The sequence below is a fragment of the Falco rusticolus genome, chromosome 5, assembly GCF_015220075.1.
Source record: "Falco rusticolus isolate bFalRus1 chromosome 5, bFalRus1.pri, whole genome shotgun sequence".
Taxonomy (NCBI): Eukaryota; Metazoa; Chordata; class Aves; order Falconiformes; family Falconidae; genus Falco; species Falco rusticolus.
Window position 1 is genome coordinate 60181220 of NC_051191.1, and position 144179 is coordinate 60325398.

Below are 144179 nucleotides of genomic sequence, written 5' to 3' on the forward strand. Positions count from 1 at the left end.
CAGAGACCCTGAGCTCTAGCTGGGCCTCTCCAATTATTTTTTAACAATCTAGCAAAAGATCTGATAGTAAAAAAAGTGACTTCTGAATAAGAACATCCAGAGACATAGCACACCTAAGCATATTAATTTCGTAGCTCTAGTGGATTAGTCCTAATAATCACATCCTAGTAACTGCTGCTCTTCCCCCACCCTCATTTACAAAGCAGTGAAATTAATGGAGCCTGTGTTTCTACAGATTTGCATCGTCTGTTCCCCAACTATCCCTACCGTCCCAGCAATAACCAGCTCCTACCCTCTGCTTTTGGTGACATGTGCATGGGCAAGATGCCAGGCCGGCATCAGCTGGACTGAGTAATGAGCCTGGTCCCCTTGGTGGACACCTGTCTGGGCCCATTTCCTTGATTTAATAATCTGCTGAGAATATATAATTAACTTCGAAACTTTCTCTCAAACTTAAACTCTGCTGGATTTGGGCAGTGGGATCAAAATTTAATGGTGGTGACAAGCAGCCAAGTCCCACTGCCCTGACTCAGGGGTCTGGAAAAGGTCTCCATTCCATAAGTGGGAGCAAAGTCCTCCACGCTTCCATGATGCCCACCACCCCTCATCTTCTTACACTACCTCTCTCCATGCAGTAGGTTAAACCACCGTGGCAATGGCACATTTCTGTGACATGAGGAAGACTCTGGGCAAGGCTGAGAGTTATGTCCCAGAGCCCCACAACCCCTTCAAGGGGACAGCTGCCTGTGAGCAGGGTGGCAGCTGGGATCCTTTTTTGGGTGCTATTCACAGACAGCACACCCTTCCACAGCACACCCTTCCCTCTCATACTCTCCATGAGCCTCCCAGCCCATTTTTTTAGTCTCCTGACTTAACTGGGTGTGCTGCAGTTCACAGACACCTGCGTGCACCCCGACTAATTATGCTGCACAAATAAATGCTTCACCCAGACAAAATAAAGGAAGAAGTTAATTTGTCACCCTCCTAGCTATGTTACCAGGGTGTTTTACAAACGCACCATCCCTGACAATGCCCCCAAGCTTCAGGAGAGACACCCAATAAAGTCTCCTCCGTATGACCTGGAGGCTATGCAGCTGCCGGCAGAAAGCCCTGAGCAGCTCCTTGGGATGCTCCAAGCTTTCTAATGGAACCCTGTCTTCCTCGGCTTCAGCTAGAGGCACTTTCTCCATGGGAAGAAAATCTCCCTGTTACCTGGGGTGAGGAGAGGCTGTGAACAACCGACATCAGAGCCAGCCCTCCAGGATGAACTCCATGCTCCCTAGGTTGTCTGATTGATACCCCCACACCTTGATATTTAAGAGATGCCTCCCAGAGTTGCTAGCAGCTTGCTTTACTCTTGAAAATTGAACAACAGTTGCTCCTGCTAGTGCACAAAGCTGCCAGCATTTGAAAAGCATTTCAGGAGAGAGTCCACCCCGTAACAATGGGTGGCCCAGCGCCAGCCTGCTTTGTGTCCATCCTGGGGGAACGTGGTCTCTTTCCCTGCCCTCTTCTCTAGCCACTGACCTTCCAAACTCAGCAGACAGTGATATTAACATAACAAGTCCTCTGAAGAGCTGCAGAGAAAGAGGCTTTTGGAGGAGGAAGAACAGCATAGGGGAAATACAATTAGTCAAGTTTTGCAATATAAAAATTCTCACTTCAGTTCTCCAACTTACTCTATTTCTTTAAAAAACAGAGAAATAAAACTTCGCTTTCTGAGAGGGGGTGGGGAAGAAATGTGTAGTTTCAGACATTGCCCATCCCTGCCCAGGATAAGCTCAGGCACATCCAAAGTTCTTGAGGCATTCGGGACAGGAAAAGCTTTACCCAGCTTTACAACACAGCCGAGTGCTCTCGCCACTGGTCACTCTGAAGCAAATGGTTACTGAACTAGGCAAATGTCTGCAAAAAGTTTCAGTGATCAGCATCCCATAGCAACACAGGTTACAGAAGGGAGGTGAACTCCAGGCTGCCAGAGCTTGCTAGTGGTCACAGCCCCCCATCGCTGTCCTCACCCCACACCTCACAGTCCTCAAAGGGCTCCCAGGATCTCCCCCCACCCCTGATCTCAGATATCAAAGTAGAGCCCCAAAACTGCCACACAAGCTGCTGCATCTGCAGGCAGCTTCTGCCAGCTGTGCTCGATAGGTGGGTCCAGGGACCTTGGGCTCCTCAGCCCCGCAAAGGGGTGGGCTAAGACCAGGACTGCAGCTGCGCTACTGAGAGCTTCTGTTGCCCAGGATGCTCAGGTGCCTGAGAGGCACCTGAGCACAGACTGCTTGTTTCTGCACAGATCTGCTTGAATGCACAAACCTGGTTGTTTTCTCCCAACAAGTAAAGAAAATTCATAGCAGCCACATCAGCTACAGTGAAGGATGGAAACAAACCCCGAGAGCAACACCCACCCTTGGTAGACAGAAGCCCTGAGACAGTCACCTGGCATGGCAGGGCATGTGCTGCACATGGCACATGTTGGAAACCTGGTTTTGCCGAAGAACCAGGACAGTGATTCTGGCATAAGCTCAGGCATTTCTCCTTTCCAAGGGTACCTGCTCAGGAAGCAGGGCCTGATTGGTAATAGAAGAGAGATAAAATAGGAGCAAAAGTGAGAAAAAAACCCCCCACAATACTTGCAGGTGTAGAGACAAAGCATAGTTATGCATTGGCACACTTTAATTATTTCATACTCTTAAAACTGGAAAAGGCTTCACGCAAAAAAACTTTAAAAAACTGAAGCATTATTTATGGTGGCATTTTTTTCTGTATTTCAAGGATGCTTTTCAAAGGTTCCAGTATTGTAAAAGTGTCTTTGACTTTTCTGTCTCTTTCTGTCTTTGCCTTCCACAGCTGGGATAAAAATCTAAGGGCCTTAAATAAGTCTAAATATGAAAGTTAAAAAAAAAAAAAAAGGCTTTGAAAATAAGCTGTGAAGGAACACTGTATTTGAACTCCACATAAAAATTAAAATCAAGGGAAAGCATAGAGCTGAAACTGTAATACAACAAATTTTTACATGTATTTATATATATATATTTCAGTCAGAGGACTTAATGTCTTGCTGCTTTCAATGGGCCTTTTGTTTGTGTAAAGATGGAAGAACAGACCTCTGTTTCACCATAGCTCTGTGCTTTGTCTGCTGTCTCCAGTCCCCAGATTTTTACTCCAGACCAGGGTAGGACACCCATCTCACACCCGTCTCCAAGAGAAACTGAGTTTATGCAGAATGGGAGCGTGCTCCTTTGTGTAGTACTGCCAATGCCAAAATTCCAGGTCTGCTGCAATCAGTGGCAAAACTGCCCAGGTCCAACAGAGCCAGCTTTCCACTGCCAGACACGCATGTTTGCCTTGCTGCCTCCCCCAGCACCCTGCCACCTCGCAGGGCTCCAGTCACGTAAAACCAGTGGTGCTTGTGCCCACAGGAACTTTGCCTTTGTGGGCTTCTCACCTAGGGATGAGGCCACTCTTGCCACAGCCTGAGCTGCCGTTGGGCTGGTCCCTATCACCTGCAGCATCCCCACAATCAGACTGGAGGAAGGCAGGGCCAAAGGCTGTGCAGACACTGACCCATGTCGGGCACCATCCTTAAATGACTGCTTTTTCCTCTTCATGGCTTGCCTGCTGATGGTTACATGAAGGTCTCTGTGGCAGGTTCATCATCCCTTCATGGACAGCCACACCAAGGTGAGCCTTTCCTAGCAAAATCTGGTGAATATTGACCTCCACCCATGCCCTGTGTCCTTCAGTACAAAGTGCATCAACCCACAGCAGGAAGCACTCCCTCACAAATGACCCTAACTCAGCTAGGAACAGCACACATACTCTGCAGGTTTTCTTACATACATATACATAGCCTGCTCCTTCTCTCTGCCAGGTCTTAAAATACGGCCCATCACTATAACATTTGAGCATGAGACTATACGTGGTGCATGCTGAAGTGTCCCCCTTTGGTGTTGAGGAAAATAATTTATAGACAACAAAAGACTAGATAGTAATTCAATGGAACAGATAAAGTCTCCTAGTAATTCAAAGGTGGAAGAAGGAAATTCCTGCCACTTTTACTGTTTTGCTTTGTAGGAGCAATGAGGAGGATGGCTGGAAAGAGTCTATTTTAACAACAGTATTCACTTACCAGCCAGAGAGGGGAGAAGCTTGCTGGAGCTTTAGGGCCTCACAGCTTCCTCGGTACGATGTGCAGGGCTCCAGGAGACAGAGCTGCAAGTGTGGCATCACCAGATGTCCTTTCTCTCCCCATTTCTACTCCAAAATCTCTCCAGAACTGAAGAAACTTCTCACTTCGGTGCCATAGCTTTGGCCCTGGGAACAAACACAGCACCCACCTGTAAGAGCCACTGTGGACTTCACTAACCAGCACTGCATGGATGCCAACTGCTTATATTATTTTTCCCCACCTGTAAAGTCAATTCTTGTTCTACCCGGGTTAATTTTCAGAGGGAGTGAGAGACCTGCTTTCCATCCTCATCCATGTCTCCTCCAGTCACAAAGAAACTGTGGCAGTGCCTTTTGCTTTTGATTAAAAGAATTGTTGGTATTAATTAGAGTGAACTGACCCAGCTTTTCTCTCCTGGCCTCACTGGTACAGCTCTCTTTTGAGGGGCAGGATCCCTCAGTGGAGCTATTACAGCAGCCTTGCACCAACAGAAAGAATAATTCTCTGGAATAAAAGCTAAATGGTGGAGGGAGACAGTGTGGGTGACTGTGTACATAAACATTAGACTTTGTTTGTTAATGCAAACAGCTCTCAGGGTGAGAGGCGAACAGCAGAAATAGTCAGTTAAACATTTAGCTCACTGAGTTTACACACAGTGACGTACACAGAAGTGGTGTTTGCATGGCTGACACTATTGGCAGTGCCAGATTTTTTAGGGGTGCTTTCCCAGAGCATTTTTCTTGCCATGAGAATCTTTAGTGAAATTGTGCAAGTGTTACAGATCCATCATTCACATACAAAGCTGTGCAATTTTTTTTTTCCTTCTAAAGAACAGCTTGTTCTTCTTTTTACAAGGTATTGATATAAGAGGACCTATTCCTGATGCTTAGATACAGCTTCTCAGGTTTCCCACATGGGTTCAGATCTCAGCTGATATAAGTCAGCATGTTTATACAAAAGGAAAACAAAGCTTGTGGTGGTTTTCCAGTGTTGATTTTTCTGTGCCTTTGTGGCTGGGATTTTTTGTGATAGCAAAATGTAAATACAGGAAGCTTTTTCTGTTCTTGAGTTAAAAATGCACAATCATAGAAATATAGCTTCATTAAGTACTCATGTTTTATGGAGTATCTGTGGTTATCAAGGTGTTTATCAGGAATGCCAAAAAAGATTGCTCAGCTCCTGAAGTCTAGGAAGTTCATTGCTTGAGATTAGATACTAGTGTAAATCAAACACAGTGAGGTCAGCAGGTGAAATTGGAGGGAGGTCAGCAAATTACGGTTCTTTTCTTCAAGCAAGAAAAATGTTTCTTCTGTGTATATGGTCCCCTAGAACAGTAACCCCCAAAGCCAAGGACTCCCTCAGAACAGTTACTGCTGCTGTTACAGCACTATGCTGAAGGGTACAGATGGGAACCTTAACTTAACCAGAGACTGTGTAGAAGAATGTGAAACTTCAGTTTTACTTTTCTCAACCCAGCTGAGATGTAAATTAGATAAATAATGCAATTACCAAAAAGCAGAGCAAAATCCCCAAAACTGCTTCAGTTTTGCTAACTTTGGTTTCACTTACATGAAAGCATTCTGGTAGACTTGACCTTTTGGCCAAACAGACCCTGGGGTAGGATACTCTAAAATAGTTATATCCCACCTCAGCCAGGTACTTGAGGATGACACATTTCAGGTGTGCCTTTAACTCCTGATTACCTGTGGAAGTCACCGGTGTAACTGACCTTACAGGTCTGAACAACAAAGCCTGACCTGCTGCAGCACAACCAACTGCTGGTCTCAAAATCGTAAGGCAAGGTCTCCAAAAAGCACTCGTGAGATGGGTTTAATACGCCAGCCTGAGACACTTTTACTTACCTCCTCACGCCTGAGTCCTGGGGGTCCTCTTTTTCAATCTTGTCCACAATTAGAGGTAGAAACTTTTCTCCTCTTTTCTTCCCAAAAGGACAACAGAAATGTGACAGGAATCTCATGACTCCAGAAGCTGCAATCACAAAAAGAAAAGCACAAACACTTGAGCACACACATTGAATCCGTGTGGCCATTGTGAGAAGCGCCATTTTGGGTTTTTTGGTCCAACCGCAATTAACTGGAGCATTGCTGCTGTTTTCAGGGCCAGCAGGACTGCCTTTTCCTGCCTGCTGAGCTCTGTGGCAGGTGAAGTTTCAAAGGGATGAATTCCAATTTAATTAATGGAAAGCAATTTTCTTAGAAAAGAAGAAAAAGTCCCATCAACAAACTGTTCTTACATTTCTCTCAGAATGGATACATACATCATATAAAACCCAAAATTGTAACGCAAAGGAACTTCACTGCATTACACTCCTAGGAGAAGCTGGAAACCCATTTAATACTATGTTTTAAAATACCATTTTTACTAGCACTGGATACCTTAGTTGGAGGACCCCATGATAGATGGATATTTTTTCCTCCATGAAAAGCTTCCATTTCCTCTCTTAGGCCACAAATGTAAATATGGAAATAGATCATTCTGAATTGGTCTGTTTACAATGATTTATTTAATGGCTAACCACAGTGTCTTGGGCTACTGATACATAATTTAAATATGTCACACAAATACAGCACTTTGTTTTCAATTTATTATCTGTACATAATAAATTGAGCATGTGAAAATAATAAAGAAAGAGAGGCCTTGGTTATCAATTCCAACAGGGTTCACGGTCATTCTAAATGTGTCTTTAAGTCATTTTAGCTTGCATTTGAACATAATGCTCACGACAGGCACAGCTTAAACTGAGCTGACAGAGCTTTAAAATAAATACTGGAAGCTGCTTGCTGAGAGCTGATGCAAGGACTGAGTTCCAACCCAGCAAACATCCCTGTTCCCCTCAGCAGCCCCAGTCCTGGCATGGCCTTGGCATGGCCCCAGCAGGCTGAGGATTCCCAGGATCTCTTTGGTAGCCAGGCTGAGGCTCACCAGAGGCCACTGCAGGAAAGAAACCCCAGCCTTGAAATTCAGCTTTTGACATCCCCCACTTCTTATTCCAAAGGCCATCTGAGTTTGGGGCCTATGTGCCCTTTGCACAGGCCTGCACAGGGCTGTGTGTCCCCGGTGTGCACCTCCGAGGTGCAGAGCAATCCGCAGGGATGGGGGAACGAACGGCTTTCTGTTGAAGTCCTGCAGGACCAGCTGTGTAGCATGCTGTTCTGCACACTTGTGGCATCCATGTTAAAGCTCTTTGTGTGCGAAAGCATTGCAGCCCACATTTCACGCTTACACTCTTTTAGGCTTTACCATTGGATCCATTTCATATTGCAGTTAAAAGCTCCTCTAGCATGTGGCCTTTTAAGAAAGAATGCACCTTTAACATTTAAGGATACAGTACCTTGCTACAGGAAGCCAGATCTTCAAGGAAATCAAGTCTGCTTTGATTAATAATTGATAATCCATTTTTGCATAGGAAAGTAAAAAAGAACAGACACTCCTGTTGATCTGAGCGACTCAAGTAAGTGAAACATGAACACTTTTGCCTATATTTGTTAACTATTGATACAATGGCAGCACTGAACAGAGGCTATTCCACAATACGTACAAATTTAAGGCTAGAAATACAGAAAGTTTTAAACTGCATCATGTTCAGTTTCTTTGGAAACTTAATATGATGTTGAACAGCTGGAGAACCTGTGTATACTGAAAGTTCAAGGTTATGTATATCTTCCCTGAGTATTGCAATGTTATTAACATAACAAGAAGTAGTGGATATTGTGCAGGCACTTAAATGACTGAAAGAGTTTTAAAGACTTGGGGGTAGACCTTTAGCTGGGGAAAAAATATATATTTAGAAAGTACAGTTCATTAGTCTGACCTCTATCATGTATAACAGATATTGGAGGAAATAATCAGGATGCAGAAATGAAAATAGGCAAAAATGCAATGTGATTTTAGGAAAAACAGATCACATCAGGCTAAACTTCTTGGGGTATCTGCTTGCCTTGATCAGGGAAAAGTAGGAGATCTAATCTACGTGGACTTTGGTTACATTTGACCTAGGCCAACATGGGAAGTTGTCAGTGGAGCTGGAGAAGCTGTGTTGGTTGGTTTTTGTTTGTGGTTTATTTGGGTTTTTTAATTAAATGCCAGTTCTCACCAACAAATTCTCACCAATTTCAGCAGCTTCACGGAGTATGCAGGTCGAGAGTCTAGACACTGATGAAGACAGAGGGTCTTCTCCAAGCAAAAGCTGCCATGGCTTCCCTGTGGCTGACAGCAGACCCAGCGGACCTGAACAAGACCTGCTGGCCAGCACCTCACGGGCACAATGTCACCCTCCACAAGCCCAGGGAGCTGGTGGAAGATTTGCCTGGGTAGGGAGCAACACTTTGCTGCATTCAATCTGTAGGAGAGGTTTCAGAGCCAAGGTGAGGGGATTATGATTAACCAGCAAGGATGCACTGGGAGGCCATTTCCAAGCAATGAATTAGAAGAGCTGAAATGCAGAGGCAGACCATAAAATGACTGATGAGTCTTTGACTGTCAGTCTGTGCCTTCCTAGTGCATCAATATTTCTATTGGAAGTTAACAAAATTAAAAATAGTGCTGGATCAGATTTGGTCCCAGAAGTTTTGAAAAAAGGTAAGAACATTGGAATTATTTCCATGAGATCATTTACTCTTCCCAGCTTCATTTAGCTAGTGGCAACCACTGCTGTTGTCCAATGTTTCTGGTCGTGTTTTCTCCTTTCCAAGCTCAAACTGCCCTTTCAGACCAAACACCCTGTATTAGAGCACAGCTGATTTAGTGTACATGAACACTTATAAACATGCCCTTCTAAAAAACCACCATTGCATACAATTCTCCCTAACAGGAATGAGAAAAGGCGTAAGTCTCATGAGAGACATTGGGTACTGCCAGGGGGAGGGCAACTTAGTACCACCAAGGCAATGAACAACAACAACAAATCAAACCAGCCAGAAGCACCAGCCCCTTTGAGGCTTTTGGTTCTTGTATTTCTATGCCATGCTCATACCTACTGAAACACATCAATGGCAGAAAGCAAAATAGAAAGCAGATTCAAACATATAAAATGTTTAGTATATGAAAAGCACTTAAAGTTGGCATGGCTCAAATGAGAAGTGAATATGTTCAGCTAACTTACATTTACCTTTGACTTCAGCATTGCACAGGCCAGAGCTGTAGGAAAAAAAGCAATACTTTCCCTTGAGAGATCAGTGGAAAGGGCAGCTATCCACCCCAGTAACTGATAAGTTAGACATCCAAAGATTGTCATGTTTTGACACACAATGTTGTCTTTTACACTGGATGGTTTTAGCCTGCAGTTTTACACCTACGAAGTTATTCTGGGAGTAGATGTCTGGGCATGCATGGGTCACTCCTAAAAAGACCAATATCATGAGAGCTGCCAGGCTGTGCTTTGGTTTCATGGAGCTGGTAAGTCAGTATCTAGTGATTTCCAACATGATTATGGCTGAGGATGTCAAACTAGATTCTGTGTCTATGCCTATGCCAGGGCAGGTAAAATCTAGGTGTGTTTCATGGTTCTCGCCTCCCTGCAAATGCAGTTACAACTAATGAATTAATCCAGTGCCACCAAAACCCACAAGCATTGAATATTGACTTTAGTACAGACAGGATCAGACTCTATATTATCTTACTGCCTATAATCTACCTTACAAGATAAAGAGTTTAAAAAAAAACCCCAAGTCAATGATGAAACTCCTATTAACTCTGGAGGCACAGGAACAAGCCTGTGGTGTGAAAATCCAGCAGGATGCTTTCCGCCTAGGAAAAGCTCAGCAGAATTGCTTTTGACTCAGTAAGCAGTAGAAAAGCAGAACTCCACTGTGGCTACTAGATAGCGTCTTAGAAGCTGAATATACAATTGAATCAATATTTACAATTTTACACTCTTATACATGCAGTGAGGAGAAAAGTTGGTATTCTGATCATAATATCTGATGGCTCAACAACAAAGACCATTGAAACAAAAGGGGAAAAAAGGCACTTAAAAATCCATTGGGTGACAGTGGGTATCACAGAATCACAGGATCATGTAGGTTGGAAAAGACCTTTGAGATCAAGTCCAACCGTTAACCTAGAACCGTCAAGTACATCACTAAACCATGCTGCTAAGCACCACATGTACACGTTTTTTAAACACCTCCAGGGATGGTGATACCATCATCTCCTTTAGCAGCCTGTTCCAATGCTTCACCACCCTTTCAGTGAAAAATGTTTTCGTTATATCCAATCCAAACCTCTTCTGGTGTAAATTGAGGCTATTTTCTCTTGTCTTGTTACAAGTTATCTGGGAGAAGAGACCTACCACCACCTGCCTACAACCTCCTTTCAGGTAGAGAGCTGTAAGACAACCCCCTGAGTCTCCTCCAGACCAAACAACCCCAGTTCCCTCAGCTGCTCCTCATAAGACTTGTGCTCTAGACCCTTCACCAGCCTTGTTGTCCTTCTTTGGACACCCTCCAGCACTTCTACATCCCTCTTGTAGTGAGGGGCCCAAAACTGGACACAGCATTCAAGGTGCGGCCTCACCAGTGCCCAGTACAGGGGAACAATCACTAGTCCTGCTGGCCACACTAGTTCTGATACAAGCCAGGACGCTGCTGGCCATCTTGGCCACCTGGGCACACTGCTGGCTCATGCTCAGCCAGCTGTCAGCCAGCACCCCCAGGCCCTTTCCCACCAGGCAGCTTTCCAGCCGCTCTGCCCCCAGCCTGTAGCGCTGTGTGGGGTGGTTGTGACCCAAGTGCAGGACCCAGCACTAAGCCTTGATGAACCTCACACAACTGGCCTTGGCCCATTGGTCCAGCCTGTCCAGATCCCTCTGCAGAGCCTTCCTGCCCTCCAGCAGATCAGCACTCCCCCCTACTTTGGTGTTGTCTGCAAAGTTACTGAGGGTGCACTCAATCCCCTCGTCTTGTACCTTGCCTGTAGGTAGGAAATGCTTCTACTATTCAGCAAAATTAATTAGGTCATCATAAAGGTTTGCAAGGTACATTCACTGAGGTAGCAATTTGCACAAAGGAGTCTCTTGAAATATCTAGCAAAACTTTATAAAGAAAAATCATTTGCTGGGTGCATCCCTGCAGATTAAATAGCCTTGGTAGAAGGACAAGCATTTAAAAAGTTTGAATCGGTATTTTTGCAAGCAGTGAATGAGGAAAAATGCTCCCTAGCCACATCCTCACCTTTAAGCATGTGCAGAAGCTGTGTTCAGGTTGGTGAGAAGCAGGTCTGACCCACATCCTGCCCTTTGAGCAGTACAGGCCCCTCAGAAAACAAGGTTTCCAGTGACACCAGGGTTTGCCCTCTGGAGGGAGGTAACCTGGGTCTCCACACCACTTCTGGCTCAGGGCGGAGGATAGGAGGCTATGGCACACTTGGACTGTTGCAGACCGTGGGAAGCAGTGTGGGGCTCAGCTTACAGCCAGTCCAGCGCCGGTGAGCCAAAAATAGGGGGGGTTCTTCTTGTTTATCCTGTGTTCCGTGCAACTAATTCTGTTGCCTCTCTAGCTGCCTGTCTGTTGCTGACTGCAGGGTTACAGCGGGGACCCAGCAGTGCACTTAAACGCATGCTTAGATTTCTAACTAATAAATTGTCCATCTGAGTGTTCTGCTGAACCCTACACACTGTTTTGCATTTCTGTACAAATCCCTCTGCCAGGTGAATGAACTCCTTTTCATTAGGAGGGCTGGATTCAGAAGCAATGGTTTGGACTGGACTGCTATTCCTGTGGGATGTCACAGAGAAGGACCAGGAGGAGTCAGTCACGTCAGCGAAGCTGAGAGCACAGCAGAAAGTAAATACTGTACACAAGAGCAAAAGGGATGGTGGACCTTCTTCAAGGAGTGTGACAAAGGGTCATCTTGGGGCCCTGTGTGTCACCCATGCAGGATGTCCCATAGCCTTACAAGGTACATATATATTTACCTTGTTTTCTAAGGTGTATCCCATTTTCAAAATTGACTTGCAGTGAAATACTTCTACAGTAGCTATACAATTTCTGAGGATGTAGTTTGAGGGTTCCTTCATCATTTCTGAAAATTTTGTGTGGACTGCATTGCTCTTGAGTATGTGAATGTGGGAAGCTGGACACAAGCCCCCCCGAGATGCAGGTTAGTGCCTTACATGGGCACAAGCCCAGGGATTCTGCCCCACACTCAGAAAAGTGCTGCCCAACCCAAAGGTGAATCTTTGCAGTTTGAAGGGTATCTGGCTTCGCTACAATGAGAGAAAAAGTACAATTCTTTAACGCCTGAAACTGTGTGCAGAGTAGCCAGCAGACCCTAGTGCTTCACAGCAGCCGAGTGCTCGTCTCAGGGAGCAAGAGACTCCAGTCATACCAATGATGAAGTTATTTCCAAGAAAAAAAATCTACTTTTTAAAACACTGATTAAAAGCAGACTTGTGTTTCTAAAACTGACTCATCCTAAAGATCAGGAAAAGAACAACTTCCATAGATAGAAAACTCTGATGATGCTGTTACAGAACAAAGACAGACCGTATGAGCAATTAAACTGTCGTTATTTCAGTTACTGGCTTTCTTTCCTGATAAGCATGGGAAGCAGCAGTAAAACATCTGCCTTGTACAGTGCTGTGCTGCACAACGTGGAAGTGCCTTCGGCAGAGGCGCACAGTGATCTGTACTGAGCGGGTACCCGCGTACTACAGTGAAAGAAGTTCTGAGTGGCAGAAAGGGAAAACTGATTTTTTTTTTTTCTGTATTACCCCCCTGCCCCATACATATTATTCCCTTATGAATGTGCTGTTCCAGGTCAGGGCTGGCTCGGAGACCCCACGTTCCATGAAGTACATTTCCTTAGTGGAGTCCGTGGGCAAGATGCCACATGTCTTTGCAACCCCTACCTCAGGTTTGTGTGTGAGCATGTCTTCTCTTGAGTCTATTTGTCTTCGACGCATGCAGTTGTGAGTCAGATGTGCCTGAACTGCCGGCAGAGACCTTCATCTCTGTAGTGTTGGTGGGGAGGAAGGCAACCCTCTGCACCCCACGCTCTGCTCAGGGAGGAACTGTAACTCTCTGGGGGAGCCTTTACAGCCGCCGTGCACATCAGCCTTACGGCTGGTCCCATGTTCCCGTGGCTCCCTGGAGAACAGCTCTGACGTGCCTGTGAGCCCTGAGAACAAGGATATCTGCAGAAGCTCCTCCAAGACAAGATACCAGGACCCATGTTGGTAGCAAGCAGAAAGTAGTTGTAAGAGGAACGTACCCTCTGAAGAGCTTCCCTGTGTTCAGGAGACATGAAGAACTGTGGATCCTCCAAGGTCCACACCAATATTAGGAAGGGCTGCAATCTGCAGGGTGACCCCAGGTATCTGCTTTACTTCCAGGTCCGTGGGTCCTCCAAAACCCTCCTACCATACAACCTCTCTTCAGATGGTGTCCCCTGGCTCTCCCAAAATGTGGCAAAGCTCCTTAGGCGAGTTGGTATCTGGTCAGAAACACGCTGCTTCAGTGCTGAAATTCATCATGCACAAGGTGCCACCACTTCTTCCATATGGTTCACCTGTGGCTGAGCCCAAGGACATTTAACACCAGGGGTGACTACTTAACCCTTAGCTAAGGAGTGTGTGTAAGTGCTTTCTGTAGCAGCTGCTCCCAGTAATAACTACCATACCCTTAGGGATCGGAGCTCATCCATACTCAATGCCTTGGTTGTTTGCATTATGATCAGCAGCGCACACAAGCTGTCTCAGAAGACCAGGGATGCTGGACAGCCTGGAGCAAGCACCTTTCCCCAGCTGCTCTGTCTTAGAGCCAGCTAGAGCACATGATTTTCAGTTTGCCTGGCACCACCTTACATTTCTAGGGAAGTTTTCTTCACTGTGCCACAGAGCCTTGTTCTGATGACTGAGTGGATACCAAGCAAAAATGGACTCCAAATCAAATATAAGAATAAATGCAGCTTATTATAATACAAGATAATACAGGAAAACAGCATGCAATATGACAAAAGGAAACAGTACTAGTTATTATCCACAATATGAAAAAAAGAGCAATAGAAGTGATGCATCAAATGATTACTGCAAAGCATTATGGAGTCTAAGAAAAGGATACATCACCAATTACCACCTTAATAACACCGTTCAAGCCTACACTTTGGCTGGTAAGCCCCATTGTAGCTGGTGCCAAGAGTCTCTCAGTAACTGGGAAATTCCTATGTGGTGCATCCACCTGTAGGTGAGGCTTCTGGCCCAGTCCCAGAGCTTGCCTGCCTTTGCAATACAGCAAAACCAAAACCAACTTACATACCTAGTGTATGAAAACTTTAAGTTTGTGCCAAGTGCAAGCATGCACTGTCTCATGATATGCAAGGTCCACACACACCAGGGATGCTGGCCAGATGCCTGAGTGTGGTGGAGGTACCGTCATGACGCAGCTGCACACAATATTTATTGCCTGGATGGTGCTGCCCACACCTTTCTCGTTCAGGGGGCTCAGGACAAACACCACCTATTCATTAAAGTTGTCCTTGAGCTCCCTGAGCTCCCTGTCCAAGTTAAACAATTCCTAATTAAAGACAAAGACATTTTCATAAGCAGTAATCAGTTTAATAAACTTTCACCACAATGCTCACACTGTAGCAAAAGGACAAAAGAAAAAATAAGGTCCATGGGTTTACAGCCACCACCAGGAGGAGGCCGTTTAGCTCCTCTCTGCTGTGCCCCACTCTGACATGCTGACTCCATGAGATGGAAGCAGAAAAAGCAGGACAATGGGTGGAATTCAGTGCCATGTAGTGGACACAGCTAATGGAGGGATGACAACCCCCTGAAGGAGAAAGGCTGAGACAATTACAGGACTTGGAGTGTGCAAAGAAAGGTGGTAACAAGAGGGGATAGTGGGATGGAAGAGGAGAAAGAGGTAGTAACCAGAACATAGAATTCTGTGGGACTGAAAAAAGGCTTTTAGTTACAGGAGCAGAGAGAAAAGGTGACATGTCAGAGCTGTGCTGGATGAAACCATAAGTTCTGGAGGCAGAGGTGGGAATTCCTGTGGGACTGGCTGGCAGTCCTCATGGACTGGTGGTGCCACACTGCTAGGTGCTCCACAAACTCATCATAAGGCAAGGTCTGCCCCAAAGACCATCTGCTTCTCCAAGGAGGACAGTTTTCTTTGGTTACCCCTCAATACCACTTGCTCCACAGCTTGGCACCTCTCCTCCTTGTGCTGCGGTGGAGAAGGGGTGCTCACCCTCCAGCCCAGGCAGAGACCTTAGAGAAGAACCAACATTTCCCTCCACGGTGAAGAGAAAGGGACATTGGGCTAGCGAATACCAGCACTGGGATCCACATGAAGACAAAAACCCCTCGGTGCAGCACGGTAGGGTTGCTGGAGGAGTCTGAGCAGAGAGATGAGACTGGTTTTGGTGTGGGGCCCTGGGCAGCAGGTAGCTTTGGAGAGGCAGCCGTGGCCTCCAGCAACGAGGTGCCAAACAATCACTGCTGTTCTTTCCAGATGCTGGGGGCAGGAAAAAGCCTTTAAGTGAAGAGTTAATTATAGGGATTGTATTCCATTTCCTACAATTAAGGAAACCCATCTGTAGAGATTTTAATTAATGAAGATCTTATGGGGAGTTTCAGTTTGGCTGGAGGGTCTTACTGGGCGTATTCGGTCTCCTCAGTGTTTTCTGTAGTTGTGCAGTCATTAGCATTTGCCATTAAAGACAGTGTTAGATGGCAACAAATAAAGAATGGACAATACAATGATTTTCATACATAGCAGATGTACGTATTTGCCTCTTCCCTCACTCCCACCATCTTTCCCAAATTAATACTACCACTAGCTACAAAAGCCTTTTTTTTTTTTTAATAAAAAAAGGATGGATAGTACAATTCATGTGCATGAAGACATTTTTTAAAAAATGAAAAGAGGACATTTCACCCTGTGTAATTTATGAAATATAAACAGGCGTAGGGTGGATATTAATCAGAATGATCCAAATAAACCCCTTTTCTACCTAAAGCATTTCCATTCCATTGTTTTTCTCTGTGTTATGATTAAAACTTAGAAATGTTTCTGTTGGTCTGTCTGTTTTTCTCCAGCTTACTTCAGACATAGCCCCTCTTCTGGGTTAGGCTGGGGTTTTTTTTCAGTTTAACTTTCTGAGTTTCTTCTAAAAGCAGCTCAAAACTAGCCATGTCCCAGGGGAAACAAAAAGTAGCTTAAATCATGTATGTCACATTTAGCATGTGCTTAAGACACCCCAATGCACTGAAGTTTCTTCAGCCATGAGGAGCGCGTAGCCAAAAGTCTAGATCACTGGGCATCTTCTCTTGCTGTTGGGGGACTTTGGATCTGACCCATACTAACCCCTGCACTCACTAACTGACTGAGGGGTCAGACTGAGAGGCTAGCTCCTGCTGTAGACTACTTAGGTTTTGCTTGGTCTGAACTAATTGTTCCTCATGCCCTGGTTCCCCAGACACAGCCGAGCATCCTTGCAGCTGGCTGAGGGCTGGGAGCTGTCAGGCTTGCCAGCCAGGCAGGGCTGGCAAAGCGCTGGTGTGAAGGGGGGAGACTGAGCCCTCCTGGCTCGCCCTGTCTGCAAAACAATGCTCTAACATAAAGCCCAGGGAAGGTGACCAACTCATCAGGTCAACCAGGCATGACTGACTACCCTCCGCAATACTCCAGGCTCTGCCTCCAGCTTCATCCTGCCTGATCTCAAGACAGCAATGAGGATCCAGGAGTGAAACCCCTGGAAAGCAACGAAGCCAGGCTCTGGTTTCCAGGCCCTGCCTGCTGAATGCCACGGCTTGTGTTCGCCTGGGGTGCAGCCCAGCCTGCACATCCCTCCCGGCAGGGCCCTAGATATGCTGCTCTCCCAGGGAGGGCCACGGAGCCAGAGGTGGCCACTGCCCCGTGCTGTGGGCTGAAGGCAACTGCACAAATATCTTGGAGGCTGAGAGGTGGTCCCACAGGTGCAGCTGCATGGTGTCTTCACCTATACGTAGTTGCTTTGAATTTCCTGCTGCCTGGTTTTCGCTTCAGTTCTTTCCGTTTTTTCCCATTTTCAGAGACCATTTTTCATTCGCTGTCTTTAATGAGACATCCAGTTCCACAGCAATAACCAGCTCATCCATCTTTTCCCTTCAAAAGCACTGCTGCTTTTATTGATCCTCTATTCCTTTTATTTTATACAAGGCTATACACACACACTCATGTAAGTGTGTATACAGCAGATTCCTTTCGTCCATCTTTTTGTTCTTTGCTTAAGTTGCACTTGTTTGGAACATTATTGTAGTTATTATTATTATGGTCATTGATTACCTTATTGATTTATTTGGCCCTGAATGATCTCTCCTGTTGCAGCTGCTTGAAATGCCCTGGTTGCTCCTAACACCCTCTCATCTCACAGATGTCTCTCAGGAAGATCACCAACCGTCTTTCCTGTCACTCCCTTTCTCATGCCTTTCCTGCTCGTTAGCTGTCCGGTGGGATCTACCCACCCATGCATAATTTTCTGATGAAACGTGCTCTGCAGCAGTGAAGTATATTTATCCTGACCTTTGGAGAGTCAGTTTGACTCAAAGTTGAATTCTTACTAACCTCAGGTTACTGTTTAAGAGGCTTTATAACATCTACCCCCTTAACGAGGTCTGCCTTGTTGCTCAGGGCCCCGGCAGACAGTTCTGCTTCCTCTCCTCTTCGTGCTCATTCAGCTCCCAGTGCAATCATTCCCAAATTTTCAAAGCCAAAAAGCCTTACATATTGCCTATTCTCTGTTTCAATTCCTGGAACAAGCCATGGTCGCCTTTACGACTCTGTCAAGTGTTACTGAAAACACGGTAGACAGACAATATGCTATGCAAACCAGCGGGCCTTTGGGGGTTTGAGGCATGGAGTAATGCAGCTTCTCCTGTGGGAGTGAGGCAGAAAAACAAACCAGCTGTCTGGATTGAAATCATGAGCAATTAACAGTGGTTTCAATTACCCAGAACAGAACTTTATAAATATTTGCAAATTACACCCTACCTATTTTCACATGACGAGTGGCAACCGTGAGAGAGCTCTTCCTAGATCAGAGGGACGTCCTCTGAGGGAATCCTGAAGGTCAAAGGTTCAAGAGGTATTTTTAAATTATCTTCTTAATTAGAAGCAGCACAGCCTCCTCTGCTGTGTGCAGACAGGCACAAGAACTACAGATAGAAATTAGAGAGGGAGATTGGAGGGAAGCTCTGCCAGCGGGTTCTCCTCACAAGGCACGGCGTGGCAGGGATTCCAGCGGGAAGAGATCCCACCCCTGCCTGCCTCCAGCATCCAGTGGAGACGCCACAATCATCAGACTGCAGTGTCATCGGAGAAAAAAGGCCCCATTCATCTATACTTGTCCTGGGAAAAGAGACTGGTTTGGAAATAAGTGCCCTTGCATACAAGAAAGATTTCTTTGGGTGGGGGTGGGATCTGGGTTTCCTTTTTGGGGCACTGGAGGCCAAAAGAAACTTACAGGTCATAATCGTTGCCACATTAAAATGCATCATGTCATGATAGCTGTAGAGACAGAAACCCACCCCAGATCGTCTGATAAAAATAGCTAAGATACATGGGGAATGGAATCCACTGCCACCTCGGTGAAGCCGCAGGAATCTCTTCCCATTGTAAATGCACTCCGTACAATGATGCCAGCCCTCGCAGGAGTGATAGTAAAACATAAATCACGCTAACTAGTAACAGGGCCCACTGAACAATGCAAAATGGCTAGAAACTGAGGCTTGGCTCTGCATGCAGAGAACTGTGTCTAAACTTGGAGCATTTTCTAGGGTGGCCAGAAGCGAGGCTCAAGGCTCTGCTCAGATCACGGGGAAGAACACTTAAACCTGGGACACTGTCCACACAGATAAACACACACACCTGTGTATTTTATTGCTAGCTTGCTTACAGGGAGATTACAGGTGCTCCGTGTGTCTAACAACCGAGGCCCAGGTAAAAGAACAGTAGTTTGAATTTGGACATGAGCTACAGACCCATGGTACTGCATGAAAGAGGTTAAGCACCGATCAGTTTCAGATGAGAAATAATTTGCTCAGAACTGAGAGTCTGACTACATTTTGCTGTCGTTAATTATTTAGAAACCATCTAAATCTGGATTCAGATCCTGAGGTTGGGTACGCAAAATTGAAAGTCTTAGCATACAAAACATCTCCCCACGGCTTCATTTTTGTCACGATTTTCCACATATGTTAATGACAGCAGAAAGAGGAGAGCAACCTCTCTCACCAGTGTACACTCTACCTGCCCATCAATTCCAAGGGACATGCGCACACAGCCTGAGAATCAGCCCAGGATTTTCTGTTGGCAGTAGTAAATTGCAAATTAAATGAGGGTTCATCAAACAGTGCTGTTGTGGTTTCAGAATTGCGTTACTCTTTACCTGGATCCACAAATACATGTTTGATTAGGCCTGTAAACACATGACAAAAAGCCTTGCAGTGCAAATGGTACACAGTCATAAAGTTAATATTTCAATAATTTTTCTTCTATCTACAGCCTTCATTTGGGTGCCATTTCATGGTATGAAGCACGAGACTGTAATAAGTCTTGCAGATACTACCTTTAGACATGCGCTAAAGCAATTTTTCCTTTACCAATTCTATGTTGACTTTTTTCCCATGTCTACTCAACACTTTTGTCCTTGAACCATAGGATTAAACCAGTGCTTTCCAGTGTCACCACTTACAGGCTCTAAGTCTTGTCTGGAGCCCACAAAGAGCCCTGTGAATGGCAGCTGTCCCCCAGCAAGCCAGCTGTTTGCTCAAGCCCAGGCAGTTACAAGGAATTAGGGAATGGTCCTTAATTCTCTCTATGGCGACTTGGACCCCAGCAGGGCAGGCCAGGCTACTCTGTTTGACTGCAAGGTGTGCGCTGCCCTGCAAATGGCTCCTGTTGTGCAGCCCCTCAGCCCAATGCTCCCCTTGCTACCCATGAGCAGAGCTGGATGATGTAGCTACCAAACTTTGCCAAAACGCTCGGTTAAGCACCCAACATCACAGCCTCAGTAAGCATGTAAAATCCCAGCTTGTTCAGCCTCAACACGTGTGGCACAGAGGAAAAGCCTCTTGTGAGCTCCAGCTTCTCCGGCAGAAGTCTAGCAACAGAAGACATGGCAGAGGAGGGGTCCCCTCATCAGTAAGCACTGTAGTTAGTAGCATTTGATGTCACAAATAAAATCAAGGCCTTAATGTGCTAATTACAAAAAAGTACACATATGCAAGTACTTTGCAGGAGGTGAGCCGAGCACACAAGGGGACACTGAAGCAGCCGGCAGGGCAGCAGCTCGGCTGCCCTGCAGAAGGGAAAGACATCAGGAGTGCTACCCCACAGCGTTCTTCCCTGGAGGGGCCAATAGTCAACTAGGACCAAAACTATCAAAATCTTCCACCAGCTGGAAACCAAAGCCATATGCACTGTAAGTATTTCAGAAAATCACAGTGTTCTTGTAATACCTAAAATACCTGCAAAGGATCATTTCTCCCCCTTCTTTGCCCTCTCAAAAAAGGCTTATCTTATAACAGGACTAATTATCCAGCTAACCAAGACACAACAGATGCTAAATCTATCCATGCACCGTCATCTGCCAGTGCACTTCCATTTCTTATCTGAATTTTTGCTTCTTTCCTTCCGCTGGCTACTTTCCTTACACCATCCCTTTAATTTTCCTTCTTCCCACTCTAAGGTTTCTGTAAAATCCTTCCTTACTTTATCATCTTTCTTCCATCCATTCACCAAGCTTCCTTGAAATTCCCTGCTCTTGCATGTGTAGCAGTCGCCCTGAGGTTTGAAGGCACATCACGGATGCTGGCTGGTGCACGCTGTTCCTCAGAGCAGTGCTGTTTCTATCTACCACCAGGTAAAGATGACTGCTTAAAAATATTCCTAGTCTGGATGGGGTAAAAGGACTTGAGAAACACATATAATCCAGGTAATTAAAGCCTTTGCAAAGACCACATGTTCTGAAGCTCTAGAAAGCCAAACAGACCTGAAGAAAATCCTCCCTCTCTATAACTGCTGCCTATAAATTGCTCTTTGATTAATTATTTATGTGCTTGCTGGCTGCTCCCAGTCAGAATAATCACAGTTAACAAGATTATCTTCTTGTGCTAGGTGTAATTAGCAGAGATAAGAAAATTAGAGAAGAGTATAATTTACCTGGCATTAGGTGCAGAAGCTTCTACTAGCCACAGGGCCTCAGATGTGATCCCACACGTTGGCTCTTTTGCATCTGGCATTTTGCAGCTCTTTTTAAAGAGTTTTGGACTGTGAAATTTGTGCTGAGGCCTCTTGCAAGGAAAGCAACAGCATCCTGAAGAGAGAAGTTCCTTTTGAGTATCTTTTCCATTTTCTTTTCTGCATCTTCCATCTTTCTGTTCTACAGGAGATTTTGTAAAAAAAAACCCAAAATCAATTCCATTTGCATTTTTAAATTTAATATTGAATTAATTTTGCATTTGCAGTGCACACAATTCAAAACCAGTTTAGATCCCTTGAAATCAACATTAAAGTTATCTCTCTACATCTGCTTAAGATTTCCCTGTGCTTTTTCAATCAACATAAACTTCTCCTCTACCCAGAAATTTCCACGGCCTTTGAAATTTTGAATTTCTGGAATAAAATTGCAATAAACAATTAAGTTGAAAGCTGAGGTAATAGCTAAAGTATGAGCATTTTGTTTGCTTGGTCCTTCAAGGGAGGGAATTTTTGCCCAAACAATACTTTTCTAGTGGAAATAAGGAGCACAAACGAGAGGGCGGAGGTTCTTTTTCTATCCTGTTTCATCTCATCTAATCTACAGCAAAGCAGCACAGTACGGCTGGAGCACGAGCTGGTGCAGGAGGGCCTCAGCAATGGGCAGAGGTTTGCTGAGGCTGCTCAGCGGGTCCGAGAGGGAGCAGAGCCCAGCACCCAGACGTCGGGGGTCCCGGCTCCGCGCCGGGCACAAGGGCCCCCGGGGCAGAGGCAGCCCAGGAGATGGTTCAGCTCGGTGAAAGCCTGACTGAGTTTTCATAAGGCGGTTTTTATGTAATCTCTAGGCAAAGTGTATTGAAAAAGAGAACACACGTCGCTGCAGGCAGGCACCGAGGGCAGCGCTCCTGAACAGCAGCTTTTAGACGAACAGAAGGGATTCGGTTCGCGACTTAGAGACACGGGGCAGCAATTACTGCGGCTGTTCGGCAGCTCCATCATCCCTACCTACTTCCCCTTCCCCGGCTGCTAGCACAGGATTTTGGATGACTAGGAGCCGGTGTTTCCTTCTCCAAACCCAAGGCCCCGGTCCCTGCGGGGGCTCCGGGGCCAGCGGGGGCGGCGGGTGGCGCGGGCGGGCTGAGCCCCCATCGCCCCTGCCCGGGGCTGCGCGCCCGCCTGCAGCGCCACCTACAGGCCGGCGGCGGGGAGAGCAGGGAACCGGGGAATAAATCCCCCCGGCAAGCAGCAGCCGAGGCCGTACGCGGGTCGTGTCAGCGCGCAAACCGCCGCGCTCGGGGCACAAGCGTCCCCTCCGGGCACCCGCACAGTTGGCAGCACCTGTAAACGATGTATTTTATTTTTTTTCCTTCTGCCTCAAAAAAATGACCAAGTTGCCCTGACTTCAAAGTTTCCGCAAATAGGAAAAAGTGCTTCAAGTATATGCGTGGCATATACTGCAGTTTAAGTTTTGAAAGCATAATTTTAAAGCAATAAAGCTCTGTAGGTAGACACAAGAGTTTTATTTAAAATAGACATCAAGAACCTGACAGGGTTCTGCTTCTTTACCTCCGAGCATCACTTGCAGTAGCCCAGCTACCTGTAAGCGCAGGGATGCAGTTCCGCGGGCGTTTGCAGCCAGCCCCTCCGCGGTGGAGGCCGGGCTTCACACCCCCGGGCAGCAGCCCCGGCGCCCCCCTTCCCTTCCCAGCCAGGTGGGGAAACAGCAAGCACTTGCCTTGCAGATGGCTGTTCCATGCCTCTGCCAACGGGCAGGATTTCTAGGTTGCAGGAAGGTCCACATAAATGTCACTTTAACAGAAACCAGTCAACTACGTCGCTAAACTCAGCATAAAGCTAATCTCTGATTTCTAGCTGACAGGTACTTCTCACTCCGTATTAGCCCAGCAGCCTTTCCACAGGGCCTTCGCAGGTTTGCCCTCCATCTAACTCCTTTCATTCCCCTCCTTCCAAAAACCTCTGTGAGTTCCTTCAAAACACTCAGTTCTGAAAGCTTGAAGATGCTTGAAAGTAATTTTTTTTTTCATCACAAATATCAGCTGCAGTTGTCCCTGCACGCTTCCAGAGTGCATTTTCCTGGGGTTTGGCTTCCAAAAAACCACCAATCTGCCAACACTCCTCTCCCCATTCCCTACCAGCTCAGGGAAGGGCCAGCCAGCCAGACCTCTCAGGAGCAGAGCTTTCTTGAGGAATACTTTAAGCCACATTTCTGGAGGAGAGGTCTAATAAGAAACAATATCCTGGCCCTTATCCATCCTGGGTTTGTAACACGTGTCCAGCTCCTCCCTGAAAATCACAAGGGGGTAGTGGGGGCCAGAGGAGAAAACCTACGCATGTCTCAATGGTTTTGGTCAATTTTTCTGTGCAGCCAAAGCCTCAGCCTTCTTTTATTTATTTTTGTGGTCACAGCAACTACTAGTGGGAGGGAAGAATATGAAGCAAAGGGCTTTTAGGAAGCTACTGCTACACAGAAGGCAACCTTCTCCCCTCTCCCACACTAACCTGCTTACAGACCATTCCTTCCGCTGCAGTCCTGACACCAGAACTCATTCAAGCCACGACACAAGTGAAACAGCATCTCCACCACAGATTTTCCTTTCCTGATCTAAGGACTTGCCCAGACCAAGAAGAGGAATCCTCCTTTCAGCGTTTAAGGAGGCAGGAATTAACTTACCAGAGAAATCAACTCTGTGGGAAATTTCTTCCCTCACTTACTGAGCCTTCCAGATGGGCTGGGGGAAAGGTGAGATTTAATTGTATCTTCTTACCTTGATGAAGTTTCTTCATGGGAATTTCATAGCTTAATCACTCAGAAAAGCTAGGTGGAATGTTTCATTTGGATGGTATGATTTCTTCTTAATATGTCAGCAGAAAAAAAAACCAGTATGATTTTGTCTTGACAGCATAAAACACTTCCCAGGACAGTGTAGGCTATTCTTTTTTTGTTTGTTTTGCCTTTTTTTTTTTTCCAGACTACTTCAACGAACAGAAGAATTGTTTATTCTACTGATTATGTATATGTTCTTCGGAAATCTCTCTGTTCTACTTCGACTGATCTGTGGAAAATACTTAGCATCTGCTTCTCGATTCTCACTGTTGACTTTTTTTTTCTTCAAGACCAGTCAATCTTAAAAATTCTCTGCCTCAAGACAGTAAGCACACCTGTATTTTCTTAGTAATACTTTTGATTTTGCTATTCTATCTGAGTCAGTATGCAGAGATATTTACTTTAACTATTATCATCTAAAATCTAGGAACAGGCAGAACCACATCAGTTTATCTTCCAGCAAGCGCCCTGTGGTGTATGTTGTCAACCCATACATCTGGTCCATGTGTTTAAAATTCAGAAGTGCCCTTTGACTGCAAGTCACCCACGTGATACTAAGAACAAGATAATTAACTACTCCCACATGAGCATAATTTGTGCACCCACTCAAGTGGGTAACTGACCTAGTTATATGTAAAATACAGCAATTCAGACCATTTCTTCAGAGACATCAATGGTCTGAGAAAACATTTAAATACAACTTCTCTAAACATTTGAGACAGTATTGACAGAGTAGACAGTAAATCTGATGTGTTTTTAGAAATCAACGTCCTCGAAGAGCAGCAAGTTAGCTACAGTGCAGAAAAGACTATCAAGGTGTGATGCAAATTGCAATTATAGCAAAAAAAACCCCAAACCCAAACAACCCCTAGATTTTGAAGAAATACTTAATAAATACATTGGTGAAAAACATTTAATGACAAGAATACATACCTGCATGCAATTTCAACAAAAAGACCCGAGTAACTTGGACAGAGTTTTGCTTCAGTATCGTGAAACTTCTAGTGAAAGGCAGTATGGTTCACTGTGCACTTCTAGATCAAGTCTAAAAATTACATTTTTCTTCTTTCTTCCTGAAATGGTTTTGGAAATATGTACTAGAGTAAAAAAAGAGTACACAGAGGACAGACATACATATCTTTATATACAATTTTCTTTTATTAACAAGGTATGTCATTACTGAACAAGGCAACTGGGAGATACAGGACTGGACATAAACATGAAAATTTTACAACTCGACAAAAAATTGGCATGACCTATATACAGATGTGATTAACAAAGGTTACAACTCTACTGTATTTGATTAAACACAGTCCTAAGCACTTACATTCTGAAAATATGAAGTTCATCATACAGAGGTCAAGTTCTGGAATCTAAAAATAATAACAATTTAAAAGCTTCAAAACCTTCTATGTCCATCCATTTTACAGAACACTATAGCTTTGCCTACTACCATATACATGAAAGATTATCAAAAATATATTGATGGGTCTATCGCTAATCATGAATGTTTATATTTACATTAAGTTAGCAAATTCTTCACCAAATACTTTATATACAAAACTCAATTTGCGCTTTGTGAAAGAGTCATTAAAAAGTTAAAAACCATAGAAATGCCAGTTAGAAATAATGCATTCCAAAAATTGGACTTGTTTACAACTGAGAACAATTGAAAATAATTTATGAAAAAGTATGTCATTTTAGTACATGTACTCTCACAACACTTTAGTTCCAATACAGAATAGCAGAAATTTTGTCCTGTGTGTTCTTGGAGTGGTTATCTTCTCTTCTAATAATACTGCAAGAAAAAAATAAAAAAATTATTCTTAGGCAGTTTGTCATGAGTCTTCGAAGAAGGCAGAAATAATTCAAGGGACCAATATTCTTTCCCCCCTTCTCTGTGCAGGAAGCTCTGTCCCCATTTGTACTGGCCCAAATACTCAGCATTCTTATTTCTTACTCCCTAGAGGCTAAAAGGGGAAGGAAAAAAAAAAACAAACCAGGAAAAAAAAAAAAAAGGGGGGGGGGGGGGGAAGAGAGAGAGAAACCCAACAGCCTCTGTACTTTAGTGCTATTCAGAAGGCGCACATCCTTTAGCCAGCAGTGGTTTTGGGTATGATCTTGGCTGCTTTTTATATTTGACTGTAATGCTTTTGCAGCATGCTTTGGACACTCCTAACAAAATCAGTCTTCTCTGCCAAACTGGAAACCCCTCCAACCTGTCTCTCAATTGAAAAAGAGCTTAGACTGGAACCAGACGTTCGCTCTGCAGGCACTTCTTCTACACAGACACGAGCACCTAAGGAATTCTGCAATACAAAACACGGATGCTGAATGAATCTACACATGCTATGGATCAGACAGCTACTGAAACACGGACTCTCTCGGAATTGCGTTCCACTCAGGCCCATCCGAGTACCAGAAATCAATTTGAGAACACAGAAGCACAGTTTACAGTGCTTCCAATGTGTGCGAAAATAGCAGGTGGATCAATCACTAAGGTCTCAGCTCACTTCAAGTAACATTATGGTAACAATGCTGCGGTTCTTCACTGAACCAAATCAGTACAACACGATTGTTCATAATGCACCACAATAACTTTGTCAAACTGCTAATACCACATAACAAGCAAAATTAGATCTTGCTATCAAATCCAAATGAAGTGGACTGAATTTCCCATTTCATCTCTAGAGATGCTGAATGCATCTTCTATACTTGCTGTAGGGAACCCCTATCTTCCAATTCCACTGAAGTCTCTCCACGTGCCATTATCTCATCTATACTGACCAACTCTTTTTGTAAAAGATAAAGATGGAATGACATCACCTTTAACCTATGCTGTCACACTCCTAGTTTTGAAGTCTTGTCCCCTCTTGCTTCAGACAGCCCTCCATTCCTTGGCTTTCCACTTAAGTAATTACTCTTTAACTTGTCTTTCAGGTCATCTTCCTTATTCCTCTCAAATTGAGCTCACTGAGGGAAGCGGTATAACATCTTTGGCCTTCTCTTTTTCTCTATCCTGTTCCTAAGTAACTCTATCCAAAACACAAAATCCAGTTATCTTCTCTATGTTGATGATTTCACACATATCAAACTCCCCAATTTACTGCTTCTCTCCACACATTTTCACACTTGTTCACATGTACCTTTGCAGCAATGCCTCCTCCTCCAAACTCAAGTACTTTTCACCACAGCTTTCCTTGAGAAACTTGGCTATCTGAGCATCCCCCTTAGGTTACAGACCAATGACAAATGCTCAAGGCTTCAAATCTTCCTTGTCCCTACACCTCTACATGCAATAACTACATCAGCATTCCACAGGCCTTCTACAGTCTCTCTCTAAAACATGTTCCGCTTAGTCCACTTGTATGTCTAGAACTCAAACCCAGCCCCTTTCAAGTGGTGTTAGTCTTCTGATTCAGGCCACCGTACAGTCACACAAACAGCACTGGGCACAACTTCAGGTGAGATGCAGGAGCAGAGAGTAACTGAAACTAAATAAGCAGCTCTGCTAACGTACATGACACCACAGTTTATCCCTCTCACTTTCATTAACACCTCAATCTGTGTCTGAATCTTTGGTCTGGTTCTATTTTTTATAACTGCTTCCTATCTCATACTTCACAAACTCTTTAGATCCAGGATTTTGTATTATCTGTTTGTATAGCACCTGGAACTGAAATATTTGCAGCACTAATTTAGGATCCTTTGCATCGCAGTGATATGAATGTTACTGTAGACTTGCAGACACAAAATCTGTACAGGAATTTACTCATTATGAGGGTAATTTTAAGGTGTCTCAGATCTTACCAGTTTAATTTGTGCTCTGTCGCTGGACTTTTGGTCCAACAATCTGAGTTTCTTCTTCTGGATTTGGGCGTTTCCCTGTACTAATGCCAGTACCAAGGGCTGTTCTTCCTGATAATTTAAATTTAAAACCAGTATTTACATTAAGACTCTATTGCACCTTTATATATTCAGGAAAAGTGTTTTTGTTTCTTTGTTGTTCTTTAAATTACCTGCTTGCAATAAGTGTGATTGCTGATTGTCTCCATGAGCATAGTGTAAGATACTACTTGCTTGACAGTAACCTGTTCAGATACAGTAGATATTTATTATAATAAATAAAATTTAGAACTGCAAGCAAGCATACAATGACAAAAAGGAGCCAATTGATTTATTTTCCATCATCAAGAAAAATCCTGCCAGAAACTACCCTAAATGCAGAAGAGTTATGCAAAAAAAAAAAAAAACAAACCAAAAACCACCAACAAAAAAACTCACAACCCAAAAAACCTCATGGCAGTCTACAGCAGTTAAATATATATGCACAATACAATATTAAGTGCCTACATATTTATGCATTATATTTGCAACAAGCAGAATGTTTATATATCCAAACACTTTAATTCTAAGTTGTTGTAAATTTTAACATTTGTTCTGCCAAGTCTCATCTTTTTTATGATTTTGTTATAGCATAGCTAAGCTGTGAAAAAAAGTATATGCAAATAACTTAAAGATGCAAACTGAGTGCCCTGCATAAATAGCGTAAATTAGCAAAAGCAGTTGTAAGGTTTTTTATTCTGAACAGTTGTGGTGTTCTGGTTATATTCTGGATGCTTAAACAAAACAGACATGACAGTCATGATCAGTTAACACACAACCTCTGTTAAGATTGCAGAGAAACAGTTGTGCTAAATTTGATTGCAACTTTCATCCATCACAAACCACAGCTTAAGTTTCTGTATAGTTAAGGTAACAAAAATTTGCCTCCACAATATGAGAATATCCACATAAAAACTGTGGAAATTTATTATGTATGGGAAGAGTGGTAGTGAAATCAGGGAAAAGTAACATGCAAATTTTGCTCTCTAATACAAAGTCAACTACTTTCTTTCAGTATCTTTCATTTGAAGTAACCTAGGATAATTTTTATTTATTTTTAAGTCACACTTGCGATCCCTCCCACTCAAAACATACAAATATTGTTCTAAATGAGCATTTGAGAGATAAAAGTGACAAGACAAGCAAGTTCACTCTAAGAAATAACTTTTATGTTTCAAGAACAGAAACAAGGTCAGTTCAAGTTGTAGACAGCAGCTGTCACCAAAAATCTATCCATGTTATTTTGATGTTTTGTCTGGTTTTCCACAGTTGCAAGGATTTGGAGATCCTCTACAGACAGGCACTGCCATAATACCTTGCTGCTGAATTCCACTTGCTCCTGTATGAGTGTCTCCCAGGGCACATGGCTGAACAACTGTATGACCATCACCAGTTCCCAGCTGAGCTGCTGGAGAGGCAGGGGAAAAAAAAAAAAAACCAAGACAACAAACACTTAAACATAACAGAGGACACAATTCCAGTTCTGCAGTTTAAGATGTTGGGTCTCCCCCCTCCCCCCTCTTTGAGAGGCAGACTTTGATTATGGTGGGTGTTTTTTTTTCCAAAACACCTCACAACAGGTCCAAAGCTCTAATATTTTTGTCTTTCCAAATTCACACTTGCAAACTCAGATGAATACATAGTAACCTCCTACAAAATGGATACATTTCTGATATAAAAAGCCTAAGTACATGCGTACATTTAAGCATACATGTATACCTTTTAAAAAGAGTGTACATAATGTTAGTTTTTTAAACTAAGCCATTCCTGCTTTCTAAATCTCTGAACCTAAAAGGAAGAAAAGCTCAAGCACCCAGCTAGCTTTAAGGAGTCTAGACTTCAATTCTTTGAGAGGAACCATAGTGGCTGACAACAATCAGGTCCATTTTCCTCCACAAACTGCTTCCAACCTTGTCTAAAGCCTAAGGAGACCAGAATCCCAGTAGATATCCAGTTCTGCTGTATCTTTTTACAATGAGGAGTCCAAGGTACACAGAGTATTCAAGACGTTGCTGCACCGTGGGTTTAGACAATGTTAATAGTGTTCTTATTTATTTTTCTTAGTGACTGGTTAATGCTAGCCTTTGCATGTTACCATAAGGAAGTTTAATAGCCTAAAGCAATTTTCATCAAAACTATATGACAAATTCTATATTAAGTTCTTTCAGACACTGCCCACCGTGTTGTCATTGACATTATGGTAGAATTACATTCCAGTAAGCTATCTAATGCTAGCATTAGAAAACTTCATAAATTAACAATTCTGACTTGAAAATTCACAAATCACTCCTTGCTACAAATATCATGATGCCTGTAGACTTCTACCAATAATAATAATAATAATAATAAATCATTCAAATGCTTTTTTTAAAAAATGAACTATTTGATGCATGTTAATAAGTAATTTTCAGGGAGAAAAAAAACAGGTTAAAAAAATCTTACATGTTTGGGATTAAAAAATATTCGAAAGATGTCTATATACAAATTCTGCCAACCTTCATGAATAAATCTGAAAATGTTTGTGACTTGCACTGAAAACTGTCTTGTGAAAACAGTTCTTTTTTAGCACATAACACACCAAGGGCACTAGAAAAGAAGTTTGTGCGGTTCAGTACCAATAATTCCATGTACTGAAAGATTTTGACTGACCTCCTGTACCACCACAACCAGAAATGCTTTCTCCTGGTGAATAACCCATTAGGCCACCATTTCCATTTCCGTTTGGATTAGAAGGCACTGTTGCAAGAAGACCTAAGCAACAAAATAAAATATATAGCCATAATGAAAACCAGGAAAAATAAAAGATGAAGTGTATCATGCTTTTTTCCTCATGATAGCCAATTCTCCACCCTCACCTTGAGTGATTTACTTTTATAACAGGAGAACATCTCTCTATCTTGCCAAGTAATTTTAGTTCACAGTTACTTAACAGGCATTTTCTACACAACACACTGCATAACTTCTCCAATATTCATTATTTACACATATTCGTTACGCTGCATTAAGGTACAATGCATCCTGATTCAGTATCCAATATCTGAACACGGTGACTGCTTACACCTACCTAAGCAATACAAGTGCATGTGGTTTACCTCTAGGAGCAAAGGGTAGTCTTTCCTAACTAGGAAGAAAGCTACCAGAAGCTGCATTGCTCTTTGAGTAACAGCATTTGCAAATGCAAATACAGTATGGTTGAACCACATTAATTTTCTAATCACTGGTATTAAAACTTAACTTTACAAAAGCATCAGAAGACCCAGTTTAATAGAACAACTTCCAAAAATGCACAGAAAAAAGAAAAGTCCAGGTAAGATTTAGAAAGAGGCACTCCACTCAAATTCTTTCTTCCTTTTCTTGGGTGTATCTAATATTCCCTTTTATTTGCATGCACAACCCTAGTCACAACACTGAGCTCACATCTGGTTACCATTGCTATAAGACAGAATTATTAGTTTCTAGAAGGTGAGAAAAGTTTTCAAACAAATAAAGCCAATAGCCTATAACCATACCCAGTCCTCTGTATCGTGAAAGCTGCTGGTAGATTTGTTTCATCCTCTCAATATTCAGACGGCTTGCCTCTGCATGATTTACCATTGGCTTGGGATAATTAACTCCTATAATACATTTTGCTGCCTTCTGGATGCTCTCTGGGGCATTCCAAGGATCATAGATATATTTTGCAGGGAAACCTCTAAGTACTGGCAAATAACGTCTTAAGAAAAAAAAAATTAAAAGGTCATTTTCAGTATAAAGCCACTTGACAGTTTAAGTGACATCCATGAATCGCTGCAGTTTCTGGCTTGTGAGTTACCTGATGTAATCCCCATTTGGGTCAGTTCTCCTGCCAAAACCCACTGGACAGTAGCAGTGAAAAAACTGCTGAAAGAACGAACTACAGGACAGCCACATCCAGCTTCCAGCGTTCACACTCCAATCTGCGTCAAGTAACAGTTCTTCAAAGACCTTAAAGAAATTAAAGCAACAAATTAGTCTGAACATGGCACACCTTTGACACCCCAACATTTTTAGGAATTGTTCTGAGTTTCTGGTTTCATTAGAGGAAACCCAGCTTTTTAATGTAGCAACACTCCTTCTTACCTGGCAACATTCACAGAATGCTCAGTATGCAACTGCAAATACTTACCTGAACGCCAAACTCAAGAACAAGAGCGTGATAGCTGTTTGGCTTTTATCCTGTAAAAAACCTTGTAGACATCTCTGAAAGCTACAACCAAAAAAAGTTCCAGATTCTTACATATGCACATCCTTTAAAAAAAGTAAATCCCTGAAGGATGGCTGGAGCTGGACTGATTTGAAAAAATAAGATTTATCTTAAAACACTTTAAAAAAATTTTCTAAACAGAAAGTAATTAATAACATAACAAGATCTTCAGATGACCATTAACTGTTAGCACACAACTGTTCCACTAGATGCTGCCATGTAATAAGACTTTGGAAATAACATCATTGCAGAAAGCCAGAATAACTTTTGCTACATGCAGATGCATGAATCAAACATCCTTCCACTGCACAAGGCCAGGCTCTCCATATTTCAAAAGTAAGAAAGTTGGCATTTATCTGTAATAAACAGCTTTGTTTTTTGGCTGAGTTATGTGCATCTTTGATGACTTTATCTATGAACAGCAAAAGGAAAATTCCTAAAGCAGCTTATGTTGTTGTGTAACCAAGACAGTTTGGTTTTTTTTTAACTGAAAGTGTTTGCTTACAACTGATTTGTTAAGAAATATGAAATTTCATAAGATCATATACATATATAAATATGCAGTCATGATCTGGTGGCAAGTAAATGCATTTTTAGATTTCAAAAATAAAAGACTTTTTAATTTATTATCATTGATGAATAAAAGATGTACTATCCTTCTAAAAACGTAAAACTGATTCAAAAGGCTGAGATTAAATTATTCCATTCTTCAGAAGACTGGCATTTGTAATTTGAACTTGAACTGCATAAAAATTAATTGCACCGAAACTTCAACCAAATCATTTTAACCATACTTGCACTTCTAACATTGGGTGAAGGGACAGAAATTGCTGAAAGAACATGCTCAGTTTTTAGTTTTCTCCCTTTAATTCCTGTGGTGCTTTCCCTTCACAGGGAAGCAGACATGAGATGTGAACAGAAGCTGTTCACACAGTACGACTGGCAAGAAATTTCAATTACAAGAGTAATCCATGTCTATTTGCCAAAATTTCGGAAGAAATCCCAAATTTAAAAGAATGCAGACCTATTCTGACTGCAAGAAACACTCTAATATTCCAATAAAAGAGGACATTCAACAGGCAAAACCAACATCACTGTTTATCAGAACCAATTTAACTTTGGTCACAGTTTAAGGTTTAAAATTCAGCTTCCACCACACAGTAAAAGTTCTAGAATGACTACTAGCAACTCCAATAGGCACTTCAAGCAATCCAACAGTAAGAAACAATACCTTCATTCCTTCTTCCCAGCTAATCCAGAGGTCACCTCGAGTCAAAAAGCATGCTACAGCATGCCGGGCTAAATGGTGAATCCAACCTTCTTGACGAAGCTGTGTCATAATCGCATCAATCCAAGGAAAACCTGTCCTGCCTTCTGCCCATTTGGCCAAAGCCTCAGGATTCTTATCCCAGGGAATTTGTACACAGATAGGATTCCCCTCCATTTTATCAAACCGTGGATTGTTAGTCGCCGCTGTGTAGAAAAATTCACGCCATAACAGCTGGCCATAGAGGGAGAGGGGAGGGGAGCTGTTCTTTTTTACCTGAAGATCGTCATTAAAAGAAAACATTTTATTAGGAGAAGTAGTAGGGAAAAGCCATGACGTCTAAGAACATGTAGCTGACTATGTAGAAACCATACCTTTTTGTACAGATCCGTTAACTTGAAATAAAAGAGACGACAGGACAAACAGCCAAAGCGGAGGTAGGGACTAAGCCCTGTAGGGCTCGCCAGAAGGGAATTTGCATTCATTCGTGGTCTTTCAAAGTTTGCTACCCAAGCCTTAAAAAAAAAAACCAAACAACAACAACACAACAACCTAAAAAACCCACAGCAATACCAGACTACAGGCTAGGTAGCAACTTGTAAATGTAAAGCAAGAAATCATGTCCATAACAGAACCCAGACACTGGACAGATGGTCACATTACGTACAATATCTAGGTGCTCCTTTTGAATCAGCAGAATCTCTAGAAGGTAATTCATCTCAAGGCAGAATGCATGAACTGTCTTCCAGAACTACCTATCTTTCTTCTAAAAAGGAAAACCTAGACAACTAGCATTACATTAGCTTTAGAATTCCCCTTCAAAGTTATAAAAATTATGTTTCAAGCAAAAGTACCTCCAAAGAAAAAATAATTCATTTTTTAGTAGAAAACAGTATCACAGACTTTCTCTAAAATTTAAATTAAAGACATAATGCTATAAACTTTTAAAACTAAAACCCAAGTTGATTTATATCAGTATACCAAGGCATTAAGTTCAAGTTTGTGGTTTTGATATTTCTTTTTTTAAGCAACTTGTCCAATTCCTTTTATATCCGATTGCAAAGAGTAACTACGTTTCCCATGTGTGTCATACTTGCAATGATTTGAAACATACCTTTCGTTCTAAATGTCTTTCCAATCGTGTGAGAGCTTCTGTTTCCCCCCCTGGCCATACTGCAGAAGGCAGACCATCTGTGTCAAAACCTGAAAAACATTTAAATTGAAACAGGGAATTTTCTTGTTTGCTTATACTGTAGTGCATCAAAATTGTAGTATATTGATACTTGACTACATTTTATTGTATCTTGAGAATAGTGGTAAATTGGACACATGGCAAAGTACAAGTTTTAGAACAGCATGCAACCAAGTCATACCAAAGCACATTCAATACCTCTAGTTTGCAGTAAAATCCAACTTTTACATTTACATTGATTTATATTACAAGTTTTACATGCTGAATGGTCTTACTCAGTTTCCCTATTTCTGGGGTTTTTTTGCACCAAGTGACCTTTCTATCATTTTTCAATTCTCAGCTCTGCAATATGTGGGCTATCCCAAACTCAAAACTTTTCTTTTTTTTTAAGTTGAAACAACAATTGCAATTGTAATTTACAGAATATCTAAAAACTTCTTCCATCAAAATAAAAGCACAAGAGCTAGCTTCAGAACATTCCTAGGTTTCATTGACCTTGACTTAAATAAACGACTGGGATTATTGTCCATTCGATCATAAACATGTACTTGAGCTGCAAAAGAAAGATGAAAAGAAAGTAACAAGATTTCTTCCCCGGGTCCCCCTGATTGTTCACCAAGTGCATGAGATACGCAGTGGTTAAACTATAGGTAGACATGTTAAGTGAGATCTTCTCTTCTCAAACCCTTGAAAAGAAAGGTCTGCCGTATGAGAGTTCAAATGGAGTACACAGAGCAGTCACAGCTCAGCCAAAAATCCATCCAGACCCTTGTGCTCGCAATTTGGAGGTCATACCACATGTGCTTGTATTTTGGGGCATGGGGGAACAGGAAAGAGGGGGGAGATTCACAGGACAACAGCTTGATACCATTTCTTAAAATTAAATTTACAGAAACGTAAGGTGCACAGCTCCCCAAGCTTCTCAAAGAATTATTAGCCTTACTAGTATCTTTTTTTGCATTGCAAGACAAGAGGGAATTTTTAATTACTTTGTAAAATGACAGACTAATGACCTGAAGCACAAAGATACCAAATGTATTTAATACAAAATGAAGTATCAAAGACTATTGGTAGCTTACTGATTATTTGGTACCATGGGAAAATGGCTATGCTGTATTACAAAAAGCCAAACGGTACATAGTGTATGTAGTTTGATATAACTGAGCTTCCATTTAAAAGAAAACAACTAAAATATATTCATTATCCTTTCTTGTTCCTTTTGTGTGTCATAACTGGCATCAGTTTAACAATTAACCGTAAGTAAAACCTCTCTCATGGTTATTTTAAGTATTACGCTTTTAGTGGCAGATTACATCTTACTTGTTTCACAGTGTCAAAGCAATCTTAGAACATACCTAGCTCTTCAAGTGATGGGACACCATATTTCTCATCATGGTCATCAGAAACCGGAGTAGTACATTTTTCCATTACCTCTGGGGTTATAGTCTCTACTGGCATCTCCAGTGGTTCCATTCTACTAATTAGGGTCTGGAACCGCTTGTAAGTAAGAGGAGGCTGTCCTCCATTTAATTCTATTATTCTGGAACAAAACAAAACAAAAAAGAAAAAAAGTAGTATGTCAGTCAATAATACCTAACATTTATTTTTTAAAATAAAATATACACATAGAGAAATATCTTCTTACCTGCCACTAGCATGTTATAAAAAAATCACAGAAATACATGGCAACCCAGACCATTTGAACTTCAATTTTACCATCCTTTTTTTCCCCCACTAGGGAGATATATAAATTAACTGTTTATAACCAAGTCAACTATTCTTCATCCCTGGGGTGAGGAAAGTCACTCAAGAACAAGTAATGAACATGGACAGCTCAAGGCAAAGAAAAATACAGATCAGCAAAGCAGATGAGAGATCATAGCTACATAGAGATACACGCAAGTAACCTACAAGACTATGGTATTTGCATTATAAAAAAGTATCTATTTTTCTGCTCTGGTATTGAGAACAGTAGTCAATATTACAACCATCTTAATACGGGGAAAATCAAGGTGTAGTTTATACACAATGACTGTTGTTAAACAGTTTCCATATTTTGCACTGTCACCTTAAATATATATAAAATTCTCGGAAAGGAAAACTTCACAGAAATAATTTACAAAGTGGTAGATGGAACCAACCATTCATTTAGTGGGGGAGTGCCTGGGCAGAGAGGGAAGAAAAAGAGTTCTAAGTTTAAGATAAAAAATGCATCAGGTTTCAAATTGGTTTCAAAACAGTAATTCCCTTTCCTCCCATATGTCTAGCTGCCTCTCATGCATTGGTTTGTAACAGAATAAAATTGGCATCTACCACAATAAGTCACTTAAGAGAAGCCAAGTAATACTTCTGAATAGTTTGTGAATTATGTTTCCATAATAGGGAGCTAATACTAATCCATTTAAATAGATCTTTGGAAATATAAACAAGACATTAAGTAAGGCAACACAGGGATAGCAAACAATTACTTACTGGATACATAACTGGTAGGAAACTGTTCTTGAAAAATAAAGGACTTCCTGCTTCCTTGTGTACCACAAGTAAAATAAGGATGAAAAAATCTAACAAAGCAACTAAGCAACAATAGATCTTATTTGGGAGAAGTTACAGGCACGTTTGAGTGAACTTCATTATAGTAAGACAGAAAATTAACATGACTATGATTTTCAAAAGAACACTGAATCAAAATTGTATTTCAGATACAGTTATGTATCATTTTCTTGAGTTAAGTTCTACTCAGTATGCAATAAAATTTGGAAGGATGGATAAAAGGGAAACATAAAATAGTCTTCTTAAACATGAAGTGCTCTACAAAGAAAGTAGCACACAGTATCTAACCAAGTACTACATAAAATTAATACTTTTTTTTTTCCTTTTTAAAATTAGAGGTAATGGTAACTTACTTGTCTAGGTCATATAATGTATGGGAAATTCGAACAATGACCTCCACTCCAGCTTCACTAGCCAGCTTCTTAATTGCTGCATCTCTTTCCTTCCCAAATGGTTCAGAATCATATTCAATAGAAAGTTTTGCAATATTCCATTCCTGCAACAACAACAACAAAGTGGTCCTTCAGCTTGGCTGCTTGATGGAGGGGGAGGGAAAAGAGAACAGGAAGGATACAGACAAGATGGAACACCAGCTGTGACCTGCTGAAACTTGTCAAGAGATACACAACGGCCCAAAATACATCTAGGCACCCAGACTCACAAAAATAAAGCCCAACATTGTGGCATCTAATTAGGAATCCAGCATAAAAAAAGCCTCTATCTGACCCATTAGTGTGAGGGCATACAATAACAGGACAGCTTCTGTGCAAACTGAAAACTCAGCTCTAACTTCAGTATTCATATACCTTAAGAGACACAAAGGAAGGGAAAGACAACAGAAGCTGTCTTCTGGACATTGATCAGCAGGAGTAGTTTTGCTCTGTAGAAAAGCTTTTCATACATGCCTGTCAACTTTAAGAGCAGAACTGAAGTTTCGGGGAGGGGCAGGGGGCACAACAGAACAAAATACCCTCCCCACCACCCACTTTCATTCCCTTTTCCAAATCCTCACCCCTCACCCACCAGAAGAGACAATGTTCAAATTCTCAATTACAAAAAATCTCCCTCCTAAACAGAGGACACCTTGAAGTTTAATATCCTTCATGTCACAGATGCCGTTACCAAGGCCAACAGTAACAGGTGGGGGAAAAGAAGTGAAGAAAGGGATCAACTAATGGCTAAGGCTTCATAACAGTAGGAAATTGGAAAGGTGATGTATGCACCCAATGATCCTAGAAAGCCATCCTGCCAATCAAACTCTGGGAAATACCTTTCTAATCCCTCAGAATCTTAATCAGTTAATTTAAATACACCAGCCAGACTATTTCGGAGAACTGGATTTATACCAAAGAGACACACAGCGCTCTACACTGCTCACCTAAGGTGCCCATTTCACTTCTGAACTCCAGCTCTCTCCTAGGTGAAGCCCAGGTACAACCCTGAGGATAGGCGATGTCAAGGAGTGCCTGCTCTTTGAAAGAAGGCTTGGTTCCTTCCATCATGGCCCTGAATCCTCAAGCAGCCTCCTACACCCTCATAACATTTATTTCCCATTTCATAATGTAAAACCACTGCCTGACAAGCTGTAGCAGGTATTTTTCTAAATCTCTCCCTCCTCTGGCATATTGAAAAGAGAACCATAAAAAAACGTGTCCAAGAGCCAGAGCCATGTCCCCAAGGGAGCCAAGGAACTCTGAGACAAGTGCTACGTGATGTGAATATACCCAGATCACATCAGCATGATCTAGACACTTAGAAGAAGCATGGACACAAATTGCTTTGCATATACTGCTGGATACTTTTAGCAACGTTGATGCATTTAAAGAATTACAGAGATTGTTCCAATTCTATTTGCTTTACCAAGCCAGTCCCAAACAGCTGGAGATACAGAGCAGACCAGAAAAAACTGAAGAGAATGAAGCAAGAACCAACCAAAACCTGACTAATTGAAGTTTACCAACAGGTGCCAGGTGGGTGCCTACTACTAGCAGAAGCTGGATCCCTGCAGTCAGATGGAAACACCATCCTCAAGTTACTTAAAAAAGCCACAAGCAAACAAAAAAACAAACAAAACCCTCAAACAAACAAAAAACCTGAAAGAATTTTGCAGAGACCTGCAAAGTCTGCTGGAGAAAATATTCTGTCTCTATGCACTACTCCAGAGGATGACACTCCACTGCTGCTAGCAGCAGTGCTCCTAGCTAGTACAGCTAAAAACATGTGATACCAACCGAATTCAGCATCTTAAGCGAATCAAAGCTGCTCTGAAGGACTGAAAAGAGGAAAGTAGTTTATATGTATGTTCATATATATATATATATATATATATACACACACACAAATGAAAGAGCCTAAAGGACCTTGAGGCCTTCTTGCAAGGAATTGTCCTTCAGCCTGGGAAAGAGAGCGCCCTACTAAGAAACAGCTATGAAGCTTTCATCCCCAGGAAATCCACAGAGGCTGGCATCTGTGACACGGCTCCCGACAAAGGCGCTACAAAAGTTCCACTATCTCCTACCGTTATTTAAAGTTACCTTCTCCCAGCCAAAAAACACCTACGTGTGTTCTTCAGGGTCAGGATCACCGCTCACCTTTGAGACATTTAATGAGGATGATCTGAAGAGCTTGGTTCAGTGTTATATGCCCTTTGCTGCACTGCAAGTGCCCGATACACAGATACTGCTCTGGCAAAAGAGGCTGTGAGATTAGCGATAGGAGACAGATGCATGTTCCAGGCAGCCTTCAGCCAAACATTGAAGAAGTCCTCAAGAGCCTCAACAATGCCTCTTATTTGTTCCAGGATAGAGGATGCCCTGAAAAGCCCCTCAGCAAGCAAATACAAAATAAAGACACTTCCTTGAAATTTGAGGAACGAGAAGACATAGACAGATGTGAATGTTCTTTTTCAGCTGCCGTACACTATCTATATGACAAGTTATTTTCATTACTTTCTCAGCACTAATATTCTGAAAATGTGGCACCCCAATGCTGTTAGGCACAGAAAGATCAGCCTAGTAGAAAGATCTGAAACAGGAGTTGTCAAAGTAGCCATTATTTAAGAAATCTTGTCACAGGTCACTCAAATCCAGAAGGCAATACACACAACAGCAAGATCTTTGCTCCTATTTAAATGCAATCAAACCAAATTTGGCAGGCAGATATAATAAGCTTGAATATCTGGGGGTTTGCAAGCACCAACTAATGCCACTCCTGCAGGAAATTCTTCACTGAAGGGAAATCAAGAAAAGACCAGTCAGAGTATCATCCAGTTAGCATATCACAAATAAAGCACAAGAATGAAGACTGAAATGTGAGATCTGGTTGAGTTTCAGTTTGGTGTTGAAGACTTAGGAACAAAAACCTTGAACTGATGATCTCTTTGGAAAAACAGGTACTCTATTTGTTTCTCCACAGTCTTGCTTGTCTCAGTCTCCTTGATCCAGTCACTTGATAAACATTTTTAACATTATTCCGCAAAGTGTTCATTTTTACTATCGCATTATAGTATTGTTACCTTAAATACACAGTTATCCATGGAATACAGATTACTATCAGTAACAATCCCTCACAGTTTTAATTTGCTCAATAATCAGACCCTTTCCCACAAAAGCCTTAAACTTCTTCAACTAGAAATTTCTTTTTACCTGCACTATGCTTTTACCAAGCCTACTACTTATTAAATTATTAAATACTTTTAATGGCCAAAAGCAACCACAGCAGATATTTGGCCTAAATAAGACACTGCTTTTACAGGTCAGGCTTTGAACTTGGACTCATGCACAGAATCGTATTTCAGTATTTCAAAGGGAACCTGGAAAGGAATATTTAATAATAATATTTAATAATATGCAATACCTACACTTAACAAACCATTTGAAATCAGTTCCACTTCTGGAAAGAAAGAAACCAAAACCTGTAAAGTCTAAAAGCAACTCAGTTCAGTCGGTGATATGCACATTAGAGGGGAAAAACCTGAATCTAACAGAGAAACTGCAAGAACAGTTAAATATTTGCATGGATAACAATGTGTGCTCAAGTATGTAGTGCAAGAAATTAGTTGAAATTTCTAGTTGAAATTAGTTTCTCAGTCATATTTATGGACAGAAACAACTGCAAGGTGGCATTTACCTTAAAAAGTCTGGGAAAAACATCTGCTGGCTGTCCACGAATAACAAACAAACGTGAATTCAGTTTCCGCAGATTGGCATCAAGATCCTCAAGACACTGAAGCAGGAATCTGCAAGGAAGTGTAAAGAAACACTTATTTTCTGAGGAAAACCAGATAATTTTACAACAGAAAAAGGGAACTAAGAGGAACAATCCAACAAAGATTATCACACCTTCAGTATTTGATACGTATTTTGGTGATGCATGCATGTTCAGTCTAATTACACTTAGCTTACAGCAGTTCAATACCATATAACACATTCAACAATAACTCAGAAAACCAAACTGCACTGTCATTTAAGTTTCCATCTCAACACTATTCAACTCTTGAATGGACTAAAACACCTTCAAATCTTAAATGAAACTAGAAGTATCTTGTCACTCTGAATAAAAAGCACACAACTGAAAAAATCCCAACAAACCCAGGCAATCAGCTGTTGGCATACTGCTACTAAACTTAATCCAAGTCCTTCTTACAACACAGCAGCCTGAACTCTTACTAAAAGTAGCATACCAGAGGACTACATAGTCATAACCAGATGATCTTAAACATCTCTTCCAGCCCAAACCATTCTATAACTACACCTTTGGCCTTCATTTATAAAAATAGCTCTCTATATAACAGTTTCATGCATCTTGGCTGTAACCTCACCCAAATTATTTAATGAGCAAATCAGTAAATAATGAAAAAGAAAAAAAAAAGAAGGGGGGGTTTACGACGCGACACACAACTGCAAATCTGCAAGTCTTTAAGAGAAACAGGTAATTGCAGAAAGGATGTTGAGACAGGTCCACATGTGCAAAGATTTTTTACTGAGTATACTGAGTACAGTTAACTAAAGACTCCAATGGTGACAGATTTTGGGGGAAGAATAAAAACAAAAGGAAGGAGAGGAAAAGTGAAAGCTGTACCCTGCAGCTAGCTGAAAGAGAGATGCTGGGGGTCTCCAGATGAATGCCCTTCCCCTGGACTCCTCTCCAGTGTAACAGGTGGCTCCTCCACAACACTGTTTCCTCACAGTAACAATGCAGTTCTCACCAAGAGCTGCTCAAACTCTGCCAACTGTTCTTACTCGCAGTGCTGTTGGTACTCACCGAAGTGTGTGCTGATCAGGGCAGGCGCTGAGTCAGAGCCAGCCAGTCACCAGCCTCTGTGCACACACACCACTGGATGCCCTGCCGTAAACCAAGAGCTACACCCAAGGGGGGGGGTGGGGAGCAGAGGCGACGGCCACGCTGCAGGCCATTATTTCTGAGAGCACCTGCTGTATGTGTGTGTGCAAGGCCGCGAGGGTAACACCACAAGACCAAGGCAGGGAAAGCAGTGCCACGGAGCCCTGGAGGCATGGTGCCCGCTGCCGGGATGAAAATGTGCGGAGCTGCCAGCAACGGGCAGGCTGCACCACTGCGAGTGCCCACAGCACTACAAAGACCAAAGTGTCGAGCAAGCAGGTTTACTAAAATCAGGAGTTCACATAACACCTACGCTTTAAAGAATGAATCTTAAGAAATAACCGGTTACAAAGACAATGTTACACCTTCTAGGAGGTATACAGGTATACATGACTTGTAAATCTACTAACACTTTTTTACATTTTCTAGAGATTTAGCAGTTATATGTGATGACTACCTAACACAGATTGCTTCCAACTTTATATGGAAGAAAAGTATCAAAAATAATATATAGAAGGCTGGGTGAAAAACCCAAGAGCAGCTATTAAATACCTAAAATGTGCGGCTCACTCAACCTGAAAGGATAACAGCAGGCAAGTCCGAGGGGAAGCCAGCATGTAACAGCTTCTTGGCTGGCAACTATGCTCATATGTTTTTTGACTGGAACAAACCAAAAATTTGAAAAAAAACCCCAAACCACAAACAACTCTGGTAGTGAGACCGCGAAGTAAGAAAAGTAAAAGGGACTTCTGTATACACATTTAGTTAGAAGGCCCACAGGAGTCATTTTAAGAATCAGATGAGAATTACACATGCTTCTGTCCGACAGAACCTGGGCCCCACGTTCCCAGGCCAAAGTCACTTCCAGTTGGACTCTGGAAAGTACACCTTCATTTTATCATTTTTTTGAAGCCTGAAATGACAGACCTTATCATTAATCTTACTCATGTGAACCTTGCCTTCCAGGAGCACGTGCATTCACATATACTTCACAAATGGCTACGAAGACAAGCTGCAATAGTGCCCTGGATGCCTTTCAAACAGTCCAAAAGAGGGTTGGTTGGATTTCTTTTCTTGGTTTGGTTTGATGGGATTTTGTTAGTTGTGGTGGTTGTTTTGTTTTCTAAACTTTATATCACAGAATATAAGGAAAAAGGTATAAAGAGAAACTGGTGACATAAAATGCTCTTAACTATTAAAACTAAAAATCTGTCTTTCAGGAAACCATTAGGTTTTTTCCTATCAGCATTTCAATTTGCACTATTTTCTCAATCTCTTTCTTCCTACCTGACTGATCACAGCATACAACTTCTAATCTGTACTTGGCACAAAATCCTATTCAAGAAGATTACATGCACTGACCCAGTCTCCAATTCACATCCAAGATCCCTAAACTTGCCCTTAATACTGTTTAATCTCTATTCTGTTGATTCCCCAAATCCCCTCTATTATCTCTCAACTATCTCTTACCACACTCCAGAACTGGATCTCCACAGAACTCTTTCATGCATTTAACAGACATAATGGTGTAGACTCAAACTGTTAAATGTATGTAGGAAGGGAGCAGGAGAGCAGCCAGAGGACACACACACACTCCCCCAACCTGAACAAAACCAGAACAACAAAAAAAAAAAAAGCAAAACCACAGCTTCCATTGCAAGACTCACTGAAAGCACATTGTTAAAAAAAAAAACAAAACACATTAAACCTAGCAACCCTACGATATCTATATAACAGCAATGCAAAAGGATACCGCTTTTGACTTTCAGAACACAGCTTCAGTTTACAAGTGGGTACTCAGAATAAGCGTGCAGTTTATTAGGCATATTTGAATCTTTCAGACCAAATGTGTTTTAATAAAGTGTGCTTCAAATAATCATCTATTTTGCATTCACCAATTGTATTTATGCTATACCACATCTAAAGGCATTTTCTCATTAAAGTGTTAATAAAACTTTTCTAACATAAAAGCATTTACAAAGATTTACAGAACCATACAATAGTTTGAGTTGGAAGGGACCTTTAAAGTTCATCCAGTCCAACCCACCTGCAACAAGTCTTGCTCATTTAAAACCAAACCTCCTTAAATCACTGCTTTTAGATACAACCCCTGCCAAGAAACTTAATAGTTGAATCAACTGCTTGTTATAATCAAAGTTTTCACCTCCAGTTTTTCCCATGAGTACCTTTAAAACTTCCAGACACAGCACAGCATCTTTACTGTGGTGAAATGCATGCTAATTAATATCTAGTTTTAGGTATCACCATATACAAATTACTCTGAATTTAAGGAAGGAAAATTCTACCTTTCAGAACTTCTCCATTCATCTAACATGTTAATAAATGTCTGTGTGAATAGGCCTATGCAAAAGGAAATATTCTAATTATACCAACTCCCTGGGACAACTTTAATTCCTGCACTTGCTCTAATTTTGGCATGGCACTGTAATGCATTAAATTTATCTCCTATCCTAGCAAATTAATGTTTTACATATAACAAACTTTATATCAGATAGGAGTAATAACATATTCAGAACATCTACACCCCCCCCCCCCCCATATTAAGGCATAAGAAAAAATAACTAAATAATAATTCTCAGTTTTCAACAACACACTGTCAGGGTGAATTATTACCGGATCTGGAAGAGAAGAGGTTTTAGTTTACCAAGGTATCATTTTGACTGCTAACACTTGTTTGCAAGTGAAAATGGTTTTGAATTACTCTAATACTATGCAAGGACACTTGTTGCAGCACAGGTGTTTTGCTCAGTGCAGGCATTTAAACATAATTAAGAACAGCATTCTAGCATAGAGAAGGCAAAATTATTTGAGCTTTCTCTCTGAAGAGATATACCAAAATGCTCACAAACATGTTCCTTTCACAGTATAACACACATCAAAAAGAATGGTAACTTAGTCTGTGAACTGAAACCAAATATGAAATAAAAAGTAATTTCTTTTCAGTATATGAGCTCTTGAGGCGAAGTTTCTTCATAGCAGCTACAAAGTAAGAGCTACTAGGCTTGAAGCCTATACTTTACACCAGTGTGGCATTTAGGAGCTATGCAAACCTCTCCCTACAGTTACAGGTCTGCAATCTAAAACAACTTTTTCCTCTCAACCTAAAGGTCAATGGGCAAGCACTTTCTTTTTCGCTTTGAATGGCCATAAAAACTACATGACGTCATTAACAAGACAAAAATGATGCACAGATATTTTTAAAATCAGATTAGAGCATCAGCCCAGGTTTCTGCATCTGGTATTCAACTTTCCTCTAGTTTTGTACAAGGGAAAGTTCACCATTAATTTCACTGTAGCAAACTGCACAAGGTACATGCATGACAGAGACGATGGAGGCAGGCAGAAGAGACTGACTTATTGTAACACAGGAAAGATGCCGATGCAAAGCATACCTGTCTTCAAGCAACACTCTTAGAGGGCATTACACACATTTTGCTTAGCGTCATCTAACTACGATATTCAGAATTTTCATGAAAGCTTCTGAAGACCACATTTTTAAAAGATATATACATAAAATCTTAGCTGATTATTCCAAGAAACTCCATGATCTTCCTTGCTGCCAATTACGCAAAGTCTTGGGGTCTGAAATCTAACCTAAATGTTCTGCCCCCCTGCATCTTAAGAGTGACTGCCAGAAACTAGTTTGCACAATACTGATGATAATTTTAGCTACTATGCAACTGATACAAACCGGTACCATCAAGGCAGAAATTCAAAAAGTTAAGTAACTAATGGTTAACACAGTTAATCATTAACAAAATGAACAAATCTAAGCACTACATCATGCAGCCCTCCTGACTCTGCACTTAACATGATTAAAGACCTTCTCCAGGGAAGAAGTCAGGAGCAGTCTGTTAAAAAGGCAGCATTCTTATTTAGGAGACACACAAGAAGGAACCTTATAGACATACTGTTTAAGGCTACCAGTAAGTCTTGTTTGGCATTATTTTTAGGATTAATGAACACCCAGAAACCATAATCACACAGAACAATCCTTGCCAGTATGAAATGAGGACAGTTACTGGGAACTGAGGGGGCTTAAAATGCAGTGACTTCTCTTTCAGGCACCACTGACATCTGAAAATGGTGGTGCTAAGCCCTTAAGCATCTTCAGTTTCAGGTTTTTTTCTGAACTGATCCAAATTCTGAATTGAACCATTAGGCAAGGCAGGAGTGTTAGGCTGCACAGCCAGTATCACACAAAAGAAAGGAATCTAGTTGGGTTTCCTCATTCTGAGGAAGAAGTTTAGAAATCTGAGTGAAAAACACCCCAACCACCAGTGATAAAACTTGTTTCATTCCTAAGTTTAGTATTTTTACCTAAGACTGGCCAACCTGCAGCAACCCATCCAAACTTCCATTTAACTAGTCTTTTTAAATACCTTCTATCTACCCACTAGTCCTCATCCCAAACCATTGATTACAATCTCTCCAGTGAAAGAAAAGTGCTGTCAAACAAGAGACTCATGTCATTACAGGTATCTGACTGCCACCCAGATTTTGTTTACCAGAATTATCTTAAGCAGCCTAAAGTCTGCTAGTTTTATTTTCCCCATTCAATCTTTTTTTCCAACATTGCTATCAGATAATCCTCCTCCATCTTTCAAAGTTTAGTAGAGCTGGATTCAATAAAAAGAAAGAATATCACATACTGGTATAACATCAACCACTTTTTTTGAGTCGTTTACAGGATTAGACCATGACTATTAATAAATTACGCAACATTTATTTCTCTTCATGGGAAGAGAGTAAGGGAGCCTTTCTTTCTTATATATCTGCTATTTTGCCATATGTTCTGTTAGATCATTATGGAAGTCTGTTTCATTCAGATAAACATCATCTTCATACCACCTTCTACAGGAATCATAAGGCTGATTTCATCTGCCACAACAGAGTATGAGCCTCTGAGAAGCATCTCAAATTTCATGTACCTATATACAAATATTTAATATTTTATCAGTATACTTTCCTGCTTGATTGCCACCAACCAGTGTGTCTTAGCACGAGCAGTATATTCTTACGAAACTGTAAGAAGATTAAGCTCAGACAGGATTTAAGTGTTATGTACACTCCACCGCATCCTCTGGCAACAAGCCATAGTAATATTTTCCTATTACCAAATCAAGGTCACAGAGGCATGCCTTATTATATTACACTGTTTCAGCGAATACCACATACAACTTCCACATCCTAAAAAGGTATACAATAATACATTTCACAAAGGTATTATCCTTAAAGCTTATACACAAAAGCAGGAAAAAGTTCATGTTATTCAACTCTAGGTACTTAAGTGAAGTGGCTGTGGGAGCTAACTAATCTCCTGCAGGGTTGCTCTACAGTCAGTGGAGAAAAACCAGCTCCTTTAGAGTGCAATTCAGGACTTCAGCATCTTTCATAACTTAGTAAGAGCTGATCCACACGCAAAAACCAAACCAAACAGACCATGAAGTGTGTCACTCCACTTTTTTCCTCTAATATTTACTACTGTTATAACTTCCAAGACAAAACAGAGCTGTGATGGAGGAAGAATGCAAGATATACCCAAGCCCATGTACAGCTTAAATAGTCACAATTGCTGTAAAAGAGCTTCTTAAAAAAACAAATGCAGCTCTTTGCAAAAGGATTAAGGAAAGGACTTTGAACAATAATAGAATTTAAATGTTGCTTTCTTTCAAAAGTCTCCAAGCTGAGTCATGTTGGGTGCATTTTCTTTGAAGCTAAATAGTAAAGACCATTTCACATATGGAGTTGAACTAGAAAACCAACTACACCAAGCAATACTGCTCTATTAAGAGCAACAAAATAATTTGAATCTAACCTAGCTTACAATGGACACAAAGCTAGTAATTCCTTAGATATCATTCCTCATAAATTTCTTCCCAACTGAATGACCTTTTCAAGGTTAACATTCCCCAAAGGTAGGAAATAAAATTTTTGTCCTATTCAACAGACATTCATAATCTCCCAAATAGCGATCTGTATTTGCTTCCAATTTTGTGAGCCATACATCACAGCACAAATAGTGTATTTAGCTTCTATGAAGATCTGGATCTTAACTTCACATTCAAAGGGCACCTATTATTCATCTGAACTATTCCCATATAACTAGTAACCACACATCTCAAATTACTCGCTTGTTACAAAGGTCAGCCTCCTGGGTGATAGGCAACTAAGGCTCACAGCTTCCTCAATCTCACTCCCAGTGTCTTCCATTCTTTAATGTATATATTCTGTGATTATCTTTCTCTAATCCAAATCTGATAAATCAAAGTCCTTATTATTTGATTTTAATTCCTTATGCCTAACTCTTTCCAGAGAGAAACTAGGTGGATCCATAAAGGAAAATCCAAGAGCAAACAAATGTATTTGCTGGGGGGGGAACGACAAACAGCTGTGAAAATAGGACCTAGAAGCCAATTACAAAACTAAGCTACTTGGCAGTACAGAAATGCTCATATTTAAACAAATTTAAAATTCCTTATTCTCATGTACCCTAGTTCTCTTATTTAAATGAGCAGCTCATAAGGCTCTATGTAATTAAACCAGAGCTGGCCTGCTTTATAAAATAGTTCAGCCACGTTATTTTTGGCAATCTAAGCTGTCCATGAGAAAGTAATAGTTACGGCTCATTTCAAAAGAGCAAGCGCAATAACAGCACTATAACAAGATACAGACTTGCAACCTGATTCTGAAGGACAAATTTTATACTGCCCCTCATTTCCTTTAATAAAAGTCTTTTACTTCCCTTGCATTAAAACTACTTTAAGGTTATAATTACTGCTAGTAAGATTTTCACAGTTTTAAGTTTCCCAGAAATGAAACTGTGTTAAATGAATGTATTTCTCAACTACACTGTATAAATTGCAAGCCCTTAAGGTATAATTCCATGATCTCTGGCTTCCCATTATCTAAAAAAACAATAATCTATTAAACTAATAGAAGGGAATTAAGGACAGAGCTAAAATCTAAAAGCAAGCACAGAAATTGGTGTAAAGTTTCAAAACCAAGAAAAACTACCTGAAGCTATTCCTGAAAATATGAATTAAAAATGGCTGGATTTCATCTCTGCGGTGCCCACCTTATGGTGGTCAGCCATTCAACATTATCCTAACTTATCATTGCTACTCTTATGAATCAGAACACCAAAAATGTCTGAACTGGTCTTTCAAAGCTGAAATTAGTCATTTACATTGGAATACAGGGTAAACATGAACAAAATGTGTTCAGGCTTTTGAGTAATAATTATGTAGAAAGAACCAACATTTAAAAAAAAAAAAACAAAACAAACAAATAACTGAAACACAGCTTTTGTTCATTAAGCTGCATAAATCCAGAAAAACTCCACTGTCCCAAAGTTTCTTAGCATGAATAGATTAACAGAAGTAACGGTTCACTTCATGCCGCACAGGCCTTCCACCTCAAAGTCTAGAGCTGATGGAAAAGGTGCACGGAGCTCAGGAACATAAGCCCTGGTAAACAAAACTGAAATATAGCTTGAGGCATAATAAAGGAAAAAAATCCACATAACCTTTAGATAAGCATGCTGCCTTCATTTGCCACAACTGCAGCAGTTCACTGCAATACTGAAGGTCAGGACCAACAGAAAGTACCTCACTTGAAGTAACTAAATTAGTCTATACAACTTACATAGTAAAGTGGAACATTCTGATAACTAAAAATTGATATTCAATCATCTCTGCAGAAGTGACAGTAGTTTAGATGAAGAATTATTTTATGAAGAATGAAAAGTTTATGAGAACAACTATATTCTTATATTTTCCTCATTTTCCCCATCTACCCATTCCTTTCAGAAGATGGCTGTGAATGACAAAAATTCACCTCAGGAACACCAGCCACGGATATTTTTATTACTTTGACTGCTGAATGAACAAAGGTAAACAACTAGAAAACATCATAAACATCATCCTACACAGGATCACTTTATTTTTTCCAGCTTACTTGTGCCGGGGTCAGAATTAACAGCAACACAGAAGATGCAGCCAGGAACACTGCCAATTTGGGGGGGTGTGGGGTGTGGGGGGGTGTGCAGAGGGCACCAAGCCCACCTTCCTTAAAGCATACAAAAACTTTGTTTGAGACAAAGCAGTGAAAATAAGAGCAGTTGAATATCAAGACAAACTGTTAGAATTCCAGAAAAGAGATACTCCCACAAGAAAAATTTCTTTTTTTAAACTCCAAAGTTATTCCTATAGACAAAAAAGTAGGGGAGCATTTGTAGGCTCTGTACTCCGGAAACATAATCACCATTGATAAGCATTATGGCTATGCAGAAACTTCAAGCAAGAAGAGACATTCCCCACTAGAGGTCAAACGGAAGAAAAAAAAACTTATTTACTTTAATCCCTATACATGCAACAACAAAGGGCAAGACCAAAGAGGGGGAAAAGAAGGGGGTGGGGGGTGGGACATGCAGGGGGAGTCTACAGTCTGCAGCTTTCATTGCTATGTCTCATAACCTGATCGTTTCCTTACACAATTCATAAGAAGAACATTTCAATATGAATCAACAAAAATAGTTTCCTAAAGTAGGTCGTTGCTGCAGCAACCAGGCGCTGTTTGGACTACTCCCCGCCACAATGACCTACTTTTGCAGTTAATACGTAACCACTGTAGTAGGACCCGAATTTCTTCTTCCCTTCAGAGCCACTCCAAGAGGATTTCCGTACCACAGCCAAACGTTAATCCTAACCGGGAGAAAGGCATCAAGCAGGTACAAACAGCTGGTGGGTTCCGTTCCTCTGTGTCATATTTAGATCTGTTGGCTGCTAAAGGTTAAGTGAAACCTAATGTGTGCTTAGAGTTCATGAAGCACCGAGCCAATGTTCAAAACCGGAGGAGCTGATTAAAAAAACAGAAGGGGAAGGTGTCAAAACAGCAGCTCATGAACAATGTGTCCCTCAGAGCCAACAGCTGGTGGCAAGCTTCAGCCCAAACAGGCTGCCTCAGTACTGCCATCCAAGCACAAGCTAACGGACATAATCCTTTATTACAGGTCTAAATAACATAAATCTGCATAAAAGAAAAACCCTTGGGAATGACCGGTAAAGATAACACGTTTTTAAACCCTGTTCAACGCTGCGTGGACTGTGGAGTGGGGACATGCAAAGGTACCACACAAACCCAGGAAGTAATGTTTACAATTACTTAATTTCCTGTTTATTGTTGCTGTTAATAACCACTAATCTTATGACAAAGAAAAAAAGGTCACCAGTGCAACTTCCCATTGCACTATATTTTAACCTCATGAAGGAAATAAAGATTATCTCTCTAGAAATAAACCTACAAGCTTCAAACATCGATCACACTGACCTGTACATAGGTATTTTTTTTATCAATTCCTGCAACCCCCAAGTTCAAAAGCTTTCATTCAAAGTAAAAATTTAAGAGGCAGGCACAAGAGACTAACACTACTTCCAAGCCTAAGACAACTCATTCCAACAAAAGGCAAGCTATGCATAACCATACAGTACATCCTAATTAAAACTTCAGTTAACAGAAAGATTCAGACAGATATAGCTCATACTAATAAAGTAGAAAAACAAAGCACATGCAGCAAAGCTCTCCAAAACTTACTTTACCTTAAGCCTTCTCAAAACTTTTAAGTTCAGCAGGAAAAATGCTAGCATCAATGGCAACATGGTACTGCAAGTATAAAAGTTTTTGCAGCTTCCCCCCACACTTTCACTTGTAAGTCATATATGAGATAATTCCTTCTGCAATTCTCATACTCCTCAAACAGAACAAAAAAAAACCCTAAAAATTATTTTTATTTTATCATTGCACTTGACAAGCCATAGAGCAGCAACTGCAAAGGTAGGATTCTGGAAGAAAGATGGAGTAGTAGAAATAAAAAAAAAAATACCACAGAATTATGGAAAAAATCAGAAAGGCTGCTGCTGCAAGAGCAAGATCTGATCACTAGCATCACACTTCAGTTTGAAAGCATGACCTCCAATGCCAAAAAAGCAAGCTCCGTTGTGCTGTCTCATATGGTAGTAGTAAAGAACTGGAGTCAAACTTTCAGTAAATGCAGCTTTGAGGAACTTTTCTTTGGCAAACCAACACAGTGTTTCAGAGTTGACACTGAAAAAGAGACGCTGGTGGAGTTGTATTTCAAAGAGTGCAGAAAGCCAAAATCTGAAGTATAAAAATAGGAACATCCACACTGTCCCCACAAACTCATGATTTTCTTCACGATTTAGAAGAAAAACACAGTAATGATGAAATAAAGTACTTCTCACCAGTAAATTTATTGCCAACCAGCTAACAGAAAGGAAATTTCATTCAAATTAAATAACCCTGTTCACTGAAAACCACCATGACTGTATGATCAAAACTAATTTTATACAGGTCTCCTCAAATTAGGAAAGCCTTAAAAAAAAGGGGGGGGGGGGGAATATACTACAATTAAAGCTAGACTAGCAATAGCACAGTGATTTACAACTTTTTCCTTTGTAATAAACTGAAGGTTTACTACACATTAGTAGATGTTTCCAGTGAAAGAGTATGCTGGAGAAAAGAAAATTAGTTAAGTCACTCACAATGAGTCATTAGATAAAGGTTTTATTCTTCATAAAATAATTCTTCATGAGAACAACTATATTCTTATATTTTCCTCATTTTCCCCGTCTATCCATTCCTTTCAGAAGATGGACATGAATTACAGAAATTCACCTCAGGGATATCAGTCACGGATATTTTTATTACTTTGACTGTTGAAAGAACAAAGGTAGACAACTGGAAAACATCATCCTACACAGGATCACTTTATTTTTTCTAGTTTACTTGTGCCGGGATCAGAATTAACAGCAACACAGAAGATGCAGACGGCAACACTGCCAATTGAATGGAAATAAAAAAAAAAAAAAAAAAAAAAGGAAAAGGGGAAAGGGGGCACCAAGCCCACCTTCCTTGAAGTGTATAAACTTTGTTGGAGACAATGTGGTTAAAATAAGAGCAGCTGAATACCAGGACAAACTGTTAAGACATATGGGGACTAAAGCAAATAAGATTTGTTTTTCTTCAGTTTAATAGGGAACTACGGGAGAGGGTCCAGCAGAGGCCGCAAAGATGGTGAGGGGACTGGAGCATCTCCCTTTTGAGGAAAGGCTGAGAGAGCTGGGCACATTTAGCCTGGGGAAGAGAAGACCGAGAGGAGATCTTACCAAGATCTACAAATACCTTAAGGGCAAATGTCAGGAGGATGGGGCCAGGCTCTTTTCAGCAGCGCCCAGTGACAGGACAAGGGGCAATGGGCACAAACTGCAGCACAAGATGGTCCAGCTGAATATGAGGAAGAACTTCTTTGAGGGCAACAGAGCAGTAGGACAGGCTGCCCAGAGGGGTTGTGGAGTCTCTTCCTTGCCTGGATGTGACTCTGTGCAACCTGACCCAGGTGACCCTGCTTTACAGGGGGTTCAACTAGGTGGTCATCCAGAGGTCCCTCGCAACCCTGACCATTCTGTGATTTAAGGAAGCATTCACAGGATTTGGGATATACTGGGTAACAGCAGAAAACAGCTACACTGTCTAAAAGGAAACACAGATAAACCACAGTTAACTATATCTTACTAAGCCTGTCATCTACTGACAAATAATGACGGAAAGCCACAGGAATTATGCCTAGGCAACCCAAATAAAACAAATAATTCAGGTTACATCCTTTGCTTGATCATCCTCATTAAGACCTGGATAGTTTCAAACCCCTTGAGTTCACTAATAGAGACTTAGAAAAACAAAGAACAAAACCAAAATGCAACCTCCTCCCCAAAGACCCTTCTGAAACCTGGATGGCAAAAATTACTCCGTAAAATATTTTATTTTAAATGCATATCTCAATTTTACAGATGTAGAATCATGCTGCTCTCATGAGAGGGGAAGAAGGGTAACAAAAGTAGGCAATCTCTGTTAAAAGCTGTATTGTTCTCTTTTCTACTTTAAGACTACTAGAAAAAATTAGTTTCTTTAGTGTCAAGAATGTGAAATATGAAGGAAAAAAAATGTAAAAAAAAATAATCACTTGATGCCACAGAATTTACAGACAGAAAATTTCAACTCCAAGTAATCTCACAAGGTAACAAAGGAAAGAAAACTTTCACTCCATTCTTCAATCAATCCAATGTATTGGAAATCAAATCATTCACTATTTTTAATGCCAGCTGCTCTATAAAAGGGAGCCTCACAAATCTCTATACACTTCTCCAGTACTTCAGAACTGCACAGATGGCGAAACTGAGATAAAGCTTGCCATGGTGTTCTATGTCTTTAGCGTATAGAGAAATTGTGCAGACCATGATCATGTTTTACAAACTATACAAGGCACAAAGCAACCTACCTACATGGAGTTACCTGTTTATTTACTCATCTTTCTGATGAAAGTTGCCCTATTTCTGTTCTTTCAATCATTATTTTGCCCCTATCAACTGCAGCACAGTTTACCCTTCACCTAGAAGGTAAGTAGAATATTGGCATTGGCATTAAGAAAGAAAAAATATCTGCAAGCACTGAACTCCACAGGTTCCTTTTTATAAAAAAAGTAAAGCATTTCCTAGGTCATGAATTCCATGCTTTGGATAGATAACAGACAGAAAAATCCAGGTTTTCCTTACAGGAGTTGTTCCTATGTAGCCTGTGGTGTAGATATTTCATCTCCATCACTGAAGAATCAATAACATGTATTCATACTTCACAACTTCCCCATCTGAACTTAAACAGACTTTTTCCAGTATTTTCAGTTTTCCTTTTGAAAGGATAGGAGTCTGTGTTCTGAAAGGAATCAAACTTACAGTGCAAGAATTTTGCAGCCTTTACTCTTCACGGCTGTGTAAGAGTCAAAAACATACCAACAGATGTTAAAAAAAGGAATGCATGTGACTGAACAATAAAGGAAATGCTTTCCTATTTTATCTTGGTGTTTCTTGATTTTTAAGTTTCAACAGCAGGCCCAGAAAATTTCTTCAGTTGAGTTGCAGAAGAAAACTGCTAACAAAAGCTCAGGTGCACATGATATCACATGCCTGTCAACACAGAAATCAGACTTGCAGGACACATCCTGACCAACATCCAACTGGAAGAAATCAGTTCCGTCTCTGGTGATCTGAACAGGTCCCATGCTATTGTGAGGAACTTGTTGCATTAGCACTTTTCAAAGAGATTACAAGCAACATTTTGACACCTAAATTAACTTTTGAAACCCTGAGTATAATGACATTCTTATATCCTACCCAGGTTTACCAATATAGACCTTCAGACCTCTCAATTACTAATGGAATTTAAAGAAAAGAAAAAAAAAGAATCAAAGTATAGAATTTAAGGAAGAAAATGCTTATTCTAAGAAACACTGTTCACTGCAGTTCTGCTACTGCCTAAATTAATGCTAACAAAGCTCATGTGTTAATTTCTATTATCTCTCCATTAGTAATTGGTATGCTTTCAGATTCTTAACTGTTCCAAAAGTATACATACACATGTAGGCTTTTGCCACAGCTGTCTCCATTTACACATACACTTGAAACAGAACATTGCAATATTGACCTGGTGTCCCCAGTCCTTTCTGGTCCATCCTTCACTTCCACTCAAGCTTTATTCCTGCATAAAGAAGCATTTACACACACAAAACTCAAAGCAGTGAAAGCAAATGCTTAATGGTGACCTGAAAATTATACATGGAGGCTTCGGGGTTAGAAGAACATTGCAATTATAGTTCACCTGTTGACCTAGATTGCAAAGAACTTGAAAGCCAGAAGTATACCAAAGCACACAAACTAACCTTGCTCCACATTTCAATCACAGCTCTGAAAAATGTAAGTAAAATGTGTTGCACCAAAACACCATGAGGTCCTTACCCTGGTACTCAAATCAAGCCTTTTCCTAGAGGTAACCAAAGGCACGGCTATTAAACTTGCTAAAATGTGATATGCAGATTACTAAAGTAATAAACACAAAGCCACATACTCCCACACTACTTACACAACCAATTCATGCTCAAGCTGACTTTTGCCTTTTTAGGTCATCATGGGAAGGTGACAAAATTCCCTAAAATAAAGTTTATTTCAATATACAAATTAATACATCACAAACTTTACATGTGACTTCCACATGGAAAAAATGCAGCTTGACCTTCCTCCTATCATGGGTTATATAACTAACCTGAAAACCTGCCAGGCATTAAGAGAGTATGGAAAAAAATCACCTTCCTTGAACATAAAGGTTTCAATGCTGTAGATGAACTGTCAGAAACCAAAAAGTTCAGGTGATACAATGATAAACAGCTTTTTCTGCAATATTTGCATTATGAAGTATGTTTAAAGAGTAGCTTCCATTGGTAGGAACACGGACATTTTCATAATCTGGAGGAAAATACACTTTATTGCATAAAAATAGCCAAAAGGGGATAGTAATATGTAAAATCATTTGCTTTGAAGAACTGATGCAGAATTCTTTGACACTGCCACACACTGATCTGTTGGGGAAAAAAAAATAAAATAAATCTGTATTCTTGACTGCCTAAAAAAAAAAAAAAGCTGCTTTCATGTTCCTCACAGATGGTGTTTGTTGGGACTTATCACCCTCTCCTTTTATGACCAGAGGAGGTAACACCACAAGTTGCAGACAGATTACCTTCCCCTGCTCAAATAATGTGATCTATTAAGGCTTACATAAAATGAAATAAAAATAGATTTCTGGTCCCAAGAGAAGGAAGACTGAAATAATCCTACAGAATTGCTTCAAGATAGCATTTATCCCTTGATACTCAAGGTCCACCTGCTACTCTAACATATCAAAAACACTCTACCCAGATCTTCTCTTGATATCCTCAAATTTAGTGATCAGTGATGCATAACGAGATCTCCAAAACCTGAAATCTTCTTAACCTGAGGAATTAAATTCCTTCAAGATCAATCTTGCAGTCAAAAAGCAAATTGTATAAACGCTCACAATAATTTTTCTGGCCTATAACTTGTTTTTTTAAGTAGCAGTTGTTATTGAACACATCATATAAAATTGGATTTTCAGTAGCACCTGCTCTTTCCAGACCAGCCATTGCAGACTTCCTATCCAATTTAACAAGTTACATTACAGAATCTAGCGATACAAGATCACTCACCAAAATAAGCAAACAAGCACAGTGTAATTTCTCAGATGGCTGGGTTATTTCTCACATTCTGACAAAAAATAAATCCAGCCTTTCCCCTATCACAGTAAAAAGCCCAATACTTATTCTTGACAATATAACTTCAAAGGGTGTCAACAAATGGCAAGCCACAGAAGAAATTAATAATCACCTTCCAAAAAACACCTGATGGTTACTACACATGTGAGCAATGCAGGTCACAGTTATATGGCCATTTTAATCTGGTTCAGATTCACATGCGCTGAAAGAAATGGTACCTACCCTTCCCACTCTCGCCTCTTCATTACTACTACCGTGACCTTTTTGCTGGCACAATCTACCACAGAGGTAATTCCACCAAAACTGGTAACTAATCTCTTTTGGATGGGTTGATGAGCTAACCTGGTTCACCACAGGGCTGTGTGTTATCACGAAAGGGTGGAACCACCCTTTTCATTAACACTGCAGGATTAAAACCGTGAGGACATACGTCAGTGTGGTTCAGTGACGTACTTTGTAAATCATAGACTAGATCATAACAAGATGAATTACAGAAGGAATTGCTGAACTCTCGGCACTCTGGGGGGAGACAGGGCTTTCTGTGAAAGAGGACGGGGGGCAGCCACGACACGTGGCACTGAAAGGTCTCTCCATTCTAACCCCTGGTACCACTGAACTCCCATCTGAACACACAGCTTCTGAAAACAAGTTACCGCTCTTCGATAACAGATCTTGTAATTTACAGATTAATTACTCTCCATTTAGTGGGCTGGCTGGACAGAAGTGCTCCAGGTTGCGCACTGCACTAGAGTTGCAGCCACTCATTAAAAGGTATGATGAGTTGTGCTGGCTTTTGCGTGGCAAGGTTTTGGTAGCAGGGGGCACTACAGGGGTGGCTTCTGTGAGAAGCTGCCAGAAGCTTCCCCCATGTCTGATGGAGCCAGTGCCAACTGGCTCCAAGACAGACCTGCCACTGGCCAAGGCCGAGCCAATCTGCAATGGTGGTAGCGCCTCTGGGATAGTGTGTCTAAGAAGGGGGTGGGGGGGGACGCACTGTGCCACAGAAACTGCAGCCAGAGAGAGGAGTGAGAGTGTGAGAGCAACAATTCTGCAGACACCAGGGTCAGTGCAGAAGGGCAGGAGGTTCCCCTGCAGCCTGTGGTGAAGCCCACGGTGAGGCAGGCTGTGCCCCTGCAGCCCATGGTGGTCCACGGTGGAGCAGATACCCACCTGCAGCCCATGGAGGGCCCCATGCCGGAGCAGGTGGATGCCTGAAGGAAGCTGTGACCCCATGCAAAGCCCACACTGGAGCAGGCTCCTGGCAGGGCCCACAGAGAGAGGAGCCCAGGCTGGAGCAGGTTTGCTGACAGGACTTGTGACCCCATGGGGGACCCACGCTGGAGCAGTTCACGGAGAACTGCAGCCCATGGGAAGGACCCACGCTGGAGCGGTTCATGAAGAACTGTCTTCTGTGGGAGAGGTCCCACATTGGAGCGGGGGAAGAGTATTAAGGAGTCCTCCCCCTTAGGGGGAAGGAGCAGCAGAGACAACCTCTGATGAACTGGCCACAACCCCCATTCCCCATCCCCCTGCACCACTCGGGGACAAGGAGTTAGGGAAAATGAGGAGTAAAGTTAAGCCTGGGAAGAAGGGAGGGGTGGGAGGATGGTGGTGTTTTGTTTTTTGTTTTAAGTTTTGGGTTTATTTCTCATTATGCTACTCTAATTTGATTGGTAATAAATTAATTTTTCTCCCCCTCGAGTTGAGTCTGTTTTGCTTGTGGCAGTAATTGCCGAGTGATCTCCCTGTCCTTCTCTTGACCCACAACCCACATTTTCTCTCCCCTGCCCAGTTGAGGAGGGCAGCGACAGCAGCTCTGGTGGGCACCTGACATCCAGCCAGGGTCAACCCACTCCACAGGTATGTCTAGAACACAGCACAGGAGTACTGAGGTTCCCTTGTGGACCTGTTACAACCTGACTATAGCAGCAGAGCTCAGCACAGGCTACCCACCCTGTAAAAGAAACACAAAATATCTACAGAATACATACAAAACTAATGTTACTCCCAAACCTGACATACATCTAGCTTTGCATACGAAAAACCAAGAGCGTTTTCTCTATATTTTAGATGACTGCCTTGATGCTAAATATTTCATAAATCAAACAGATTTTCATCCTAAGTGCTACCCACAAAAACAAACTTAAAGGAATGTTTTTAGCAGAGAAGTCATAATTTTGGTGCACTCCTTTTACATACCAAGCACATCACCAAAACTAACAAAGTATGATACACAAATTCCACCTGCCTGAATTACAGATATATTTAAAACTGAAATCACTAATAGAATAATTCTATTGACAAACCTTCTTCACCAATCCCACATCCAACAAACAGGTTTCTATAGGACAAAATTGCCTACATAACCTGGAGATACAAACATATTTTCAAAACCAGCTGGACAGAATAGTAAAATTTAACAGATGCTACAGAAGAACATCCAAGTATTAACTTTCTAAAACAAACTCGCATTTCCAAGAATTGCAGTGATTGTCCTGGAAATGAAACTTATTTTTTGCTCAGGTTTTTAATTTTTAATATGCTTCGAGGTATGAATGTTAAGATGTGAGAGAGACACACACACACACACATCACATCTTCTCTTTCTCCTAAATCAGCAGGACTATCTGCCATAACAACAGCAGCTAACTTTGCAGAATGTTGAACACATCAATATTCTTGCAAAATCTACTAGATATATAAAACAAATTTTATTACTCTTATTTTAAAAGTGAAAGTTTTATTTTTTAATCATTCCTGAAAAGAACAAGGATTGGCAAGATTAGTCTATCCATTTTTTAAAAAATCAATTGCTGCATGACAGCCTTTTAATTAGCACATCAAAAACATACATACACACTCAAAAAGACAAACTAAGAAAGTAAATTATTACCCAAAGTAAATTCTTATGCAGCAACTAACAGAATGTTTACATTTCTTTTTAGGTATTGTGATCAATTGCCGCTCTGTACTAAAACCAGGGCTAAATGAACACACACAAACACCAAGTATTGCTTCAGTACTGCTGAACAGGGGATGCCATTCTCCTTATTAAGGAGAAGACTGTGAGCACATATGAACACATTTTTTCATAAGTAGGTAATGGTTACTTATTGGAGTACGTAAGTTACAGTCTGCGTCTGCTGCGCTGACACAATCGGATGCACCGTGATTCTGGTGCCAAAACTTCAAGGGCGATTGACAAAACTTTAAGAGAACGTTAGAGCGATTTACCATTTAGCATCTCTCTCCACAATTTTACTGCACCAAATAACCTCTCTCCCAAGCCTTGATCTGTGAATGACACTGGAAAACTCATTCCATAGAAAAAGCATGTCTCAATGGAAGCACATCTTGATTTATTTGACAGCTTGAAAGAAGGAACAATAAGAAACAGAACCAGAAAAAATGAAGCAAGTTGAGGAAGGCCCTGGTATTTGTTACGTAGCAGTCATGATTTTAGAACAGGTACGCTGAATGCCAGCAGAAAGGAGGTCAGTAAGACCATGTGACTGCTTAGTAATTAGACTTGCTCAATAGTGCAGTTACACAAAAATATTAGTTCATGAGTGTTACATGACTGTTTAAAGAGAAAAAATAAACAGAAAGCATCAATGCATTACAGTCTGCTATATGCCACATTTAACACACATTTTTTTAAAGTGAACCATAACCACTGACTCTACAGAGTCCTGGTTCCTCTACAGAGGAACAATACTACTTCCAACAAGAAACTAAACCTCCTCACTTCTCATATTCTTGCACCATTTTTTCTCAGATCCATTGCTTTAGTCACACTGTGAACTCTTGACAGGCAAGAGGTTTGCCCAGGGCATCAGGACCATAAACTTACCAGAACATACTCAACTCCTGCTGTCAATCAACTGAAACTAAGATAGGACCGCTGTAAATTCACACCAGAAGATTAAATTTGACTCATATTCCAAATGCTGAAGGGTTTCTGCTCCTAATCTCAAATAAAATATTTTTGACTCATTCAACACCCTACTCCACAGGCATGTAAGCAAGGATCTTGCTCAAAGTGATAAAATTCTTGATTGTTAATTACAAGCGCCGAGTGAGACTGGCAAACCAAAACACTGCATCTTAAGTCTTGTATATGCATACTGTGAATATGGGTGTTACTACTGGTTAAAAAATGGCTCATTAAAACCACTGGAACATAAAATGGATTCATTCCAAACTAGTAACAGTTCATTTAAAAAAATAATATTGAGATTAATAAACATACAGGTCTAGCAGACAGTTATTCTATAAAGTTACTGTACTTCTAAGCTTGAAAAAAAAGGAAGATCTTACAAAACCAGGCTACGCAGGCAGTGGGATTTCCTACTCAAATCCACATGCAGCATGTGCCTTGAGTTAATTTGAGTCCCAGAAGATTGTCTGAAAGTGCTTTGGATAGGGGAGTTGTAATCTACCCTTCTTTTGGGAGATCTTCATTGGGGGTGGGGAGGTGCAGAAGCACACAAAGCCAAAGGACTAGAAGAAAAATAAACCCACATCACCAAAACCTCACTCCCTCTAACTAGCAACTAAAAAAAGATTGTTTTCTTTGAACGCAAAATGCAGGCAGGGACTACTTGTCCTTTTAGAACACTCTGAAAGTACACCAACTAGCAATCACTGTGCGTGTCTATCACACACAAATGTAACCAAGATCAAACGTGTTAGATAGTCATTGAAGAACCAGGGCAGCAGCACTGAAGACATGAACTTCCTTTCACTAAAATCAAAGTTCACATTAGTCTGTCATTCACTACCTCCAAGAATATAACCAAGAACAGTTTGGCATTTCAATTGCAAAACACATTAGAAACTAAAAGTCCTCTTAAGACATGTGATTTCCTTAACACTTTGACATGCACCAGTCGCCTACATTCTTTTAAAACTTCAGTTGCTCCAGCTTCATCTGTAACACTAAGACCTCTGAGCTTCCTTTATTTAAGTCAGGATTTGTTATTCCAAAAAACCTCAACCCCTTCAAACTAAAAAAAAACTAAAAAGCTTCTATAAAAGAAATTTACATAATGACCCTGAGATAAGGGAAGTATCTAACAACTATTATTCTTAAGTAGTATGAACATTATATTTGTCAGTGAAAATGGAAGAATAACCATCAAGTTCACAGAAAGCATTTTTTGCGTTTCTGCCTTCCAAACCCCAGGAATAGTTCCAAAAAACCCCAGCCTCCAAAGGTAAGTTACCTTTCTGGTAAAGTATTTAATGACCTGGGATAGAAGTTATTAAATGTGAAAGAAATAGCCCTTGAAGAGAAGTAAACCGAGCTGAAACCCAAAGTATCTGAACTTTGTAATTCTTCTGTGACATGGTGCTGAGCCAAGTTTCATTGTGCTTGTTCCGTAATGAGGCAATTCCCTGCGCCGCAGTCGGGGCAGGCTCAGCTCACAGCATGTCAAGTCTCTGACACTGGATGGACAGACACCAGAACACCACTGCACCACCAGCCCTTCCAAAAGGGTAACAATTTCCACACCCCTAGTGATGCTTTAACTAATCTCAGAGAACAAGTCCGCACGGGAACCTCTGCCTTATTTTGGCACACAGTCAGCACGGATGACCAAGTCACGACTGCACAGTCAAGTTCATTTTTGCACTAGGTAGGACTACACCTGGCTTGAAGGTGCAGGAATAGATCCGCACCTTCGGGAAAGGGAGGCTACTACTCTTCCCTGCAGGAAAGCTACTCTCGGAAATTACTTTTGAATGAATCAAGCAGCTTCCCAGTTTTTCAGAACGGGGCCACCCTACGCGGGGTTTCTGGCTGCCCAGAGGTGCCAAAGCCAGCCCCCGGGCGCCGCTCCCGGAGCGGGCAGCCCGCAGCAGCCCCGCTCCGCGTTCCAGCACCGAACCGCCGGCCCGGGGAGGGGAAACAAGAGCCCCCCCGCCTCCGAGAAACCAGGGCCTGCCGCCCCGCACTCCGCCGGGGGCTTCCCCGCTCCCTCCCCCGCTCCCCCGCCGCCGCAGGGCCGGGCACACAGCACAGCCGCCGGGGCCGCGGGGAGGGCGAGGGAAGCCAGCGCGGGCGGGGGGGTGGCGGGGGGCAGCGTGACCGCATACATAACGCGGGGATTAGGGCCCCCGCCCCCGCACTCACCGCCACCTGTTGATGCCCACGTTGGAGGAGCCGGCGAACCAGGGGTCCAGGATGTAGACGCAGCGGACAGTGTCGGCGCCCTGGATGCACTCCCGCAGCGCCGGGTTGTCGTGGAGCCGCAGCCCCTTGCGGAACCAGTGCACGGCGTTCACCCCCATGCCGCCGCCGGGCCGGGGGCGCGGGCGCTCAGCGGGAACCGCCGCCACCCGCGGGGCCGCTCATGGCGCGGCGCCGCCGCTCGGCGCCCGGGCGAGCAACGGGACGAGCGGCCCGCGGGGGCCTCGCCTCGGGCGGCTCTAGGACCCGGTGGAGGCGGCGGGGGCGGCCGCCCGGCGGGGACGCATCACCCCGCGGAGCCCCCGCGCCGGGGAGAGCTGAGACGGACGGGGGAAGAGCGGGATCCGGCGGCCGCTTCGGCGCGGCGGGCCCCCTCCGCTGTCTGCCCGCGGGAACCGGCCGTCGGTGCCGGCCGCGCGCGCCTCGTGCCCGCCGGCAGCCGCCGCCTCGCCGCTCGCCCTGTGACTGCGCCGGGCGCCGGTGCTCCGCCGGCCGCCCCGCCCCGCCCCCCGCCGCCGATTGGCCGGCCCCACCCCCACGTGACCGCCGGCCCTCACGTTTCTGAAGTGTGTTTACTACCGGCGGAGAGGGTGGCGGCGCGGGGAGAGCGGGCGGTGGGCCCGGCCGATCCCGCTCCCGCGGCGGGGCGGCCGGCGGCCGAGGGGGGCCGCGATCCCGGCGGGAATCCCACCCGCCGGGGCGGTGCGAGGCGGTGGGCCGCGGCGGGGAGGGGCGCCGGGGGCGGGGACCGGGCCCACCCCCGCCCCCAGCTCGGGGCGGCGGGACCCGGATGAGCACGGGGCTCCGAAGAGGCTCGGCGGAGGTGCTGATCCCTGCTGGGAGGCGCGCGCCCGCGGGAGAGCGGTTACGGAGCGCCCTGCGCGCGCCCGCGGCGGGGGCTGCGCATGCGCGGCGACCCGGCTCCCCTCACCCACCCGCGGCGGGGACGGCGGCGCCTGTGGGCCGGGCCGGGCCTGGCCGATCCCGCCGCACCCCCCCCGCGGGGCCGAGGCGGGGCGCTTATGTAAGCGTGTGCGCGGGGAGCCCGGCCGGTGCGCGCGGCCTCCGCCCGGGCCGGGCCGCGGTGCGCGCTGCCGTGCCGTTGCTTACGGAACGGGCCGTGCGCCTGTCGCTGCCCGCTGCGGCCCCGAGCTGCTGCCACAAGAGCTGGGCCAGGGCCGCTGAGCTGGGCCGTGCCGTGGCACGGGGAGCAAACGCGCTTTCCAGCCAGTTCTGCGCAGCAGAGTAAGCTGCAATGATCTCCGGCACTGTTAGTAAAGCCATTATGAGTAAATGGTGTGTATCTAACGTCTTCTCTTTTAATTACAGAGCTCAAATCGAGGTCTGCATGCTGCCGACGCAGCCGGTTGCCCTGCATCTGCCCGTGGTAGCTGCCAGGTATGGCTAACTGCGGAACAAGGCATCACACCAACGGCACTGGATAGAGCGATTTTGAGTCCTAACAGGGCAGCTGTAGATGCAGATCTGAAAATCAACCTCCACCTGTAGATTGTGACTCAAATCTCCAGATTCCAGGGTGTTCATACAGAATGGGTAGCCACAGCAAGAGGGGTCTCATTAGAAGTAACAGCTCTTAAGTAAAAGGCAGAGGACTTGCATCAGCCATACTGACCTCTCCTGACTTCCAGTATTCCAAAGCAGGATGGTACTTTAAGAATTGTAGTTGCTCCTTCCACTAAAGTCTTTTTTTCTGCTGAGATACACAGAAAGTAAAAGCAAAATCAACAAAAAGAGACATGCATCATGTGTCTCCCTTCATACTTTACTCACTTGGAATGACTTAATGTCATTAATGATTAAGGCATGCTAGCAGCAAAGGCCCCAGCCATGATTGGAATCCCTTCCTATTTGGTTTTATACAAAATTTATTTCTAAAAAGTGTGGAGGCCAAACTGTTCCTAAGCACTGATTTTAACAATAGCATAAATTATTATGAGATTTTCAATTATTACTTTGTCATATGTAGAACACCATATTCCACACCTCGTCATTCTGGTGGAAGAAGAACATAACAGCATCCTGTCTTTTACCCTTGCTGCAACTCAAACCTGGGGCACCTGCATTGTTGTAACGTTGAGCATTGTTCTCTCAATACAAAACATGTTCTTCCTTGCATGTTTTTTTTTTGGTTCTTAAGAAATGTAAAATATTTGGTGAATAATCTGCAAAGAAATAAAATAGAAAAAGAAATCCCAGTAGTTAATGACCACTTTCCATCAAATTCCTGTAATTTTTGAGCTCATGGAAGAAGATAGATTCCTTCAAAATGAGAAAAGTCATCTCACAATACAGGTTTTATTTCAAATTTTGAAATCGCTTTTTCATACTCCATACGTTCCCTGCTAGTTCCTTACAAGGCTGTGATGCTGAAGATGGCCCTGAATAAAGTCCAGCATCAACTGATCTGCCTTCTTGGGAATACTAAGGTGGAGGCAGCCCTCCCTCGCTAGACCTTACGGTTTCATAACCAAATTGCAACCATGGAAACCATCAGTCTATAAGCCCTTTGTTGCTACAGACTAAATAACAACTGTAGTATATGATTAGCATATCATTATGTCAAAACACCACTGGCCCTAGCCATACCTTCTGTGCTAGACTGTTTGTTCTTGATTTAAAAGTGGAAGGAAGGTGAAGAATATATTAATTAAAATACTGTATCTCAAGGGAAGAGTGTCTCCAAGCTAGTAGAAAAAGAAAATAGAATCACAGTTAATCAAGGAACTCGTACAAGTAAACCTCACTACTGTGTTCTCTTGTGGATAATTCTTTTAAAGAACATTATTGCTAATTTAGCTAATTTAGCCCAGACAGTGATCGCAAAAATCAAGAGAGTGGGGAGGAGTCAGAAGGGAAAAAAGAAACATGAAGGTGTGAAATGACAAAAACATAAAGCAGCAAGTATACGATACATTGTGTATTACAAATTAGAAGCATTTTTAGATACATGTTTCTAATGTGGTTGTATGTCATTTATATTAACAAAAATTGTTAACTGTTCTTGAAGCAGCAGTTATGTAGGAGACCAAGGCTGAACTGGGTTCATAGAGCATGGTTTCTTTCTATAGCAGTTCTCTTCTGCATTAGATCTTTTTCATAGATCTAATAGAGACTATTGAAGATGTAGCTGACAAAAGAAGTGTTCCCAGAGAGAACAGTACTGATTTTTACTGTCTGAAGGATGTGGTTCTGCAGACCAAGGGTTAGTTGAAAAAAAATCCTAACATGCCTAGAAAAAATCTTTCCAGTCTGGGTATCATTTATGTTTCTCTGCTGATTTGTTACTCTTAAGTTTAAATAAAGTAGATAGAGCTGAAAAAACTACGATAGAGGAAGATGATTCTCACCATCACAGCTCATTTAACTTCTGAAACACCACCAGCAAAAGACTATAAATCCAATGACTACATATGTGAATTTTATTCTTTTATTTTGTGGTAAATGCAGTGATACGGAAGAAATTATACAGATGTAAGACAAGCCTCCCGTCATCACATCAGCATGCCTCTCATCCAAATTTGATCCTGGAGAGATTTTTCAGGATACCGCTTGCAAAAAGAGCAGAAGCATCTTTGCAGAGGTTAACATGCTTGGTATTGGGAGTGGTAGGGCTTTGGTTCCCAGGCAGTGTGTACAGTGGCCGGCGAGTACAGCGACCGGGGTGTGCAGTGATGGGAAGTACAGTGACTAGCAAGTACAGTGACTAGCAAGTACAGTGACTGTTATGTACAGTGACTGGCGTGTGCAGTGACCGGTAAGTACAGTGACCAGCAAGTACAGAGACCGGCGTGTGCAGTGGCCGGTGCATGCAGTGACCGGCGCGTGCAGTGGCTGGTGAGTGCAGTGACCGGCGTGTGCAGTGGCTGGCGCGTGCAGTGGCTGGTGAGTGCAGTGACCGGCGTGTGCAGCGGCTGGCGCATGCAGTGGCTGCTGAGTGCAGTGGCCAGCGTGCTGCACGGGGCACAAGGCCTCAGTAGCCCCAGCATTGCAACTTCAGTCCTGGGTAAATACAAGGAATGATCATTTCTGTTACCGAATCAATAGGATCACTTGCTTTCTCTCAGAACACAGGCGCTCAAGTAGCCTAATTTTAAAACGTTTGTTTCTTTGCTACTGTAATACTTCACAATTATTGATTTTCAATTATTTTTTTTTAACTAAGCTAATTCTCTCTTGCAAGCCGTTTGAACCCAACACCTTTAACTGTTTCTAATCACAACAACGTCTATTTTGACAAGAGGAAGAACCTGAGGTGATGTCGCACCACGAAGCGCCCGTGCAAGCCCCGTTACCGCCCCGGTACAGCGCAGCGCGCGCCGGGAGCCCCGCCACAGCGCCCTCCGGCCCCGCCCGCGGGCGGCACATGGTACGTCCCCCCTCCCCCGCGGCCCGTACCGGTGGTGCGGCCCGGCGCGACGTGGAGCCAGGTCAGGGGCGGCCGGGCAGGTCCCGTCCCATCTCGCTGGCAGCCGGCGCCTCACGGCAGCTGCGGGGCAGGGGGCGTGGAGCGGCGGGCACCGGCCGGTGAGGGAGGGCTCGGCTCGGCCCGGCCCGGCCCGCCGCCGCCGTTAGTTTGGCCTCCCGGGCTTTGAAGACAGGTGCGGCCGTGCGGCAGCGATGCCGGCTGCAGGCGGACGGGGCGGGACGCTGGAGAAGCTGCGTGTGCTGTAAATGGCGCGGCGGGGCCATGGAGGACGCGCGGCCGCGGGCCCCTGCGCTAGGCCGCGGGCCCCAGTGCTAGGCCGTGGCGGCGCCCCCGCCGGGCGGCCCTGGCAGCGGCAGCCCGGCTCGGGGCCGGACGGGGGGGGGCTCTGCCAGGCCTCGCGGGCCGCCTCCCCGGGCCCTCCGCGCTCCAGCGCAGCCCGAAGGGCGGGCGGGGACCGTGCGGGCAGGGGTGGTCCCGGGGGCTGGGCTGCCGCCATTGGGAGCGCTCCGTTTCCGACCTCTGGTTTAAATAGTGTGTGATCCCGCAGATCCAAGAAGCCTTTTCCCCACGAGGAACGGTCGAGCCGGAGAACAGGCAGCCCCGGAGGGGCTGGGCAGGCTCCATCCGTGGGGATTTTCAAGAGCCGAAGGAACGAAGCAGCGTGGTCTTACAGCAGACCCCACCTTGAGCTCTTGAGGTCCTTTCCAACCTGGATTATCCCAGGATCCTCTGTAGTTTTTTTTCTAGAAAGCTTTACTTTCATCTAGCATAATAGAAAAAAAGGGATTTTTTTTTTAATCCTTTATGTCATTTCCACTGCTGATGCAATGCAAGGATTCATTTATTTGTATCTAAGTGCATAAGTGTGAATGCTTACTCTACTAGGCATTAATCTACAAAACTGCTACCTATTACTGCTCCAGATTTCTTCACAGGCTATTCAAATCCTATCTACCTGCTCTCTTCTAGGTAAATAACGACTCTTCCTGGTTAATTCAAAGTTCAATTTAGGCATTTAGTAGGCTGTAGAGAATTAAACTACTAAGGCCTGGCTACAGTGTGCTGTAATGAGAATGGTAGTAACCAGCATCCAGTAATCATCATACTGTGGCGCTCTAGTGAAAGATTCTGTGAAAAATACAAGCAAGAGGTTGGTGTGCTAATTTTCAAAAGGCAAGATCAGTCTCAAAATACATATTCAGAATTTCTGAATGAAACGAGGGATGAATCAGCTAGCTGATCCTAGCATCCATTTCCTATAGAAGATATCCATAGGAGTCTCATTAAATAATGAAACTTAGAACATCCCTTTGTTGTTCTTACATGTAGGTCACTGCAAGTGTGCTAGCAAGCAGCATCGCAGATAACGTCCAGGTAGACAGTAGTTCAGTTCCTTATTGCTGTTATGACACTTGGTGATAAGGTGCTGCTGGCAGTGAGGGCAAATGTCTTAAGCTGGCTGGTTTTTTTCTTAATATCTTGATTTATAATCCCCACAGCAATATAAGTATGTAAAAAGTTACAGTGGGGGTCTGCATATTAGAACAGTAGTCCAGCATGAGCTTTAAGAGAACTGAACTCCTGGAATAGGTTACATACCCTGGAAATGTGATACTGTCATCTATGTACTCTGAAACACACCAAATCATAACTTTTGATTAATCATCTTCTCAGTTTCTATAGAACACCATGACATTAAAATCCATTCATCTTACTGTGCATGTTACATTTTACTTAGTGCTTTACAAGGGCTCCTGAGTACCCCAGTCAAATGCAGTTTAGCAAATAAAGCTTTCCTTCCTTTTATAGTATTCTGTTTCTGCATAATCCTCGCTAACAATAGGGAAAAAAGTTGGCTATGATGTCAAACATTTTTCAGACAACATAAAGCTTATTTAAAATGAACATAATTATTTCCATGTCAGTTCTTGAAAGAGCACAATTTACTATATCAGAATTTTTTTAAAACTCTATAATAGATAAAGTGACTGCATTACTCATAAGGCAATTTTAACAGCAGGATTACACATTGAAGTAAGAGTCATGGTTAGTTATTTTTCCAGTTTGTACTTTGGAAGTATCATCTGACATCCCAAACAATTTTAACAATACTTTGATTTTGCTGGCAGTTTCCAGCTGAGCTGAAGCATTAATGAAGAAAGCCCTGATCCTTCAGAGGTTTACTTGCTCAGACTGGAGCCACTAAATTCAATAGAGCTACTCAACAAACACAGGCGGTTGTGTCACACTCCCTGTGGAGGAGAGGCTTTAGTTTGCAGTCCCCGTGAAACAGCCACTTTCACAGGGCATGGAAAGGTTAGCACACGAAAAGGATGCTTACAGTGCTTTCAGGGCTATTGGGAAAAATTGCGTGTCTGGTACAGCTTGTTGGACAGCGCTTCTCAAGTCACAAAGTTTATGAAGATAAAATCATTAACCTTGGGTTTATGACACAAGCAGCTTCATTAGGCAATCAGATTTTGCCTGAGAGATTTGAGAATATACTAAAAAACAAGTTGCTGATAAACAGCTCCTGTTAATAACATAAGCTTGCATATAGGAAATTATTATTCTGTCTTATTCTGTTAGTTTATGATGTAGCAATGTAAGAGTCCAGGTTTCAGAAGCTGAAAAACATCAACTTAAAGTCAAAGGTACATTTTCCTGAGATAAAATATTTTGCCCCTGGAAAATATTTAACTTTACCTGGCAACTAGATAGAGGCATTATCACTCAAGTTCTCTAAAGAAACCACATATTTTCTTAAAAGTTGGGCTTTACGGAAGATTGTAGGAGTCTGACATAGCTGTTCCTGCAATGGGCTTCTTGGTTTGTCACGTAGATTAGACTGCATAATCATAATGGTGTTTTCTCTTCTAAAAAAATGTCGCCCCCCCAAATAACTTAATGCTCATGTATGTACTTTATGAGAGGTGAAATCAACTATATAAGTGAAACTGTCAAATGTACAAATGGCATTGTTTTTCTCATTTTCAATTTGAGCAGTTCTAAGCATGTTACCAGCAGCAACAATTTGTGCAAGTATTTCATAGACGAGCAGTTCTCCCTTTTACACTCCATGCTTCTGAAAGGTTGCTATGAAAACATCACCTAGGAAGTTAGAGATACACTTGATGATATCTTTGACTGCTGTGGCTCCTTTAGCCACTGTAGAGCAGGTGGCAGTGCATGTGCTATTGGCGATACCTGGCAGTTGGTTTGAGCAAAGGTGGGGTGTGGGGTTACCCACAACTACCCTATGGTTGCTGTGTGCACAGCCATCCACCTATTCCACAAGGACTCCCTGCCTACCGGGGTGGCTGGCAATGACAGAAGAGACCTAGAGACAGAAATAAAGTGTTAGTGCAAAGGGCAGCTGTAGCAAAGTAGAGGAAGAGACAGGTGAAGGCCTGAAGATGTTAGTGTACTTGCTTCCTCTCCCAAAGTACCAGTGTGCTTATTCAGAACCCACTTAACAGACTCAGCTACTGAAAAACACATGAAGGTTTCAATGATTTTTTTCCCCCAGTGAATTATAGCAAGAATGATTTCAAAGTGCAGTTAGGCTACAAACGGCTGCTGAAGGAGCGCTGGGGGAGTCTCTGACACATGAAGGAACAAGTCACGCTCCAAACAATGCTCAAGAAGTTAAACAGACACATTCAGAAGGGTTAAGGAAGGTATTTAAGCTGCTTTTTAGATTTCATTATTCATTTAATAGAATTATGGTCTTATTAAATTGCATGAAACATTTTTCTAGTATAGTGTTATTACATTACAGCTCACTCACAATGTTAGTTGTAGGAAATGGCTGACAGTTTGGTTCTTGTATGACTGCAGGCATTTATATGGACAGAGCACTGCCCCCACATCAGCTCTGTTGCATCTGCACGTCACTGTTCCAGTGAGGCACCTGTCAGAACACTGACCTTTCAAAAGTACTTTTCCCCCCCTGGTTTTCACATAAAGGCTGAATTTTGTGCTAGTAAAAAACCCTATTTTTGAGAGTAATTTCTTACGCTAGCTCATCTAAATATCAACATGTCTGAGCATTAATTTGTGCCTTAAATGTGTTTTCTTACAGCTGTTCTCTCTCCATAAGGCTGAACTCCACAATGTTGAGAGGAATCGCTCATGGTGCAAAAGGTACATTTACTGTTCTGTTGGCAAGATCTCAATACTGTAACTCGGGACTGAATTTTTTATCAGTATGGACTGAAGTAGCAAACAGAAGCTTCCTAATACATTCCACTTACACAACTGATAGAAAATCAAGAGAAGAAAACAAAAATACCATTGAGAGTCTCTACAGATTGTCAGTTGACATTAATAAAATACGCAAACTAAAGGAATGGGTCCTTCTCCAGGATATGGCCTATGTTAAAGAAATTGCTGGTATCTTACAAGAAATGGGAGCGGATGAAACTGCCGTAGCTAACATTTTAGAACGCTGCCCAGAGGCAATTCTCCATACCCCTGCAGAGGTAAACTCTCAGAGAATTCTATGGCAATTAGTATGCCAGAATGAAAAACAGTTGATTAAATTAATAGAGCAATTTCCAGAGTCTTTCTTTACTACTGAATATCATGACAACCAGAAGGCAAATATACTCTTTTTTCAAGAGTTGGGCCTTAAGAATAATATAATCACCAGGTTCTTGACAAGCGCACCCAATATTTTCTATAATCCTGTTGAGAAAAACAAAAACGTGATAGAGACGTTACAAAGAAGTTACTTAAGTTTAGGAGGTTCTGATGCAAACATGAAGATCTGGATACTGAAGCTATTGAGCCAAAATCCGTTTATTTTATTAAGTAGCTCCACCGCAATCCAGGAGAACTTGGAATTTCTCCAGAAGAATGATTTCACTGACCATGAAGTTCTACAGCTGCTGTCCAAACTTAAAGGTTTCATTTTTCAACTTACTTCTACTGCTATGCAGAAGAGCATGCTCTTTTCCAAAAAGGTCTTTAATTGCAGTGACCAAGAATTAAAACAGCTAGTGCTCAAGTGCCCAGCCCTCCTCTACTATTCTGTTCCAGTTCTGGAAGAAAGACTTGAAGGGCTACTGAAGGAAGGAATTTCTATTGCGCAGATCAGAGACACACCAATGGTGCTGGAGTTGACAACACAAATTGTTCAGTACCGAATTAAAAAACTCTCCGCATTAGGATATGATATAAAGAATGGAACTCTAGAAAGCTTGAATGGTACTAAGAAAGATTTTGAGGTCAATTATGGTAAGATACAATCAAAGAAGGAGAGACCAATTTTCAATCCTGTTGCTCCTATACACACAGAAGATTAATTTGAATACCGTACTTTAAGCAAAAAAAAACCAAAACAACAAAACACTATCAAAGAGAAAAGAGATGGTGGTTCTTTGAGAAGAGCCGAAACAAAAGTAATCTTAACCAGATTGTAGTCTTATACTGTACTTTGCCTTGGAGTGGGTGTTTGGCATAACTTCATTATTACAATTGTAACTTTGTAATACTTTCAAATAATATTGTAGAACCTGGTTATGATAAAGGTTGCTTTTTTCCCCCCAGGGAGTACCTCACATGGGGTTTTTTGGTTCTGTTACATTTTGTTACCTAACAGGGAATTAACTGCTTTGGATTTTCAGCTGTCACTTCACAGTCCAGCCTCTGGTAGTGGTTAGCACAATCTTTATCTGAGAAAGAAAAAATAAAAGGTTTGTTCATCAACTCACTGGTTCACTGACTTTTGGGGAGTCTTCTGGAGTTCCATTCCTTATCGCTGCAGGAAGTAGCTCCAGCTCCCAGATCCTGACCTGCAGCACACTTGGCCTCTTGGATAGGAACGCTTAGCTAAAGCACAGTCTGAGAGTAGGGGCAGGACATAGTATTTTTTTAGTGACTGCTACAGTGTGGCCCTAGTATGTTTATGTACAAACCATAATGCAAGGAAACTAAAAGACAACCTCCTTTACATTTCTGAGACTGTAAAACTTAATCTTTTTGTAAAAGGTTTGGGGCAGGAGGAAATACATTTATTGCTACTGTCTAGTTCTTAATTTCTAGCAAGGCTCAGGGAGAGAAAAGGTTAGGAAGAGACTCAAGTGAGTCACAAATGATTGTAGGAGAAAGGAAAAAGTCACACTTTTAGATTAGGTGTAACAAAACTCTAGTCTGTAAACCACTGGTGATTAAAAATGACAACCAGCTACGTAAACAGCTGCCACAGTTTCTAAATATATGGGTGACACTGCTTCTCAGATAACATCATACAGTAATTGTTGACAAGTGCTGGCTTTCAAAATAGTAACTATCTGACAGCATTTAAGTTCTCAGGGGATTTTATTTATTTTCATTTAGGGGCTGTGAATGATAATATAAAATAGTAGCATCATTGATGATCATCTCAATAGAATTAGGATCGTCAGTGATTCTAATTCTCAGAAAGACCTTCCTAAGCAACTATTCCATACATACTCCCTCTTGACAGCAGGAAAAAAAGTTACATACCCTCCTCACTCCAGGCCATTCTTCAAGGTCATTTTTAACAGACATTTTGGCAGCAAGTCCAGCATTCCTTTTCTTCAAGAGAAGTTTTAAACTGCTGAGGAAAGCTGGTATTGAATTACTTGTTTAGAGGGTGGGCTGCAAGATGATGATTTTATATAGCCTGCCACATTATCCACTGCAAGCTTGGAAAGGGCTGGAAACATCTGGTTAGAGCAGTGCCAAGATTTCAGCAGCTGAAGGCCTTAAACTCACTGCCACACAGGCGAGTGCGGACGTGACAGCAGCTTGTGGGGGCAAACACTGCTCTCGTAGGAGCACGTGTGACTGTAGCAAGAATTCAAGAAGGCACACGTATCATCAGGCTGGCAAGAGTCAGGCTGTGTTACTAAGCCATGTCTTTGCTGACTCTTCAGAACACATTATTTTTTAAGAGGGAACTGGGAAGATAGCCATATTAAAAATTAACAGAAACTTGTCTTTGTCACTGTGACTGCTCTTCTCAGTGCTGAGCTGATCCAAAAGCATCCTTCCCCTCAGACGCAAGGGGGCATTTCAGCTCTCCGAAGCTATTCATAATACAATCTCTAATGCTGAACCACAGAACTGATCAGTGGTTGAGGATGAAAAGGAAACCGAGACATGGAACAGTGTTTTTGCTGAAAATTTAGTTTCAGCATTTCTACAGGTATCTGTTTTTAAAAGTTCCTGAAACAGCTTATTCCCATCACTTACAGTATTTCCAGTAGCAATGGTCAGAACAGGAAAGTGAGACATTTCCTTAATTGGGTCACAGCCCGAGCTATCACAAACTCATTTTCCATTCTGAGTGTTTCAATTTCTTCTCCTCCCCTTTCAACAACAAAAGCATAAGCAGAAAGACTCCTTTTCTCTACCAGCAGACTGAAATTCATTCAATCCTTCATTCGTTAAGTCTTCGTCTGGGACCTGTTTTTCTCTTCTTCACAGGATTCATTTATAATAAAACCCCAGGGAAGCTCCCAATTACCAAAACATTGTATTGCTGAAATCTGCTTCCTTGTCTCTTGCTTATTCACAGCGAATGTGAGCCAGTTTATACTGTTTACGTCTGGCACGTAAAAGCCCAGACCACCCTCTTGTTACTTAGTGAGCAGTCAGGCATACAAGTAGTCTTCATAAACATTTCCCCTTTTGAAATGGGGGCTGGGAAAGGGAGAGTAACATAAAACCACCGCAAAACCAACCGCAAGACACAAGAACAACCACACTCCCACTGCCAATTTCAGAGCCATATTCTATATGATCTTAACAGTGGGTATCCCCAAGCCTCAGTTCCCAGGAAAAAACAATTACTACAAGCAACTTTGTGTTGTGCCTATGCACAGCCTGCACAGCGAAGTTACAGTATTTGTTAATAGCTGGTTGGCGCTATTTAGATGCAGATAAAAGACACTCCAGGGCATGATACTGTCGCAAGATCTATACCTGTGTATGCTTTTCTCTGCAAATTAACTAAGGAAGCTCTCAATTGTCTGAAACGGCAACAATTTAATGTTTCACAAATGTCAGGACAGAATCAGAACAAGTTTTTAAGACGAAGCAAGTTTCCTAAGTGAATGGAAAATACACAGGGTATAGGACAAAGCTCTTCAAAAACTAAAACCATATGCCATGTTAAAGCGTTTCAGTTACAAGATTCAGAAGTAATAACTACAGGATATGTTAAGAACAAAACATAATGAAGTGTGGGCAGCTCTTTACAGATCTAACATGGCTTATCTCAGACCACACTTTACAGCAAGTTTCATAGTATAAAAATTAGAGAATGTAATAAAAAAAGGGGTATGACCAGTTCAGCATTTATGTTTTCAGAAAACAATTAGGAGGGGTTTGGTTGAGTGTCAGAAATACCACTGTGTTCCAAACAGGTGAGACTTAGGAGTTCAGTGGTAGCACTCTGAGGGTATGTCTACATTGGAAACCGCAAGGGAGCAGACAACACCAAGTTATTTGCTACAGCTAGACTGCCTCCTCTATCCAAGCTAGCTCATTTCTAGAGCTAACTGGTATCGTTAAAATACACTATATTCTGTGTGATTAGCTTTTGACTATAAAAACCAGTTAAAGTCTTCTATATGTTACATAAACTTACCTGATCATACCCTTGCAGTAGACTGGAGTTAAGCAGCTGGTTTATCTAGCAAAAGGAGCAGATGATGCTGTTTGTTGGGTTTTTGGTCTCCCCAGCACCCCAAGTCCCCATGCTTACAAATACCGTATTGCTAACATACAGTTAGTGATACCAAATAGTTGTTCCAGAGTGCAGTTGAAGTACCAATGGCTCAGAGAGACTAGGTGACTACTGTACCATAACTTACACATAATATACTTTCAACGCCCATGAAGATAAGACTTAAGTTTTAGACAAGTGACATGTTGATTATTTTTTTTTTAATTTCTAAAAAGCCTCCCTATGTATCTTTCTCATACAACCATAGCCACTGAAAAAGTAAGCTTACATGCTTATAAGTTCTCTGTAGGAACACAAGTTTTTAGAAAATACTGCATACACAACATTCACAGCCGCCTTCTATGGGCTTCCAAAGAGGTTGCTTATTTGTAAAGTCATTACACACACACACACACAAAAAGGATCACCACCAGCTTCAATTCTAAGGCAACCTCAAGCTATGTCCTTACAAGTGCATTTTTGCCTAACACACTGCAGAGGATCTACAGATGTTCCCATTTGAGGTGTGTCAACATTTGGAATCTGTCAGTATACAATTTACTTGGATGATGTTTCTTTCTCTCTTTTTTTTTTTTTAAGGCCTCACCTACCTTTTTTGGTTTGTTTTAAATAAAAGTATTGCATTTTACTCAAATCAAAATGCAAAGTATGAGAGAAAGATGTAGTGAAAAATTCCTTGCATTTGCTTAAACAGAGCAAGAAGCTAACCTGGCGCATCATGGAGTTGAGACAACAGCTTTGCTAGTTCTTCAGTGGTTTCCAATGACACAAAGGAATTTCTTTCAAGTCAAGACAGTTGTGCCAGATGACCACAAACATCAGCCTAGTTTCCACTAAGCCATCATTTTTTCTAGTGTCTACAGGAAGTTTATTAGCAGCAAGTTTTCACTTGCAGGAGAGAGATGCGTATCATTAAATACACCTGAGATGGAGCAATCTTGTTTTCAGTAAAAATTGACAAGGTTTCAGACAGTGGAACTCGTAAAGAGAGTCTAAAGCTCATTCTGTGAACTGCACTGAAATAACAGGACAATTCTTTACCCAGCTTCCCCTAATAAAAAGATATTTTTTCTAATAAGGCATTAAGTTAGTTTACTCTTTAGGATCCCTTCTACCATGTTGTCCAGCTTTCTCACTTCTGTCTCCCACTCTCATTTCCAATTTCTGCACACCTCTAGTTCTATTTGCTCCAGTCTGCACTTGGCAGAATGAAGTCACCGATAGTTTACATGCTGCCTGTGAATACACGGGTTTGTAACCGAAACTATTTGGGTACATCCAACAATGCTGTTACACGGCTGAAGGATCCTTAGCAGGAGGATGTGGAAACCACTGAGAACAGTAAATGGCATCTTGTCACACTGATGGTATGGCGGACACTACCAAGTTTCTGTGTTCACATTTTAGTCCAGAACTGCAAAAGACTTACAGTAAATGAATATTCAGATATGTATTATCCCTTCAGATACGCTTACTCACATCTATAGTTATCAAGTGTAACATTTCACCAGATACAAAGCTTCAATCTAGGCTCTAATAAATCTTCATACGCTGTGCTAGCCAAGCTTCTTCTGTCCTTTTCAGATGAAATCCAAGTTACTTGCACAACTCTTTAGAAGATAGAGTGTCTAAGACACATGGCTTCTCATGGTCCAAATCTTAGCAGATTTTAATGCCACTGATGTAACATTCTGGAGAATCGAGTATGTCTCAGTTTTGGTTTTAGTCAGACTTATCCTTTTTCTTTCCTGTTAAAGGCACTTTACTTGCAACAGCAGATCCTACAGCTGTAACACCTCCAGCTACAGCAGAAACACTTCCTTTGACTAGCCCCACTCCCACTGAAGGCACAGATGTGACCGCTGTTTTGGTAATTTCAAAGCTTTTCCCTCCAATCCAAGCAACACCCCCAATCGTGGCACCAACAGCTCCCTTTGTGACACTGAAGAGGCCACCAGTCACACGAGAAAGCATGCCAGGCTGCTGCTGCGGGTGGTCTTTTAATGAACCTAAGGGAGGAAACAACAAGCAAATCAATTGTAGTGCTACGATTAAAGCATTTTCAAAAGACAAGTTGTTCATTTTCTAGTCTAACATCTGTCGCGCACAGTACACACCTACCTGGCAGGCTACTTTTTCTGGATGCTCATACACCACCGTAGTTGCAAATAAGAGAAGATACTTTGCTGCAGCAAGACACACCTCAATGCTGTTTTCTAAAACACAAGTCAATACAAAGCCTACAAAGGCACACAGCTCCCAGACGGTCTTACATGATAAACTACTGTCCTCTGTATGCATCACTACCTTCCCAGACTCTGTAAAGTCTCATGGCCAAATCAACCTCATTTCTGGACTTTATTAAGGTGGGAGGGGAGGTGGGGGCAGGAACAGGATGAATGACACACCCTCCTGTTCCCCTACATCATTATATTAAAAGTTAGCCCACAGAGGGGAGGCCCCCAAAAGCAACAGCACTACCTTACTGTTCAAATCTCTCAGGAAGGACTGGAAAAAGCTTCCTGGAAAAGCAGAGCCAAAGGTGTGGGGTTTTTAAAAAAAACCCCACTGTTCTTTGAAAAGAGCTCCCCTTGGCACAAGTTGCTTTTTTCCTTAGTAATTACTGTTTCAAAGATGTGTTTAAAGTGGTGTGTGGCAAGGGTCAGGAAAAAGGGAAAGGTTACAAACAAGCAATCACAGGAGTCCAAACAACCATCAGAAGGACAAAAACTGATGTCATCTCTTCACTGTATCACTTCCTTTCTTCACCATGAACACGAGTTTAATTTTCTGCCAAAAAGGCCTTTTCTGTAATTTGGATAGGGAAGGGGGTGGGGGGGAGGAAGGTCCAATGGCCAAATAAGCTCACCGAATGCCTAAAGCGGTCCCCAAAGGCATTAATAACAGCCAGAGTTACAGGCTCCCAACAGAAGTCCCAATATGACGTATAAAACCAAATCTCAAACCACAGGATTTCTGCATGTTATTGACCACATAAATATCTTTTTCTTTTTAATGTTATGTTTAACCTGCACTTTGCACAGTTTCTTGCTATATGATGTATAAGTCAATACTTATTCCGTATTTATGGTACAATTACATAGCCTCAAAATAACAGAAAATATTAAAAGCAATAAAAAGATTCCCAGAATTAGCCACTTAGCCTTTCAATAGTTTAGTAATTACTTCGTATTTCTAAATGTAGGCTTCAAAATCCTAGAGATACATGCATCTTGCCTCTAATGGAAATTAAGACTGCAACTCCACACCCCACTACTGCATAAGCATCATCTAGTCTTTAAAGAAGATACAGAAAGATGAAACATTATGTTAACGTCATATTTAAGCACACAAAGAAAATCTCACCTACTGTACCTATAAACCAGTAGCCCTGACATGTTTGTCTGCAAAGTGTTTTCAATGTGAACCTTTAGAAATCTCTGGTCTTCACAACAATGCTGTACAGGTAAGCATTTTTCAGCTTCTGTCTTGTCAATTCCTCACCAACCCCAAACACTATTTAAAAAAAAAAATAATCAGAGAGAACCATGGCAAGAGACAGCCAGTTAACACAAGTAGGGTGTGAGTTCCACAGTCTTTTGTATTTTCTAGCTACACGTAGATTTTATGTAGGATTTAACAGAAATATTTCCCTTTCTTAGGGAAAAACAACGGGGGGGAACTGAGAAAATAGCAAGTGGAATGACAGGGGCCAGAGCTAGGGAAGAAGCAAATATGACAAAAAAAAAAAAAAAAAAAGAGGTGAGTGCTTGGAAGAGGATGAGTCTAGAGAGGCAGGGGAAAAGAAAAAATCAGATCTAGATCCATCAGAAACCTCTATCCAGCCCCTGTCAGTGCATTCACTCTGCACTGTGACGTGCCTTAGAGACAAACCAGCAAAACAGTCTCCGGCAGTCTCTCCAGTGCCCTGACTGCTCACGACAACTACTCGGAGGACAGCTTCCAAGAGTCACCTCCCAGCACTCATCGACTACAAGACAAAAACGAGGGGGAACAACTTCCCATGCACCTCCAAGGATTCTGTGGTAATGCCAGGACTGACCCAGGACTCAGAATTCATTAAAGCAGCATGAAGTTTGGTGTTCCTATAGTGTGTGCCTGGAATTATTAAAACAAAAGATGCCACCTAAATGAGAGAAATTCTTACAAGTTTGACAAAAAGGAAAAAAACCCAACCAAACGTACAGAGGAACAGTGCAGCTCAAGGCAGCAAAAAACAGTAAAAATGCTTCCAGCTTACACTAGTATCTCTTATTTAAGAAACTGATGTACGTAACAGAAAGGGCCATGGAAACTAGAAGCAAATGACAGCCTTCTGCTTCAAGCCAGTAACACCCTTGCTGCTTCATTCTAGGCCAGCAGCTTTCAACCTAGACACCTCTAGCAAAAATACATTGCCAACACAAGCACACAGAGATCAGAATTTCTATTTACATACAGAAAGCCTTTAAAGAATCACACTTAGAGAGGAGTATATAGAGCCTGGTATAAAATCCACAGTCCAGGTGTTATTCATTAGAGGATTCCTGTGACCAGACTTGTAAAAAAATTGGTCAGAAAGTGCTTTGTTTCCATCTAACCACATCACTGTCATCAGGGTGAATGTGAGTGAAGCTTTACCACACTGAATTTTTAAGAACTGATTTCAGTGAATCAGACCTGACGTTAGCGAGAAAGGACCCATCGTAGCTAACTTAAAAAGAGAGAAGCAAACAAAAGTTACCTTGACGCACTTTTCCTCACATTACTTCAGGTAGCCAATCCCTTGGCATTATCTACTCTGTTTCAGAAGTGTAAATACTGACTGTGATTTGGTGCCTTAATAACTTCTGGTGATGGCTGACAAATTCTCATTTAATTCTTGTTGGCATTGTTTCATGAGACCTAGTAAATGCCCACAGCTGCAAAGTTTTTATTGCCAGTTGATTTCTATTCTAGGATTCGTATTCCTGGTCCCTTTGTTTCTAACCAGCATGAGGAAGGTAATACAGATAATTCCTAGATCTAGGGAGAAAATGATACAAGTTCCCTATTTAGGGGTTGGCTCTACTATGCTACCTTGCAGCCAGCTTCCTGCTGAAAAAAGTCCAACCGTGAACAAGAGTTTGAATGAACACAGGTTGCAAAGGTTGGCGCCACTAGCAAAACAGAAAACAACACATTAGAATAGCACTACTCATAGCAGGCGTGAGCACAAAAGCTGCTTCTACATATGTATTTCTTTAAAGCCTTTGGGCACCAAGCTCGTTAAGTGTGATTTGGATGAACGGGAACTATATCTTTACGAAAAACTGCAAATTTGTTTTGGAATTGAGCCTTTCCTCTAAGGATTTTTTTTGGCAGCCCATTCAGAGAGCCAGTCTTCTTGCCAACATTGAACTGGTAGCCTTCCATCCGCATTTGGCCATCTTTCTATGATGGTGTAAGCCTATCGCATATGAAGGCCTTGCATGACATGTTCTTCAAGGGTATTCCAAAATTTTAACTGAACTCACAGGGCTTGAAGAGTGCACATTGAAACCTCATCAAAAGGAGAAAGCCTCTTCAAGGACAGAGTGTCCGTTAAGACAAGCTGTGTTTCATTCTACTCCAACTACGCTAACTTTCTCCATCTATTTAGACTTCATATTCAAACTGGTTATTGTCATACTAAAAGAAGATACTGTGCAGAAGAAGATCAGCCTTAATTGCTCTCAAATTTTAAATAAAACTTTGCAATACCTAGTGATTATCAGACTCTGCTGTTATGTTCTGTATCTAGACACCCTACTGAATATTCCAGAAAGATAGAAAATGCCCACTTTTTCACTGCCTTCCTCAAGAATCAGTTGTAATTTACATGTCAGACCACTGTTCATTTTCTATATGTGAGGTTTAACACATAAAACACAAGTCAATATTTAAGGAGCAGAAAAAAAAAAAAGCCCCTTAAAAATTAGACTTGACGATAACACACATTAGGGCATAGTTTCCAACCTGGCATCTGCTTTCAGAAATGCTTCTGGGATCTTGACAACCCCATGAGAGCTTAGAAAGAAAGGTTTTTGTCCTCACACCATGATACTGTAACAAGCTCAAGTACAGGACAGCTTAAGAACCACTGTGTCACCAAAATCTATTTCTCCCTTTCCTCTCATCTTGCTGTAATTGCGTTCCCTTTCTAATAGTTGTTAAGAATAGAGTGAGCTATTACCACTTCAATCCCTTCTGCTACAGTTAGCAGGTAACACTGCTGTTCAAATGAAGCGAATTGTTCAGTTACACAACACATAAAGGCTGACGAAAAAAACCAAACTGACAAACACACTGAGCTTAAAGGGCCATTATAAATTGAAGAGCAATGACCCAAGAGGAATTGGGACTCACCAACCTCTACATCCAACACATTTGGTCTTAAAGCAAGAGAAGACAGAACACAGACAATCTATATGCCAGGAATGGCTTTTGATCTAGTATGCTTCTAGTCTTGTTATGCAGACAGGACTCTTCACAGTCTCATCGTTCCACAGCCTGGAAGGGAACTCTGCACATTTGCAACTGCATCTTGTTTGCAGAGCTAATAACCAATTTAGGATACATTTTGTTCAGGAGAGCAAGATGCCACTGTATTAATGAAGTCAAGTGTGTGTTTGTTTTCACAAAACCATGTGATTAAGTCAACAGTTTGAACCACAGATAATTGTATGATGGAAAAGGGCCTCCAAAAGTAGTATTTAAAAAATATTTGGAACTTTTTTACATCTTGTTCAAAAGTTACAGGGACCATGAACTCCGCAAGGTGTCCAGAAGCGAAGCTGGGCTCTTTCCATCTCACAGAACAAACAGCAGAAGTAACTACCCATTAGACCAATTCACACCTCTGGAAACTGATCTGCAAAGTATGTACTTCAGTATTTGCCCATCTTCTCTGTAATTTATCAGTTATTTACTGAGTTATGTTCCACGGCCTTATTGTAATCAGGATAATGCAGATGTGAACAATAATCAAGGCCCGTTCCATCCCAGGGTTGGCTTGCTTACTGTTACTTAAATGAAAGTTAAGGCGTTCAGCTTGCAGATCCATTTTTTTTTTTAGAGAGAACTGAACTTCTGATTAATTTCTGCGACTTTACTTTGTATTGTAAAAACCAATACATACCTTCTGGTGGTTCATCATGAAGGTATGATGGGACTTCCTGCTGATTTTTGTCCGTTTGATTCATTATTGCCTGAAAGAGAAATTCACATATGCTATACATCTTTTCTGGCAAAGCATAAATTAATTCATGAATCCAAAATTCACTTAGTTTAAGTTCCACATAACAGGAGCTTCTTTTTCATTACCAGATAAGCCAGCAGCTCCTGCCAAACTGCTGCTCTTTTTATTATCTGACTGTGCTTTTGCATTCTTCAGCCAGACTCAATACTTGAAAAAGGACCCCTCCACCAGCCCAGCAGGCTTGGTGAGAGCTGCCACCCCACACCAAGTGCATCTAAAAAGCTATCAGGAAGAAAACCAGTATGAAAAACAAAACAGCCACTGCCATACAACAGTTTGTGTTTAAGTACTAAAAAAGAAAGGCCTAGTGGTCATAGAGGTGGTGGGCACTAGAAAAACAACAGCAGCATGCCTATAAGGTATGTTAGTACCTGGAAAGCAGTAGTTTAAAGAAGGAAGTCCTTGCAGCAGAATTTAAACAAATGCCATGAAAACAACATAAAAGAATTGTAACCAAAATAGTCAATTTATCTTATAGCTGTATTGCATACACAGGGTGGTGACAGCAGCAGAACTAGACTGGTTTAACTCTACACAAACGTTCCAATGAAAACAGTTCAGAAAGAAGATTTCTTTACACCAGAAGTCGTTTCTTAGAACAGTTCTAGAACAGCAGTCCCTGACAGTGAGGGGAAGAAGCACAGAAGAAAGTGCAAATCAGCAGCTCTGCTTACTGCATCTTCCTTTCAGAGGGGAAGAAAGCAGTATCTAGTCCAGGTTTCCCTCCCGCTTTCCTCCCCCATCAAAGTGTGCCTTGCTGTTAAGTCCTGCCTCCTCCCCCGAGCCCTCCTGCCAATCCTGCTTTCCCTCCCCAGCTGGCACCAAGGTCAGGAAAAGGAGAAAGAAAAACAAGTTGCATTATGCCACTCAGCATCCTTCTATCTTCCTGCCAGTGACCTCTTAGCTCCCTTTTCCCTGTGTAAGCCTTTAAAAAAAAAATGTTATTTCTTCCAGGAGTCGCCGACCACCACAAAAGTAATTCCAGCCTCTCTTGCCATGGCCAGATCTCTCTGTACATCCTCTGGGAGAGAAAGCAGAGGCTGGGATCTGAAGAAAGGATAAGGAGACAGAAGCAGAACTTGAGGGTGGGAAGACTCACCTGGAAAACAGCAGCTAACACCCTCACAGTGTAATTACAAAGTCAAAACACTGCAGTAAAAAACAGCACCCACATGCTAAATGATAGATTTTTGGATGAGAAGCAAGCCTAAATTGAACATTTAGGAGTCCTCACAATCAGCACTAAAGGTATCAGTTCATGACTCAGAAAACACGTGTACCTTTACAGAAGAAAGGTACCTTTACTGGAAAGCAAGCAAAAAACCTACCACCATGATGGCTGATTTGATGGCAATGCTGAACAAGTACCTCTCAAAAGCCTGAAACGCAAGTGGGGAAGCTAAGAAATAGGAAAGTGAGTAGCAACAAACACATCCGGACGGAAGACTAAATACATAAGGGCTAAGGCACAAATTGAAAAAGTTTCATTACAGAATTTCTTGTTCTTTTATTAATTCACAAATCAGTAAGTCATTAAAAAAAAAAAGCCTGACCGATCACAGGGAGCAACCAAGGGCTATCAGGTTCTGAGAAAGGACCCAATTCAAGTACTTCTTTGCATTCATCTAAAGCAAGCTGGAAGAAATACAAGGATTTCATCCTCACTGTATTGTTACATGTAGGTTGTTGCTTTTTTCCAACTTGAAACAAACATATAAAGCACCCTGAGAAGCCAGATGCCGTAAGAAACTGACAGGCCTGACATTATTTGATCAAAACATCTGTACAAAGATGAAGCAACTATGTTTCTACTTCACATGTGGCTATTTTGTTTGTTAAGATGATTACTCTTCAGGAATTTGGAAGTTTTGAGGTTTTTTAGAACCTTCCCTAATGCAGCAAATAAAGTAAAATAAGTCACAACCTAGCAAGCCTTACTTCAAAGGAATAAAAAAAGTGACCAAAACAGTTTTAAAGCAGACTCAAGGGAGACACAAATGAGTTAAGCCAGAGAATTTATTTTTTTTTTTAATAAAGAACTACCTCTGCTAATATATTTATATCTAGCCAACATGTAACTCTCATAAGAAACCCAGATGAAATTGCTTGTTTGAGCTTCAAAAAGTTTCTGTCAACAATTCCTCATAAGAGGCTCAGAGAAGCTATTTAATCTTATGAAGAAAGGAAAAAAAACACTCTCAGGGATTATCAACAACTTTAGAGGAGAGTTGGGAATAAGTTACCAGTTTTGAACATGGCAGAATGCTAGAAAGTGTCACAAGGCTCCACACAAGTTTTAGTATTTTCTGCTGTTAAGAAGGTATTGGACACAGCAGCACTGACAGCAGATACAGCCCTGAAGTACCAAGGATCTGTTGTGCTAGTCATCATACAAGTATTTAATTAAGATAAGACCTGTCCAAAGAGTCAGACCAGCAAATGGCGCAGGTAAAAGATGATTTCATAACTCTCCACAATCAAGTTTAGGCCACCGTCAGATTTGCTTGCTGTTCCTGCAAAACTAAATGAGCAAAGCAATGTATTGGCAGGGGAGTTTCACAGCAAAGTTTTAGTTTATTGATAAAGTGTTAAAAAAAGCATATAAAATCACAGCACTGCATTAGAAGAAGTAATAATACTAAGCATTCACTCCATTGCTATGTTCCCTAGAACCTCAAGGTTACTTAATTCTTGACCCCAAGCTACTTTCTAAAAGGCAGATAGGAATGTTACACAACGCATCGCTCACATGCAATGATTTAACACAACCGCAACTCCTTTTAAACCACAGAAATACTTCACTCTCCTATAACTACATGGACCACAGCAGTCCATCTTCTACAGCCCAGGCACTGGTAACCTGCTGCTATCAGACCCCAGAAGCCAAGGGAGTACTACACAGGCCTGAATGGAGCAGCTAAGGGAAATAAGTTACTGTCGCAGGGCTGAATTTGTTCTACACAGATGGGAGCTTTCAGGGGTCCACAGATCAGAAAGCTGAAAACTACTGTATGAGGTCTGGCTCTACAGGTGCCTGGAAGCACTCCGGGCATGCTGCAAGAGATGTGCCTAACCAGCTTATGCTAGATTTTACTCACTGTCCTCCCACTACATCAGTGCAAGTGTAAACAGCATCACATCACAGTCAGAAAAGGCTCAAAGCTTGACCCGAAACAGAACTGGGCACACAAGAGCTCACAAAGAGCAATTCAAGTCCTTTTGTTTCTCTGTACAAGCTCTCCAGTGCATCACAGAATCAAGACTGAGATCCAACAAAGGACTTCAGCAGAAAATTTTCAGCTATCTAGGTTACAGCCTGCATCACGCATCCTTGTATTTAACTTAACACATCAGGAGACTTAAAAGCCTCTGAAAAGTGATCCAAAAATCCTGTGAGCTACACAAAGTGTAGCATATCTGGTGAATAGAAAATACTATGCACAGGAGCAAGTTTTAAACCTGGCTCCCCTCCAGAGATTTGAGGTGAGTATCTCTCTATCGACTGGAGGTCAAAGGCCTGGAATAACTACTCGGTGGCAGATGACTTCATCCAGTTTTCAGACGAAGAGGGCAGGAATATAATTTTCTTCAAAAACTGTAGTTAGAAAAGCAGAAATTATGCAATTCCATCAAGGTGAAAGCACTCACCTACAGTTCAGTGCCTCCTTTGTCTATTAAGGTCCAAGCTCGTATGTCCCAGTTTGCAAAAGGCCTCCTGGACACCAGACTGCAGCGTATCCTAAGGAAGGTTTGTCTTCACGCTCCTTGCTAAAGGTGTGTCCCCACAAAGAAGAAGAAAGCAAAAATCATGAGACCCAACAGAGATTAAAACTCTGCTAATACCTAAGGCACCAATCTGGAGGTGCAAGGATGAGACTTTTGTGCAGAGAATTAGGTCATTCAGGCATAGTACTGATTAAGGAACTTTAGAAACTTAAGTTGGAATCAGCAGATTCAAAGTCCCTTATGCACTGACCCATTAGTCACAATTATTGCTGGTACTGCAAGCACATGCAACAAGGCAAAGATTTATCAGAAGCCTGAACTTTGGGACTTTTCTGATAGGTTTTTCAGAGTTTTCTTCAAAGTATGCTTGACTGGCTAAAGAAAAGGGAAGAAGCAAGCAAACAAATAGTCTTCCTTTGGCATTTTCATCCTGTGATGCCAAATTCACAGTGTCTTGTGTCACTGGGGAAAAGCTTCCAGCTTCAACACCTGCAGTAAAAGATCACATGAAATGAGGTAGGATCTCTATGAGTCCTGGGCAGAACGCATACAGATATTCACAAAGCAGACATCTAGCCCATCAGTGGCACTCTCCCGTTTCCTTCTTCATCTCTGCAGATGAATATGCAAGTTTTGTGTTTTGTTTAAGGAGTGGAAGCAAACCCAGATCTTAAAGGATATTTCAAACAGGGACACATGTAAACTACTTTGGGTTTTTTTTTCCTTATGTGCTTACAAGGGTGCTAGTCATTCAAGAAATAAGGGGTAACTTCTCATCTTTTTTAAGAATGCATTAAAATACGTATCAACCTTCATACTAAAAAAATGTCAATTTCAATTGGTTTTAAAGAAGAAAACACACTTCCATACTGTCAGAATATGAAATATGTAAGAAGCTTCAAAGTTTCATATCATTATAAAGAAAGAAGTGGTTTAGAAGAGGATTTTTAATTCAAGAGCCATTTATGAAACACTAACACCGTTATAGGACCCTCAATGAAAGCGCTAGAAAGCTCTGGAGGTAACGGTACAGCCACACATACATTCATAACAGAACTGATAAGAAGAAAACTTTCTCACCAAATATATTCCTTTGTGAAGGCTTCAGTTAGTTGTTTCCACAAAAGTATTCTGCATACACCTACAAGAAAAGTAGGTTAGTGACATCTTATGGAACAGCGCTGCCGTCACATACCTGCCATGGGTGTATAGAGAGAATCATAAATAAAAAACCCTACAACAGAGGAAAAGCACAGTCAGCATGGCCTTAAGACATCGACATTTTATGATATTTATCTCACCAAAACACTGATTTCTTCTGTATTCTTGGGCAACGAAGTAATTTTAATTGCTCCATACACTGTCACGAGGATTACTACAAAGTGTGGTAATCCATATTTAGACATGGCCTTTCCTTAACAAGTCTGTAGTTCTTAGACAACAATTTGTGTAAAATTCTAGCTTTCCATTGAGAAGTGGGCTCTAACCATTACAGATGCATGTGCAACTTCCCAAGCTTCAGATGATGCTCTTGATTTCTTCCTGACTTCACAGACAAAAAGCCCTACTGTTTCAGCACAGCAAACCTGGCCCAAGCAGCAGCCAGTAAAAACTGGCGAGTTTCAATGCCACTACTCAGATATTTGCAGGCAGCAATGAAACTACCCAAGGATGGGGCCAATTTCAGTTGGCAGCATAACACTGCTCCAGAAGACTGCTGCAGCAGCAGACAGTGCTGGAACTATTCACCTGACAGAAGTGCAAACAAACCAGTCACCTCATCTTAGTCCACCATGAAAAAATTATCTTCCTTCTGCCCGCTAGCTAAGCTGTTAGAAAGCTTGGCTACAGAGCTGACTGAAAACAAAACAGCTCTTGCCACATGCACAGCTCTCCTTCCCCTCTTTCAGTGGCTGCAGCAGGTTTCAAAGTGAACCTGACATCTTTCACGTACACAAAAAAATATTTTTATGGATGATACTTTAAGAAATAAGTTTTGGGAAGAGTAACAGTGCTTTTACTCTCCAAATTAAATAAGGAAAAAAATATGGAGCCAAAAAGGTAATCCCACCCATGGCTGCTCTTCAGGGTAGTGCTTCAAGCTGCACAAACGACTCCTGACTATTAGCTCCCTGCTTTATGCCTTGGATTAGGGCTGGTAACATGTTACGGGCAAGAGTGCTCAGTGCTGTTAGTTCTCTTAGACATAACCGAGCTTCAGCAAGAAGAAAGAGTCAATGCTAACAGCGTTAAAAAAACAAATCCAGGCACGTAGAAAGCATGTAGCTAAAAACCAAAAGCATAGCTGACATTTCAACAAGCCTTCTGTTTAAAAGCCAAGTTTGAAAATTCAGACTTATATACAAAGCAAGACTGCCTTGGAAGCAAACATGCCTTTTTCACAGGGAAAAAAAGACACAGGTTTCAGAGGAAGACTACAAAAAGTTGATCAGAAGTTTCCAAGCGTGAACCACAGCTCACTTGTAAACCTATAGCAAGATGGGCTACAAGCCCCTGCCAAAAAAAAGATGCCAAGTCTGACCTAAGAAACATAAACAATCTCACAGCATGCAGGGTTCAGCACACAGCTGGGAAGGTAATACGATATATCTGTATTAAAACAAAAAAGGAAGCATATTTCCTGCAAAAAGAAAACCCTTAACTCTGTCCAGGACATTACAACATCATTATCTGCCTACAAGGGAATCCACCGTATCTCCATTACCCTCAACTAAAGTATGGATCAGGCTCCAGAAGAGGCTCTAGGGAACACCTGATGTTGTCACTCAAGTCTTCTCCGAAGCAAGGATTCACAAGATACCAAATCAAAGACAGAGGAACCCAGATTCCCCTTTTCTAGTCCTCCAAAACCGGTTTCTGGAAATTAAATGGTAAATTCCAGCAGGGCACAGGGCACAGCTTCAGAAAGGCCACGGAAGCTCCATTTTACCAGTCTGGTCATCCTCTGTCTCCTGCTAGCTCAGCTTTCTAAGGCAGAGACGTCCCCATTCCTTGTAATGCCTTCCCAATGCCCAAGCTCTACACTCACCTCAGCTCTCCCAGGAGACCTACAAAGACAAAACTTGCAATGCCTAACAGCCAGCACGATAAAGCAGCTGCTGAATGCCCTTGCCACCCCTGCTAACGAAATAAACAACTTTCTCTGTGGCATCCACCACCTGTTTGCTGCCTCCTGCCCAACATTTAGACCCGTTCACCTGCTGGACAAGGACCACCTTTCGGTTTGCGCTTTTGTGACACAGTCCGTTTCTATCCTGAGGAGGCAACACCAACTTTACTGAATGTTTAACCACAGCAAAACACAAAGCTTTGAACAAGAAAAAGCCTGGAGAGCATTTACTGAGCAGTCTTAAAATTGATGCGCATACAAAACGGTACTGGTACACTAAATTAGGCTATCTCGTATGTACCTTTCCAGTTATACAGAGACACGCTGCCTGAAGCAACGCTCTGGACACACTGAAGCAGGCTATGCGCGCTTGGTATTTATCTTCCTTACAGGGCGACATCCTGGTTAAACGAGCAGAAGGAAGCATTTAATTGCATCCACAAAGGCTGCCCATGAGCTTCCCCCAATGACCAGAACAAGCTGTATGGCTAAATTAACTTGCATTTATTTTCAGGCCACACCACGTAAATGCTTAGGCTAGGAGAATGCAGAAAGCTAAGCTGCTCCCGAGAAATTACAAAAAAGCCTCTTCAGATCCTACTCCATCAAGCTGGACTTGAGAGGATGAAATAAAGAGCAGGGTGCTACAGGAAACAACAGTACACAGCGAAGTTTAAAAAGAAGGAAAGAAAAACCCGGAACAAAGCTGCTCCCGGCACAGAGAAGTTCACGGGGGAGAGCAGAGCAGGCAGGAGCGCGGCTGCCCCGCTGCCCGCCCAGGTACGCGGGGGCGCCCGGCCGGAGGGGGGCGGGGGGGGCAGCGGGGCAGGACGCGGCGGCCACCCCGGCTCCGGCCCCGGTCCCGAGGAGGCGCCGGTCCCGGCCTGTCGAGGCCCCGCACCCCGCTCGCAGGGCGGCCCACGTCCCCGCAGCCCCCGCCACGTCCGCCCCCGGCAGCTACCCGCCTCCCGGCAGCGACCCCCGGCCGCGGGCGCCGCCGGGCACCTCAGCGCAGGGCGGCGGCACTGACGTGGCAGCCCAGGCCGCGGCGAAGCCGCTACAGCCGGCGCGGTCCTCCCCGCTGCCCGCCTGCCTCCCGCCCCCCGGTGCCGCGGCAGGAAGCACAAAGGCGGGCGGGCGGGCGGCCGGAGCGCCGGGGGCAGGTGGCGGCGGCCCCGCTTCCCCGGGCCCGCCTCTCCCACCGGCGGCTCCGCCGGGGCGCGCCGGGTCCCCTCCCGCCTCATCCCCCAGAAGTTTCCCTGCTGCCGCGAGAGAGCAGGGGCAGGCGGGAAGGACGCGCAGGCGGCCGCACGCCCGCCGGGCTCCCGGCTAACGGCGGAGCGGGGCCAGGGCGGCGGCGGCCGCCGCGCAGCCCTCACTCACCGCGCGGCGCACACACCGGGCTCGGCTCCGCCGCAGACTTTACTCCTCCGCCTTTCCCCGCTGCCGACGTGGCGCCCGCCGCCGCCCGCCCCGTCGGCGCCCGCAGACCCCGCCCCAGCGCCCGGCGCGGCGCGGCCCCCTCGGCGGCCCGGGGGCGCGCAGGCGCCGCCGCTGCCGCCCCCTTCCCGCCCCGCGGCGCGCCCCCCGCCCCGGGCTCCCCCGCTGGCCACACGCGGCCCTGCGGGCCGCCCTCGGAGGGACCGGCCGCCCCTCCGGGCCCGCGCAGGCCCCAGCCCGACCCTCGTGGCCCCCACCGGCCCGCGGCCACCCCGCTGCCCCGGGGAAGGGGGCAGGCCCGGGCACGCAGAGCCCGGCCACCCGGAGAGCCCGGCGGGCCCTGCGCTGAGCGGGGCAGAGGAGGGGGGTGACAGCGTGGCCGTTGCTGGCCGGGATGCGGCGGGGTGCGGGAGTTGGCCTGTGGCGCGGCTGGGCTGGGAGCGCCTCGGACGGGGGCGGGGGTGGGTAGGTGGGCCCTTGGGGCGCCCTGGCCGTGCTGGCTCGGGCAGGGGCGGCCGCAGAAGCTCCGTGCAGCAAGGAGCTGCACTGACCTGCCGGGAGCACCGCGATGTGAAGCCGCTACGCTCACCCAAAGGATCTGGGTTTACGTTAAACGGTGTTTACCCTGCTATTATCTGAGTCAGTGGAGCTACTCACATGCAACCTGTTGGGAATACAGTTGTAGTCGTGGTGGTTAAAGGGCACGACTTTCTAGGTAACTAGACTGCTGAGGATGCTTGGGGAAAGGCAGGTTTTCTGGCACTCGCCCCCTTCTTTGGGGCCTGTCCCTGTGCATCTCTAAGGGTCTTTGGGGTTGAACGGTGACTTTCAAGATCCTTAGACAAAGTGTTGGTTGGCCAAGGGAGCGAGGGGAGTCCCAGGTGCTTTGAATGTGAGTTTAGAAACAGAACGCTCAGCAGCAGAACAGTACTAAATACCTCATGAAACGCTTTACAAGATTAAAAAAACTTGCATAGGCAAAATACCACCTCCGCTTCCTCCACCCAGCTTCAAGCTTGACTGCCGCCCTTCTGCTGCACCCTCCTGTCTACGAAGGGGTATGTATGGGGACAGTCTTACCCAGGCTCCTCCAAAATCATTAGTTATGGTCTAAAGTGTGCACGCAGCTCCTACCTCCGACATGGAAAATACAAAGCAGCACCCTGGTTCCACAGAGGTCTGTCTAAAGAGGCCTTTTGAAGGCTGTTTATCAGCCCCAGCCACAGCAGTTTAGTGCAGAGGGACATAACACAGGTGTGAGATGAAGGTGAAAGAGATACGTCCTCCTCAGAACGTGCAGATCCAGTCAGACATCACAGACAGTTGCAGGAGCATTGATGTGATGCTGTACGGGCCTCAGAGGGGTTTGCTGATAACAGGAGCTCGGCATTCCTGACCCACCGAACAAATACCAGCCATATTCTTTAGTTTGGCACTGAACGGGTGAAAGCATGGATGCAGGAGAATCCAAGTGAAAAACAGAGGGCAGTGCCTGGTCTGGAGCATGCCTTGGGATCTTTCAGGACATGGGAGGCACACAGGGTGCGTGAATTAGTCATGGTCTTTGGAAAAACTACACAGACACACAGGAGTCCTACTCTGGGATCTTAATTTCCACCTGGGAGGACAGGTCAACGACTCTCTGAACTGCTACAGTGTTTACCTCCCTGGTACTAACAGAGGGTGCCTGCCACTGTTACCATCTTTCCAGTCTTTGAGATAAGGGGATTTTCCTATAGCTGCTCCTTATCCCTTGCCCTGAGGACCAGGTGTACACAGTGCTTTCTTCACATGCAGTGCTCTGCTTCAAATGCACCGCCTGTAGCTTCACGCTTCTGGTGGCAGCAGAAAAAGTTGCTGCTTGAATATTTTCGCTGTAATAGAGCTAATCAGTCACCCATAAACTGTACAGCACGAGGCATCAAAGAATATTTTGCCTCCTAGTAATCGAAAATTAAAGGCATTGCCAAGGTTCAAATCTTCTTTTTCAAACGCTGAAAGACTTAGGATGGCACAGGAGGACTTGGGTTGGTGAAGTGTTTCGCTGAGCAACTGGAAAGAGCCAACTTCCTCGTAAAACCACAGCCATTGGTGGTGGAGTCTCACTGGCAGGCGTAATAACTGAAATAACTTCAGGCTGACATCTCTGCAAACAACAGAGACAAATGAGCAGTGCCCCTGTTACTTTGCTAAGCCAAGTTGTTCATGTTGCTAAGTTCACGAAGCAGAGGAAAAGGTTTTTGTTGCAGAGACGTCGTCATTGTGATTATTTTTGGTCTCATTTCATTTTTCATGCATTGAATGTTTCCTTCATAAATAGTATCAAAGATGGTCTGCTGTTGGTATAAAGACTTGTTCAGTATTATTCAATCCTTATGAGAAATAAATAACCTTCTTTCACTGGAAATAGCATATAAGCACCTTCTTAACAATTTTAAAATAGAAAAAAAACAACATTCCGTCTTCCCCTCTGGGGGAGTGGTTCCTTCATTTAGATTATAGGTTTTTAGATCTTTTCTGTGAATGCACCATGATTACAGATGCAGAAAATAATTGAAGTAAGATCAAAATATATACATTTTGTATTCCATTATGATGATTGTGGTTACTTCTACTGCAGCCAAGGTTGGCGTTTCCCTGTATTGGATTCAATGTAGACCTAGGAAACAGCCCTGAAAGGAGTTGTCCTTTTTCAGTGCAGAGCTTAATTTAAAATGTGACATGTGTCTCCTGGACTCCTAGGCCTTGCAGCTTCACTTTTCCTTGCATAGGTAGCTGTTGTGAAAAGTCAAAGCTGTGGGGAGAGCGTCAGGCTCTTAAGTCTGGGGAAGTCTACAGGCATGTTACTGGACAGCAAACTCTGACTGAATCATTAGCTCAACAGGAGACCTGAATGAGGAGTGCAACAAGAAAGCAAGCAAGATACTGCATGTGCTGTTTTATTTGGTTGGTTTCTAGAGATAATGAAGTGGAGCAGCCAAGGATGAAGGCCAGAGATGGGCCTTACCAGGTGCCATCTCCTAACTTGTATGCCATGGATATGAATACATCCCCACCACAGATCCGTGCCTGTGGTGTAGTGAAGAGAGAGCAGGCAAGAACTGTGCTTTTGCAAATTAGAAATATAAATTACCTTGGGGCTTAAAAATGGGTTCTCTGAGTAGATAACCTAGGTTAATAGTGTGCTGGAAGGAAGACGGGAAGGGAGGAAGATTAATATCCAGCAGTTGTTGGTAGTGAGGCCACTGGCCAATGCCAGCTTACTAAAAAAGCTAGGTTGAAATGAAAGAGTGACATACCCCACTCAAACATAAATAATGTCTTCTTTGCACATGAAGAGACATGCTTAATTAAGTGTGATGCCTTACCTGCAGATGCATCTCGTCTCGCAGAAAATGAAACTGTCTGTTTGCTAGGAGTACTGGGTGACTGTAGTACGCAAGGGAAGAAAGTCAGAGACGTGGGTTGGTTGGACAGTATTTTCAGTTGATGGCTCAGAAAGTAACAGATCAAACATCCTACTGAAGCACCGCTGCAGTGCTGGGTACCAACAGAAAAGCCAGAGTATCCTCATCCCTTTTTAGGACACAGCTGACTGCAGGGTTATACCAATACAGATTGGGAATAAGTGAGAACAGATTTAAAATCTTAGGCTGTTAACTCTTTGGAGGTATCTTTTTTGTTATGTGTGTACACACAACTTCAAGCCATTATCACAATGTAATTATATACTTTAAAAAATTATCAAAACCTGTGGTTTTGCAGATTGTAGTCAGCTCATTACTGAGGCATTAAAAAACTGGTTCCAGCAGCAGAACTATTAATGAGCTTAAGTAGCATGTGCTTTGTGATTACTTGGCATTCTGCCTCAGTTTAATTAAGATTTTAAATTTACATACTGCTATTCAACCATATGTTACACTAATGTTTACAAAGATGAATAGATTTTATTGTTCTCATTTTATAGGTCAGGACACAGTGTCATTTTGGGGTCAAGTGACAAGACTGAAGCCACCAAACCCCTGAAGCAGTCTGGATCTGTTGCTCAACCTGCAGGAACAGATTTGCATTTCCTTCATGCAGCTGTGGGAATTATTGGGTGGACATTAACAAACCTGGAACAAAATAATTACAGTAATATTATTTGGTAGAACTATAGTACCGGGTTTAATGTATTCATTAAGATTTGTTGCAAAAATCACAGAAAAGCTTCATATCTGTGGAAGTGCATTCACCAATTGTACCTTTGACAGGAAAATTATCAAAATAATTGAAGTGATTTCTCAGACTCTTAAAGAAAAAAAAAGTCACATGATAAGAAACAGTATTGTTCCTCCTTTCTTTATATTATTAGCAATTATTTGATGTTCCAGTCTTGTAGGTCTTACAATTGTGAGCAGTTATGAGTCGCATGAGCAAAGTTTGCTGAAACAAATGAGCCTGGAAAGGTCAGAACCCTGCCTTGAATAAATAGGTATAGATGATAATACTGCTATCTCCTAGGTGTGGCATGCTGCATAGAAGTGGAGCAACTCTTTTGTGACAGTTTGTTATTTTTATCCTGTTTTAAATAAAATGTCCTTTTTGCTGTTTCCCAGCTATGTGCTCTACATATTAGTGCATTTCTGTAAGTTTTTTGTTCTGTTTTATTAAGGTGGAAGGTTGCCTGATTTACAGGTTGGGGGTTTGTTCACCCACTTCCATAGCGTCTAACCTCTGCAGAAAATTGTTGGCACGGGAACCTCCCCCAGGAGACTGACATTTAAAATAACAAGCTGTGCTAAGCATGAAGTCGCTTGTCAAGTCTATCTCTACCATGCCTCCATTTTTGTTATGAATTAAAACATTACCAGATTTATAGATCTACACAGCAAGAAGTCCTTCTATGGTTTTGAGGTTACAAACAAAGCGAAGCTAAAACCCAGGCCTGTAAGGGCACTGAGCACCTCTTCCCTTGCTTTTGTCTCCCATGGGGTCTGCAGAGCTGAGTACGTGCCTTGCATCAAGTTAATTAGACATTCAGCTCCCTGCTCTGCTTCCTTATTCTTCCCAGCGGACTGATGAGACATCCAAGCATTTGGAAAATCAGGCAGGTAGCTCCATACTTTGTTACAGCTATTTTATTGCGAGGTTATAGATAAGCAAGTGCTTTCAGGTACTCTTGGTACCTTCCAGAGGTAGCAGCATAACAATAAAACATTCCACGATCTGTCTTAAGGTCTATAGATGGTCTGATCATTGCTAGCTGTTAATCAGGAGAGCCAACAGGTTGCCACTGGTCCTGAAGGTGTGCGTATCACAGTTGCGACATGCCAGGGACTCTTTTTTGCTGTTACTGAGTTTATCCCTACAAACGAAAAGACAAATAAGAAACAAGGAGTTGTAAAACAGGTAGTGAATTACTCAGAAAAGTACCTTCATCTCAGTTTTGAACTACAAATCACCTAACTTCAAATAAGAAAATAATATTGACACTGCTAAGAAGTGAGTATTTCATGACCTTATGGCTTTCTAATGCTGCTTGATGTCTGCCTGATCACTCCATACCTATAAACTGGCATATACTGAGGGATGAAAGAAACATTCAAAAGTAAACTAAGCCACGTGGTTTTACAAACCCTGGACCCAACCTTCTCTGAACACTGTCAAACACAATTCCGTACACAACTAGATCTAAATTCTAGTTTTGTACCCTTCTTCTCTGTAAGGGTTATAGTTTCCTTCCTTCTCCCCATTTTTCTAATCAAACCCTATACATCCTTTAATTCCTTTTTCTTTTCAGGAAAAGGATAAAAATATTATCAGTGATGATGAGGATGATGATATAATTCATTACTTGCATTTTATAGCACTGACTTACTCCTGTAATGCAGTGAACAGTCTGTAGAAGGCACAGAACTTTTTTGGAGCTAAGTGATGGGATTGCTCTCCTTAGGGAACATCCCAGTACAACTCTCTGACATCCTGTGAAGCAGACCCAGGCTGGGCGTTGGAGGTGGTATGTGTGGCCAGCCTGAGCTCCCATGGTGGGAGCTGCAGCTTTGCAAGGGCCTGCCATAGGTGATTTGGAAATTCTTGCTGTGCTACCAGGAGGGGTGGTGGGAAGGCAAATAGATGGCTGTAGGCTTGGGGTTACAAGGATTTACGGAGTTTTCATCTGCCATGCAGTGCACTCAGTGTCTTTGCAGTTCCATAATGCTTTTCCCTTTATTAGTCATATCCCATCATTGACCTGTCATTAACCACTTCCCATCATTACCTACACTGTTGGCTCTGACTCTGTTTTAGAGTTCAGGCACTAAATAATGACAGCCTTCTCAGCTTGCTTGACTGTGGGTCATTTCTGAACAACATGAAGTACATAGAATAAACAATAAAAAAAAGAAGATTTTTTTTTCTGAGCAGAACCGTGCAATAAGTAAAACTGCACAAGAATGGATTGTCCTTGGAAAAATATAGTGCATCATATTCACTGGGCATTATGTGGAGTATGAGGGGCATGGTGACATTTGTTAATACATAGACCCAAGAGAATTAACCAAACATCTAGAAAGAGAATGTTCTGACTACTCGTTAATTATAAAATGACAATATGATAGTTTTGATTACAAACTGCAAACATAGTCTCTAAAAATATCCTAATATTTCTAAGCAAAATCACCCAAACCCGTCCCATCTCTATACAGATAAAATCACACACCAAACCGTCCATGCTGACATCCTACAGTGCCTGGAGCAATGCTGTGGAGAGCGAATTAGTTGCCTGTAAATCTGAATGGCTCAGGAGCCAGAAGGCAAGTAAGGACGAGTTAAACCCACTCAGCATTTGATATGTTTTAAGTCTTGTGAATTTGGAGGTCTGTGTCAAATTTAGAAAAGTTGTGCCTTGCACTGCTGCCATAAAGGGCACTGTCTCCAGCTCTGGTCTGGTGTTTCCTCAAAGAATTTGGTGTGTGAGTGAGCTGGAAAGTCCCTAAGCAGCAGCTGCTTCTCTGGTTTAGTCTCACAAAAAAAAGAAACTAGTAGACAGGTTGGGTCTGTCACTTGCCAGCCTTTCTGCCAGATGTGAGCTGCTCAGGAAATGCATGACCCACAGCCAGCTGGCTCTGCTGAAACTAGGGATGAGCCTAGCAAGGAACCATCCTCCTCCACACCTGGACTTTGAGTTCAGTCCAGAAGAGAAGGACAAGCCATGGTGAGGATTCATACTTAATTTTTACTTCCTGATTCTTTGGACCATCATGATAAGGGCAGATGGGTTATGACTGTCTGCCAGCACTTACGCAAGGCACAAACTTGACCATATTCAGAAAGAGATTGTCTTTTAGCATCATACTTCAGGCTGGCTTACCAGTTTCTGTAGGAGTGTGCTAAGAAGAAAGATCCTCGAGTACTCATCAAATACTTCTAAAATTCATAATATTTTGCCCCGTGCAAATGATTGGACTCTAGTCTGTGGTTTAATTAAAAAATACATGGCTTTTGCTGCTGTTTACACTTTGAACCCTAAGGAGAAATTCCCAGAGGCTACAAGTTCCTGTCAGGTGGGGGTTCCTCTGTGCCCAGTTGGGTTGCTCTGTGTTTCACCCCCAGGCCCTCCTGGGCAGCGCATTCTCTCCAGACTCCCTGCTGGAGCAAGCCAGATTGTTGCCCTGAAAAGGAAAGCTGGTTACAAACCCAGAGAGATGAAAACACCTGAGATAAAGCTGGCTTTGCTGTGCAGAACCCTTTCCGTGCAGCGCTGCATACAAAACAATAGTCCAATGGGTATAAACTTACATGAGGATTAGTACATCTAAACGTGATATTCAGCAAAACTGCAAGCACAGATGCCTTTTATTCCTAATCTCACTAAGCCCTGATGACATAAAACATTAAACAAACCTAATGCTCAAACACAGACATACACATTAAGTCAGATTTGGCTTATATAGTCTCAGCTTGATTCTTCTTCTATTGACATGAGTGATACGGAATAATGTGACTGGCTCATGAGATCTGGTCCTCCACATTCGTCTTCAAAGATACCAGCAGTGTTGCAGGAGGGTCCTATTTTTTAATCAAGCCAGCAGATGGCATTCGTACACTTCGGGCTTCCCTGCTCCACACCTTTTGCAGCAACGCAGTATGTTTTCCCTCTGTTAGAGGAGCCCAAGAACCTCACATGAGAATGTCTCCCGAACTGGTAAATAACTTTGTTTTTATAAGGGAAGGAGTATTTCCTGTACATTGTCCAACCTGATAAATTACTGGACTGTGAAGATTGGATATATTATCCCAGAGATTAAAATTTAAATTAGATCTCACAGAAATAAAGTACAACATACAATCTGTCATTTCCAAAACATTTTGATGAAAGCTGGGAGGTTTCCAAGCAGCTGCTGTCTCTTACTCTTTCATATGACCCCTTCAAAGCCATTTCATTATTCTGAGTTCTTTGTATTGAGCAGAGCATATGCATTATCTAGAAAACTAAAGATTTTACACATTAAATAATTGCTTCACTTACTGACTAATTCCATGGCTAGTTTGCTCAGAGGAAAATAGCACAAAGGTGCATTAGAAGTAGTTTTTCAAGAGTGAATGTGAGACCAGAAAAGACACTGCTACGTTCCCAGTTTTTCAAGGTTCACAGAAAACGGTAGGAAATAGCTGAGGTTTGACTGTCCAGCTCATTTCAGCTTGCATAGCAATGAATCTCAACAGGAGGAATTAAGTATTAAACCAACTCTGACGTGACAAGGAATGCTGATACATACTAGAAAGCAAAATGATTGATAAGCCTCACATAAACCAACCAAAGAGATACCAAAGGCCAAACTGAGGATGTGAAACACTAGTAAATTAAATACGAGCATACATGTATTTCTGCCTTCTGTGCATCTGCTAAAGGACATGGTAATGGGGGAGACTAAGTTTTATAATAATATTGGAAATTAATTATTCCTGATGTGTTTGGGAGTGAAGATTTTATTAACTTCAGTGAATTAGACTTCATGTGAGCGTTGCTCTCAGAATCAAATGCCAAACTGGCAGAAGAGAAAAGCTCCCTTAGACTTCCAGAAGATGTGTATTGGTAAACCCAGTATTACTGTAAAAGCTTGAAGTGCAAAACCTGTGATGGAAATGAAAATAGTGCAATACTTGTGCATATAGCTAGATGGCTGCAATGACACACTAAGAATGTCCAGATTTGCTAATTCATTGGAGATTCTACTTTTGTTTTATATTTTGCTTCATACAAAACAATCTTTTCTGTCTTCATTTTCTTGATATTTTTATTATGTACAAACTTTGTCTACTTTTGTCATCTGATTCTTCTAAATAATCAGCTTTAAGATTTGCATCAAACGATTTTGGGCAATGACAATTTTAAGCTGAGACTGTATTTCATGTTTAAGTAAAGTGTTTATTCTATTTCTTCTACGTAGCTGCTTCTTCAACTACAGAAATGCAGAGACGTAAAAAAAAATTAAGGGAACTACACATATTTAGAAAAATATCTTTTTTAAAAGAAATTTTCTGGCAGGCAACCTGGTTTTACCATCATTTTATAACTTTACAGAATATTATCTCTAGTAACTCTTAGGCAGTAAATTGGCACATAAGAAAACAAAAAGATGACAGAAGCATTGGTGGGCGTGGGGGGGGAACACATCTTAGTAGCTTACACAAGCATTCCAAAAATTTTTTGGGGGGTTCTGTGAGTGTGTTAGTTTAAAAGATTAAAGTTCACAATCTGCACTGAGAGGAGGGTTCTTGCTAAAGCCTGTATACCAAAGCTGGCTGTGAATTGAAGAACTGTTGTAATTAGATTACTGTAAATACAATAAGAAACTCACTCCTGGTGGTCTGGGAAGGGGTGTCATAGGGCACTGGAGAATTGTGTTGGCAGGATTTGGGACAGTTTGACTGAAAGCAGAGAACACAATCTCAAAATCCTTTTAATCTTCCCCCCCTTCCCAGTTCTTTGGGGATTTGTTTGTCATTAAGTAACAGTCAAAAGATTAAGGAAGTATAAAATGACATTAAAGCTCACAAGTACTTCTATAAAATTATCAGTGCTAGTGTAGTATTCAGCAGGGATTGCTTCTGCCAGGACTTTCTAGAGCCAGGCAAAATTAAGAAAAGAGGCAAGCAGGCACAAAAGCAAACCCTGCAAACGTGGACTGGAATACCACTTTTTCGCTAGCACTTTGAACACATGGTCTTCCAAAGCACGGCGGCTGTTGCTATGTGTCTGGGCTAAACAAGCTTAAACTTTGCATGGCCCATGCTAAACTAATTTGAGTCAATTTGTCTACATCATTTCAACAATCGTCCTGTGCATTTTGAATCGTACATACAACACTGCATGATAAAGGCCCACCGAGCAGATGCCGACTGCTCATTCTGCCGTGGTCTCGCTGTTGCTAGTTCTTCACCATGGTTTCTCCATATCCTAGTGACAATGTTAGTTTTTCGATGGTGAGGTTAAGTCTGTGCCTGGCTAGTTAAGACTTTTCTTTACAGAGGACAGCTCCTATAACAACTGCCAGCTCTAAGCATGACCTTTAAAAATGAAATGAGGGAGTGTTAACTGGAGTATTTATTTTTTTTTTTTAATCTCCCAAGAGAGTTCAAAGGAATACAAGGAGATTTTGCAAGTAAAGTTTTAAGCCTGCACAAGAAAGAGACACCAATATCAGAAGCTCTTATCACAAGAAAGCTGATCTAACCTGCTTACAATTAAATTGTTTGTGTAATGAGTTTTGACTCATTTGTAAACATGTACTTTGTAAGACAGTATTGTTTTTGAAAATTAAATCAAATGAGAATAAAGAATTAAAGCAGCTCCACTCTGCATCTAGGTGATATAACAGGGCTGGTGCAAATCAGTATAGCTGCATTATCCCATTTTCTACCAGCTAAGGATTTAGTCTTTGAGAGTTCAGCATCGTGTTTGGAAAACTCCGGTATTTCACGAGTAAAAGAGAAGGAAGGAGCAGTAAAAAATATACTACATTCTCATGTATGATAAGTACCTGAAACAGGCATTAAAATCCATGTGTTCTGTAGGGAGAGAAAGCCTATAATTAGGCAAATACAATTTTATTATTCTTGGATTGGCTTGATAGTTTCTTTGCAAGTCTCTGCTGAAAAAGGATTACCTGGTGAGTCTTGCCAATTTTCAGCCCTGTATAACTCCAGGGACAGGCTAGCTGTTTTTCTCTCTCTCTAACAAACTATTGAGGATTTTTTGCTAGACCCACTAAAAGTGGCAGCCATTTTCCTATAGAAAACTTTGAGGTAACTTTCAGTTTTGACCGTGTTTCCAAAACATCACTCTGCCCAAATTGCCAAAATCTAAGCTGGGATTAAGCCTTAGTGGTTTAGTTAATTCTCCCCCCCCCCCTTTTTTTTTTTTAACTTAACACAGTTAGGGTAGTCCCTCTGTGTTAACCAAAATTTTATTCTGATGGAAAAGAAACAAAGGTGTATTACCTAAGGAGTAACTTTTTCCCTCTCAGAAAAATGTCAGTGAAAATCTTTCAGTGAGGTCCATGTTTTGGAGATGTTTCAATGCAAAGGATTTGGTTTTTTAGTGTTTGCTCTCCAGATAATAAAACCAGAGAGATGGGAAACATGGGCAGCTCTAAAAAAGAGCTCAGTTACTCTTTTTTAAATTCACATCCTCCAGGTGTGCGTTCTTCGCACTCTGATTTGAATTTTAGGGCTCAAAATAAAGTTCAATACTTTGTTCAAATTTAAATGAACTGTGCTACGCTCTGGCAGCCTCTAAGGCTGTGGCAGGCCTGCAAGCCCTCAGAATGTGGAGGGTGAAGCAGGTGCTTGTAGTCTGCAGCTGGCTGCCTCAGAGCAAACGGTCTAAAATCTCTTTTTTCAGGCAAGCTGAGCAGAGCGAAGGCACGCATGAAGACCTGAGACGGTCCTTTCTGCAGCACTACAGCTAATAAAGGTGTGGCAGAGGGCTGTGTGCTAGGAAAGGCGGGTCTGAGTCTGGGCTTCCTGCTGCTGGCGGTGCTGTAGGAGTGCTACAGCGTTATGGTAGTTCCTGAATTTTGAGGTGGGGATGGACACACTGGAGGTAGATGCTGGGCCAGAGAGCTGAGCTCCCATCTGAGATCCAAGGGAAGAAAGTATCTGCAGCTGACGATAGAGTCAGTCACTCAAAAGCAAGCTGACTGCAGAAAGGTTTATCAAGAGGCTTTGAAAAGCAGTATCAGGAGTAAATCTGAACCTAAACAACATGGGTTTATCAGATCAGTGTGGGAGATGGTGAGTGCCCAAAGGTAGAAAAGGAGTTGCATACTTCAATGACTGCTGGACACCTCAACCCAAAGTGCCCCTGCAGCTCTGGCCAGAGCCTTGACTCCTTTTGTAAAGTCTCTGGGACTCACAAAAAACGGGGATCTGCATACATTTTTCAGTGGGATAACTGAAGTGAGAAAGTTGTGTTAAATCCTGCCCTCTCCTCGGCATAGTTGCCATGACAAGTACAACTCGTCTCATGATAGAGCAATATTACCCATCCTCCTGAGGTCACTTTTGTCCCCACGCGCATGATGCAGTTCAGCACTGCCAGAACAAGTCTCCGTCCAGTCAGATATTCTCCTAAACCAGGTGCTTTTCTTTCAAAATATTATTTAAAAAACAAAACACTTCTTAGTAAGCACTCCCTTTCAAACAACTGATACTCCTGACTCCTGGAGTCAGTAAAGATGCTTATATCAGTAATTAGAGAAGTCATCTTCTTCTTTAATTACTCATCATCAGACTCTAATGAAGAAGAGCAACCTTCCCCTCCAAGAACTACCTAGGCACAATTTTTACCTTATTTATAACGCTTTTTCCCCCAGCTTGATTTCCCAGACAGTAGACGCATGGAGAGGAGGGCAAAAGTAGATTAACGTAGCAGGAGTTAGTTATTAACTATCAACCCACAAATTATGCAACATCCATAAAACTTCTTGAGGGAAAGGTGTCTAGTCTTTAGCGCTCTGCCGAGAGCCTGCAGGACCCAACTCGTTCAGTCCCCAACTCACGCCTTCTCGTGTGGGAACAGTCACAAACGTCAAGACAGAAAAAGCAAAAATTTGCCAGATTTTTCTCAGAAATGGAAAAGATCCCTGTAGGGAGCCATGGGCCGCCAAAGCCAGTCTCAAACAGTGCTTTGTTCAGGCAGCTCCAGCAGGAGCAGCCCTGTAAGAGTGCCAGGGCAGGGCTGGCCTTGCTCTCTGCTCCAGGGATCGGCCTCTTCAGCAGGCTGGGAATACAAAATATGACAAGGCAAACCTATCCCTGGTAAAGAAGATCAAAGTAAGGGGCTAAGACCAGACAAATTTAAAGGCACAGGGTTTCGGCCCTTAGTTTCCAAATAGAGATGTAGCTGATGGAGGCATCTGAAAGACACTTCTCAAGCATTTTATGCAGATGTGGTGAGGGCAGCCAGGGTTGGGTCACACATGGACACAGGGCTCCTCAGCTTGGTAAGTGACCTGAGAGGAGCTGCAAGATCCCCAAGCCAAAATGCTTTGGATCTAGGGGAGCCCATCATGGCCACTGCAGCACGGAGATCAGACTTTGTCCAGGGCACTGAGATTTTTGCCATGAGCAAAGATTTCAGCAGCCAGCCCTCCCTGTAGCCTGGTAAGGCTTAGCTTTATGCCACAAGCAAATTCTTAAAGTGCTTTTCTGCCAATGTTGCAGCTAGCTTGCTGCGGGCCAGGCTGCTGCTTGGAGGGCACAGGGAGATCAGGAGCTGGGATGAGGGAGATGCATGAGGGCAGCCCTAAGTCTCCAGACCGCAGCCACCTTACCTCAGGGCTGATGTGTGAGCACTGTTGTTGAGGTCCCGAGTGAGGAAGCTCTCCTGGCTGGGAGAAGGTCACCCATCCATCAGCCATCTTGGTTGCCCACTGTGTGAAGCAGGGTCGGGAGCCACCTAGGAGCACCTGGTGTGAGTCCTCATGGGAGAGATTGTCCAGCACCAAAAGAAAATGGGACATCAGCCCTTGGACCACGGTTCTTCAGAGGTGCTATGGTCACAGGGGCATGTGGAGATGGTTCTCCCTTCTGGCAAAAAATGACGTGATGAACACCGATAAAAAGAGAATCTGTTTTCACAGGGTATTGCTGGTCTAATGAAAATGCCCACGCTGAAACTCTCACAGAAAATTGTTTTTTCATCAAAGTTGTTCACATTATCCTACGAAGTACTTTTCCTGTGACCCCCTGTGATGAGTAGCAACTTGCTACATAAGCAGTACCACTGTCTGCACAAGCATAACCTTGAGGAACAGATGGTGCTGTTTTGGCTAAATTGTGTTACCAGGATCTTGTTTTATAAACCGACAATTTAACAGGTTAGCTTCATGCCCTTTTTGTCATACAATGAGCATAAACCATGCAGTTCTTGCATAGTAAGGCTAGACTGCTATGATTTTTAATATTTTTGAGATGCTTTGGTGCAGGCTAAATGTGACACTGCACTTTATCTGGGGAGCAAAGCACTCCTAACTCTTCCCAGGAATTGCAGAGCAAATCTCTTGCATAGAAAATCCCCAACTAACCAAAGAATCACCGTTGCAGTTAGTGACAACCAAAACTAAGACACCAAACAAGTGGGAGGCTCCAGAAAATGCTCCACGTTCACTGCTGAGGGGATGAGGGAAGATAGGAAAAGGATGATGGTACTTCGAGGCTGCTGGAATGGAAAGAAACAGTATTTTGGCCCCAAATTATCAAAGCCAGGGGTTTCTGCTGGCCACTGCCTTGTCCAATAGTCTAAATCAGTTTTTAGAAAAAATATATTTGTGGAATTTGAAATTCCCCTTGGAATTTCTTGCTCTCACCACTAAGTTTTGGCAGGGCATGATGCTGTTTCCAAGTGCTGGCCAGAGCATGTCCAGCACACTATGGCAAATGTGTTTTCTGTGTTGCATGCTGAGCACCAACGCTGGTCTTATTAACACACACAACCCCTCATATTTGAACTGTGTAAACTGCTTCTAACAGCTCCTTTCCCCTCTTTGTTCAAACAAACAATGGCCTTTGGAAATTTATTTTAATGCTGCCGAGACCAAATTGTTATTTAATTTAACAAATGAATAATTCTTCCTTCCAAATCCCCTTTAGCTCTGCATGTATATTACGTAATAGCTTATCTATACACCTATCAAATTCTTGCTTCTCTAGAAGAATACAACGAGCAACCCTTTGCTTGTACAGCAGATTAGGAGAGGGAAAGAGGGGTATGGCTCCTCTCTTCACCCCATACGGAGAAAGAATGTACTTTGGTTTTCCAGGGACTTGTTTGCCAGCTTTTTTTGCCATGAGATACCAGATTTGGAGCTGCTTCTGGGAGGACATTTGGGATAAGGAATGCAACACAGGAAACTTTTACTTCAATGACTCCTGCTGATAGAATAAATTACAAAGATATGTTGTACCGTTGCACTTAAAAGCCACCCATTCCTTTTTTTGCTTATTCTATGTGTTTGGGATTCATGTTGGTGGGGGTTGGTTAACTCTCTAAAGGCAACTTTGCGCTGCAGCCTTTGCACACCTGAGTGGCTGCGTAGGAGAGCTGTAGAAGATGGTTTGCTCAGGACCACCTATTTTACAAGCTGGGAGCTGCCATTACCTCCTTCTACCACACTGCACCCCACTGCCCTCCGCCAGAGCTTCAGGTTTGCCCAGGGACCTGCCCTCAGTCCTGTGGGTAAAAAGCAGCCCTGGCAGCACAAGCTGAGTGTGAAAGCTGAGTGATCAGCTCCAACAGAGAAAAGAAAAGCCATTGTGCCATCTCTGCAGCCCTGCCAGGTGCTATTAGGGCCCTTTTCTTGGCGTGCCATTGTGAAGAGTGTGCATAGGCAGGCACTGAAGGAGCAGAAGAGAGCACCCTAATGAGCCTCAGACCCCTGGCACGGATGGGAACACATCCCCTGAGCCAGCATGCATTACCATGCATCACATTTCCAAGGCTTTTTCAAAGCCAGCAATGGCACCTTCCCCTCACCTCACATCACTACACTTTTTGAAGACCTTTTACTTCCATGATTTCTGCAAGAAGTATCTTGACAGATTTCTTCAGGAGTGAGCAGGGATAGCTTTCGTGTGCGTGTGTGTATATATATGTATATTACATATGTTACAGCTATTAGGATTGTCAAAACTAACATTTTCACCTCAAACCAGGAAGGAGCAGGCTCTCCACAGCAAGGAGCAGTGAGCTGCTAGACCTTGCTGTGCACTCTCTTTTGCCATGGCACCAGCGCAGGAGCACTTCTGTTCCCAGAGGACCAGTGCCCTTCTTCATCCCCCCCCACCACAGCTGAGGTGAGTGCGCAGGCTGCAGTGAGGTTAACCTGCTCTCACCTAACAGGGCCTGGCCAGATGCCCACGCTGGCCAGTGGGACTCCATGGCCTTTGAGTTGGACTCCTGTGGATGAAGATAGGCAGGAGGGGATGGCAGTGCTGGTCCAGCTGAATAACCTCTCTGCCTGTCTGGAGTGGAATAGAGTGACTAGAGAGGATGGGAAACCCAGCTCAGTTTGTTAAGACCTGGTTGCCTTGAATATGGAGCTTGCATGGCTGCGGGGGCTTCTTTTAGTGATGGGTCAGGAATCCTGCATCTTCCCTGGTTTTACGAAAATTACCTGTGGGGCTAAAGGCAGTGGAAAGCAGCAGCTGGGCTGCTCTGCAGGTGTTTCAGGTATCGTCAGCTTTGAGAGTGTGAAAAGGTGTCTACAGGGGACCGGAGAATGGGCAGCATCAGGGAAGCCTGCTGGGTACAGACAGCACTTCAGCTGCTGAACGGCCGTTTTCCTTATCCTTTCTCTTTTGCCTCTCCAGCCTTCTCTTCAGTCTCAGGCTGACTTCTGGATTCATTCAGCCTCATTCCCCAAATCCTCAGATCTACAGAAAACGTTTTCCAAGGCTTCTTTCCTTTTACTTTGTACTTGTAAAAAGAGATGTTAAAATAAATAAACCCATGAAATAATACTAGTGGACATACATGTAAAATTATAAATAAACTGAAAACATTTAACTTTGAGAACAAACACCCCCATCACATGCACACCCCTCCTTCACCCTGCAAAAGGCAGCATTAGAAACTTTCTTGTATTTAGGTAAAAATGTGAAGCCTAAGCAGTTAAAAGGCAATGTGCTCTAAAGCTTCCCTAATCTATTTTCCTCCAATTCTTTCCACCTCTAAGAAGCTTGTGGAGTTAGTTGCCGATTAACATTCAGGAAGATTGTACTCTGTCTCCAGTTCATTGCTCTCTTGTTGGCTTATTGTTATTCAGAGCCCATTTATTGTAGATGAGCCATTCATTTTCCTCTAATTGGATGGGATTGGATTTCACTTTCATTGTTGGATGCATTGAAAACCCTGGAGGGGCTACAGGGATCAGCCCAGGGCTGGGGAGATTTAACTCAGCACAAAGTTTAGGTTGCAACTGAAAGAAGCTGCATTTCTATTTTATTTTATTTATTTATTTATGTGCAAATGCCTTACGGCTAGATTTGCAAGATCTCCATTGTGATCCCAAACACCTTATTGCATAACTTATACTTTCAGTATTTTTATGTAGTTCGTCACCAAAGCACTCATCCCATGGGGATTGCTAGGAAGATTTCTGAGCATCAGATACCCAGCAAGGGCTTTGCACCAATGTCCTTCCTTGTCAGGATCCAACTGGCTTTCTGACTGTCTCAAATGTTTGGATTAAATCCTTTCACAGTGCTGGGATCCTGCACTGTAACGTCCTCCCCTGCAAATCTGCTCAGATTTATCTGGGGGAATACAGGGGTCCACAAGCAGAAAAGAATTTGGAGATGCACTCTGCGGTTATTTGCACTGCAAATTGCTCCAACAGCTGCTGTGTCCCCACCTAAGGGCAAGCCAAGGGCTGAAAAGCCTGCCCGGTACTGAACCACAGCCCGGTTTTGTGGTAGAGACACAAGCCTCGATCAAATCCATCTCTCAGCCAACTCATAACTCACTCTGGAGTGTTCGCAGCAGAGCTAAAAATACACCTGGGCACCCACATGGCGGGGTGTGTGTGTGTGTGTCACCCAGCCAGCGAGTTGCCATGCTGCATGGGAGCCCACTTGCCAGTCAGAAACATGGGATGGCCATGGTCACGGTGTGGGCAAGGGTGGCACAGTCACGGTACATCTTGAACCTCACCAGACAGCTCAGGGGTGGCAGGGAGGCAAAAGAGCCCTCCCTCCTTGCTCCCCTGGAAAAGCACATCGGCTGAGAGTGGGTCTCAGGATTTAACCGTCTGAATTAAAGGCAGTATTAAAATTAAACTCAAGGATTTAATTGTCTGAAAAATAGGTGTCTGATCCACTGCAGGTTGCTCTGTACTCAGTGGAGAGATGGACATCCCTGGAGATCAACAAGATGGATCTCATGGGTGGGATGAGCTGCTCTCTGGAGCAGAGAAGCAAGGAGACACCTACCTTAGTTGCATCCCTGAGCTCCAGCACATCTCCTAAATGCCCCCTTAGCATCCCTAAACTCACCTCTAAACTTCAGCTGGCAAGGGAAAGCCAGGGCCTGTCTTTGTGAGGGAGAAGGTGGAGGGAGAGGAAAAGGAGCAGGGAGGTACTGCAAAACCGCTGTGGCATGTTGGAAGGGTTAACATCTGGCCTTCTGCACATGTGTGTGTGATGGGGACCTGGGGGCTGGCTGAGCTGGGGTATTTACATGGGAAACTCTAGCAAACTGCAAGCCTGTACTGCAGCCCATTGAGGGGCCCCGTTTTGTACCTCTCTTTTCTTCTAGGGCATGGATTTTCATTAAGCATGTGGGAGCGTCGTATCTTTTGAGTATTACTGACAGATACTGGCCAGCAGGTTTAAAAGCTACCAGAGGAGACACAGGGAAAGGAGAGAAACACATGTGTACCTATGCACAGTGTCGATACGATCAGAAAGCAGATTATTAGAAGGATGAAACAATTATCAAAGAAATTGTTCAGAAAGACTCTCTGCTTATGCACACAAGAACCTGCAAACCCCATATGCTACAGATCTATGGCCAGTTGCTGATGGCACTGGGTGCCAGCTTGGCCCAAACCCCTGCCTGCAGTAAAGTATTTATTAGTTTATTTTTCATGTGGATCCTCTGGTGTTTTATAAAGGCTAATTGCACACTTGAACACTTCCCTTCCCTCTCCATGCCTCCTATAGTTAAAATCTGGGTGACTTGATACCTCTGAGAAATCTACCCATCACCCACACTCGGTAGGAGACCAGCAAAGACCACAAGAACCTAGGAGGGAGCCAGAGGGACCCACACACCAGGAGGCTTGAAAATAAGATAGTTAACAGCAGTTCCAAAGACCAGTCTGTGGCTGAGACACAAGATATTTAAGACATTAACCATTAAAACTGATAGAACAAGCAATGTGGACAACATGCAAAGGTGCCTAGAATTTTTTAAAAATATGAAAAACAAGAGGTTTTCAAATTTAACTTGTGACTTGCTGGTAATCTTTTGTTTAAAAGGACTATGAGAGACACTATAGCTAAAAGGCTTTGACATGAAGACCAGCATTACAAGTTAACTGCTAAAAAGCACAGATGTTTTGAGGGCTTGCAATCCCCCCAGTAGCACATGAAACACCAATGGCAGCAGCAAGGTTGGCTGTCCAGATTTGAAGGCAAATTGGCCAACCAAAGGGCTTCAAGTGACAGTAAGCCCACCAGATCCCACTTCAATGCTTAATTACACACATAAAATATTATTTTTGGTTTTTTTTTCAGCTCCATTAAATAAATAAAAGGTTTACATACCTTCTCCCTACAGAGATATTTGGTGGTTATCAACCTCTGGCTCTTGGTGGTTCCTAGGGTCTCTAGGCCCCTATTAAACAGTTTGTGAATGATAATTAAACAAAGCAAGTCTATGAGCTCAACAGCCGCTCTCCTGGGTTTGTACCTCCCCTGGAAAATTGTGGTGGTCTGCAAAGCAAAAATTACAAAAAAACATCTGCTCTGGCTCCCACACAGCCTCCTCTTAGTCTTCCCCTGAGCGTGCTGAGCAGCATGATCATAAATCATCTCACTGGATATTTCAGGCCTCTGCAGATGCATGGGTTATGGGCACTGAGGCTGGTCGCAGTCATGGTCTCACCAGCACTTCCACACATTCCCTGTGCAGGGATTATGGAGCCCCTGCATAACTCACTGGCTTTGACCATTACACACCATTTCTGTGTTACCTCCAGCACTTTCCAGTTGTTTTCCAAATCACAGATATAGACATTGAGTCCCCCAGGGCCGCAGGTCTTCCAGGAACCTGTTGGACATTTTTTCTTTGGACAACGTTCCCCAGCAGCAGTTACAGCTCAGACACTGCTGAGCTACTTACGGTCATGCTATATGCACTGCACCAACTTTAGCAGTCCTTTTTCTCATAATTTTACTTTTTATTTAAGTAGGGCCCATGCATTTCCACCTTTAACCCAGCTTCAGGAGAACCTTTGTCTGTAAAATCATATCAACCCGTATCAGTGAACATCTTGGTTGTATCACACACTCGGAGTTCAGATATTTTTCTCTTGTTTTTCTCCATTTTTTCCCCCAACTATCAGCTACCAAGAGGCAGTGGGACTCACACAGGGAGTCACAATCACAGGCAAGGAAGTTTGCTTCCCAAAGTCAAAACAGGGCAGCGTCAGAGAAACCCATGTGGACAGGGGATCTCTTACATCTTCTGTCCTTGGGCACAGCTACCTTTCAGTTTTTCCTCTTGCATATCAGCCACACCAAACTCCACTCTTCTCTAAGGAAAAGCAAAGCCAGACCGCTCATCCCACAGACACAGAAATTCTGGGAGGTATTGACCTCTACTGGTGCAAGGGCTTTACCAAGTGAAGTCTAGCAGGAACAGTAAAAATTATGGCCTTTTTAAACTCTTCCAAACAATTACAGAAGGAAATGAGAACTTTCTGTGCCATTTTAATGTCCCGCTGTTTTAGTAAAAATTTGACAATGACTTTTATTTCATTTCAGGATTCTTGCTGATTTCCTGATTTCACCTTGTCTTCGGTTACTTATTTTTCTTTGCATTCTTAGAGAATTTTCAGAGGTTAAAAAGAACACACACACACACACAAATGGGGCAACTGAAAAAGTAGATAACCCTTTTTTTTGCATCTGGCTACCTTTCCCAGATATTTTTGAATGGGAGCAACCAATCGGGCAAAAAAGGCCTTGAATGAAAAATAAAAAAAAAATGGTGGAGGTGGGGAATGACAGAAGTGGGGACGTGAGAGAGAAGAGCAGACGGTTCCTAAAAGTGGGACATCCCATGCCAGACTGCATCTCCTCACTCTCCAACTGCAGAAGCAGAGGTTATTTGCAGGCTGACTGGCTCTCCTGGCCTCAGTTGCTGCCAAGCCCTTAATTCCCAAGAAAACTTCTTTCCAAAGCCAAAACAGGTAGCAGAAATGTCTGAATCCTGATTCTCACCAGGTGGATACAGGAAGTATGGTGGTGCTGACTTACCCATACTCTTGGCATGCCTCTGGAAAACACAAGGCATACTTACAAAGGCATTTTGCCTTAGGCTGGGAAAAACTGTCCCCATTTTCCATAATTGTCCAAGAAATGACAATGAAAAAACAGCTCCCTGTCACCCATTTTATTCTGGATTTGCCTCCATGCAAACAAGCTGCATCATGACCTAGGGAAGGAAACCTGCCTGATTCTTGCAGGTTTGCAGCCAATATTGCCCTTTCCTCATTGCAGTAGTTCAAGCTGCCCATCCCTACACCTCTTACAACCCTGTTGCTCCTCGCGCTGTGCCTCAGGAAGGGCTCCAAGCCTTCCCACGGTGTGCCCGGGTCCTCCCTGGCCAGCTGGGCAGGACCTGCTGCAGCCCCTCGTGGGGACAGCCCGGGGGTTTCCCACCTCCCAGCCACGCGCTTGAGGGGTCATTTCTATCTGAACCGTAAGGCTAGGTCCTAACAGGCATTGCTATGAATAAAAAAAGAGGGGCCGTTAGTTAACAAATAATAAAACCACCACAGTTAAAACATCTGCTGACAGCCTTGGGGTACACCGTCTCTGGAGAGGATGAGCCTTGCTGTCAGCTCATCTGCTGCACTGCCAGGGTGGCGAGGGCAGGCCAGCCATTACCCGCAGGGCTGCCTGATGGCAACGGCCCTTTTCCCTCTGCCATCCCCTGCCTGCTGGGCCCAGCTCCCACAGGCTTTCCCCACCCCCACCCCAGGCCTTGGGCAGAGCCGCTGGTCTCTGCCAGCCTTATTTCTTGCTTGTACAGGTGGGCATGGAGGCCCACATCCGCCATGTTGTGTCGGCCGCCGGGGCCCGGCTTGCTGCAGTTAACAGCGGGAGGCCTCACGGGGCTGCCAGGACACAAAATGGCGTTTCCCTCTATGGCTTCTGTCTGCAGGAGGGGAAGAAACATAATATTTTTCCTTTCCTCCCAAAGACCAGAGAGGCTGGTACCAGAGCTGCCCTGGGGAAAAACATCCTAAAAGCGGGGCACGCCGGGAGCGGGGCTGCCGGGTGCTGCTGTGCTGGGCAGGAGCTGTGGAGCAGCATGCCCCTCCTCCCCAGGGAGCAGCTTTCACCAGCACCCCGCTGGCCATTTTGTCCTGGCCTTAGTTATTTGTTATGAATAATTACAGCTCCCCTTTCCCCTCCCCCGGGCACAAAGCAGCCCGCTCCCCAAAAGGCAGCGGCATGTAAAAGTTAGTTGTCGCATCTCCATTAAACTGTATGCTCTCCGCCCGCCGGCGATAATGCACTTCAGATAATTCGTTGATGCAATATATTTTCCAGGATAGGCTTTTGTTTTCTTTCTTGGCCGCTCACCCTCTTTCTGTGGTCAGTTTTGCTCATTTCTCTTGTAAGCTGTCTAGAGGCAGAGAAAAGGCTTTCAGTTTTAAGCAGTTTCCTTTTCAGTTCCCCTTTATTGAATTCCAACCTCCATTTTTTTTTTTTTTTTAAGCATAGGGACATCATTTATCTTGGACTTTAAGTTGCAGGGGCCTTCAAGGGGCTTCTTTTTTTCTTTCCCAGCTGCATTTGTTGACACACAGTCAATCTGTTTTTTGCCTTCGTTCCCCCTCTTCCCCCCAGCAGGCCATAAAGTATCGACAGCTGTGCCCTTTATTAGCATAGCCATTTTAAGCACAACAAGGGGGAAGAGACTAAATATATTACAGCCATTACCTCTGTCAAAAAGTGACAATTTTAAAACATTTTAGCTTTTCACTGGGAAAGCCGGCAGCACAAAAGAAAGTGCTATAATTTTATTGTAAATGCTTTTTAAATATGGGTCACTTGGCCATAATCAATAGAAAGGATGGAAAAGTTCAAAGCTTGAGAACGGTTCAGACAGATAGCAGAATTTTTTTTGTTTAAAAGGCTTGTCTTTAAAATATGCTAATTGGGGCAAAACTACAACAGTGAGAAGCATGCAAAATAAGATCTTGTTCCTGGCGGTTTTGTTTTCTGTACAGCTCTGTTCATGCTTTTCCCATCTACTTATAAGTGTGTTTTACAACTTGGATGGGAATTATTCCTCCCCAACAGGGTGTTATGAACATTTGGGGAATGAGAAAACAGGAGAGAATCCAGGCAGTCACTAGTCTCTTCTCAAAAAGGGGAAAAACCCCCAACCTACTGTTTTTTGAAATGCCTTCAGAAGTGTGATCTGCCACAGCACTTTGATTTACCAGGCAAGATCACTTTTTGAGCATAAAATAATCCTGAAACCTTCAAATCCTGGTAGTTTAGGTTCAGGTTTGGATTCTTACACTTGTTGGCTTTTATATGGCAGAAACTTGTACTTTAAGCTTCTAGAATGAAGTATTGCCTTTTTGATTAGACGAGGACTAACACCCACAGTCAGCATCTGTTATGAGCTTTAAAAGGTAAAAGAGGGCTTACAGATGCCCCGAAGCCTGTGGATCTTAGCTGCTTTTGTTTTAATTTGCAATGGGCTTATCAGGCAAAGAGGAAGGGGCAATCTCAGCAGAGTTTAGTCTGAATGGCTTCACCTTCATCTCCATTTGTAACATCTGGAGAGAGCTTAGAATTCTGTCTTCTCTGTCTTATCTGTACCTCTTTAATTATAATTTTTGCTGAAGGTTTCACTTTCCTTTTTAAATTTCAAAACATATGTAAAACTTGTCTTATACCAAGACAAGCTGTTAAACAGGCTTCCAAAAGCAAAGCTGCTTTAAAGGATCTATTTAAGCAAAAGTCCATGAAATCCTACTCACAATACCATACAGTACCTATCAACTGTTGCGATGCAGCATTTGTGTTGTGGTGGTTCCTGGGGGCCTATATCCCACTACACTGAGCACTCTAAATTTGCAGGAGAAAGCAGGCATGCATCTTGCTCCGGGAAGAGTGTGATCCATGGCAAAAGGGAAACGGGAAGGAATTCTCACCACCCATCTTTTGGCAACCAATTTAGCAGTTAAATGTAACCAGCTGGTCTCCCCAGGCTCCCTCTGTAGTCGAGGGAGGGAAAGCAAAGCTCCTGCAGAGGGTCATTCAGTGCACCCAAATTAGCCTTACTCTGAATTGTCCTCTCTCTCATCCGTGACTGGAGAAGGAGTTTGAAGAGACTACCCGGGTAATTTAGCCAGCTAAGATGGGTGGTCTGAATAATTCCTTCCCCACCAACCTCTAAAAGCCTGCCTAGGTACCCCACAGAGATTGGCATGCCATCGGAGGGATCGACTCCCAGGCACGCCAGCAGTTCAGTAATCTGTGCTTCTGCCTGCTCTAGAAAAAGCTGGGATGCTCGAGGAGTGTGCTTGATCCTGCTGGACCCTGTAGCTCCCAGCCAGGACAGACAGCTGACCTGAGCCACGTGCTGTTGGATGGTGCTGCTGGACAGCTTGTGGCAATGGTCAGGTTTTGGGGATTGTTTTTTCCCCAGCTGTCAGACAGCCTCTGCTGTCCTCAAGCCTAGCCAGAGTCCACCGAGATGGGAGTGGCTGCAGGACTGCCTGGACTCAGAGGTGTCCGATGGTGGAATGAAAGTGGCTCCTGTGCTGCATAGACAGAAGACATGGCTGCTCCTACCTCCTTCCCAACAAATGAGTTTTGTCCCTTTTTGTGGGACACCCTCTTCCGCATCCTCACTTGTAGAGAGCGAGGAGAGAGCCTCACTCTCAGGAAAGAAAGCAAGACATGGAGCTATGGTGCACCTCCAAAACGAGGGACAGACATGCAACAGCCAAAGCGTTACTGATCCCCACCACTAAAAGCAATACTCGGACGAAGGCACAGCCTTCCACGGGGCCGAGTAACAGGTAACAGCAGAGGATTAATCCGACTCACCTGTAGACAGCATTGCTGGCTGCGAGAGGATCAGCCCTGAAAAACACTGAGCTTTACTGCAAGTAGGCAATTACTACCCTTTTCCACTCCGCATAGCCACCTGTGTGGCTGCCCCCGCAGCCTTGTGCCTGCCCTGGTTTCCTGCAGGCAGGAGGAGATAGGCAGGGTGGCCTCCCAGGTCCCACCTCCCCGGCAGGGCCTCCCCTGTCCTCAGGCCACCCTCAGGCAGCTGGCTGGCAGCAGAGGTCGGGAAGGAGTTAGTACGTGCCATTCCAGGCTCTTCTGCCTGCTCTTCAGGAGCCTCAGGGCCGCTTCTGCATTCCAGGCACACCCAGCTAGAGGATACAAGGTAAAGCTAAACGGACATCACTTCCCCCCAAAATTCCTGGTGTAAATATTGTATCACCCGTGTGAGAACACATACTTTGGAGAGAACCAACTTCAGGATGAACTCAAGTTTTTGCATGAAGAAACCAGGAAATGTTCCCTGTAACTTTTCATAAGAACCAGAGCCATCCAAGTAACTGAGATGTTGATGCAACAAAGATTTTCATTTGCAGGATTAAACTGTGCGCGCTCTCTCTCTCTTTTTGTCTGAAAGTGAGCCGCATCTTTGCATTACCACTAAATCATCACTTTTCCATGCTTGACAGAAAAGAATCTGATCTGGACAGCTGTTTAACTTGCTGCTCATCAAAGACCAGCAAAATCTGGCTCTCAACTGTTTGAACAGTGGAACAGTCTTTTTACAGCCAACCTTATTAAAGCACAGGATTTTATTAGCTGTTTTGTGGTAATAAGGTGAAGGACAATGTTGTGGAACGCTCCTTCAGGAGACTGGGGATCTTGTATGCTTTGGGGTTTACTTTCCTCTTTCGGACTAGGGTGCTTGGCAACCAACTAATAGGACGGCTTGTCTGTAATATTCTCTTCCTTAAAGCCACCTCTGACAACCAATTTTTCACCCAGGTAGAGGCTGCTTGAAGAACTGTAACAGAAATACACTCTTGCCCAGTTATGTGCTCACTCTTTTTTAAAAGCCATTGCAGATTTTCAGGAACTTGGAAAAACTCCAGATATACGGTGAAAAATCTACTTTGGCCACACACATATACAGCAGTGTTCTACATTCAAAACATCGAAGCTAATGTGGTTTTCCTCTTTGGCAAATTTCTTTAAAGTTCTGGTAATTTTCTCACAACAACATTTTTAACAGATTGTAAATGTCCTTTTTTCCTGAAAACCACTTTTTGGGCACATAAAGTTTCAATTAGTATTTGAGAATACCTGCCAGGAAGTTTTCATGAGCATTTAAACAAATGCATCTGCATTATTTTGCAAAAGAACAAATTATTCTGACCAATTTCAGCAATTTCCCATCATCTTTTGTTTCATAACTCTAATGGGAAACAAAGAAAAGCAAAGCTTCCAAATCATTGACAAGCTTTAATGAGAACTGTGTTACTCTGGCCTGTTGATACCAAAATAAAGATTGAAACACACTTTTTTGTATTTGGGACTGACTGTGAAAGGTTTTGGGAATGAAAGGTACATGTCTCTGAAACCTGCTGGCCTTTACAGTCAGCACCAGAAAATCTATCAGAAGGGTTCCTTTTTCTGATTACAGTATTTTCTTAGTCAACTATGCTCAAGTGTTTCGGAGGAAAAATGAAAGCATATATAATCAAATATCATTATTTCATATAACACAGGATAGCTCACACCATGTGGAATGAAATGCACAGTCAAATACATATATGGTGACTCTATCAGAACTACTGCTAGCAGAGGCAGTCACACCTCTCCAGGCTTGAGATTACTAGGTATTAAAACATTACAGGTTGCAGCAGATTCTCATGCTCACATCAGACAGGAATTTAGACACTCAAACGCAGATGCAGCACCTCCGCACTCTGTTGGAAAGAGATGGCATTCCAAAAACTGGTCAGGTTCACTGCCCAGTTTGCTGGTTTAAGTTAAGTTTCAGTCACCCAAGCCTCCAATTTTGGAGGTTCAACTTTGAAAATAACCTCAGGAGCAAATCCTGATTTCACAGTAAATACAAAGTCCAGGGAGCTTTTTTGTTTTTTAAATCACCAAATACTCTACTTTTCTCCCGACTCTCATCCAAGAGAAACCTTAACTTCTGCATGGTTACCTTGAAGAGAAAACATCATATAGCACACAAGGAAGCAGATGCACTGTTGTGTTGGAGGAACATCATCCTGAGATTTTCCCAGATCTCCAGCCAGTGCAGCTAAGGATGGACCCGTTACATTTCCAAGATAAGCCAAAAATCTTGCAGCACCCCTTCCACAAACTATCATCTTGGAACAAGAGATGCTTTAGGATACTGCACTAATAGAAATTATTCATTTAACTAGATCAACCTGCACTACAGGCAACCCAATTATGAAAATCACTCTTGAGCTAGAAGGTTGTGCCTGAATCCTCTTATGCTTGGTCTTCATTTTCTTTAATTGCAGCAGCATCTCATGTCTGTAAAATCTACTATGAGCACATATTTTCCAAGATAAACTAAACAGAAGAACTGTTTATTGCAACTATTGTTGCCCTGTTGCAATTGACAGCAGCCAGACCACAAAAGCCTCACGCTACACCATTTCTAATGAGGTCTCTGGAGCCATTACTGTTTTATTAATATCTTTAGCCAGCTAATTGTAGGAGCATATACTACACCTTGTAAAACAACAAATTTGACATTTTGCTCTTTTTCTTGCTCCGTACTCAACCCCCTATAGCAACCCATACAAAAGCCTATTACTGAAACAACTGCTTCTCCAGCCCCAAGGAACAGCCTCAGCCAGTATCTGGACAGGACTCAACTCCTTATTAACAGAGCTAGTTAAGTTTTGCTTCTTGGGAAGGGTTCATAAATTCTTTGCGCTTGCAGTATACTTAATACTTGCCTGTGCTGGGCTCAAAGTAGTCAGTGGATGATGTTAGACCCAAAATTACATTTCTGAGACCCAGCTTAGAAGCAGCTAAGTGTTTTTCTTGCTCCTAGGCAATTCTTCCTTCCCTCTTTTGGATTCATACATAATTGGCATGATTAGAGTATTATCAATACATTGGTGGGGTTTGCTTTAGCTGTTGCTACGTGGGAACAGTAGCTGGCTTCCTTTTCTCCCTACGCAAATTGTCATGCTCCATGTGGAACGCAGCAGACAATATAGCCCCGACCACATCATAACCCAAAGCATCAATTATTTTAAGATTCAGAAAGGTCCCAGCATGAAGAAATGTATACAATTAATGTCCCTAAGGGTCTGTCTGTCCCCTCCCCCCCATTTTTTTTTTAAAAAAAAGGTGCATTGGTATGGCTAGGCAGCGTCTTTTGGGAAAACAAACTGAACTGCTGAGAGGACAGCAGTGCATTATTTCCTTTTAGTCCTTTCAGAAGACTAAGGAGATCTGTACAAGCTCCTCTACGGGAAACCGCAGCATGATTTCATACCAAGTCCTCCCTTTACAAGGTCTTTGAACAGCAGCTTTCTTAGTTCAGGGAACCAGTCTCAAGTCATAGGAAAAACAGGGAAACTTTCACCAGCCTCTGAAAGGTTCACAAGGAGTAGCATGTGGACGCTTCTGAGCAAAAAAAAAATAAAATAAAATTAAAAACTAAGGCATGGATTATTCTTCATGTAATTCATGCTGGGAGAAACACAGAGAGAAAGAAAACAAGCAGGCAATGATACAACAACAGCAGTGCAACACACCTAAAACTTTAATCTTTGTTTTACGAGAGTACAGGGTTGAAAGTGACTTTCTTCTCCTTCCCAAATTCCCCTCTCTATCCCATCGCTTTCTAAGTTCTCCCTGAAAGGAAATATTTGTTGATCAGTTTGACTTCCCTTCAAGTGAGGCACAGCCATTAATCTGCAAAAGTAGGCCCCAATTCAGTAAAACGCTTGCACGTGCACTTCACTTTAGTCCGCTCCCATTCATGACAACATTTAAGTGTACATACTTGAATGCTGTTTTGAATAGGGATGTTTTTACTTAACCAAAGATGGGAGGGGGAGGTATATTCATGTGGTCATAATGGGGGAGGGGAGGTAGGGAGGACATTCATCATACCTCATCTTGTTCCCAATTTAAAGGTAATTTTAGCAGCAGTCAGTGACTTGACACATTGGTAAAATCTTAAGCAGCAGTTTAACCACAGAAGTATTTAGCAGTAAGAAATCCAATGACACTTTAAAAATCTCTGAAATTGCAGCTGAATGCCATTTAAAGCAGCTTCATAAGTCAGTCAGACTTCTGAGTTTAAACACCCTCTGCTCCTAATGCCATCAAGCAAACACCTTCTTTAATTACAATTATAGAAAGGGAGAGACTAGCAAGACAATACAAAAAAATAAAATTTCAAGAATGGGAAAACCTACAGAGTTTAGAAAACAGAATTCTGTAAAATTAAAGCATCTGTGTTTTATTTTACATTGTAGGCTTTCACTTTTTATCCCTTTGAAATACGTTTAGTTTTAAATTAATAAAAATCATCAACTAATAAAATTGATATGTTCTTTCAACAGACATAATAAAAATTCAGACATTACACCACCGGACCCATCATTTATATATCCCAAGTAATAGAACAGTTAAAGTGACGCTGGCTAAATGTGAGAGTAAAATGCCTAGATAAAAGATGTTGTGGCTCTAAGGAAAAGTGTGGATTAGAGGAGAATTGAGAGTGAAGCAGGTGATGCTTTAGTCTGAATCTGAACTGTCTTGCTTGTTGGTATGGTACTGGCTGACTGCTTCTTCCAAAGGAGCCATTGTACCATCCGGCCGCACTCCCATTGGTTTTATAAGCTCATCTCTGTAAGAGATTTAAACCAAGAATATATATTAGCATATGCACACATATCAATTCACATGTGTATAATACAGTCACATACAGTATATGCTTTAGTACATAATGAGCCTTTACAAGGAAGTTATTTCTGCTAAAGCCCTCTGTTTTCAAGAAAGAGGAACAAAAAAACCTTCCAAAATAGGTGGGAGGGGAAGAGTAGGACAGATAAAGACTTCATTCATGTAGGCCAAACCTACTTAGCCAATTAAAGACACCATGAAAAGTCAGTGCCTAATAGGCTCAAGACAAGGCTTTGCAAGCCTTGCAAAGTTTATTAACTGTTATTTATAGTTTTCTTTTTAAAAAATGATTGACAACATTCAGAGGAAAATTATAGGAATCGCTAAGTCAGATAACAAACGTCAGTGTTAAGATTTGATAGAAAGGTTTTAAGCAACAGTATGATTTCTAGAAAGTTCACTGTTTTAGATACACAAACCAGCTTGTCTTCTAGGACTTCTCTGACAGTCATTTCTTCCTAAAATTTCACCTGCCATTCTGGCCGGTAGATGCCCAGGCAATTAAAACAATGATTTGACACATATTCATCTTGTTGATGGAAAGAAATCAGTTACGAGAACATACTCTGCCTACGCCACTACTAAGGGGTGTGTAAGTACTTGTTGATTCCTTTAGAAAAAGCTGACTGATTCTAATACTATTGCTTTTGTTTGTGGCAGTTTAATTACAGGATTGACAGCCATTTTAATCTCTTCAAAGCTCCAAAGGCCTCTCAGCAACTAATCCAATTATATCTACTCCACAAGCTACAGCCTCATCTAAGAGATGATTAATTATTGATTAAGCCAATCAAAAAGTATTAGCAAAGATTTATTTAATCCTTACTTTTTATCACCTCATTTATATGTGGATTATGGCAAAAGCTGTAAGGGCAAAGATAACATTTTGATTTTCGGCTGGGAAAAAAAAAAAAAAAAGGAGAATACTTCTAAATATTCAGGAGTCACCTTAAATAAAGGAGCAGAGGCTTGATGTCAATTTACCCCTTGCTTGAAAGGCAGCCCAGTAAAACTGTCAATTTAACACATATATACCACCCTCCCCAGCCACAGACAATAAAACTCCATCACTCAATGGGGAAGCACAGGCATTTCACCAGCTCTCTGCCCAGTGTGCACTACTACCTTGGCTGAAAAAGGGACAAAAATTGCTTGTACACAGCTGGCAATCTAATCTTAACACAACCATAGGAACAGAAAGAAAGGCAACATCTGAATTACATGGCATGGGTACACCAGGTATTGTACAGTCAAGCAGCAGTTACAGTAAGTCTCCCAAGAGTCTTTTTTGCTCCAGAAGAGCAGAGAACAGCAAGATAAGCACAGCTATTTGTGCAGATGTGGCAATCGGATACTACAGTGATAAACTCACAAACCTGATGCCTGTGGCATTTCAAAATGTGAGAAACTGGACCTGGAGAAACTGCTGTGGTTTGGCAAACCAGGCTGGAGTGGGAAGCTGGGGGCCAGGGAAGGAGGTTTGTAATGACCATACTTGAAGAGCACAGGCCGGACTCTGCCTCCGTGTGTGTGAGAGTAGGATCTATCTTTATATAGACTGGAGATAGCTTGCCATACTTAATAGCAAGTCCTCTTCCTTCAGGCAATGCGATCTGTAGTATGCAGTTTTTTCCCAAATGAGAGCACTCTAAGTTTTTCTGCTGGAGAAGCGTGCAAGAAGGCATCAAAAGAATACTAAAAATCAAATTTGAAAGGCCTCAAAAAAAAAAAAAAATGAAGACTGCAGATCTAAGCGTCCAGACAGGACTAGAAACCTGCTCCCTAGGGCTCCCCCAAAGGCAAAGCCAGAGTGCTTTGGAGTTGCACAGACTTTTTTCACAGGAAACCCCCCCTATACATCTAAGGCCTTTTTGGCTTTTATACACCATCATACAAAACAAGTGTCCTTTGAAATCTGTAATCAATCTTGTAACAATTCAGTGTCACTCAAGTTCAAGCCTCGGTAGTGATCTATTACACTTATTTCTAGAGAAGGATAACCTGAAGAGTAACTCCTTGCTCATATCTTTCAAGTCCTGAAAATAAAAACATAGCCACAAAGAACAAAATCACCTTTGCTTGCCCTCTTAAGCTGAGAGGATCCTAGAATTTTGTTTTAAAAAACACAATGCATACTCTTAGGTTGCAGCACTTAACAATGCAGCCAGAAGTCATAAAAATCACACAATTTACAACGTATTATTGGTAATAAATAAATTATAAAGCCTAGTAAAGGATAAAGAAACAGTTCAAGGAAAAGGAAAGAAACACAGGAGAACAAGGTCTCAAGGGGTCCCCTTAAGGGGACCTTCTTCTCCTCACATAAGGATACTTACAAGATACCTGTAAATATTGCCAAGAAGTCCTATCTCATCATCTGTCAATTATAAAGACATAGCTCTTTCTCTGCAACTTCCCTTTCATGCTTCACTTTTACATCCTGCTACACACACTCCCAAAGCTGACACCAGCTTTTCCTCTCCCATGAGTCATCTGCAGAGATGCTGAACACCAGATGCAACAGACAAAACATATCCATATACACAAGCTGTGTTTTTTGTGGGGGTCTTTTGAGGATAAATACACCAAGTTTTGCATGACAATGTAATGCAGAAGTCTGAGTCACTGACATGCATTTGTGTCTTCTTTCGTGACGCTCAAAAGCCCGTTTCTCAGCTTGCTGTACCCAAAGTGCACCATTATGAACTGTGCCATATTGCAGTTGAGGTTCATTCCCAGTGCACTTCTTCCTCTCTATGCTTTAACTATGAGCTAGGCTGAGCTCACGTCATAATATAAGAAGGATGTTTATCAATTACCTTTCAGTTCCTGCACGAACTTCCTGCTTTGCAAGTCCCTGAGCAGGATGAAAGATGGTTGTTACAAGTTTGCTGTTCTCTCTGTATTAGGAAGCTGAACTACATGCATGCTTCCTCCGACAAATGCTACCCAATAAAACTGAACTGTATGAAGACAGAAATACTCCAGGCCACCGAAAGTAGGATGAGAAGCAGGGATCAGCCTATTTTTTTCCTAACCATAATCTACCAGTGAAGGGATGCCATTTTCCGACTAAAGACTGCAAACTCTGAACAGCACACAAGCTTACTCCTGTTCTTCAAAGAGGAAAAATACAAAGGGAGACAAACAGATGAAAAGATCTGGGCTGCCTACAAAGCTAGCTTCAGAAGTTTGGAACAACTATCTGCTAACCAGAATACTGCTGGAGGCAATACTCAGCTAACTTCAGTACCACACCAGAGCCCACAGCACTGATCCTTACCTGGTACGAATGGTCTCAGCCCAGCTATTTGACTATTTAGCACTGGCCGCTTAAGAGACCTCAATTGAACTTTGACAACTGGGGCTAGCTGAGGAAGTGCTTACTGTTTAAGGTGAGATAATAAGTGGCAAGGGAAGCACTACAACCTGGCACATACAGCTTCAAAAGACAGTTTGCTATCCAGACACTGGATGTTTAAATTACATCTATACAGCAGAAGAGAGAGAGCATTGGCCCAGTAAGTGGCAGTGGCAGTACCTCTGTACCCATGAAGATATATACAAGTACAAATTCACACCTATTTGAACATCCTTTTGTGACCTCCCATATACTCAAATACACCTTCTTGCAACATTCATTTTTTTTAATGTAAAGCATGCTATTCAAGTGTACTTAGAAACACACTGTAATTAAACGGTTGTAAAATGCATTCTCTTCTTCCACTTCCAGATCTCCCAAAAGTCCCTTCAAATATATCTACACAAGTTCCAGCTTACTGCTTGCCATTTAGCTTGATAACAACTCAAAAAATCATTCCCTTGTTTTGAAGGGTAACTCTTTCTTGTCTGCTCTGTGTGCTACAGGGCAGTATTGACACATGGAATTAATGACGGTGTCTGTAATCAAATAGCCATCATGTAAACACCACTCTGCTCCTTTGATAAAATGGCATGTTAGGGACCTATTCACCTCCTTATAATTGAGTACTACATAATAGTTCCGATCCTTTCACGTAACATTATTTTGTTCTGTGATTAGAAAGGGGAGGAAAAAAAAACCCTCTGTGTAGCATTGCCTTCTTCATTCATCCTATGATTAATTTTGTGTTTTTAATGAGTATGGTTGCTTATTTAGACAGGTTCTCTTACATACTCATTTTGTTGACTTCCGTTCAATGTACAACAAAACCCAAGCTGTGATAATTGGAGACCATTTCATCAGCAAAAGGATTCTTGCTATTAATACAAGGTTGGCTTGGAAAAAGCATCCTGACATTTTAAATTAGTCAGTTAATATACAATTCTACCTGCCATTTATAATAGAAAAAATGTTAGCATTTTTTCCAGACATTTTAATTAACACTGAGTATTTCAAATAACGTATTATATCAACAGACAAAATACCATACAACACCGATTTAAGGTAGCTAACTTGGTATTTTGCAAAAAATAAAGGTTAATTCTTTTTGCAGATCTGAGGAGTTTTTCAAAGCTCAAAGATGTGCATCACATACAGAGGACACTGATTTACAGTCACCAAACAATTCTCAATGTATCATCATGACGGTATCAACCCTTATTGCAGAAAAAGCCTGTAGAGTTACTTCATGGCCAGGTTCAGGCACCCAGCAAGCTACCTACATCTGCATCTACCAAAAGCTGCAGTAATAGTATTTTTCATCTTAATTTACACTTACAATTTATATATGTATTTCACAATTTCAAAAAGTATTCTCATCCAGCCATATTTGAGCAAAATATTAAATTCTACACAAGTTTCTGTAGAACCCAGATCTATGTTAAAATATTGGAGAAGGGAAAATGGGTTCACAAACAATATTTAGCTTTCCTCCATATTGATAAAACTTGGTGATTAATTTTAATTTAGCTTTGTCAACGGTCAATTACCTCATGAACCCCATGGCCTAAACACCAACAACCTAACAGAATAGAAAAACTTTGGAAGTAAGACCAGTAATGACCAAAAGCATGGATTAGTTTTACATTACCCCAAAGCAGTTTCAATTCTTCACTACCAATGCTGAAAATAAAGAGAAACCTAGAGAGCAAAAATCCACTGGCATCTTACAGAAGAAGGGAGAAAATGCCAGTTTATTACTTATAGTTTCATTAAACCTGTACAAACTGTACAGTGTAAAGAGTTAGCATCCATTAATGAAGGCTGTAACTTTTCAATAAAGTTGACTGTTTTGCAAATTTGTTTTCTGAGTTCAATCAGTCACCAGCTAACTTTTCAGAAACAATACAGAGCCAGTCAGAGCCAAATGTGAAACACCCCAGTGACAGACTGGACTGATGCTCCTCACCAGTCAGGAAGGGAGGCAAGTCTTTCAGTTCTTCAGTTCTTCCACATTATTATTTTTTTTTTTTAATACCTTCTCCCAGTAAAAGCAGGCAAGCTCTTTAAAGTTTAGCTTCCACTACTGGGACAACAGAAGTATATTAAGCAAACCAGTTTTGCTGTACATCACACAAGTTCACTCTAAGCTCTTGTTCAAGTTACACAGATGAAGTTACACAAACTTGTTCAAGATTAGGAGAAGGAGCTGTTTGTACCCTTGCCCAACTTCCTCCCCTCTTATAAGCAAAGCACTGCACCAAACAAACTGCTCAACTCATGGTGTATGTCCTCTCCTACGGTGACAACAACAAAGACCAACAGAAGCAGGAAATCTGCCACCAGCAGACTTGCGTCAGAGCAAGACTGAAAACCCAGAGTCAACTGAAGATTCCTATCAAAGCAACCTCCAGTTTAAACTTGTAGGTTGCAAACCAAGGGAAAAAAAGTGCATTCCAGTGGTAGATTTAAGTCTCTGAAAACTCCCAGCACTGAAGGGCTCAAGCTGGAGGCAGAAGTGTTCAATTCCAAAAACATGCAGGGACTCCCACCACTATCTGCATGTTACTAAGTCTTTCTTCTTGTATACAAGACTGGCAGCTTCCCCTTTTATTTAACATCTGCAAAACCCACAACTGCACTCAATTACATTCATTAAAAACAATCCCATAGCCTCCCAAAACCAAGTCTTACTTTCTTTTTCCTTCCTGCCAGCATCCCCCCCCCGCTCCCCCCCCCCAGTTTTCATTAAACAAAAATGGTGGGAAGAACAGTCAAGTGATTTTATTCATGTTATCACAGCACCTAAAGGGGTCACATTAACAACACTGTCCCACAGTAATCACTACACTAAAAAACAAACAAACAAAAACCTTACAACAAAGAGTCCCAGCCCTGAAGAGTCTGCAGTCTAAGTATTATAGAAGAAACTGCAGGTGGATGTAACAGACACAGAAAGCCCAAGGTGAAAGTAATGCTACTGGCCAAGAGGATGAGTAGTGACACAGGGCACCAGCTGCTGAGTTATTGTCAGTTGGTAGCAGGCAACACAGCAGGTGTCTCTGAGCCTCCACACTGAAAAGACTCTTATGCTATGGACTTTTTGTGTAACTGCTACAGTGATAGCAACTGACTTGTCTTCACTCTTAGTTTATCTCCAGTTTCAATCTTTCCTTTTTAAAAGTTTTACACCATTTAGTCACTTTATTGTGGTACCCCTAAAGCTCAGCATCTTAATTCTCTAGCTTACATAGCAAACATTCAATTTTACATAGCAGTTCAATTAAGATTACATGTGCACTGCATTTTCTTCTCTTTATTAAGACTGTAACATATGATGACACTTGCTTTCCATGCAAATAATGTGAAAAAATATCCCATTACTTCACTGACAGTCTCAGATCAGTTGTTCTGAGACCCTTCCCTGCCTACTCTCCTGCTTATAATTCAGTCTTTTCAGCTAATGTAAGATCCAGGATTCTCCCATATCTTTTGCTGTATTCCTAATCTTTAATAGAGATGTAACAATACTTGGTTTGCTGAATTTCTCTGAATAGATCTTGTTATTTGAGTAGCCACAGACTCACAAAACACAAACGTTTCTAGCTGCTCAGTTTTCCCATGTTTGAAGAATGATCCACTTACGTGTTTACCTAAATTCCTACAGCTCAGTTCAGTGATAAATCAGTATTACATTAAGTGTTCCTCAAGACTAAAACTTTGCTTACAGAAAAAAACCCACAAGCAATCACTCCAACATGGCTACAAGTAAGAGGGAAGAAAAACCAGCAAATTCCAGGCATACTGAGTCAAAGAGGAAAAAGCTATAGCTAACTGCACAGGTCTATTCCCTTTTTGTATGTAGAAAGCTATAAAACAAAAATCAACTTTCCATGGCAATAATGTACACCTTTATGTCACATTAAGTACCATTTTCTTCTATGGCATTACCTCAGTCATTTAAAACAAGTTATAATGGCTCGTTTGAATCCAGTCCACACATATTCTAATAAATCCACCATAATTCTTAATTGTAAATTCTCTTTTAAATACTCCATTATATTTTACTGCTTCTGGTGACAAGTATCTTCACGCTGTATTTGCTCTTCATATAAGCAGCAGACATAAGCAGTTACCATGAGATGCTGCTCACTGACTTAGGGAAAAGGAATACACTTGCCTTGGGCTTGGATTGTGTCCCATACTGTAAAAGGAGAAATTCTTTTCATTATTATCAGCCTATCCATTTAGGAGGCAGGTCCCCTCACCACCAGACCTTCCTGATTCTGTCCAATTCCTTCCAAAAGAGTTTCCTCTGAAGTCCTGTTATATATCACTCTTTTCTTTGAAGTGCTAAACATTTTTCTCTGCAGTTAAAGTGGTCCTAACCCTGCAAATAAGTTGATTATAACACTATTTTGAAGCACTAGATCTTAGTAAAGAGCCAGGATATAAGCTGCCTCCCTAAAAAGCAGCTATAATATAATACCTGGAAAGTTTATCAAACATGTTGACAAGCTTCATAGCTTCGTATTCTTTCTGTTCTTCTGTCATTTCATCCATCGGATTGGGCATTGGTTCTTCTAAGTGACCAGTGATAAGGTTAATGCTGGAGGTGGAAAAACAATACAATTCACATTTCTAGAGATAGAAGGAAAGAGACACACTAACAGAAACCACCAGGAATAAAACTGTTTAAACTGCACATAAAAGTTTTTACTATAAATAGCCAACCTTGGTATTTATACCTTTTTGGTAGCCTTTTCTCATGAACCGTGATACTATCTTCTTGTTGATTCTGCATTAATTACTTGCTAGCTACTCAGAAATACACAATCCACCAGTACTTGTTATGTTATAATCCATACACAAGCAGTTTGAAAGCAGGGGAATAATGATAGTAGTAATGACAATGCCATTAGCAATAAAGACATTGATGGGGAACAGAATGACAGATACATATTTGAAACTAATTCTGTAACTGCTTGATTTTAAAAATATACACAGGTTCCAGTTAGGTTTTCTTATTAATGAAAATTGTTGAATTAATTTACTATTGCCCCCGCATGATGATTTTTGCTAAAACCAAATTAAGGTTACTTTGAGAATTTACAATGCCAGTTCTATTTTCACTGTTACAAGTGAACTGTGATACAGAAGCGGTAACAAAAGCAGAGAAGTAGATTTAAAGAATACTTTCAGACTAAATTATCTTATCAAGCAGTTTAATCACAAACATTTAACAGCAACAGAGAATCAGATGCATAAATCAACTGACAGTTGTCTTGAATATTTTGTTTGAGTATTAGCTTTTAACTAAATAGATGTTGCAGTTTTACTTATATGCATGTAACTGCATGTTAGGCTTTTGAAAGAGCAGCAGAGACAAAAGAGCAAGAAAAGAAGATCTTGAAGTGCAGAAATAAAAAGAAACCTCCTGGTTTAGAGTGTTTCTTAGTATAGAAGCAATATAATTTCTGTAACTTCTCATACATTTAATCCTGTCTTTCATTTGTGTTCCTTAAGAGCCTCCCAATAAGCCACAACCCCCATCATATACCTTTTCTATCAACAAAAATTGAGTAAAGCAGAAAAATAACGTGCCTTAGATGCCCGCTATGAACAGTTTCAGAATCTGCTTAAAATGGCATCAAATCACAGATCTAACATGACAAACTGAAACTCCTAACACCAAATAAATTACAATTAGTAAAAATCAGCAGACAGACCTTCTATATATTCATCGAATCCTTCAAACAAATATACTGGATCCCTGATGCATGACTTCTGTAGAAGTTATTTTGCTCCTTCAATATTTACTCATGTGACCTGCTTGATTCTTTAGGAAAATTTTAGTACCAGGCAATCCAACTGACTGAAGCAAAACCTGGTTTGTTCCTTTTTTACAAAGTTCTACTTAAAACCTTAAGCCACATCTGACACCTTTGTTTTCTGTTACAGAGATGTACCCCACAAACAATAGTGGAAATTCTGGGGCAAACACTATCCTTACTAAGTTTGTTACTATAATGTTTTTCTAAAATTTGCTTAAAAATCTGTTTTCACACTTGAATTTTAAACAGACTTGAATTTTATTCAGACTGAAGTTATATCATTCTCACAGTAATTTTTTTTTTCCCCTGGAGCCATCTGACTATATGACAGTCACTGTTAGAGGCCAGTTTCTCAATAGTTAGACCCTGAAGTCAACAGGAGACAGCAGTTAATAAAAGCACGCGTAATTCCAAAACTGGCCTCTCTGGACAAGGTGAAACAGAAGAATTATGTCAAAACATCTAAAATGCAACAGGATATGCAGAACTGAAAACAATACTGTACTTTGGCTTTGCAGATTTGTATTCTTCTGTATCTGTATCTTCATCATCCGAGTACCAATGATCTCCTCTTCCTCCTGCTAACAAGCCCCTTGCTGCCAGCAGTCCTGCTGCATTACCATAGCCTGTATATTTTAACAAGCTGTCAACTGCAAAGAGTGATACAGAAAATTACTCGGCTATTATCAGCTAAAAAACAAAAACCAGCAGTTTTACAAGAATTGAGTTATAGCATGAGGCAAAATGCACTAATTACATTACAGCAAAGCCTTATATAAAAGGGAGAAGAAAAAGTAATTTTTACCTCTCTCTTTACAAAGAACAAAAAGGAATTCTGCTGCAATTTGCTTTACTCCAAGGTCAACATGTGTCATAAGGCGTACAAGCTTGTTTCTCACTGTTGTGCCAACTTCTGGACGATTTGATACATCTCTTAGTGGAGGCAATACCTAGCAGCACAAAAAAAAAAAAAAGGAAAAACAGTACATAATGCATGGCAATACCTACCCAATCATTGCAGAAACAAACAGCCAACAGAACAAGAAAATACTCTAAGCTCTGCTCCTTCAAGAAAAAAAAAAAAAAAAAAAATCAACCTAACTATGCTTACATGCACTAGTAATGACTCTTGCTTCTTAATATATTCAGGCCTTATGGTCGGCCAAGCTGGGCAGAAGAGTACTCAGTCCCCAAACTTTAAAAAAAACCAAACAAACAAACAAACAAAAACTCCCCCACATTATTAGGAGTTTAAGAGCACAAACGTGTCACAAAATAGTTGGCCAACAGACAGCAGTAACCTCATGTTCTTTGTTTCTTCTGTTCTGCTCAGATATCTGGTAAAAGCATTAAAAATACCAGCTTAAGGAAACTTACAATATTAACACGATGTGTAATTTATACAGAACAATGAATATAGTTATAACGAAAAATCAGGAAAATAAGTCACATTGCAAGTCCCACTGCCATAAATTTAAAAAACTGGCTCTACATGTACAAAGGAAATGCATACTTCTCCCAGAAAACATTCTTTTAAAAGATCAACATTTTTTTTTGAAATTTAGCTTGGAGAAAACATTACTCAACATTTCCTCAAGCACACTATTTTATCATTAAATGTCATTAATATTGTTAATTTCAACCCTTAAGGCAGGCAGGAGGTACTTGGTTTTGCAACCTAACTTCTGCCTCCTTGCACATATGCCTTCAGACTTAAAACCTACATTAACTTTTTCACATTCACAGTGTACAATATGATCTGAAAACAAATCTAGGCCATAATATGAAATTTTATGATCTGAAGATTCCTGTTAAGAATTGTGGGTCTTCAATGTTTTACTAGGAAATGAAACCAAAGATGTCACTAATTCTCACAAGACAATGCAAGTCCTTTGTCTTCTAGGTGTCTAATGTAAAATGTCACGTTCCATGCAAGATTGCCGCACAATTACTACTGAAACTGGACTGACTGGGAAATGATACTTAAACAAATGAATGTTACAATATAGGGTCTGGTTTTTTCGAAGTAGCCTGTCTGTTTCAAACTAAGTATTCAAACAATTAGCAAAAACATTTTACTTTGTCCCTGCTTACTTTCCCCAATGGGGATAGTACCATGACTGACATTTCACAGAGTGTTGTAAGAATGAATTAATATTTTTAGAGTACTCTAGTACTAATACAGTGATGAGTGCCATAGGACAGCCCATGAGGAAATTAATCATTCTGTCTTCGGATCAGAATTTGAATAGTACATAATAAATAAAGCCTAAGGCCAACACTTAACAATGAGGGTAATTCAAAATATCAAATATTCAGTCATGCAGTTAGCAGTATCCATCCATTCTGTGCACTATATGAGGCAGTGGTCCTGTGGTAGGAGACAGCATGCAATTATGTCCTGCCATCTAGATGCTGAGATGTTGTAAACACATGCAGACAACTTCATTTTCTAACTTCTGAAAATTTGGCTCTGCAACTGTATTTTATTTTAACTGAACAGATCAGAAGGGTATCATAGGAAAGAACTGCTACAAATAAAAACAATAAACAGCAAGAACAAGTTTCTTAAATTCCCAAAACCACTCTCCTGGTATAGATGAAAGAGGCAGGAAATGTATGCTTTTATCCATTATAAATAACTCCATTTATGAATTCAGGTGCAGGTTTGACCTGGGAGCGGTATCTACCATGCACCCTGAAAATCACTGCATCTTAGGAAAAAGAACATTTCTCAGCTGATTTCAGCTCTTTCCCTTGCTCATCTTTCAACTTTTCTCCACTTAACTCCAGGAAAAGCAGCAAAACAAACAGAAAACCACACCCAACCACCAAGCCACAGAGATCCTTTAGATCTTTAACCATGGCATCGAAATCTTATTTTCCTGTAAAAAGCCTACCCACAGTCTGCACTGTATTAAACAGCTCTTTAAAGAGACCAAGTGATGAAGTGTGCCTCTGTTCAGGGACAGTTTTACTCTGACAGAACAGCTGGTACACAAGTTTCAATTCCAGTGACTCCTGCCTGCTGAGGTCAAACTAAAGCTCGAGCAGAACCCATCAAAACACCTGTAGCCTCACCGGTTACTACACAGCTTTGCGAAGTTTTATTAACTGCACTGAATTTTTTTTGACATGCTGGATTTAAGGGGACAGACCTCACTGAGTTCTTTGCCCCTGTGTCACATGATCCACAATGATTTGTATTAACACAGCTTTACAATACCCTTCATGTCATCATTTAACATATCTACAAAATACATTGTGGAACTTAGGCCATAATATCTATTGATTTACATGACTGAAAAATTATTTCCATAGCTGACAAGTTGTCAGAAACCTAACAGAAAAAAGCACTACAAAGAACTCTGTAGGTAATTTAATATGAAACCATTCATACTTTTAAAGTATCAGTGTCATGCACTGATGTACAAACCTCAGAGTTTATCATTAGCGTCATATTTAAATTTTGATGAATATTTTACTTACTTGAGCTTTGATAAACTTCCTGATATTCCTATGAGTTCGGCAGCATTCAGTTAATAAACTGAGAACTGGAGTCAGACCTTCTCTATAGCTGCTTCCCTAAAATAAAATACAAGTGAAAAAAATTTTCCTTTTCAAATCCTACGAACCCTTCAATAAAATCCTACATGACAGCTAAAACATGAACTTTACAGAGATATAAACAAAGAGCCAAATGTTCATCCTCACACAGACACACACAAACAGACAGAGCAAGTATGCTTCAGATATTCACAGGAATTTTTTTTCAGTTTTGAGGTATCTTACAATCTAGAAGCAAGGACAACCATATTTGTGCTATACATTGTCTGAAAGGTTTCTAAGAAGCTTTACATATGTGCACTTTTTACATTAACGAAAGAGGCCCTTTTTGTGAAGAATCTTTGCAGCCCATACCTTGTCTATTCTCTTCTCCATGAAATCCAGTAAAATTTGAATTGCTCCCATATTCATACCATTGTATTTTATATCTGTTTCCTCTTGGGATGATGAATTAGTAAGAACATCCAAGCAGGAAACAGGAACGTTGCTTAAGAGGTTGATTGCATTGCTGAAACAGATTTTAAAGATTCATTATTCATTTGGAAGACTTAAAAACGGAGTTCAACTCACCATAAACTGTTTGTACAACTGCAACCAAAAAGAGGCTCTGCAACTCAAACAATGCTTTGTTTTCTACTCTCTGGGTTTTAAAGAAGGTGGCATGCATTATCGCCTGAGTGCTGGCTCTTGGAACAAACAAGGAAAAAGAAAGAAAAGCTCCAAAAGCTATACTGCGGCAGTGCATTATTACTTCCAGCCCCCCCAGTATCCTATCCAACAGATAAAGGCACAGCTTCCAGCAGCGTGTTGTTACAGCAGCTGATCTTGCAGGACAGCAGGGGGAACTCTCACATTAGTATGTAGCAGGTCAGTTTTTTCCTCCTTGAAACTGAAAACGTTTTACAATACATCCGTATTACTATCATTAATGTGACAAAATACACCACAGAAAACATTTCTTCCTCTTAAAACAGTGGGATATGGTGGCAATTTCTCAGGTCCCCTGAAATATTTGACTTCTACTTAGCCTGTAGCGTATAAGAAATACAGAAAGCTTTTAACACATTAAAACCAGATTCAGGTTTATTTACTAAGCGCTACCTTTTAGTAACTGGCAGTCTTTGCATTCTACAAAGCACAGAGAAGCGCTTCCCAAATATCCATTAAGTGATTTCAATTAGACCACAGGGTCCCTCCCTCCTCTTTAATGGAGTAAGATGGAACTTACTTTGCAAGGGTCTCTTGTATGGTACACATCCCTTGAGTTTGCTATCTATCCTGTTCTCATTATACAGACTTGCGTTTGTACTCTTCCTGAATATGGGGATAAATTACACAGATGCTGCAAAAATTAGAATTCTGTTATTATTTACTTGCTGATGCCCAACTAAACGTAAAAATGGATATATTTAGAAATACTACAGAACTATTTAGGCTTAAATATGCAGACTTCAAAGATACCAATGGAGCTATGAGCATTGATGTTTCAAGGATTGGTGAAGTGTCCCAAGAACAGAAAAAACTTACCAAACAACTTCATTTAATGTGTTTAATTACCTACTTAGAAGATGCCCTCAGTTTTTGTTATTAATACAATTCTGACAAAGAATTAGTGAAAGAGAAAGCAAATCATAGCAATCAAAAGTAACAGGATTTCTAACAAATGTGCTGGTTTTGGTCTGATCAGACTGGGTGGCTGTTCCACATTGTGCCATATCCCTTTTGCTCTTTTAGCAACTGAAATTCAGACAACTTCTACTTTTTGGAAAGCTTATTCTCTTTGTTTTGTTCTAATTCCTGTTTAAGATATGTCTTTTATATCATGGAAGTTATTTCTCTCCAATAATTCCGGAATAGTTAGAAACAAACCAGACTAAAATTCAATGAATATTTGGTGGCTTCAGGCCTTTCATCAAAAGTTCTCTTTTTACCAGTTTCTTATTAAACAACCAAGTTCCCAAACACCTACAAAATTAATTTTCTGGATCACTGTGTCTGAGCTATTCTTTTCAATAAATGAAGCCCGGCTTTCTGATCTTTGTCACTCCACTGACAGTTTTATTTGTGGTAAAGGAGTGTATGAAATTCTCCAGCTACCAGGAAGTCAGTGACTATGCACAGATCTGCACAATAGTGTTTGCATTCCTACTCCAGGGGGTAGAAATACTGCGTATATTACTCTCCCCTTTTCGGCTTCCTAGAGATCATTAATCACTGGGACATGACATCCACCCACTCATGCTCCCAGCCCCCTCCTGATATGCAAATTCAGAAGCAAAGGCCTATTTAGAGCTGCTGAATGCCTTGATTAAAACCTTGTTAGTGGGCAAAAATGGCACTCCCTCTAATATGTGGTGCTTTAAGCTGTTCATATTCAAACGTTAAGTAATGACATGACAGAACCACAATAATGACAACAATACCAGGTACTAAATTAGTTAAGATATTTTATAGGTAACTTCTACTCATTTATTAGAAAGAGTCACACTGACAATCAGTACATCACAGCTCAGGGCATGTATCCAGCACCTGATGCTCACAAAAAATAAATCCTCAACTTACACATTCAGAGCACAAGCATTCATACAATGTGCTTTAACAGGCTGCCCAAACCCTTCCATTTAAGCATCTTATATTCTGCAGATTTACAAACTTAAGAGAAGTGCAAGTGATCAGCAATTCTAAGAAATATACTTATGCCTCCCTGATGCTTCATAAAGTTTATTCTGCATTCAACACTGCTTATATCTTATTCAATTTTTAACATTACTTTCATAATTGCCTTACTGATAGGCTCCAGGTGGAAAGCAGAGCACGAAGTTGCACTTTACTCTCTAACTCACACCTCATCTCTAAAAATAAAGATTGCACGGTCAGAGTCCAGCACACTGAACAGCCCAAATGACGACACAGCCACATTTTTTTTAGCAATGCTATAGACTCCTAACACAAGCTTACTCATTCATTATTGAAGCTCCTACCAGGAATGAATGTTTTGCTTAACCAAGTACATCAGGGAACTGAAGTGGAGTCCTCTGATCCAAGCCCCTGATCCCTCTTAAGAGTTTGCAGGGGCATTACTTCTGACTATACCTTTTCTATTCCAGAGCTGGCTTGTGATGAATAGTTTTGGTGGAAGAACTTATTAAATGATTCAGCTCTTATTGCATCCTGTAGCACTCAAACACAAAACTCAGGTTCTGCAAATGGGCTGAATTACTTGAATCACAAAAGTAAAAAAACTGTGCAGTGCTCTTCTAGCATGTTAAAAACCACCCCAAGTTTGACATAAATCAAAATTGAATACTACATGCAGCAATCGTACATTTGCATTCTTTCTTCTATCAACTTGAACTAAACAAACTAGCTACAGTTAGCTAACAGGGAGAAAGTTGCTTTCCTAGCATTAACAGAAAGACCAATACAGTGCTATACTGAGTCTGATGGACAAGGGGAAACAACTGAAGTGACACAAGGCAGTGATAACCATCCTCATTTCTCTTCTGCTTCCCCCTCTCCAAATCATAGAGTCCTTGCCTTGACTTGGTGTCCCATAAGGTCCATGTGGGAAGCATCTTTACACAAGATACCCCTTCTGACTGAAAAACACAAGGACAGAAGTCACAGCAATACTACATGTTCTCCACAGCTGCCTACTTCTTTCTGTATGTAAAGCCCTTTTCAGATCTCATCGGCAAGTGTTTGCAAAAGCTAAAACCAAAAGGACCTGCATAATATGCATCCTTTTGCAATAGCACAAGATAATTAAATTTTACAGGGTGATTAGACTAGTCAGATTCCTGGACTAGCTTTCATGGGAAGAGCATCAGCTGCATAATCATATACCAGAATATCAGGTAGTCTTGCTGACTATGTACAAGCTTAAATGCTAAAGGTCAATCTCTGTCTTCTTGTAGGTGTTGAATTCATCCAAATCTGCTCAATTTTTCCAGCAGTGGGGAATGTATTCCCACTAGTCCCTCCCTTACAGGGAGGATAAGAGTGCAAAACACCCACCATAAGGAGCAGCAAAGAGAAAATACTGTCTTTTAGGACACAGCACTAACTTTAGTCATCAACTACTGCAGCAGTATCCTAAATTATTCCAGACTGGTCTGCACCAACTGAGAAAGGCTCTGATGTAGGATTTTAGTGTTCACCTACTAAGACTGTTGATCTCCAAGACGTGTCCAAGATTTTAATCAAGTTCATTTAACACTTTCAAGATTGCTGGGTGTGAAAACCCATATCCTTCTTCCCAGAGACTGCTGGTTCAGAAGATCTTCAAAAGATCCTACATTAGATACACAGACATCTCTGAAGAAGAAAATGGCAACACTAGTTTTCATTTTCGGGAGATAACACGGGATAGTGTTTGAAGCTACCATACTGTCAGGCCCTGTGAACAGCTGACCTACTTGCACAAAAATAAGGGTGTCACAGAAAAAAAAAAAAAAAAAAAAAAGAGTAACACTCCACAGAGTCACTTCACTATCTCACTAAAAATACTTTAAGTTTTGATTATTAGTTGCAAATACATAAACAGTTGCAGTTGGGTGCAGGACTGAGGAAAAAACCTCACAATACACCCAAAACTGCACAATGATTCACTCATCTTTGAAAAAAATAAAATTATAGAACTAGTATTTGTACTTTTAATAAAGCGGCCTATAACTACTAGAGATAAAATACCTATTTGTTACTTCCATCTCAATCCATCAGGATCGCAAAAGTTACATACAAAACTCTCAAAATGCAGTTTTTCCATCAGCTTCTATGCAAAACAACAGAAGTTTTAGTCCACTTCAATTTGCTCTACCCCTAAAATTCCCGTATGTATTTTCATCCTGTTACACTCACACACACAAAAATTTCAAAAAGGTCAGCTTCACTAATATTGATCAAAAATAACAATCTTGCCAGCCACTTTCTCTCTGGAACAGCATACATGCCTGAACAGTATTTCAGCAAACAGCTTTCATCAAAAAGATTAAGAATATTTTACTCAAAATTAACAGCTTTTATTGTTTCTCAGATTTCCACTTTAGATTTTAGGCAAAGTATTTTTTCCCCTATTTTTTAAAAAATTAAATAAGCTTTTAAAATAGATTGGTGCTGCAATTCTACCAACCTGTGCAACTCTTCAGTTTTGTCTTCAGTAGGGCCCGTGGTTAATAAGCAGTGTCGAAGGATGGCAGCCATGTAACGAAATTGATGAGATTCATTCTATATAAATATAAATTATGGAGATATTTTTTCATTTTGAAGATTGCAAGTGGGGGTTTCAGGTCACTAGAATAATAAAAATTAAAGATGAAAAATACCTATTAGATCATAACATCCATCCCTATCAATAAAAGGACTGTACCTTAAGAGTTCACTGAATGCTTAATGCAACGTAACTGTCATATGCTGGCCTTCTACCTAGGCCTTGGAAAAGTCACTGGGGACTTTTTCCCAGTTAAATGAGTGCTCACTACCAGAAAACCCCATTACAAGCATTTGCTCAATTCCATACCACTATTCCTAATACACCACTACCTCCCTTCCTGTACTTATACCCAGCCGCCTATTCATCCATTTAAATTATATATGTTCTTCATTTAATTTGCCTCTTCCTAATTTAGACCTTTTGCTGCCAACAGTTTCATTCCCCCACCCAGTCTGTTTCTTTTTCTAATTCACTTGCTCCTGTTCCCTTGATACCTTTTCTCCATTTCATTAATAACTTCTCTACTTTCAACAACCTTATTTGCCCTACTTTTGCTCTCTCCAAGCAATTTCACCTTCCAGTCTCCCACCAGACAGCAGCCACACAAAAGTACACCAGTAACTGCAATCATTTAACTGTGTGTATCATTGTCCTCGTCCTTTTTCATTAGCTCTTCTTGGCATCCATCATATGTTCTGGTGTGTTTGACCTAGCACAAAGGCCCAATGCATCTTTTGTAACATCAGCATCCAAATGTGCCAACTGCACCACCTGCGGCTCTTGTCTGGCTTTGCTACTTTGAAACCACCTCCAGTCATTAAATACTGGTGTTTCAAATGGTTCTCTCCCCCTTAGGATGGATCTCATTAAGTTTTCTACCCACATAGCTAACCTCTCTGCTCTCCTTTTATTTTCCATCCTGTCTACTGTTTGTAATCTCTGCAAATTCTGCATCTTCAGCCCACTTAATTAACATGCTGTTTACTGTTCTTACAGATCATTAATATTTCCACAGGGATACTTGCTAAGCAGAATGTCACCTAACATATCTGCCTTACAGTTTACACTTAGGAAAGAGCTCCTTAATAAAGGTTCCTTGCTTTTAGGAACTTTTACTGAAGAGTTACCTCAAAACACAAAATAAGCTTCTCCCACCCCAGGACATCTTAAATGCTTATCCAAAAATAAAAAATTAAAAAAAAACAAAACAAAAAAACCACACACACCCCCAAAAAAAAAATAGTTACTAACACCAGAATTTCCTCCAATCTGAAGGAAATTTTCCTGGGATGAAGCCTCCCCCATTCCACAGACAACGGCCACAGGAAACCTCATCAGGTAACACCACAACTGTGTGCCACCTCCCACCTGGCCTTCTGCAGTAAACTGGACTTTTCATCTCTCAAGATTCCCAGTATTTTGTAAGAGTATACTAACTTCAAGATCGAGATTTTAAGAGCTTACTTCTCAGGAGGTAAACATGTAATATAGCATCACTTTCCAACTTAACACCTGACATTATTTCCTCCACACAGAAGAATTTAATCACAAAGACGGCAATTTTCAAACTCTGAACTAGCAAACATTCATGTAATTGTGTTACGTGCTTGGCTGAGTAATTTTTCTCCACTCAAGTTTTTACCTCCAAAACAATCATTTACCTATATAAAGAACTTACTTTGACAAAATTAAAGATATTTTTCTATAAAGGTCTAAGTCAGGAATATAAATGAGAGAAAAGTCCCCCACTTCCTTTACACTTCCTTGAAATTCAAAGTATTAGCTTCTCTGATTCTTTCTCCCCACTCACTCAATTTTAAATGTCAGGATTTCTTACTTAGCATTTCCTTGAGACATTAAAACAAAGAATAAGCTTCAGACCTTTCTGAAGTTTTACATTCTTTTATGAGTAAAGTCTTATTTGCTGTTTAGTTCAATGCACTTAGGGGAGTTAACTGTCCATTTTAACTACTATAAACTTCTGCTTAGCTTTATATGCTACATGTTTACAATGCCCAGTGAAAAGTTAACAACACTGTTTCAGACATAACATGATGTGGCCTAAAAATGAAGATTCCCTATATAATACTGTTACTGTGGCACAGACCTGGGTTATTCAACAAAATTATCATTTCTGTTTATAAATTTAGAGATGCAACACATAGGAAGCACATTTACCCAAGGAAAAAAAAAAAAAGATGTGGTGTTAAAATGAAAAAACAAGATAAATCTTATTTACAAGAGCTAACAATGACAGAGCATTTTGTTCTCATACTTGACTTAAAAGGTCTCATTTCAGTCCCAACCTGGTGCTTGGAGGATGGGAGATAAAGATATTAAAAACAATACCACCCTTCCCTCAGTTATTTGTTAAAAATTCAAGTTGATGTGCTTATCATCATGCCCAGAAAAACAGAAGAAAACTAGGGAGACTTCTCAACTCTAATTACTATCCCATTGCTATAGTCCACAATCTCCAGAGATGTAGACATCTGATACACATTAAGAAGTTTTTCCTAACCAGCTAATTATTACTGAACAGCATTTGTTTTGTTTTGGAAATCTAAGACTCTGATGAAATAGTCATATTTGCATTTTTTATCTGAAAACATGTATCTCTAACTCACATTATATAATCCAAGCTATTCTCCCAGAATTTGTATACACATGCAAAAAACCCATATAGATTAATTTTTTTGCCCAAGTAGTAACAAGAACAAAAAAGTTGTTTTGGTATTCAAAGCACTGAACATCGAAGCATTAAAGCAGTATAATAATCATAACCATTAAAGACGACAGCCTCTTGAAAGGCCAAGATCATCAATACATGACAGAATCAGAATTCAGACACACAAATTTTCTCAGACTGATTCTGCACATAAATTATGATGCAAAATTTCAAGACAACCTTTGCATTTTTCAAAATAACAGCTATCATCTTCAATCAAAATTAAAGCAGCAGCCGTTGCTCTGGGGCTTGGACAATAACTGCCTCATGTTAACGAGAGAGAACCTGCTCATTCTGTCTCTGGCAGGCTAAGCAAAACCAATTTAAAAAACACTTTAGCTAAGCCTTACCTCGCTGTGGACATTCCAACTGTCAAGCGTTACATTAAA

At 42.0% G+C, this 144179-nt stretch overlaps 4 protein-coding genes and 1 long non-coding RNA gene across 19 annotated transcripts in view; 1 reads left to right on the top strand and 4 right to left on the bottom strand.

Annotated features, from left to right (window-relative positions):
* Positions 1 to 25358: 25358 nt before the first annotated feature.
* On the bottom strand, positions 25359 to 64215 carry CRY1 (cryptochrome circadian regulator 1). Of its 5 annotated transcripts, none has more exons than XM_037387509.1 (14): positions 64033 to 64190; positions 41468 to 41576; positions 37693 to 37835; positions 36145 to 36329; positions 34712 to 34800; positions 33972 to 34112; positions 33562 to 33873; positions 31920 to 32071; positions 31618 to 31820; positions 30758 to 30859; positions 29424 to 29513; positions 28243 to 28314; positions 28034 to 28141; positions 25359 to 26021 (listed from the first exon to the last, which is right to left on the bottom strand). In XM_037387509.1, exons 1-13 carry the CDS (start codon positions 64188 to 64190, stop codon positions 28038 to 28040), a joined length of 1860 nt encoding a protein of 619 aa, XP_037243406.1. In that variant the 3' UTR covers positions 25359 to 26021; positions 28034 to 28037. The 5 variants fall into 5 exon arrangements, with proteins under 5 accessions (XP_037243406.1, XP_037243408.1, XP_037243405.1 ...); XM_037387508.1 differs by having other exon boundaries at positions 25367 to 26021; positions 29424 to 29516; positions 64033 to 64215; XM_037387511.1 differs by lacking the exons at positions 28034 to 28141; positions 28243 to 28314 and having other exon boundaries at positions 29424 to 29516.
* Positions 64216 to 64937: 722 nt separating this feature from the next.
* MTERF2 (mitochondrial transcription termination factor 2) lies at positions 64938 to 74248 on the top strand. 9 transcript variants are annotated; one of them, XM_037387515.1, is made up of 4 exons: positions 64938 to 65334; positions 65419 to 65487; positions 68273 to 68476; positions 72621 to 74248. In XM_037387515.1, exon 4 carries the CDS (start codon positions 72652 to 72654, stop codon positions 73843 to 73845), a length of 1194 nt encoding a protein of 397 aa, XP_037243412.1. In that variant the 5' UTR covers positions 64938 to 65334; positions 65419 to 65487; positions 68273 to 68476; positions 72621 to 72651; the 3' UTR covers positions 73846 to 74248. The 9 variants fall into 9 exon arrangements, with proteins under 9 accessions (XP_037243412.1, XP_037243413.1, XP_037243414.1 ...); XM_037387516.1 differs by having other exon boundaries at positions 68291 to 68476; XM_037387517.1 differs by having other exon boundaries at positions 68351 to 68476.
* Positions 67524 to 68582, bottom strand: LOC119148017. The gene is made up of 2 exons (XR_005104270.1): positions 68506 to 68582; positions 67524 to 68109 (listed from the first exon to the last, which is right to left on the bottom strand). It is a non-coding gene; the product is annotated as an uncharacterized LOC119148017 (long non-coding RNA).
* A 2287-nt stretch (positions 74249 to 76535) lies between the features above and the next one.
* TMEM263 (transmembrane protein 263) lies at positions 76536 to 92883 on the bottom strand. 3 transcript variants are annotated; one of them, XM_037387524.1, is made up of 5 exons: positions 92777 to 92883; positions 89344 to 89404; positions 88186 to 88305; positions 84418 to 84487; positions 76536 to 79267 (listed from the first exon to the last, which is right to left on the bottom strand). In XM_037387524.1, the coding sequence occupies exons 4-5, from the start codon at positions 84479 to 84481 to the stop codon at positions 78981 to 78983; spliced, it is 351 nt and encodes a 116-aa protein (XP_037243421.1). In that variant the 5' UTR covers positions 84482 to 84487; positions 88186 to 88305; positions 89344 to 89404; positions 92777 to 92883; the 3' UTR covers positions 76536 to 78980. The 3 variants fall into 3 exon arrangements, with proteins under 3 accessions (XP_037243421.1, XP_037243422.1, XP_037243423.1); XM_037387525.1 differs by lacking the exon at positions 92777 to 92883 and adding an exon at positions 91695 to 92284; XM_037387526.1 differs by lacking the exons at positions 88186 to 88305; positions 89344 to 89404; positions 92777 to 92883 and adding an exon at positions 86953 to 87047.
* A 29033-nt stretch (positions 92884 to 121916) lies between these two features.
* Positions 121917 to 144179, bottom strand: part of RIC8B (RIC8 guanine nucleotide exchange factor B) — a 37182-nt gene continuing 14919 nt past the window's right edge. The window contains exons 3-10 of the mRNA XM_037388881.1: positions 144141 to 144179; positions 140982 to 141076; positions 136205 to 136358; positions 135773 to 135868; positions 133089 to 133233; positions 132789 to 132933; positions 130939 to 131058; positions 121917 to 123032 (exon numbers count right to left, since the gene is read on the bottom strand). The exon at positions 144141 to 144179 is cut by the window's right edge and continues 570 nt beyond it. Coding sequence (XP_037244778.1) covers positions 122921 to 123032; positions 130939 to 131058; positions 132789 to 132933; positions 133089 to 133233; positions 135773 to 135868; positions 136205 to 136358; positions 140982 to 141076; positions 144141 to 144179 — 906 coding nt within the window. The 3' untranslated portion in view covers positions 121917 to 122920. The remainder of the gene's footprint in view (positions 123033 to 130938; positions 131059 to 132788; positions 132934 to 133088; positions 133234 to 135772; positions 135869 to 136204; positions 136359 to 140981; positions 141077 to 144140) is intronic.

Bases quoted from the DNA above. Each gene is read 5' to 3' on its own strand.
- CRY1 (XM_037387508.1), bottom strand. From the start codon at position 64,190: ATGGGGGTGAACGCCGTGCACTGGTTCCGCAAGGGGCTGCGGCTCCAC. The intron at 36,330-37,692 runs GTAAGTTACCAT...GTTTTGTTCCAG, and splicing joins ACATTATATGACCTAGACAA to AATAATAGAATTAAATGGAG. The intron at 30,860-31,617 runs GTATGGTTATAG...TTTGTTGCTTAG, and splicing joins TTCACGATACAGAGGACTGG to GTCTTCTTGCAACAGTGCCT.
- TMEM263 (XM_037387524.1), bottom strand. From the start codon at position 84,481: ATGAATCAAACGGACAAAAATCAGCAGGAAGTCCCATCATACCTTCAT. The intron at 79,268-84,417 runs GTATGTATTGGT...TTCCTCCCTTAG, and splicing joins TCATGATGAACCACCAGAAG to GTTCATTAAAAGACCACCCG.